Source organism: Lampris incognitus, chromosome 18 (assembly GCF_029633865.1).
Source record: "Lampris incognitus isolate fLamInc1 chromosome 18, fLamInc1.hap2, whole genome shotgun sequence".
Lineage (NCBI taxonomy): Eukaryota > Metazoa > Chordata > Actinopteri > Lampriformes > Lampridae > Lampris > Lampris incognitus.
This window is the reverse complement of record NC_079228.1, coordinates 27,693,938-27,826,270: the sequence shown is the minus strand read 5'-3', so window position 1 is coordinate 27,826,270 and position 132,333 is coordinate 27,693,938. Positions and strand designations below refer to the sequence as shown.

Genomic DNA, 132,333 nt, shown 5'->3' with positions numbered 1-132,333 from the left:
CTACACTTTTGGGATAATTTGGGATATGAGGATGAGGGGCGGGGGGGGGGGATAGCTGTCAGAATTTAAAGTCTGCCGTAATTGTGTCGATTAGTCGCCGTCTAATTGAATCAGGGACGTACGACCAGTGGCTATGAAGCGGATAGAGCCTTTTCTTCCATGGATAGGTAATGGCTCCTCCTCTGACGCACGCCGTGAGTCGGGTGTGCAAAGGAGCCGGTCTTATAAAAGCCATTGAGCAGTTCGTGTGGAGATGCATCCGAGTTGAAAACCCGCAGGTATCGGGAGGATAATACCAACCTCCTTTTCAGCAGACAAGGGAGGGACGAGTGTGCAAGAGGAGGGAGAGAGAGGGAGAGAGGGAGAGAGGGAGGGAGAGAAGCAAGGCACCAGTGGTGTTGCCCCCCCCCTTGACCCAGACTGACTTTTAATTGGAGGAGAGAAAAGCAATCTGTATATTGACACAAGGTTAAAAAACGATGCAGTTAGAGAGCATCCTTCCTAGCGCCAGCATCAACTTGCCTAAGACGTTTTATAACCTCTCGTCGTCAGACAGCGCCAACAACAGCCCGGGGCCGTCGCAGATTGAATATCAAGAGGTCGACCTTGCGGAGTCCGAGTCCGGCAGCGCTCCTAAGAAATACCTGGGCGGAGTGGGAGATGATCTTATGATGGGGGAAGGAGAGGGAGACTCTTTCACTGGGACTAAAACGGCCCCGGACGGGAGAAAGGACTCGCCGGTTCTCGGTGAGGACGACCTGACAAGTGGCCGGCGGTACAGCATAGACGAGCTGGGCTCTGACAGATATTTCATCTCGTCGTCCCAGGCCACAGGCGACATGGCGAGCCCGTGCTCCCTCTTTCCTTACGCGGGACAGGCCGGTTCGGTTTACAGCGGCTCCAACGGGTCCAGATATTCTGCCCCGCTCCATTACGGATCTGTCCTGCCCCCCACAGGCTTCTCCACCTCCGTGTGCACCAGCCGGAGCCAGTTCGGCAGCGGAGGGTACCAGTTCGGCCAAGGTCCAGGCTGCCTCTACCCGTCCTATCCCGGGACCGGGTCGACTATTGGCTCCATGTCTCTTCCGGGGTCTGCTGCGGGGGCCCGGGCTCAGGTTTATCTGTGCAACCGGCCCCTGTGGCTCAAGTTTCACCGGCACCAAACGGAGATGATCATCACCAAGCAGGGCAGGTGAGCTGAGCCAAGTGATGCCGCGAGCTTTGAGGCCCGGTTTCTTAATTTATTCATTTATTTATTTTGGGTTTTTTTGTTGTTGCATATAATATGCCTATGCAATTGTTCTTTGTTTTTGTTTTTTAATTGCGCTCTTTTAATGATTGTTTTGCTGTGGTACATTTATGTCCAACATTTTGCAAATGTTTATAATTATACTGCAAAAACAATTTAATTAATTTGCAACTTTATCGATTTGCGATTCAGTTGCATCCCGTTTCATTCGGCGTGCATCGTAAACACGCCGTCTACTCGGCCTACAAAGGTGTGTGTGTGTGTGTGTGTGTGTGTGTGTGTGCGCGCGCGTGTGTGTGTGTTTACGCACGTGAGAGAATAGGCCCGTATGAAAATGAAATTCCGGCGCCAGAAAAAGCGGCTGATGTTGCAAGTGTAGGGTCATATGAATAACAGACAGAGTCGGGCTGTGCTGATCCTTCCTCTCTGACCGTGTTTCCAGGCGGATGTTCCCGTTTCTCAGTTTCAACATCACCGGCCTCAACCTGACAGCCCACTACAACGTGTTCGTGGAGGTGGTGCTGGCGGATCCGAATCACTGGCGGTTTCAAGGAGGGAAGTGGGTCACATGTGGGAAAGCTGACAACAACATGCAAGGTGAGTGATACGTGCTCCCGCGGAACCGCGCGCTCGCACGAGAGCCGTCGCCCGGGAAAAGAGCGGGCCGTCCTAGTCTGACGCTAACTGCACGAGGACTTCATAGTTCGTTCATTTGGGAATTTGATCGCTTGATTTAATTGTGTAGGACAATTTTTTCGTTCCCTTTCTTTCCCATGATTAGGATCGTTAGCGGTCATCACTACAACAGTATTTATAATGTCGAAGTTGTCTTTTAAAACCAATGAGGGGCCCCCGTTTGCGGCCAAAATCACAAATAAAATCGCACATAAATAGATTACAGATAAAATCACGAATAAAATCACAAACCTGCTCGTATTCATTACATTTTAAGTTTGAAATATTTTTTAATTTACATTTTGTGACAGATATTTCAATATTTTAAACAATATATGCTTCGATGAAAAAGATGAGCACTCCTCCTGTTGAAAAGATTTTTTTTTAGTAATTAATTGCGTCGCCATCTCTTAGTCACTTGGGGTCTATTTGCATTTATTCAGGAACTTAATATCGGAAATGGCTCTCTGGCAGGTTTCCATTTGTTATTTATTGGCAAGATTTATAATTACTATTATGATTATGATGCGATTATTAATTATTATTATTCTCAACATCATCATTATCATCATCATCATCAGTTATTTAAGTACATCAATACAGGTCGATATTTTTCTCAAAAATTAAAATGGCACCTAAATAACGAAATGTAATTTGACCACTCGTTTTACATTTCATTTATTGATTTATTTATTTTTTAGGCAACAAAATGTATGTTCATCCTGAGTCTCCAAACACCGGTGCCCACTGGATGAGACAGGAGATCTCTTTTGGCAAACTCAAGCTGACGAACAACAAAGGGGCCAACAACAACAACACACAGGTCAGAGGTCAATTCAAACCATATCGCAGTTGTTGTTTTTTTAATGGTTCAACAAATTCTAACAATTACATTTGAACAATTTTGAAAATCCTTCCATTTTTCCATTTTTATTTTTTTGCAAAGATTTTATTAATAATCATTTGAATGTAATTAGACGTATGGATTTTTAGTGGAGGTATGCTATGGAAGTTGTTTGGTGATTTTTGTTTCACCCCCCCCCCCATTGCTTTGCAGATGATTGTCCTGCAGTCTCTGCACAAATACCAGCCCCGGCTGCACATTGTGGAGGTGACGGAGGACGGGGTGGAGGACATGAGTAACGAGGCCAAGACCCAAACCTTCACCTTCCCAGAGAACCAGTTCATCGCCGTCACGGCTTACCAGAACACAGACGTAAGAGAAGAGCCGGGCTCCTCTTCACCCAGAATCTGTTCAGGACTACATGTTTCAATAACAATAAGAAGATCGGCCATACGAAAGCCCCGATGTCACTGGCTCTATTGTTGTTTGGTGCTGTACGATGCTTTGCAAGATCTTGAATAGTTTATGATCTTTTTTTTTCCAGATCACACAGCTGAAGATAGATCACAACCCGTTTGCAAAAGGCTTCAGGGATAATTATGACTCGTAAGTGTTGCACACTGTAAGACGAGTGTGGTCAATCTGTTGCTCTTTTCATTTTGGTGGTTTGTTGTGGCTGCTGCTTCTTTTTTTTTCTTCTCTCTCTCTCTCTCACAGTGAGTCCTCTTTTGTGTTTCTTCTTGTCATCTTCTCACCAGGATGTACACAGCCCCAGAGAGTGACCGGCTAACCCCTTCCCCGACAGACTCCCCGCGCTCCCACCAGATTGTCCCCGGGGCCCGCTATGCCATGCAGCCTTTCTTTCAGGACCAGTTCGTCAACAACTTGCCTCAGAACCGCTTCTATGCCAGTGAGCGGGCTGTCCCCCAGACCAACAGCCTCCTGTCTCCACAGTGCGAGGACGCCGGCACGGCCGCCGCCTCCGCCCAGCGCTGGTTTGTCACGCCGGTCCAGCAGGCGGCCTCCAACAAGCTGGACCTGCCGTACGAAAACGACTACTCCACCAGCAGCCTACTGTCATACGGCATCAAGCCCCTGCCACTGCAGACCTCCCACGCCCTTGGCTACTACCCCGACTCGGCCTTCGCGTCCATGGCCGCTGGCTGGGGCACCAGGAGCACTTACCAGCGCAAGATGCCTACAGGCCTGCCTTGGTCGCCCCGACCCAGCCCCCCGGCCTTCCCGGAGGACCAGCTGGGTGCCACTAAGGACAAGCTGCCTGAGGAGAGCACCCCACTACCGTCCACCTGGATCGAAACGTCCCATTCTCTGAAATCCGTGGACTCTACTGACTCCGGCGTGTACTCCATGGTCTGCAAGAGGCGCAGGATGTCCCCCGGGGGGTCGAGCACGGACAACTCCCCGACCATCAAGTGTGAGGACTTGACCACTGAGGAGTACAACAAGGACAACCCTAAAGGCATGGGTTATTATGCATTCTATACAAGCCCCTAGGACTGTATGCATTGAAACTGAAAATAATTCTGCTGGTTTATTTCTGAGTGCACTCCATTCCCTGTTAATGCCATTTCTTCTCTTTTTGTTTTTCTAAAGGTGCCAAAGCTTAGTGTCCCCCCCCCCCCAAGTAAGCTGCACAAGATTATTTTGCCAGGCCAGTCCCTCCCACATACCTAAGCACAAACATGCATAGTGGTTGTTTTTGAAAAGGCTTGTCCCTTCCTTTATTTTAATCTTCTTTTTTTTTTAAACAAATGTGAATTTTTGGCTATTTAAGTCCTTTTGTTGTACAGTATTTGTGCACTTTAGAATGTGATGTATCTTGTACAAATTGTCTCGATGAAGGTGTTATAAAATGGGCAATAAAGACTGCTTCTCATAAGGCACTGTCCCAGAGTGTCCACCGCTGTTATGTTTTTATTCAAGTCTATTTAGTATGGGCCAAATGAGGACCTTTTTAAACGAACGCATTTTGATCTGCATTTTAAAAAACAGGCTAGGCTAAAAAAAATAATTAATAAAAATAAAGATATTCCTTAAGCATGGATAAATGAAATATAGATTTGCATGATTTAAGGTGTGTGTGTATTTAAGCAAAGTGATCTCTGTGCCCATGTAGTATGTGCACACACTTGTTTGCCTTCATGTGAATGAGTGCATATGTGCACTTGAACGTGTGTTTTTGCTCCCGTGTGTGTGTGTGTGTGTGTGTGTGTGTGTGTGTGTGTGTGTGTGTGTGTGTGTGTGTGTGTGTGTGTGTGTGTGTGTGTGTGTGTGTGTGAAATAAGTGACTGCTAAACACATGTTACCCCATTTTAAGATTAGTCTTGGCTGCACCAAAACAAAATTCTGCGTGTATGCATGTACGAAATCCATCTGAATGTCCTGTCATACACTGACGGAAAAACATTGAGGCAAAATGTCTCATTCAAAATTTCAATCGGGTATGTAAATGTTGGGTTGCAGCCTGTCATCACGGTTGACTCTCAAGATTAAAGATTTTTAATAGTATTTAAAGCAATGATTTGTCATTCAATGTGCAACAATTTTGCAGAGAAACTCAATTTCCGTGGCATTTAGTTGGTCGTGCATGCATCACCAGTTAGAGAGCACAGTTGATGCATAGTAATGTAAGTGAACAGTTTACTTGTCAAGGCTGTTGAATGTTACACCACGCCATGACTTCTTATCTCAAAAAAAGGTGAAATTCCACAAAATTCATGTGGGCCTTTAATCCTCTTTGTCCCTGCCATGGTATTTTCATACAGCTCACGGCTCACAAAACTGACTTCTTTAATGTGGTGTGGGTATTAAAGGGAAGATATTGAAACAGGCTGTACATATAGAAAATTATTCATCAGCGCACCAGGAGCCCTTTGTGGCCATAGCACAGCGACAGACCGACGCCATTACTTACACAAGGCCTTTGCAAAAGCGGCACAGTGCAAAATAATGAAGAGAAATGGCGTGAGGAGAAAAAGTCGTAACATTCGCATGGTGACCACACAGTTGTTGTCGGGGGAAAAAGGCTCAAGTCCTCTGCCTCAGCGATGCCCATTTAAATAGATTTACATCCCTGAGCATCCTAATTAATTCTCCTGTCAGACTCCTTGACGAAGTGAAGAGTTGAACTAACTCCAATTAACACCTCCTAACAAGGTAGGCTTCTGGGCTGCCCTGGCCTCTCGAGACAGCTGGAAGAAGGCTCCTGGGGGGCGTGGAGAACAGAGACTAAAGACACACCTGGTTTGTGCTTGTTCATGTCAGCAAATCATATTTCCCAGCATTTTCAAGTTTTTTTGACCTCTGTGGATCAGCGACTAGGAGGTGTAGCATAATGGAAAAGACTGTGGTTGGACAACCGAAATCAACAGTGAGGCACTTGTATTAAAGTGACATGGGGATTGATAGTTTGTTAAGTAATGTATGTATGGGGGGGGGGCGGTGAGCAACATTTTTTAGTCAGAGGGAATTTGGAATTTGGAAGGATGCTGATGGTGAGGGATGCTTTTCATTTTGTACATCAGCACTCCCTTCCTCTGAATCCCCCCCCAAACATTTTCAGTCTTTTTAAATCAATGAAATATATAATTTATAATCAAGCACAACTAGAACACCCCCCCCCCACAGCGTGGGATGGAGTCTGCCAGTTAGGTGAGAGCAGAAGAAGCGATAAAAAAGGGGAAATTAGTTTGCAGTCCAGTAGTTTACATACATTAGTGGAATTGGTCTTGGCACATTGCATTTTCTTTCCACACACGTAAAAGACACGCAGTCCCGACACATATGTATTTCTTCAGGGAGGTCGGAAGGCACGGGTTCTCCTACAGTGCTGCATTCCTATTTTAGTGCCTTTTAAAGGGCATTTTTGGCGTGTCGGTGTAAGCCACTGAACTAGCAGCTGTCTGCTGATTGGTCATCTTGCAGGGAGCATGCAGCTAACCTGACCTCCTGAGCTCTCCCATGCAAGCTCTTTGCGGTCCCCACTGTGAGAGTATATCAACCAAAATCAATTTGCTTGCCAAGTTCAAAAGCATACACATAAATTTGCCATGATGTCATTGGTGCGAGAACATATTGATAGCTAATGATCTGTAGAAGCATAACATTGGAACATTAGCACACATTGGCACTCGTAGTGCAGCAGGAAGACAACAAGCTCCCCATTCAGTGCAAGGGGACAGGGCAGGACCCCCCCCCCCAACTAAGAGCCCACACGAGCAACAATCTGCAATCTGTCCACTTACGCAGTCCTCTAATTGCTCACTAATCATTTAATTTATGGCCTTTCCTTAACTGAGCAAGAGAGGATTCCTGGGAGGCCCTCGCAGCTCCAAATGCCAGCAACAAGTCAATAGATGGTGCACCATTCCCGACCACTCATGCAAGAAGTACAGTAATCAATAGACACCTCTACAGCATGCTGCCACAAACGGAGACCGTGTTAGCTTAGAGCGGACGTGTGTATTCGAATGAGACCTGCAGACAAATGCAGAATTGACTACTGTTATATACTACTGCTGTTTACATCATTAGCTACACCGTCGGTGACAGTGTTTTGTTGCAGTGTCTGTTGTGCACGGCCTGGAAGTGGATGAGTTTGTTCTTTAGTAAAATGCTTTGTTCTTTAGTAAAACACCAGTTTAGTAAAAAGTGGTGGTATACAAAATTTATACAGGGTGTCACATCGCATCAATCAGTCGACACCCCTACAGCATGCTGCCACAAAGCAAGACCATGTTGACTTATGGCAGGTGTGCACATTGGGATGAGATATGCAGAGAGGCGCAGAATTTACTATTGTTCTCCATTATTAGTGACAGCATTTTGATTATGCTGTTATGCATAGTTTAGACTTAGCCTAGACTACATGAGCGTATTCTTCAGTGAAAACAAACGGGTGTTATGCAAAATCCAAAGTGTGTCACCCTGCACTTTCACATTCAGTCTTTCTTATTCTGTATGGGTGTGTGTACGAAGTGCCATATCTGTGGCCTTCCCTCAGGTCTTTCATTGGCGACCGTGTTGAATTCTCACATAAGATAGGCCAAGGAGGCTGCAGAGACAATGTGCACGAGTAGGGTTGGCATCCAAATAGCCACACACGAGAGCCTGAGGCCATTTCCACACCTTCAGTCACACGCTATCACCACTCTCACCGGCTAAATATGGCCACAGGCAGACACGTTTCTGGGTCAGGATCCTTTACAGGCCTCTTTTAAAAGTGACCAATGCATAGCCAAGACCCAGATGTTGATGACCTTGTTTCCTCTTTTTTTTTATTGTGCTGATAAATGTCAACACTGTCAAACTATTAGCGGGACCATCGGAAGACCTGCCAAGCCGATGCACAGCTACAAACTGAGCCTCAAAGTGCTGTGTTTTCGTGATATATTTACCCAAGATGCAGCTGTAGGAATAATGTGAAAGGAGAGTCCATTTTGATAAGAGTGGGGGAAAAAATCAATTAAATTAAAGACACAGTAAAGTAAAAACTCAGTATCATCCAGTGTTGATAGCTTCGTCACACAGTGATGTGCCATCAACACATAATAATAATAATAATAATAATAATTAGCGTTATTTATATCGCACCTTTCTGAACAGCATTACATAGATACCAATGCAAAAGTATCCTGGCGCCAATAACAAATACAGACAAGCACAGTGTGTTCCAACACAATGCACTGTAGACTTTGGAGTAGTTATTTTACCCATATACTACAATAACTGATAATAACTTGAATTGGCCAGTAAATACTCATGCCGTGTTAGTGAAAACGGCTGTTCTGTTCAGTTGCAGATCATGGTCATTGGTATCCCAAATTGTAATGACAAAAGCACTTTGCTCAGCAAACATCATGAAGCTTAAGAAGCTCTTCCTCCAGCAGAGCTGGTCTGCCAGCCAGACTGGTGTTTGTGGTCTGGGGGTGAAGCTCATAGGCCTGAGACCCTGGTGTGATCTGAGTCTCAAGTTAGCATGGCCACAACTGTTTGAAGCAGGGCGTTGAGTGTTAGCAGCGAACACGGCGAGGTGGGAGGGACCAGAGGCATGAGTTGCACTGTTGTCAGTGCCCTCAGACTGCACGAGCAGTGTGCAGTGTTCGGGCAGGGCCCGGACTCACTGGTGTGTGGCTAACGCCTGAGACAGAGATAGAGAATCCCGTGGCTAAGCTGCACTTAACAGCGCATTGATTTTAGATCCCTGTGTTGTCCCAGAGGGGCACTGAGATGCACCTCTACAGACTGGACCCCCCCCCCCTACACACACACACACACACACACACACACACACACACACACACACACACACACACACACACACACACACACACACACACACACACATAAATGCACACATGCACATATACAAACACAGACACAACAGTCCTTCCCGGCCCCTACCCACCCCTGCCACACTGTTGTATACGCTATGCAGAGCCCCTGCCCCCAAAGAGTGTCCCAGGGGTGAGCAGAGTTCATGGGCACAGGGGGCTCCCAGAGGACTTTGCTCAGTCTTTGGTTGAGAGAGGTGGCTGAGGTTGGGAATGGAGAAGCAGTCAGGGGGAAAAGATCCGTGGTCAAAATCAATGCATTGGCACTTTGGAGGAGCGCTCCAGCAGACATGGGAAATCCACAATCCCCTCCGTCTTATTTCCCAGCACTTGCAGCTGGTTTTGCTAGATTAAAAAAAACAACTTCTACTTAAACCTTAGGGGGATGACATGGTCACTATTCATTTGGTGCCTTGCACTTGTCTCACTCAGATTTGTTAACTGCCTTGTGGCCTGCAGCTGATTTTCTTTATGAACAGCTGAATTTAGCATCGCTTACATTTTAAGAAATCATTGCTATAAAGGACACAAGCTTTAAGGTATCCACTTTTCCCCATAGGTTTAATGAGGGGACATATATGGGTTTTCATCTCATATCATGACTATAACACCTCACAGGCTGTATGATTCCTATTCCCACCTAAGTTTTAAAAGAGAAAACTTTTCTTTTCAGCATCATCAAGGCTCGCAGGCTGCGTCTTGTTAAGCAAGCCCCAACACAGGTGGATGCCTTTGTGATGCTTCTTTATTTGCCTGCTGTCTGACTCATCTCCCATCTGCATCGTACGGATCCACGTTTTTGGAGCACACACTTCTTTTTGCGCTAATGGGCTCTCAGCATCTTTAAGACTTCGGGTACAATTAAGAGGTGATGGTTTGATCTCTCACTTCGCAGCTCTATTTCAGATCTGGCGCGTGATTATGCCTGGGGGGGTGGGGTGGGGGGGTGGTAGGAGGTGGGGGAATCTATTTCAAGGAGGACGTCCGTGAAGTCATTAGACAGCACGCAGCCTATCAGGAGGGTTTTGCTCTGCACATCTGTCTGTCACCACTTTTAATTTCATTGCCCTTCATTACCAAAAAAAAAAAAAGAAAGAAAAGAAAAAAAAATAGAAGTTTGTTTTCTGATGTCAGACTGATTCGAGAATTGGCGGTATGTTGTGTGCAGTTGTGCTGGAAAAGTCGGATGCTGATGAGACAGTTGAACAAAAAACTACCAATCACTGCCGATTCGTGATAAAGGCCTGAGATGAAAAGGATGTGCAGCCGTGGCTTGTTGCATCTAGGGCTGGACCATTTTATAAACTAATGGTAAAGGACAAGGTGTTTCAAAAACACAGGCGGCATCAACTAAACTCACAGGATTTCTCTTTTAAATTGTGATGTATTTACAGGCAAACGTGTTCTGAACCTTTGGAAGCCAGTTTGGCATGCAAGGCACTTTGTCTAACTAAATAAAAAGAATGACAGGCGACATTCTGGGAATTAACCCCCAGAATCAGAATCGAGTTTATTGGCCATGTAGGTTTGCACTACATGGAATTTAACTCCGGTTCCGTGGCTCTCTCGGTGTACTTAACATAGAATAACAACACTACAACACCACAATCTTCAGATATATATACAAGGACTGACTATATACAGGCGAAATAAGAGGTGATAAAGTACAATGGTGCGGAGACTATATCAGAGAAACTGTAACTGTACTGAAAGAGGCAATAAATGGAAATCTGAATTCAATCTAATCTATCACACAAGAATAATTGATTAAGTATCGTAAAGCCTAACAACTCTCCATCCGTCTTGCAGTTTGACGTCATCGTGTATACGCGAGCAAAATTTAATCGATATAGCAGTGCCATCTCCCGGTGAGTATCAGTCAGTACATACGGTAATCTTCACGCATACCGGGCTCAAGACAAACCGAAAGGCTCCGTTACAACAGTGGGATTTTAATTTCGAAGGTATTTACGTAACTGGTTGTAAACAAAAAGAAAACAGCTCACTGAAATTACGTTACACCCACTAATAAAATGGCCCCTTTGCTTTTTATTTAGCCAGCGGCAAGGCCAAATTGAACATTTCTGCCGACAAGAATTTAGAATTTAGATCTGATAAAGTTTGCGCATTAGAAATGAACTGAAATCACACACACACACACACACACACACACACACACACACACACACACACACACACACACACACACACACACACACACACACATATATATATATATATATATAAAACACCGTAGCATAATTACGGGTCGACTGTACGCTGCTAGTTAGATGTCACAAAAAGCCCGCTATGGATTTAGGCACAAGTAATTCGCTCCGCCCACCAAACACTCGTCAAATGTAATTGGCTGTAAATACTGATTATTGACTGACTACTGGTTGATAAGATTGTCAATCATCCCCCATGGCGTCTCCTCCCCCTACACCACCCAGCAGTTACAACATATGAATTCTGCCGAGCGCGGAGTTGACGCCAAACTCAGCCCCTCTGTTCATCACCCGGCAGGGAAGAGACAGAGGAGACAGGTGAAATGGAGGAACCGGCCGAGCAAATGAGACCCCTCTTGAGAACAGTAAGTACTGTAATACTCGGCTCAGGCGCGCAGTGAAAAAGCCCTTCTCCCTTGTCGGTCCGTGTGTTTGCCCCCTTTGCTCAAACCTGCCGTGTAGAAGAGGGGGATGCTCAGGAGTCAGATTCAGCCACCGACCGGCGACTGCTATTGTTAGCCGGTGGTATGACACGTGGCCCAAACAGGCAAGTTATATTTAAAGCCGTTTCGCTAAAGCCATACAAAGCGTTTTTCGAAACGTGTCGGCTCCTAAAACGTTTTCTCCAGAATGGTTCCCTTTTTGGGGTTTCTTTTTGTTCGTCTGCATCGCTTTCGCAATTCTGCTAGCTAGCGTGAGTAGCCAGACACGGGCCGACTGGAAATTGTCAGTACATTACGGTTAAGTGTTGACAAAACTCTACCCTGTTACCGGTTACGAGACCGGATCACGGAACACCAACTTACTGGTCCTGTTTCCGCACACTTTGAACCCCACACAATGAGGAGGAGACTAAGCCTCGGGTGTCTCATGAAGCCGACTGGCTGTGCCTTAGATCGCCTGTTAACGCATCGGTTCGGGGCTATTTTCTTGTTTCCCTCACATTCAAGTTCAACTACGCCAAGTTCACTGCTCTTGTCTGTTGATCTAGCGATCTGTCTCACGCAGATCAGGGATGGCAGATATAAGGCCTACTGTGTAGCAAGATGTACAGTCGGGAGTAGGAAAATGAAACGCTCATTTACATATCAAATGCGCCCCGAAATAGAGTAGCTTTCCTGCATGACATGTCCTAGTCAGGAAATGCTGTTGGTTTTATGGTGAAAGCTTGTCCACTCGAGTGAAAAATGGACTCACAGCTGGAAAACAACTTGATCAGTATCAAACGCGCACGCTGTAACGACCAAGAACACATACCTGTGGCTTGTTTCACTTTAGTGGCGTATTGAAAATAAAAACACATCCTGTTTGTGGGATTTGATATTTCAGTAAGAGATGTGCAGATATAGAGTAATGGAGTTAACGCATCGCAGCTAAACAAGCCCCCCCCCCCCCCACCACCACCACCACCACCACCACCAAAAAACAAAACAAAAGAACTGGTCTCAGGGCTAAGTTTTAAATGGTAGCACATTTTGTCTGACATTTGAGGGCAAAATAGTGAAGCTTGTCTTGTAGAGTGCGTGTGTGAGCACATGTGCATGTACTTGTGCTTCCACGTGCATGCTTCTGAGGAAACCTGACTCTTGGCTCTCCCATGAAAGGGAGCTGCTGTCTAGCTCCTTACGTCTTCCCCAGGCTTAGCCTCTCTACACGGTCACACAAGTCGTCAGACAAATCAACTGCTCGAATGCCTAATAAAGTCTCAGGGCTCATTAACCATGTCTCCGTCATCACGCTTATGTTGAAGAATACCCCATTGTTTAGTTGTCAGTAAGGCATTAGCCGCAGCCTGGATATATGAAATCCAATTCCAATCACAAGGAGCTGCTCTCTTGTCTCCTATCACTTTAGCTTTGCTGCTCCTGACCCGTTTCACCTTCAAGGGTGGAAAAAAAATTGCATTTAAAGAAAAAAAAATCGTTTGTTGTTAGAAATTTGGTTGAGTTGGAAAAATTTTCTTGTAGACTCATTCCATGAAAGATGCTTTCTGTGCAAAGCAGGTCGAGACTGTTGAAGTTATTGTACCTGCAGGCAGAAATGTGATTGTATTTATTTTATTTTTTATTTTTTTGCATACGGCTCCCTGTTCATTTCAATCTATTTGTTAAAATGGTTTGATGTGCTTTTTACTTTTTCATCATCCTAATAAGATCACTGCTGAGGACTATATCAATCCCACCCCTAGAGCCACTACAACAATAAACAAATAGTCTTGCATTTTATGCCACTGTCAATATACTGTTGACAAATTCTGAGCGTCCTTGTGACACTGATGAAGACTACTTTTACAGGCCTGTTACTTGTCTGTGCAACTGCTCCAAATCTCAATCCACTGCAGAGGAGAGTGTTATGAAGCCTATACAGTTGAGAGGATTTAATTGCCAAATCAAGCTATGGAAAGGTTATGTTTAGTCTAGGGTGTTGAAGTGCTCAAGGAGTTGGCCCATGCTCTAAAGAAACAAATGGATCTTTTCTTGTTTCAAACTTTATCATTGTAAGAGACCAAGAAAGCAAGGGATGAAGTGAGAGCAAAATAAAAAACAATATTTATCCCAAGGCATTTGCCACATTCTCACCGACTCTACACTTTGGATCAAATGATAGCCTGTAAGCCCTTGTTATTTCCATTCAACTCAATAGATGGGCATGTTCTTACACGAACAGTGTCTGGCATCTGCTGTAGCACCCCTGCTGTACTCAAAATGAGAATGAAACGATCTGTTCCAGAGTAATGGTTGTGTGTTCGCTCTTATTAGTCTGCATTAGTTCGACTTCTGTCAGATTGTTATCAGCTAGTTCCTCTAATAACTAGTTCCTCTAATAACTCTACTTTGTGACTGCTTGGATGCTTGCTTATGAGAGATCATAGTGCTACCGTATTTCCCAAACTACAAGTTGCACCGGAGTATAAATCTAACTCAGCACACAATGCATTGCTGCGAGGAAAAAAAACCATATATATGTCACTTAGGTGTATAAATTGCATTTATATGGTGGTACAGTATAGAGCCCTGTGCAGGACTGTTTTCTTAATCCCACTCCCACTGGATTTCTGACCATTACCGCCCGCTCCCACAATGTGTGTGTCCACTCCTGCCTGCACCTATAAACATTCTGACCATTCATGCCCGCACAATAGAGTCCCTTTGATTTTATGTCTTCTCCCATCCCGCAGGGAAAACAAGTTATTTCACCGTGTAGTATTAATGAAGAGATGCATACCTGTCAGTGATAACGTAGCAAAATTATCATCTAGTAATTACATTCATATGCGTGCAATGGTTAGTTATTCTAGTGCAATAAGTACACCTATCCATCCATCCATTATCCAAACCGCTTATCCTACTCAGGGTTGCGAGGATACCTTGTATTTATTTATTTTACCTATTAGCAGGATAAGCGTTTCAGATAATGGATGGATGGACTTATTATTTTAGCCATCGTTTGTTTTGCAGAGGTTGTTTTGTTTCGTTTCCCTGGGTCTTTTTTTTTTGTGGTTTTTTTTCCCCCTCCCTTTTTCTCTCCAATTGTATCTGGCCAATTACCCCACTCTTCCGAGCTGTTCCGGTCACTGCTCCATCCTTTCTGCTGATACAGGGAGGGCTGTAGACCACCACATGCTTCCTCTGATACATGTGGAGTCGCCAGCTGCTTCTTTTCACCTGACAGTGAGGAGTTTCGCCAGGAGAACGGAGTGCGTGGGAGGATCATGCCATTCCTCCCAGTTCCCCCTCCCCCCTGAACAGGCACCCCAACCGACCAGAGGCGCTAGTGCAGCGACCAGGACACATACCCACATCCAGCTTCCCACCCGCAGACACGGCCAATTGTGTCTGTAGGGACACCCGACCAAACCGGAGGTAACACGGGGATTCAATCTGGCGATCCCCATGTTGGTAGGCAATGCAATAGACTGCCACGCTACCCAGACGCCCTTCCCTGAGTCTTTTAATGCACTGATCACCGTTGTATTCTGTACGACAATAAAGGCTTTCTATTCTATGTCAACAAAGCCTTTCCCGGCGACAAAGTCATTCAGCCGAAGTCTCTACAGCAAAGTGCAACACGTTTCTCGGTAGTATTTGTTTAATATGTGCAGCCAGAAGTGTTTAGGGACGGTTGACCAAGTCGGAGATAATACAGGGATTCGAACTGGCAATCCCCATGTTGATAGGCAACGGAATAGACAGCTGCGCTACCCGGATGCCCCTGTAGTGCTTTATCTATGAAGGAGAGCTTAATTTGACTGGGGAGAACGGAGCAGGTATGTCGCCTCAACCCAGAGGTGACAGATCTGTGCTCATTGTAGATCAATACTTTTGCACATTTTTCATGTATTTGGTGCCGCAGGACTCATGGGATCCCAATCCAGTCCTCTAGTACAGCATTTTCAATTGAATCACAAGATTAAAAAGTGCCATCTAGTGGCCTTTGTTTAAGTGCAGTGTATTCATTCGACAAATTTACATTGTATAAATCGCTTTGGAAAATAAATCGCAGGACCAGCCAGATGAGTAAAAAAACAGCTACTTATAGTCTGGGAAATATGGTATATATGCATAGCGTAGGACCATAATTGCAGTTTAACTGTGGTTTTCAAGTACTTCAAAAGGAAATATGTAGCATATATCTATTGTGTGACATAAGAAATAGTGCTTTCTTATCTTGCATTTGAGCTTACTGTCTAATGAACACTGTTATTATTATACTGTTATTGAGCATGCATAAAGACAATGAATACTATAGCGAAACAAGTTCAAGAGTGACTCTCCCTTCAAATCCTTTGCCTAAACAAGAGCATTTCTAGCAAAAAGCAGAGTTATCACAGACATTCTCTGCGGTCCAGCCGTACGCTGTGAAAAGGTGGGAAAGCTTCTTTTTATTGACAATGAATGAAGCATAATGGTGCTAAATTGATCCTCGTCTCTAGTTTAGTCTATTACGCCTAATTTTGAGATACCTTATGTCTCCTTTTAACTTGGTTCCACTATACTTGTCCCCTATCGTGGGATTTTACCCCGGGTTCCTCTGCCAGCCAGGAGCAGAGCCTGTGCCAATGAGATTTGTGCTTCCCCCTGTCCAGTCCTATCAAGGCCTAAAATAGGGTCTTAGTTTAGCCAGTATGGGCTCTTTGAACCAAGCTATTAAAGGCTCAGCGAAGAGTTTGCTGCTAATGTCACCGAATTATTTGCGAGTGTCGCTGCCTACGTGATACTGTTTTGAATGGTTTATAACACAGAAATCACCCTGTCGTGAGTCAGACTGTGTATTATTCAACCATTTGTATTACGATAATCTTACATAATGGAGACTTCATTCCCACAGGAACCTATGGAGTTACACAAAGGAGAGCTTGTTTGTTAATATTCTATACAATTTACCCTCTGGAGGGATAAAGTGTACTTTACCCTGAAGGTCAGTGATAAACAACGCCACATCGAGACTGAGACCATAAGCTTTTTCTTGGGAGGCACTGACTAGGCCCATTACCAAGTACGTGAAAAAAGACACCATTGTCTGTACACTCACCAACTCTTTGTTGGTTACTTAAGTAAAAATGTGGTAATTGAACTCAGTTTAGAGACTATCTGGCCTTTTACATATGAATACGACACTTGTGTCTTGGAGGATGTTAGATACAGAGAATTGACTTGGAAGATGACGTTGTGGGCATAAAGGAATGGGGGAAGTGCTGTGTCTTATGTCTTACTAGAAAATCCTCTTCTTCCTGGTATGTACTGATCTTGTACCATGTCTATGTGATGCAGGATTTGCAAGCTCATCCAATTAAGGGAAAACTTGGATAACTCTTTAACCCCGGTGAGTAGCTAAGTGGCCCAGGCCTCAATGGCTGACTTTACAATTGACATATCTTTGTGATGGCTCTTTATTACCCGGTATGGGTCAAGAGTTTGTCTGAGAGAAGTCCATAAGTCTAGAAGTCTAGACCTATTGTAAGTCAATAGTCTTTATAGTATTAGTATGTTATTAGAATGTTAAGGAGTACGAGACTGCATTTAGCTATATGTGGAGAAGGAGAATGCATTCATACTTGTCTGCTCATGGAAAACAATTGGAACTTTCTTTTGAACTGTAAGTTGTTTTATGGGCTGCTGAAGAGTCAATTTTTTTTGTAAACACGTTTGCCATCTTCTAACAAACAAGATATTTCAAGTTATAGGACGCTAAACGACAATCGTTCACATCTTTTCCGTTGTGTATGTGCAGCAGTGGTGGGGGAATGGTCGATCTATTCTTGAACCAACCTGTTTATCCATTGGCTGGACACATCGGTGTTGGTGTGGGTGTTTTCCAAAGTCATCAGGAGAGGAGAGGAGAGCTGCCAACCGTACTTGGAACAGAAGAGTTAGGGTAACGCTTTCCAATAAGGGTGCTTTAATTAACATTAGTCAAGGCAGTAACGAGCATTAACTAACAGTTTAACAGTCAACTAATGCTATTAACATCAGGTAATACAGTAATGAGCATTACCTAACAGTTAATTAATACAATGAGACATTTAGTTGGTAACAAATGTCCCTTGTTAAACATTTATTAATGGTTTACAGGTCAGTTAAGGTACTAACTAATAATAAATGATGAACACCATTAGTAAATGATTACTGGACACCTTAGTCAACTGTAACTGTTAGTTAATGCTTATTAGTGCTTTCATTAACATTAATTAATGTTCCCTTATTGTAAAGTGTCACCATTGTTAGTTATGTACATCAGTTCATTATCCCCCGTGTGCACTTCATTCAGAAAGGTCATTACCATGATAGCCCTAGTTTAGTTCAAGGTGCTACACCTATGGCTGACCTGGTTTAACGCTATAGGCGTGATGGATGCTGCAGGTAATGTGAACTAGTGGAGATGTAAACCACATTTCCTCAGTATTTCTGTTCCAGACCATGCACCAAATATCAACCAAAAAGTAACTTGCCAAAGAAAAAGACCAACTATATACACATAACTTTAGATTCATTGAGGCCTGTAGAGTAAAAACTAGTTACTAAATTGCCTTTGACTTGTTTTTCTTATCTTTCATACAGTTGGCAAATTCCTGTAGTTTTTTTCCATAAAGTACCCGAGTGATAAGTATCACTCACATTGGCTTTTCCTTATACCGACAGACTGCCTGGTTTGCTTGATCCTAGATTAGTACGTATATTCCCTTGAACAACTTAAATTGCAAACTTGATATTCCTCATAACATTCAAATGATTCAATTTTTTTAAATTTTTTAATTTTTATTTTTTGGTGTTGGCATTATTCTGTAATTAATCTTATCAGGGCCCAGATGTGGGCCGTTAACAGACAAAAATTGAAATGTTTCTTTTTATCAATCAATGTACATAATACATATGTTAGCAATAATCTATAATCAACTGTATACCTACTTTATAAAGCTAGCAATAATCAGCACATAATGATTGACTGAAATTGCTGTAGTAAAGTTGGCTAATGCACGCATATTACAGTGAGATAGTTCTACCTGACTTGAGCGAGGTGAGATGGTGAGCTCCCCAAATGAAACGTGAGCAAAAATGCAGCCACGGTGCAGCTTCTATAGATGTGCAAGTGTAAAAGTGATGGGCAGTCAAGTCCACTATTATTGTAACAGAGGAATGAGGATATTTTGTGTTGAATGAAGACATTTTGTGTTAAGTTAGTAAACAACATTATTACCACTCTGAGAAAATCCTGAGATATTTTTTCAGAATCAGAATCACGTTTATTGGCCATGTAGATTTACACGTACATGGAATATGACTCCGGTTTCGTGGCTCTCTTGGTGTACTTCACATAGGATAACAACACTACAACACAACAATCTTCAGATATATACACAAGGATTGACTATATACAGGCAAAATAGGAGGTGATAAAGTGCAATGGTGTGGAGAATATATCAGAGATGCTGAAATAGATGTTAGCAGGTTACTTGCATACATGCCTGAGGTAGATGGACATGACAGAGCGTACCAGTATACATACAGTGTACAGTACAGTATATACAAGATGGTTGGCTTTATTGATAGTGTTAAGCGTTCATTTGAATGAAAGCCCGCGGAAAGAAACTGTTTTTATATCTGGTTGTTTTGGAGTACAGTGCTCTGTAGCGCCTACCAGAGGGGAGGAGTTGGAACAGGTTGTGACCAGGGTGTGGTGGGTCTGCAGTGATGTTGCCTGCCTGTTTCCTGAGTCTGGAGATGTATAAGTCCTGAATGGAGGGCAGGTTGGCACCAGTGATTTTCTCTGTAGACTAAACTGTCCGTTGTAGTCTGTGCCTGTCCTGTTTAGTGGCTGATCCTAACCAGACAGTGATGGATGTGCAGGGGACAGGCTGGATTATTGCAGTGTAGAACTGCATCAACAGCTCCTTTTTACCCTATTGCAGAGCATATTTTCGACATAAATGCCTATCGGATATGCAAATCCAGCACCTATGGAGTTCATATTAAATCGTTTAACCATCTAATTGTAGGCAATCTACTTGTCTCACAGATTAACCTAAGAAACTGGAATTGTACCTCTGCTTATGTTTTTCATAAACTTTATATCCTCAGACATCATTTTACCTCCACTTCAGTTTAGTGTAAAGATGCCAAAGTGGGGAGTGTTTGAGGCTGCCAGTTATTTTAAACACGTAAAAATGATTAAGACTGTAAGATATTATTTTAAAGTAAGTGAAGTCCCACATGATTACTGTCATATTTTTCATCTCTAAATCCTGTCCACAACATCCGTGCAGTCTGGCATTAATATTCTTAAACACAGCTACCCATCTCATAGTTTGCTGGGACTTTGCTGAATGTATATCCAGCCATTAGGTGGCATCCTTATCGTTTATCCTCCTTCAGATATCAAGACTAAAATTAGATGAGGCAGTGATTTAGTGCTCAGGTTTACCATGGCTTAAATGAACTGGTAGTTTTGAATCTTCATGTCACTGATGAAATGCAGTCACTTTCACTGTCAAAAGCACAGTAACCCATAAATGGAGTATATCCAAGTCCTGAGTTTTACAGTAGTTCCACATTCACACTGTTTTGCTCTTGAATTAACAACTAGATAGTCTCTCTTCTTTACCGTATGAATTGTATTGAAGAATTTTGGCTTCACTCGGTCAACCTAGGCAACAGTTTTAGAGATATTTTTGCTGTGGATGATGAAGAAATGATTCGGTCGGTCGAGAAATTACAGGCTGCTGAGACATCTCTGACCACCTTGATCCCGTGCTGTAGACCGTGAATGTCGTGTAAGTGAAAGATGAACAGGGAATCCTAATGAATACATTGCTGTCTGTCCTTCAGTTCACTGCATTCTCTGCGATACTGAGCTGACGTGTGTGTATTTGTGTCTCTATTTATCTGTGGGAAGGGGGGGGGTGGACCGTCATGTGTGACCTGAATACCTCAACGGGTGAGTGTTTGTGTGTCCTGTAAGTGTGTGCATGCCTTGTGTGCCTGCCTGTGTGTGTGTGTGTGTGCCAGAGCTTTTGGCTGACTGAATAAAATATTCATGGTGGCAAGAGATTGGCTGCTGAGCAAAGAGCAGGCTGTCAGCACAGAGCGAAGCAAGTCTGTTTTAAGGCATCTCTCGCTCTGTCTCTCCCCTCTCTCTGTATAAACAGATGAGCTGAGGCAGACAGCAGACTAGCATCTCTACGCTCAGACCCACATTCATAACCATACACGCACACGCACATGTATCTGTAGGAGAGAGAACCAACATAGAAAAGGAACAGTCGCTTCGGCTGTTGCTGATGTTTTAGTCTAAATGGAGGCACAAAGCGAAGGGGAGCATGTGCTTACGGTAGGTTTCATCTTCTGTGTGTGTGTGTGTGTGTGTGTGTGTGTGTGTGTGTGTGTGTGTGTGTGTGTGTGTGTGTGTGTGTGTGTGTGTGTTCACTCTATTGTGTGTCTAAAAGTTATGCTTTGCATTTGTGTACTTACCACTGGCTGTACAGATGTGGTTCGTTTTGCTTTTTGCCGGATTTGTGCGTGCCTCTCTTTTCTCATGCTTTGGTGTTCTTCAATGAAGTAGTGGTAGTGGCTTGTGCTGATGAGAGGGGCAGGTGTTCAGTGCCGCCATACAGGGAGATAAGACAGATGGAGGTAGAGCGAGTTGAAGGAAGACGAGCGGTGAGAGAGCCCTGCCTCGCCAGCCATGCTCCTTGAAATGGAAAGGATCTCGCTGGCTTTTTGATCCCCTTGAGGAGCCAGAACAGGAGGAAACGGACAAAGAGAGATATGGCTGCTGGAAACAGCGGGGCAAGGAGAACAGGCAGGCAGGAAGGAAACGAGAGGCTCGAGAGAGAGGGGAGGGTGAAAAATGGTTATGCAGAGGTGACTGAATCCAAACAAAACAAGGTGCTTGTTCACAATAAAAAAGATGTATATTTGACTTGAGGGGAATTCACTTACATGCCTGGTCTCATTCAGGCTAGTTAAAAGCGCTGAACCGAAGATGGATAGACCCAGGAGGATAAAGGGCGAGGCATAAATTCTTACAAGTGCTGTTGCAGTCAGGTGTATGTACAGAGAAGAAGATTTTTGTGGAAACGTGTGCAAGTCTGTGTGTGTGTGTGTGTGTGTGTGTGTGTGTGTGTGTGTGTGTGTGTGTGTGTGTGTGTGTGTGTGTGTGTGTGTGTGTGTGTGTGTGTGTGTGTGTGTGTGTGTGTGGTGATTGCAGCCTGCCTGCATGGAGATGCCTGTGTGTGTATAGTGTGTTTGTGCCTGTGTGTTCCCATGTGTCTGGCCTCACTCAGATGCCCTCCATCCTGTCAAAGATGGAACCGTGGCATAAAAAAAAAGCCTTTTTGATGTCTGTGGACAAAAATATGCCCACTAGCTTCATGTTGCCAAACTTGGGTTTGCAGTGGACACAAGGAAGATTGAGGTCCTCTCAGTGCCCTGTTTGCCATGTCTGCTCCAAGTTTGGTGAGGAGTCTCCACAAGTGAAAGGAATATGTATTAATCATTATCGACTTGATTGCTTATTAGGTCCTTGACAGTAGATTTACTAGGAGGTTAAACTCAACGTTGCTTAACGTGCAAAGATTCAAGGGGGAAAACAACATTTTGATGGCTCATCAGTTGTCTGTTCATGTATTTAACGTTTTTTAACTTGGTATTAACCTGACTTGCACGGTTTTGCAAGTGCCATCAGTCATGAGTGTTTTTTTTTGTTTTTGTTTTTTTGCGGCCTTTTTTGTTTTCAGATTAGTGTACTATTTGCTGACTTAACCTTAGATTGATTGTCAATAAATTTGTCCGGATTCTCATTCGTGGTGGATCCTCATGTTTCTGGTAGTGTGAGACAGAGACGCCCAGTAAGGGTCTTTTGCAATTTTACTCCTCTCACAGGCTTGATCAGGACACAGTAAAGAAAAGCCGGCAAGGAATTTGGGTTACAGGGAACATGATTAGTTGGCTGTCTGATGGTTGTCAATTTTGGGCTAGTTAACTGACCTGGTGGTTGGCTGTTGAGCCGTGCAATTGCTCCCTACATAAACCTGCTAGCATGATTAGGACTTGTGTTATAACATTACTTTTAAAAGAAACTATGTAAAACTAAATTGTGGGAATATACATATTACCTTCAGCTGCAAGGGGAAGGAGGAAAACATTTCCTCCTCCTCCTTCAGTGCACTGTGGTGGCACGGTGGCGCAGTGGTTAGCGCTGTTGCTTCACAGTAAGAAGGTCCTGGGTTCAAACGCCAGGGTTGTCCAACCTTGGGGGTCATCCCAGGTCATCCTCTGTGTGGAGTTTGCATGTTCTTCCCGTGTCTGTAGTGGGTTTTCTCCAGGTGCTCCGGTTTCCCCCACCATCAAAAAGACATGCATGTTAGGGTTAATACTCCTGTCTGTGCCCCTGACCGAGGCATAGCAAGACGAACTGGAGTTGGTCCCCTGGTGCTGCACAGTGGCTGCCCACTCCTCCTAACAACATGGCTAGGATGAGTTAAATGCAGAAAGAATTTTCCCATGGGGATCAATAAAGTATATAAAAAAATCAAATAAAAAAAAAATCAAATGTGTACCTTAAATATAATTCTCGCCAGCATACCTAGTTTTAGTGTCTTTATATAAGTAAGTCATTTGCAGTATCGTAGCACATTAACTTGTGCTGAGTGTGCTCAACATGTAAATCATTATCATTGAACAGCGTGTAATAAGATGGCCAGCAATGTAATGAACAGGCCTGCTGTGATGCAATGATACTATATCAGGCACACTGCATATGAACTTCAAATAAAAAATGGTCAATTGGAGGGGTCATTATTTCTTAACCTGGCTGCTTGGTTTGTTCAAAATAGTCTGCAAACGAAGACACCGCACATTCTCTCTGCCTTCTTCACGTGTGGCCCACCTCCATTTTTTTCCCCTGACCAACCAGGAAAACATGTAAGAGATGTAGTGGAACATGTGGTATCTTTTCTGTGTATTAGAAATTGCAGTAAAGTCAACCCTGTTATTTTCTTGGCTTCGTGCGAAGTTTAATTTGGCTTTCTGTTTACGCATAGAGGTTCTGGTGAAATGTAAGTGGCCTATTTTTGAACAAAATCCCACCACATCATGACCCAAGTTGCCATAAGATGCAAGCATAACCATCACGCACACACGCACATGGAATTAATAAGGACTATATGGCACATGCCTTTTTGCCTGGCAAAGGCTATAGGCGATACATAGGAATCGGTGTAATGGTTTCATATGTTTCCGTTTCCTCTTGTCGCGCTGCACTCTCTAAATTACATAGCACATGGGTCTGTCTATCATTATTAGAAGTGTTATTAATTATTGAACCAGGCTTTTTCTCAGATGAGCACACACAGGACTGCCACCTCATCATTATCTGCCAACAACATGGAACTTTGAAAGCATCATGCTTGACGGGTGAAGTGAACTTAAGGTTACTTTCAAGGGCATTTCACACTCCCACCCCTTAAGATGGCAAGCATTTACCTCTCACTGTCCCCTTTCTCATTCAAAGGTCTTAAAATCTATAAATGCTGAAAGTGATCGACTTCAGCTGTTGGTGCAAAGACAGTATGTATTGAGTATAAATGAGTGTCTAAGTAATATATAGATATGAACTTGATAGATATGTGGTAGCTAAAAAAACTGCAAACTATACAAGTTTGGACCGAAATCGAATTCTTGTCTTCTAAAATATAATCATCTAAGGAAGTTTCTATAAATAATTTATTTTAAACCAACCATATTTTCTGGTGGAGATGCAGTAATTAAGGAATTAATTACAAACCCCAATTCCAATGAAGTTGGGACGTTGAGTAAAACGTAAGTAAAAACAGAATACAATGATTTGCAAATCCTTTTCAACCTATATTCAATTGAATACACTGCAAAACAAGATATTTAATGTTCAAACTGATAAACTTTATTGTTGTTCTGCAAATATTCACTCATTTTGAATTTGATGCCTGCAACATGTTCCCAAAAAGCTGGGACAGGGACATGTTTACCACTGCGTTACATCACCTTTCCTTTTAACAACACTCAGTAAGCGTTTGGGAACTGAGGACACTAATTGTTGAAGCTTTGTAGGTGGAATTCTTTCCCATTCTTGCTTGATGTACGACTTCAGTTGCTCAACAGTCCGGGGTCTCCGTTGTCATATTTAGCGCTTCATAATGCACCACACATTTTCAATGGGAGACAGGTCTGGACTGCAGGCAGGCCAGTCTAGTACCCGCACTCTTTTACTACGAAGCCACGCTGTTGTAACACGTGCAGAATGTGGCTTGGCATTGTCTTGCTGAAATAAGCAGAGACGTCCCTGAAAAAGACGTCGCTTGGATGGCAGCATATGTTGCTCCAAAACCTGTATGTTCCTTTCAGCATTAATGGTGCCTTCACAGATGTGCAAGCTACCCATGCCATGGGCACTAACACACCCCCATACCATCACAGATGCTGCCTTTTGAGCTTTGCGCTGATAACAATCTGGATGGTCCTTTTCCTCTTTAGCCCAGAGGACACGACGTCCATGATTTCCAAAAACAATTTGAAATGTGGACTCGTCAGACCACAGCACACTTTTCCGCTTTGCGTCAGTCCATCTCAGATGAGCTTGGGCCCAGAGAAGCCGGCGGCGTTTCTGGGTGTTGTTGATATATGGCTTTCGCTTTGCATGGTAGAGTTTTAACTTGCACTTGTAGTTGTAGCGATGAACTGTGTTAACTGACAATGGTTTTCCAAAGTGCTCCTGAGCCCACGTGGTAATATCCTTTACAGAATGATGTTGGTTTTTAATGCAGTGCCGCCTGAGGGATCGAAGGTCACGGGTATTTAAAGTTGGTTTTCGGCCTTGCCACTTACGTGCAGAGATTTCTCTGGATTCTCTGAATCTTTTGATGATATTATGGACTGTAGATGATGAAATCCCTAAATTCCTTGCAATTGTATGTTGAGAAACATTTTTCTTAAACTGTTGGACTATTTGCTATGCAGTTGTTCACTAAGTGGTGAACCTCGCCCCATCCTTGCTTGTGAACGACCGAGCCTTTCGGGGATGCTCCTTTTATACCCAATCATGACACTCACCTGTTTCCAATTAGCCTGTTCACCTGTGGAATGTTCCAAACAGGTGTTTTTTGAGCATTCTTCAACTTTCCCAGTCTTTTGTTGCCCCTGTCCCAGCTTCTTTGGAACGTGTTGCAGGCATCAAATTCAAAATGAGTGAATATTTGCAAAAAACAAAGTTTATCAGTTTGAACATTAAATATCTTGTCTTTGTAGTGTATTGAATTGAATATAGGTCTAAAAGGATTTGCAAATCATTGTATTCTGTTTTTATTCACGTTTTACACAACGTCCCAACTTCATTGGAATTGGGGTTTGTACATCATTTGGGAATAACACGCAGCTTGGGACCATTCTGTCCTGAAAACTCAAGACAATCTGGTAATTGCACTCAGTATCAGTATTTGTGGCTCAGCCTATAGAAAATAAATCGGCTTAATTAATAAGAATATCTGAAGTTGGGGTGTCCAGGTAGCATAGCGGTCTATTCCATTGCCTACCAACACGGGGATAGATGGTTTGAATCTCTGTGTTACCTCCGGCTTGGTCAGGCATCCCTACAGACACAATCGGCTCTGTGCATAACTGTAGTCCATTGACTTCTGGTTTCTACTGCAGTGGTCATAACAGTTTCCTGTTTGTTGGCATGTGCTATTGACAATGGCATATTTTTAGTGATGCCTGATAGAATTGTAGACGTAACTTGATATGTACAACTTGAAACTTTTCACCTTTTTGCTGGTAGGTGCAGGTGAAAGTTTGTCGACAATTCTGTGCATGTCGTTGACATTTATCCTTGGTAAATTTTGCTGGCATCATGAAAAATATGCCATTGTCATTAGCAGAAATGGTATGACTGCTGCAGTAGAAACCGGAAGTCAGTGGACTACAGTTAGGCACAGAGTCGACTGGCCGTGTCTGCGGGTGGGAAGCCGGATGTGGTCTGCGGGTGGGAAGCCGGATGTGGGTATGTGTCCTGATCACTGCACTAGCGCCTCTGGTTGGTCAAGGCGTCTGTTTGGGGGGAAGGGGGAACTGGAGGGAATAACGTGATCCTCCCATGTGCACGTCCCCCTGGCGAGACTCCTCACTGTCAGGTGAAAAGAAGCAGCTGGCGACTCCACATGTATCGGAGGAGGCATGTGGTAGTCTGCAGCCCTCCCTGGATTGGCAGAGGGGGTGGAACAGCAACCAGGATGGCTCCGGAAAGCAAAGTGATTGGCCAGGTACAATTGGGGAGAAAGGGGGGGGGTAAAAAAAACCCAAACAAACAAAAATATAGCCGCAAGTGGCGATTAATGGGGTCCAAGCAGTATTGCAACGCCATGTGTCTGATCTGTTTCATATTTGGTACATGGCTTCTATGTGCCACAAAGAATAAGCCTATCAAGTTTCATGAAGATTGGCCATTCACACTAGCAGATATTAGCTGCTGAATTTTGATTGGCTGTTTGGCAGCCATTTTGGTAATCCAGCCAATCAGCACTTTAGGCAATGTAGCCAAATGGGTCCAAGTATAAGTATACCAAATTTCAGATTTTTTGATCAAGCGGTTTTTGAGATGTTATGTGTCAGTTGTAGCGCCCCCCTATGGACGGAATTTCACAAAATTTGGCATGCTTCCAAAGAATGTGGTGATTGTGCGTGAAAAGGTTCATTAAGTTTGGACAATCACATCACTAGATATAGGCAATAGAATAACTATGGGCCACACCTTAAATTTTGATTGACATGTTACTTCGAAATGGAATGACATAACTTTTTATCAGCATTGTCTGGAGATGACGCATACCAAATTTTATGCGAATCGGATGAAAAGCCTCAGACAAGTTCATTTTACGTTTTTTGAAAATGGTGGGAAAGGCGGTAGGCGAAATATGCACAAATGGGTGCGTTAGATTCGGGAGCTTTCGCAAAAATTCCATAGAGCCTGAGATATGACCCAAAACGTAAATGTGCTTGTTATAGCGCCCCCTAGAGGTGTGTCAAGGTAATATCTCTACTGTAAGATCATTACCAGGTCTGGAACCTACCTACCAAGTTTGCTGCCCAGACACTTTTAGGGGAGAATTTTGCAGAAACGACAACAATAATAATAACAATGATAATATAATCCTTATTAAAAAACAGTTATTGTTGCTTGGACCCCTAAAAAACGAATATCTGAAGTTGCCTGCAGTGCTGATGCTTGTCAGAAAAAAAGACAGGAACCCTTAAGAATAATTAATACTTTAAAATTCAAGTCAATTTTATTTGTATAGCCCAATATCACAAATTACAAATTTGCCTCAAGGAGCTTTACAGCAACACAACACCGTGTCCTTAGTCCTTTAAAAGTCAAGTTCCTTCACAGTTTTTTTTTTAGAACTGGTGTTGTATGAGTGACAATGTTCAGACTAGAGCCGGTAGATCTTCAGACTAAATAAAAGGAGATGATGCTCAGTGCCAGTGAGTATGAGTCATTCGGTGCCCAAAATTCTCCCTGGTTGTTGCCAACAGCATTTTAGCAAGGCACCCGTGAGAAGAAGAGGAAGACACACACACACACACACACACACACACACACACACACACACACACACACACACACACACACGACTCTCCACAAGGGGTGTGAGTTATACTAGGAGAGACTAATCGTGAATCAGACTCCGTGCATGCTTCCCATTCCTCTTCCCTCACACTTCAGGGGGCATTTTGTTTCCTGGCACGACTAAAGGGCCGTTGATTATTATTTCCTACACCCCTTGACATCTCTAATCTCACTGGCTGGGACAGTAGGACAGGACGAGTCCTCCAAGAAATATTTCCATGGTGTAGCAGCACGAGGAGGTCAAACTCGATATAAACTGTTTACACGTAGTATCTTTAAATACATCCTTCTTGTCTAAACAGAGGTTTATGAATAATACCATTGAGACAGATGTCAAACAGACTAAAAACCAAATACAAAAAAAAAAAAAAAAAAAAAACGTGTTTGCATAACCTTCTATCCCAGCTAATAGAGCATATTCTGACTGTTTTATTCAGGGCAGTGATAGACAGGACACGACATTCAAATAATAAATTGTACATTAAACTTTATTTATCCCCATTTTTCCACTTCCCCTTGGCTACACAACATTGCCTCTGGTTTTTCTAGCCCCCCCCCTTTTCTCCCCAATTGTATCTGGCCAATCACCCCACTCTTCTGAGCCGTCCTGGTCACTGCTCCACCCCCTCTGCCGATCTGGGGAGGGCTGCAGACTACCACATGCCTCCTCTGATACATGTGGAGTCGCCAGTTGCATCTTTTCACCTGACAGTGAGGAGTTTTGCCAGGGGGACGTAGCATGTGGGAGGATCACGCTATTTCCCCCAGTTCCCCTCCCCCCCAAACAGGCACCCCGACTGACCAGAGGCGACGCTAGTGCAGCAACCACATCACATACCCACATCCAGCTTCCCACCCACAGATGCGGCCAATTGTGTCTGTAGGGACACCCGACCAAGCCAGAGGCAACATGGGGGTTTAAACCGGCGACTGATGTTTCATGTATATTTCATGTATATATGTATATTAAGCGCTTCAAGTGGCTGTTGCAGCTAGAAAAGTGCTATATAAAATGCAACCTGATAGACTGATTGATCCCCATGTTGGTAGGCAACGGAATAGACTGCTACGCTACCCGGACACCCTGGTTTTTATTGGCATTAAGTCAGGGGTGCCCAACCTTTTTTGAACCAAGATCTACTTTTACATGTCAGCCAGCCGAGATTTACTAACCCAAACATGGACCCGTATTACTGTAATACCCATTCAATACACACGACAAACAGAAAATAATACAGCCACTGTACACTATAGTTCTCTGTTAGAAAAGTAGATATAAATGTCATCCTCTACCTTAGTGGGACTGCTGGCACTGGGAGGAGGAGGCTAGTTTCTCATAGTCAGGGTTATAGCAGCTGGTTGCAAGCCTTAGGCAGGCCAGAAGGCGGTCATCTGTCATTGTGGATCTGTACTTCGACTTAATGATCTTCATGTGAGAAAAAGCAGATTCACACAGGTAGGTTGATCCAAAAAGTGCTGTTAAGTTCATGGCGCATCTCCTGAGGTTAGGGTACTTTAACTGCAGCAGTAGCTCCCAGAACGCTCCCTTCATCCCTTGTGGATTTAATCTCAATGTCAGTTTGAAGTGTGAGGATCTCATTCTCCACAGCAGGGCTGTCCAGGTGAAACAGTGATGCCACTTTGGAGGCAGTGTCATCTACATCAATACCTCTAAATGGAAAACACAGATAGCTGGCAACAGGTTCAATGGATGCAAAGTCAGTAAAGCGCCTATCAAACTCTGACAAGATGCTCTGAACTTGCGCCTCATAATGTGCATTATTACCAAGCTGTGCTGTGTCGGTACCTTGACGTTTTAAGTTCTGCCTGCATGTGAGCAAAGTTTCGCAGGTCACTGCATTGCAGCCTACTTGACAACAGTCAGAGCTTGCTTTTCAAACGCGTTCACTAAGCTGATCATGATGATTACACATTTATCCTTCCCCTGTAGTTCTAAATTCAGCTCATTCAGCATGCTGGTGAGATCGGTTAGGAATGCCAAATCCAAAAGCCACTCGTTGTCCTCTAGCTGTGTATATAGACCCCTTTTCAGTTAGTAAACATTGTGACTTTTTTGTGGGCGGAGCTTAGCTGGAGGCAAATATCCATACCTACAACAGACAAAAGTATAGTTTAACGCTACCTTACTTACCTGATATGAAGTGTGCGCTGCAAACGCGACCATTTTTTATGATCTCCTCAGTCCAATCCTTTCGTCTTATCGCGTTTAACCACAGTTGCCTCCGATCTTTTTTGACTGGGAGTGGCAGCTGGTATGCGATAAAACTTCAAGTTTAGTGTATTACTTCTTCGATTCTGGCACCCAAAAACACAGCATGAAGACATGTTCGCTAACGTTAGCTAGATGATGTACGCTTGCCTGAGGACGTGATTCGTATTTAACGTTACTGCTTCTGGCTTTGTTTTGCCTCCAGCTTACGCCCTGATGTAATCATTACATAGGCTCTAAAAAGGTCTATTCGGCATGTTTAACGAGCTTGAGAAAATCTCTGATTTCAGGCATCAACTCACTGAATCTCCAAAAATTTGCCTCTGCTCAGCTACCTTACATCCGTATGTAGCAACAGGGTCTGTGTGTTCCACCCATCTCCTCCATGTGTGCACGAAATAGCCTCCTCTGTAGGCTCCTTGCCCTAACTGAACACACAATTTTCATAGCAATATCCATCACTTTCATGTTTAAGATCTTCCTACACAGCGCTTGTTGGTGAATTATGCAATGATAATTAAGAAAGCCCGGGAAAGAATCACTTTGCTTGCGCAATCCAACGAATCCATTAATACGGCCTTCCATAGCAGATGCGCCCTCAGCTGTCATTTATTTATTTATTTTTATTTTACTACTTTGATGATCCCCGTGGGGGAATTCTTCCTCTGCATTTAACCCATCCTAGCTGTGTAGTTAGGAGCAGTGGGCAGCCGCCGTGCAGCGCCCGGGGACCAACTCCAGTTCATCTTTCCATGCCTCGGTCAGGGGCATAGACAGGAGTATTAACCCTAACATGCATGTCTTTTTGATGGGGGAAACCCACGCAGACACGGGGAGAACATGCAGACTCCACACAGAAAGGACCTGGGATGACCCCCCCCCCAAGGTTGGACAACCCCGGGGTTCGAACCTAGGACCTTCTTGCTGTGAGGCGACAGCGCTAACCACTGAACCACCATGCCGCCTTTGGAGATGAGTTTAAAAAGGGGCAGTTTATTCTGGTTAACGAATTCCATGAATGCTTGAAAAAGATCTTTGCCTCTAGTCTTTCCGTTAAGTGGTAAAATGATGAGCAGCTCTTCTTTTGTGCTCATGTCTTCAAGAACTGTGCCACATCTACCATAACGGTTGACTCGTCAATCTGGAGGGAAAACCACCCACATGCCTGTGTCCTTCTTCAGTTGCTCATGAAGATTCTCAGCCATTCCTCACAGCGCCATGTAACAGTATTCTGGGATAGTTGAACGTCTTTAATGGCATTCACAATGTCCGTTTTATTCTTGAAATCACCGAAGAGGGCATCCACAGCCACAGCAAATGCCTCTTTCACAATTTCGCCATCTTTGATAGATTTCTTATGCTTAGCAAGAACATGACTTGACGCGATACGATGCTATCGTTGCAGCCTTACCCTTGGTGTTGGGTCTCGTAAAAATGGACTGTTACGCTGCTAACTAAGACTTCAATCCCTGCAATTTTCTGGTTCGTAGAGCTGGTTTCACTGGGGAATCTGTATCATAGCTTTTGTGCACCGTTTTAAAATGCTGCTCCAAATTACCCTTCTTCGGTATGGCCGCACTAGCACTGCAGATCAGACAGATGGATTTTGCGTTGGAATAAATGACAAAATAGGCTTCCTCCCATTCATTGTGAATATGATAATTTTTTGATCTTTTGGTTTCTGCCATTTTTGTTGTTTGTGTAGCCCCTTTTACCCCGTGACTATAGAGGGCAGGGCCCTAGGTTCTCTCACTGTAATCCAATTTATATTAATCTTAGTTTTGGTTCCCTAATTATACAAATTCCCAATGAAATGGATAACCTTTATATGAATAATCAAACAAGACAAAGTTGCAATTTGAAATGTTTAGTTATTGTAAAAACAAAAACAAAACAAAAAATAAATGGTGCACTTTCACTATATCAGACTCAATACAGTTCAAATGCAAAATTAAAGTAGGTACCTTTTTCAATATTCCAAATCAAACATCATATTGTAACTATCACGGATGAATAGGCTCGGTAGCCCTTGGCTAACGGGTCGGACCCTTTCGTCGACTGGTTAATGTTGTCGCCTGTGGTGCAGGAAACACGGGTTCGCGTCCCGGCTGTGGCGCTTCCCACGGCTGCTGCCCCCCCCCGAATTCGCTGCAATATTAAACATTAACTAAACTAAAACCGTCATCTATCAAACTGCTAAAGAGGTCCTCAAAAATCCCACCCTCGTTGCAGGCCTGATTTCACGCATCCAACCGATGTTATCTTCACTCTTGCGAGCTAAACGGACAAACGTACTCACCCAGTTCAGGGGAATGGCAGTTCCAGAATGTTCAGGAAATAGCGGTGCGCGCGAATGAGAAGGAGACGAAAGGCTTGCTGCTGGTGACTTGTTCCAACGTGAGAATACCACGTAGCCAGAGGAAGTTTGAGCAAACCCTGGCCGCTCAAACCCACTATCTGGTGTGTCTGATCCCGTGCGAGTCTTCGTTTAATAGCTGCGTATGTTCATTGAGCTAGCAAACAAGGTTACTACTTAAGCTAGTTTAGCTAACTAGCTGCTAACTACAGTCACGATGAACTGGAGAATCACGCAGTAACATCTAACCGACGTTTACTTTACATCACACGTATAGCTTACGCCTTCGAATATTGTGCGATTAAAGCTGCAAACTGTAAGACTGACGTTTGCTACGTTTTCTAACTGTCTCCTCTTCACCAGCCTTGAATCTACCGTCTACCGTCTCCCTCCTCCTCCTCCTCCTTCTTCCTCCTCTTCCTCTTCTTCTTCTCTTCCTTCTTTACAACCGCTTGCCCCTCCCTTCACCGTGACCCTTGACTTATGTACAACGGGCAAGTATAAGAAAACAATCATATACATATTTCAATATAGTACAACTGTACCAAAATAATAAACTTTATGAAACCAAAATAATAACCGGGTTACATTTGTCTTCTAACACACAAAAGAAAATTAAAGAGAAGTCAATCTTGTTAACGTTGGTCACGGCTCTTGTCTCCTCTTCTCCACTTTGACGCTGACAGTGAATCTAAGGTTACACCTTCATACGTCAGAGCTTGCGAGTGAGATCGTTGCCAATAATATCTTAATTGATGTTGAATCTAATACAGGACTACGCTGACCTTGCCTCTTAATGGTTAGTCAGATTCGATGTCAGTCAAGATGTGAACACAAGGGACTGCCGGTTTTTTGTTTAAATTTATTTATTTTTTCAAAATCTAACTCCATTTTTCAAAATCATCTCGCGATCGACTGGCAATCAGATCGCGATCGACTGGTTGGGCACCCCAGCATTAAGTGGACACTTCAGTAAAGTGCAAGATTGCCTACATCGCTGCTTGAATCAGGATCCTCTGGCTAGGTGGTCTCATGAACCTTTAATCTACTCTTCCAGCCTAATTTATGAGCTAAACATTTGAGTATTTTGAGTCATTCTGGATTGTCAATATACATGCAAACTCAGTCAACGTTGCAGACTACTTGCAAAACTAGGCTAATGGTGAATAGTGACAACATGATAAGCAATACATTAAGAAAAAATATTGTAATAGTACAGAGAACTTAACCAAAAGAATGACTCTGTACTGCTTTGTTTCAACCTTGGCATGTCCTTCACAATGAAGACTGTACTTGAGTTTACATGCTGCTGCATGCTGCCATGTACTTATTTGGTCATGTACTTTTGGGGATGGCTTTGAAATTGTTTCCCCAGAGAAGAGGCTGGCGATGTCAGCAAGTTTACCGGCGGTAATGGAAACAGCTGAATTGTCAGAAATGTTTTTGATCAAAAATCTTAACTTCTTATCTCAGACCACTCTACTGTAGCTACTCTGAACTAGGCCAAGTTAACCCAGTGTTGCCCGTCTCAACACAGCCCAAGTTGCACCGGACCACTACTGTTTATTTTAAAACTTCATTTTGAGTTCAGTCTTCTACATTTGCATATTAAGGATTCCAAATCCTGAGTTCGAGATCGTCATTTTTTTTAGTCCTGTGTCGACTCGTCTGTTCTAAGACCTTTTGTCATCACCCCCCTATTGATGCTCTATTTATGTGGGCTGGTGTCGCTACTCAGATGGCAGTTCCATGCCTGCCCTTCATCCCCACCCCCTGGCATGGCTCCTGCAGCCTAGCCACAGCTGTGCTCTCTGGGCACACTGGCCAACCTTGGCCAGGTTATTTTAGACCAAAAGCTGCCTCACAGGTTGCATCGTTTGTGTTGAGATTATTTGAAAGGGCACAACAGACCTTAACCTTATCAAGTTCTGCACATGAAAACACCATTCATAAAAAGCATAATACACATTTGCAGACAGTTGTGATATACAAAGTAAAGGTGAACATATTTATGGAAGACAAATGTTAAGAAGCTTTAGAATAGCACTAGTCATAAAACTAATAGGTAGGCTAGGTTTACCGTGGTTGCAAAAACTGGCTTATTGAATTCCTGACAATTCCTGACAGGCCCCTCTACCAAAATATCCATCGCAACAAGTCATATAAATTAGCATAACATCTTAAAATCTTGAAAAGAATGAAAAAAAATCAAGCGAACACATTTACTTGTTTACTATACAAATCAACTTGTTTGCAGATTATTTTTTCCCCCCTAAGTATTAGTGGAGTTGTGCTGTCTTCCGAATGGCTTCAAGATGTTAGTACTTGTTTTGTGGACGTTCCTGAGACCAGATAAGATGCATTGGAAACAAGTGGATGTTCTTACAGTCACGTCTTTTTCACTTGTTCTAAGAGCATGGATTGACTACATATAAACTGCAAACATATTACCTGTGAAGTTAATTTTGAGATGAACCAGCCACTGTGACCTGTGGACCAAAACATTCACCTTCTGTCTACCTGAGTGGCTTGACTTGAATTGTTGTGCTCAGGGTATTAGACCAGATAATCCCAACAGCTCTACGCTCTTCTCCATCATTATCATTAGCAGCGACCAGAACAGGCTAATTTAGTCACCATGGTCTGCCATGAAGAAAAAAACAAAAACAACTTTTGTTCCCAGTATGGGGTTCATTTCCGGGCTCCCCCTCAGTCTCACTGCTGTTGGATTATTAGCATTTGTCATCAAGAAACTGTCAGAGGGCAGCTAAGCTCATTATTATGCATATCCACCAGTGTGTGGGAGTCTCTCTCACACACACACACACACACACACACACACACACACAGTGGCACTATGTGGACACAGTGCGCGCACACACACGTGCATGCACATACAGATGTCATCTTCCTTCCAAGATGGAGGTTCTATCAGGAGAGTGATTAGTATGGTAATATATGGAAACAAATCTGAACATCATTGAGGACAGCCACAGTGGATCACAGCCATTTCCCGTTTCATGTCTCCATGACTTGACTACACATGACCATTTTTTTATTGACAAAAACCTCAAAGAAAGGAATGCATTGGAAAAGTAATAATTTATTATTCAAACTCTATTTACGGCCGGATGTATTTGTGGTCAACACCGTGCTCGAATTACATTTAAGCTGATTTCTTGGTATGTTTTGTTTCAGTTTTGCCTCCTTAGCCTTTATGTGTGAGAGAGTTTTTGTTCTTTATTTGGTTTTTATTCAAAGGACGCACTTGTATTTTGAGGTCTTCGGGAAATGTTTATTGTGTCGCTATCTGTCAGTTGTTTGTTCCCATTCAAGATGGCGCTCCTGTCTTCTGACCTTTTTTTGTTGCTTCTCTGCCTCTGGGGGTATCAGCCAAGTGGGGGCCCTATCTGCATGGAATGGCTTGTGTGTGCATATTTTTGTGCTCGTTTCAGACTTTTAGTGTGTCTGTGTGTCTGGCAAAGAGGACCGGTGCAGAGGACCAGTATACGTGATCCCCATCAAAATGAAATCTCAGTATGCTCAGTGGAGAAGAGGTCAGCATGCCCCAGTAACTGGGGCCATAGCAAACGTAGCAAAACCGTGATATCACCCACATATCCTGTATCTGTCCAAAGCATGGCTAACATCATTGTCATCCATTGATTTCACTCTGGTACTTGTCTGTGATTGGTTGGAGTGATCGAAATCCTTCTCCAATGGGGGATTTTGTTGCATCAAAACGCTTTTGATTTTTTTTTTTTTTTTTGAGATATTTTATTGATCCCCATAGGGAAATTATGCTCTGCATTTAACCCATCCTAGCTGTGTAGCTAGGAGCAGTGGGCAGCCGCCGTGCAGCCCCCCGGGACCAACTTCAGTTCATCTTGCCATGCCTCGGGTCAGGGGCACAGACAGCAGTATTAACCCTAACATGCATGTCTTTTTTGATGGTGGGGGAAACCGGAACACCAGGAGAAAACCCACCGCAGACAATGGGAAAACATGGAAACTCCACACAGCGGAAATCTGGGATGACCCCCAAGGTTGGACAACCCCGGGGTTCGAACCCAAGACCTTCTTGCTGTGAGGCGACAGTACTACCCACTGCACCACCGTGTCGCCCTTGTGCTTCAGACGGCACAATTGCAGATTACAACTCACTGCAATACCGTCTGATCATGTGAACTGCCTACATCATTACAGTGCAAAACTATTAAATAGAACAGATAAGAGCATAAAAGATGAAATGTTTCATATTTTGAAGATTTCTACAAATACAGTGGGTGCATTATAGGGCATGTCTTTTAAGTCAATAAACCAGTTGTAGCCAACAGCAGTGGGAGAATCTACTTTTAAACCCCCCCCCGCCCCCCACTCATAAGCTGTTGCCTGCAATTTGTCACCGTCTTTTTTAAGGTACAGAGCAACTAGTGTTCATTAAAAAATGCTGAGGCCTGTTTCCACTCTCTGGCTCATTCAACCATCACAAATTTACAACCCTGTTCTAGCCCATTTTCCTTAACGTGTCTGGCAGACCTAACGCTGACATTAGCTCAGTGTCAACCTTGTATTCTGCGTTACCTGTGACTGCCTATCTAAAATAACCTGTTCCTCTTCAGTCATAACCAGATTATGACTCTCCCAAATAGACTGTGATCACGGTGTGCAGGCTTGGCCCAAGTTTTTGTCCATTCTCTCTGCCTGTTCCCTTTGCGTTCTTTGGAACAGTTGGAAGCGGTAGCCTCATTAGTGCGGTGAACTAAAATGACACTAAAGCAGATCAGGGAGCTAAAATGTGGTTTTGATAAATTGTGTTGAGGCGATTTGTGGCATTGTTAAAATGTGTTGCAGCGATTTGACTTTCAATCCACTCTTTTGTTTGTGGTTCTAGTCGCAGAGAGATTATGACTCCCTCGTTAATGTTTGCAGCAGCAGTGTGAACTAAAAAAACCTTTTATTTTTGGCTATATCCTGGTGGCAGACCATAGTGACTTTCCCATTAAATTAGTTGTGCACTGGTCACACATGCTGTAGTAATTGGAGACTGTGTCCCTGCTGCTGTCTGTGTTGAAGGCAGGGAATTGGAGTGAACACAGATAACAAGGTTGCTAATTAGACCAAACTAGATTTTGGTTTAAAGGTTGTGAAAGTTTCAGCCTGTTTGTTTTAGCATTTAAAATGTTGTCATGGGCTGTAATGATATGATTAAAAAATGCAAAAGGGCTTCACTTTTAACAAATCCTGACAATTTGGTGCACTACTAATTGGGTCTTAATGTCTCATGATGTGCCATCATGACTATGATATCACAACCTTTTTAATTTAATAAGGAATCTGGCCCGGCCCTTTTATGTTGCCGTGAATCGTTCTTCTTGCAGTCGGGCCTTTGTAATGCGTGTATTTTCTCTTGCAACCTGATTTGTGTGCAGGAGATAGCACATGTTTAAATTTGTCATCATTAAGGCATGATACCCTCAACAATGAACCATATTTGAGGTTGGTAATGAAAAGCAGATACAGCATATCTGTTAGATAAGCTGTACATTGATTACATCTGTTTTTATTTGTCAGATGGAGTAATATTGGATAAATTTTCATTGACATTGATTACCACAGCCAACCAGCTATCAAGTAGGCTACACTTTATTGGAGGCTGTGTTTTCTGCTTTGGTCCTGTTGATGGACTAAGCTGCTTTGCCAGGATGTTTGTAAAGCAGAGCGGCAACGCTGTCATTGGTCAGTATTTTAGTGGCATATGGCTCATACTGTGACATCTACCTGCTCTGTTTTGTGGTGACAAGAATACTCGTAATTCATAACAACAGACCTCAGTTTGTGATTTTCGTTTCCATGCTCTTGGGTGCATCCTTTCCCCAAGTCCATCTGTAACCACAAGCTATAACTATTGTGTGCTTTAAATTGCTATCCAACCACTATGAATACCAGTTGGACGGAGTATTTGAAGCTCAGTCTTTCTTAATCACCCAAAGATGTGGCCTTCATGAATAAAATGTTTCGGGGTTTTTTAAATAGTAAAACAATTAACTAAAAAAAATATTTGCTAGAGACATCTTGTTATGTTACATTTAACTACTAATGGGCAGAGATATCATGACTTCCTTACAGTCTATAATGTCTTTAACGCTCTCTCTCTGTCTCTCTGTCTCTGTCTCTCTCTCTCTCTCCCCACTTCTATGTTCTTTGGTCTCCCTCTTTCGCAGGGCCTAGATGAGGAGGCGATCGTTGACCTGGGGAAGACCAGCTCCACAACCCACACTAACTATGAGAAAGAGGAGCTGGAAAGTAAGTCAGTGCCACTTCACTGAAAGACTCCCCCTTTAGCTAAATGTCCTTATTTGCCTTCCTGCTAAATGTTGCCCTGTTGAGGTGGGATGAGGTGGGTAATTTTGTACTGCATGCCAGAGAGTGAAGTGCAGGGCATTTTTATTATATTGTTAGTATCGTTTCAATGATATTACCCCAAAGTACAGAGGTTACCCAGTACCTCTGCCTACAACTTCTCAACACAACTCTATATTTTTGTGTGATTTGATTCTAATCGCCACAAAGCTGGAAATGGGGGCCATTTAAACAGGGACTGTTGATGTGGACAGTGCCACAGTTGACAGTGGCTCTCGGATATTTGTTTCTTAGTCCCTTGCCAACTTGATATGGCTTGATACGTAGATGCTCTTCGGCTGTTTTCAGAGGAGCAGCCCAAATCCCACTTGGCATATCTGATTTGAATCAGGTTGCGGTTCTTTAGTCTCTACAGTTGGAAAAAAAACCCATGGAATATGACTTTTTTTTCCTTTTTTTTTTTTTTTTTTTTTTTTGCTAAATCGATCCTAATCATATTCATATGTGGTTTGCTATCCGATTCAAATTGCATTAATGCGTCTCAGTTGAACATCTCAGATGGAATCACATGCATTTCCCGCAACCCTCTACGTCACTAATGGCGCCACCAGGCAAGAATACAATGGTATGTCACACAGACAAAAACAAACCATGGAACAAGCACACATGCAGGAGATCAAGAAGAAGAGCCTTTAGTGGTCAAATGCTGAGATATACTAAAAGGCTAAAAGTATGTGGCCACCCGAACATCACACCCATACATGTTTGTTGAAGATCTCATTGCAAAACCATGGATATTGATATGGAGTTAGTCCCCCGCTACCAGATTCATTTGGCAGATCGTGAAGCGTGATTCATCTCTCCAAAGAACATGTTTCCACTGCTCCACAGTCCTATGGCAGTGTGCTTTACATCACTCCAGCCGACGCTTGGCATTGCGTATGGTGATCTTATGCTTGTGTGCGGCTGCTCGGCCATGGAAACCCATTTCATGAAGCTCCCAACAAACAGGTCTTGTGCTGAAATTGCTTCCAGAAGCAGTTTAGAACTCAGTAGTGAGTGGTGCAACTGAGGAGAGACGGTTTTTATGCGCTACGTGCTTCAGTGCTCGGCGATCCTGTTCTGTGGTCTTGTGTGGCCTACTGCTTCATGGCTGAGCTGTTGTTGCGTCAAGACGTTTCCATTTCACAATAACAGACTTACAGTTGCCCGGGGCACATCTAGCAGGGCAGAAATTTGATGAACTGACTTGTTGGAAAGGGGGCATCCTATGGTGGTACCATGTTGAAAGACACTGAGCTCTTCAGTACAACCCATTCTACTGCCAGTGTTTGTCTAAATTGTTGTTTTTTTTTTTGTGGCTTTTTTTGGCCTTTTTCTCCCCAATTGTACTTGGCCAATTACTCCACTCTTCCAAGCCGTCCCGGTCGCAGCTCCACCCCCTGTGCCGGTCTGGGGAGGACTGCAGACTACCAAATGCCTCCTCCGATGCATGTGGAGTCGCCAGCTGCTTCTTTTCACCTGACAGTGAGGAGTTTCACCAGGGGGATGTAGCAAATGGGAGAATCACGCGATTCCGCCCAGTTCCCCCTCCCCCCTGGACAGGCGCCTCGACCGACCAGAGGAGGCGCTAGTGCAGGCCTGACCAGGACACGTACCCGCATCCGGCTTCCCACCTGCAGACACGAACAGTTGTGTCTGTAGGGATGCCTGACCATGCCAGAGGTAACACGGGGATTCGAACTGGCGATCCCCATGTTGGTAGACAATGGAATAGACCGCTACGCTACCCGGTTGCCCCGAAACACTATAGATTTTGATTAACAAAATAAAAATTGTCTGACCTGACAGAGGATTGCACATTAACTTTGTTCATGTTTCATTTTTCATTCATCTCCTGAACGGTTCTCTGTTGTGATTTCTGACAGTGCCGTGAATAGACAGAACAGGTAATGCTGGATTTGTTCCTCAGGGGGAGCAGATGCAGTTTTTGGCAGGTTCAACCCATCCTGACTCTCCTTTAGCTCCTCCTCAAGGGAAAATGGCTGTTTTACACAGACAAAAAGTGATGGTGGATGTATAACTATAAACTTGATCAGGTGCATGATGTAAATGGTAACGCAAGGTATCCACACACTTCATTAATATGGGTTTGCTGTGTCTTCTGTTTGACAAAATCTAGTATTCAGATTAAAAAGGCTTTGGAAAACGTGATTGGTTTCCCAGCCCCCTGAGATGCTCCTGTGATAACACATCAGCCCGTAGCCACATTTATACTGACTTTAATATTTTAATATTTCATATATATGCAATTTTGAAATTCAACTTATAACTACTTTCTCTCCTCTGGGTTTGATCTGTTTGGGTAAGTGATGTTTGCAACTTTCCAGAGAAAGTGTCAAATGTGGTAAACAAAAGTGGTCTCTTGGCAATAGAGCTTGAAAGATTAAAAATGGTTATTTGACACAATGGTATCAGGCTCGAAAGAAAGAATATACACAAGAGCCTGATTGCAGGCAGTGTATATTCTGCACATATCCAAAAGTTATTTAGATTGCATGCTTTGGGCATGTAAACACAAGCATCGAAAAATAACTCGCCTACGTTTGAACAGTTTATTTGGATGACTTGTGCAGAAGGAATTTATTCTGAGTGACAACGTCCTCTCCATATAACCGAATTTTGTGGACGGATTTATTTTATGTTTACTTTTTTTATATATTTACATTTTCTCTCGCTGTGCAGATGCTGCGCTACCAAATAGTTAAATCTTTGGATTACATTCACTTTTCATTGATGATGAGGTGTTACACTCCCTCCAGAGTGATGTTTCAGTCACTGGGACCCTCCTTAGAAACGCCACTTTTGATCAATAATTTTGTTTTTTTTATTATAACGGAGGGTGCCTCGTCGTCGATGAAATTTAACTTATTTTTCCCCCCTGCTTTTTCTCCCCAATTGTACCTGGCCAATCATCCCGCTCTCTGAGCTGCCCCGGTAGCTGCTCCACCCTCTCTGCCGATCTGGGGAGGGCTGCAGACTACCACATGCCTCCTCCGATACATGTGGAGTCACCAGCTGCTTCTTTTTACCTGACAGTGAGGAGTTTGGCCAGGGGGATGTAGCGCGTGGGAGGATCACGCTATTCCCCCAGTTCCCCCTCCCCCCTGAACAGGCGCCCCGACCGACCAGAGGAGGCGCTAGTGCAGCGACCAGGACACATACCCACATCCGGCTTCCCACCCGCAGACACAGCCGATTATGTCTGTAGGGACGCCCAACCAAGCCGGACGTAACACGGGGATTCAAACTGGCAATCCCGTGTTGGCAGGCAAGAGAATAGACTGCTATGCTACCCAGGCGCCCTCTACGCTACCTGGACGCCCTAAAACGCCACACTTTTGATCAATAAACTTTTTTGGTAATGGAGGTTGCCTCGTCGTCGATGAAATTGAACTTATTTAAAGTAGCACTTCTTTAGTCATCTGACTTTTTGTCACTGTTGCTCATTTTCTCAGATTTTCTGTGATTTGTTCTGTTGTAGCAATTATTTAATTCCACTCTGACATTAAATGAGGAGCGAGACAAAAATCTCTTAAAGTATTGTCACATTTAATTATGCTCATGAACAGACTCACAAAGCATCGGGACTTAAGCGCGCCGATTAGTATAGTACAGTCTCTCTTATAGGGCCGTTGTCTGTTCTTCCTCTCCTTATCTCATGTTTTCCAGCTCACATCCCACCAAGGCCATTTCTCCAAGTACTGTGTACAGACTTTGCTACACTCAGTGAGTTTCTCATACATTTGTCTGCTATCAGCTGACAGTTAACTATAGGTCTTTATTGTTCACATGGAGAAGACACTTTATAACACTATCTTCGCTTTGTTACACATCAACTTTAAACATCTGTCAAAGCAATATAGACTTAAGTTAAACATGGTGTCGGTCATACATGGTCAAAGATTAAAAGTAAGCAAACATCACGGATGATTATACGGCAGACAAGTTGCCTTCACAGTTCAAAGGAAGTTCATATTCTATTTCACTGTGAAAACCACAGTTGCCAGTTTGCTATTTTGAAACACATTCATATTCTTTGACATGATTTTGAAATGACAACATCAAGGATACTCTCAAAGAACATTTTCATAAATTAGACCCGAGTACTGCAGCCTTTCTTCAACTCCAAGCACCCTCTTATCTGCTCTTCCTGCATCTGATTTTAATTAGGGAAGCAGGAGATTATACCGATTAGCTGCCCACATATTCCTAGGGCGCTGTTAGGATGCCTGACCTTAACAGATAAACAGGTAAACAAAAGGTAAACGCCCCCATAGTTTCAAGTTCTGTGTCTTAACAGAAATAATGTATGGTAAGTGGCCACTGAGCTGAGACAACATTTCTCATTATCTGCCCTAAAGTAAAATTAGGCTATGCTGGAAACACTGGAGCTTGAAAAACAAGATCAAAAGATTGAAGATTTGTGCCACACGCAGCAGAATCCTGGTTAGGATTTCAACTCAGAGCAGTTCTGTTTCAGCACCAGCGTCTATGATAGAAGCTATGGCTGCGTTACGGTGAGCAGAGCTGGCGTCGGGCCTGTGCCAGTTGAGATATATAGCAGACTAATCAGAATCACTCACTCGCTCATCTAGATTTATAAAGACAGCCAAATGGGTGAAATTGACTAATTGTTGATATACACAATTGATCACAAATCTATTGTATGATTTGAAGTTCTGGGTTAAATTTAGATTAACTCTATTTGTTTTGCCAGCAAGTATGTCATCCGCAGGTAAATCCCCTAGTTTTGTTTTTACATGAGGAGGGTGACTATCATCCCCTTGTTGGAGTAGAAGGTTTTTTTTTAAGACGTGTCAAAACTGCTCAGTCTTGGATTTAAAAAAGAATATCGCTACAGCATCCTCATCACATGGTTTGGTGTGTCCCTTTCTCCTGCCCAGTCGTGGTTCCTCGATAGGTTTCCGTGCGGGTCCACCCTACTCAATTCCCTCCTGTGCGTTATCCCCTTCTCTCCTTTTGTCATCCCTGTCGAGCACTGGTTCTTTTTATTACCCCAGCCAGGTTCTCCTTCCTTCCCCTCTATGTTGCCCCCTTTCATCTTGTTCCATCTTTCTCTGTCTTTTCCTGTCTGTCGGCCTATCAGTCCCTTTTTCACTCCCATCTGCTCAAGCTCATGCTTAAGTCTCTTATCCCGTCCCCAGAGTCACGCATCTTGTTTTCACTCCTCCCGGGGTCCCTCTCAAATCAAAGGGGGATGACTCATCTGTGAAGAATGACTACTGGCAGAGAAAGTAGGGCGAAAGCAGGACGTTTGTATGTGAGAATACAGCTCTCGTGTGGCAGGAACAATAATGAAGGGAAATGGAAAAAATGCAATGAGAGGAAAAGAGATGGAGAGAAAAAAACATTTTCAACAGTCTTCCCCTCTCTTCCTTCAAGCAGAATACAGACAGGAAATGGAAAGGTGCTCTTTGTTTCCTTGCTAAGGGTTTAAGTGTGTCTGTCTTATATCACATACTGTGGTTATCTGAGGCTTGGCCGCAGCTGGGGACATTTTGCAGCTTTTACAAGATGAAATTGTCTATTTGATGTTAATGTATTCTACATTTGGATATACAAGGCTAGCAGACTTAACAGCTGGTATCCATCCGGTGGTTTTCCCCTCTCAACATAAATTGGCGTTATGACATGGATTCAGTGCCACTGTATACCCTCAAGCAAGGGTAGAACGAGTCTATTGCAGTTTGCAAACACAACGTTCAAAGTTGGCCCCTCCCCCCCGGCTCAACGTTACCAGAAGGACACGCCCCCTGACCACAGGCCAACTCCGCGGCGCTCTTCATCCCCATCCTCTCCTTCAGCGCTCGCCAGCTGGTGAAAGCCAACCACAGATTCACTCTGGTTTTGGAACGAGTTTCATGCGCTTGGCGTTTCTCCTCGCTGTATTTGCATCTCTTTTGGCGCTGTGTCCACCATGGTCATAGCTTCCTCTTGTACGCATGCTTACGATCTCGATCTGGCACCTGGTCGCTACATTTTTATAGAGTCCCGTTGCCCAAAGGTTAATGCCCAGAAATGTCTCGTACACAGCATACAGACACCACCACACACGTCTAGTGGGTCATAAGTGATGACTGAGACAGATTATTTTTGTATGAGTCTATACATTGGTTTCTAGGAAAATCCTACTTCTTCTACCTTTAAGTACAAGTGATTTGATACGTAGTTATAGAGCTAGGTGACAATGTCCGTCTTGGGAGAGAGGTCCTTCCTTTGTTGCTCTCCCTAAGGTTTCTTCCTATTTTTTCTCCCTGTTAAAGGTTTTTTCATATGGAGTTGTTCCTTATCCGATGCGAGGGTCTAAGGACAGGATGTGTTGCTGTAAAGCCCCCTGAGACAAATTTGTGTTATTGGGCTATACAAATAAAATTCACTTGACTTGACTCATGAAAGGGTGGCTAGATTGGCAGTGGAGAAATTTGTCCTCAAAACAATTCATTGATACGATGATAGAGTTGCTGTGTGCCTGAAATTCTTCAATTCCTTATGTCTCTGAGTACCTAGACTGACTAAGACTACGCACACAGGTGATGGAATAGCTATCCCTCTTCATCTTTTTCTTTTCTATTTTAGGTATGTTTCCGTTTTTGGGTCTTGGTGTTTATGCCCCTTGAAGGAAGCCGTAAAATCAAATTTTTTGAATCTGAATTCCTGTCCTGTCTTTTCCCCCTCAAGGTCACAGGGCCGTGTACGTAGGAGTCCACGTTCCTCTTGGGCGGGAGAGCAGGCGCAGGCACCGCCACCGGGGCCACAAACACCACCGAAAGAAGAGAGAGAAAGACTCAGAGGACGGGAAGGACGATGGCCGGGAGTCACCCGCTTACGGTTGGTAACTACCCGTAAATCATAACACCCGCCCTAAAGACCATAACAGCTCCTCAGCACGGCTTTCAACCTGCCTAGGGCACATGTACACATGCACTCTTTTCATCTTCGCCTTTTTCTAACGCTGGGTTGTGAAACTAAGCACAGGGCATGCCACCTGCTGCCTCAAGGCAATAACCAGACTGCTATAGTGGGACACAGACGGGGGGACCTGAACCAGGCCAGGATTGTTTAGTAGACATGATGTGCCTTATTTTATAATGTCTTGTATATCAAAGAGCAGTGACATACAAATGTAGTTTTTTTTATCTCTGTATAAAATAAAATTTATACAGATTTTATGTGGTTGTAAATGGTTGTTACCGTTTGTTGTCTTCATGTAGTACTCGTAGTAACACTGAAGTTTTACATCTCTCTTGAGAGGGCTTTACCATTTCTTTTAGTTGATTTTTTCCAATAGAGACTGGACACTTCTACCTGCCACAGAAATATTACAAGTGCAGGATTTTTTTTCTTCTTTTGATAATACAGTGAGGATTGACAGGAAAGAGAATAACGAAGTAGATATCATTATGCGATGCGATGACGCAGGTTCAGACACACACTATTGTAATGCCTGGGCCTTATGACTGCAGTGAATAAAACATCCGATGTGAAAGGCCAACAAATGCCAAGGGGGACTCGCGCTGACACTCAGTAGAAGCTCTGACATTTCAGACAATGTGTGGGTTTGTGGGTGTGGGTGTGCATGTGTGCATATGTGCATGTTGCTTGCATCACATTAAGGTTTATTGTCTGCATGTTGCATTCAGGCTAACAAGCTGCCAGACAGGGCTCCTAACCACCTGTGCTTTAAGTATTGCTAACTCAGAGTAGGGCTGCACAATTTTGGCTGAAATGACAATCCCAATTATTTTGATTTTGATATACTTTATTAATCTCCGTGGGGAAATTCATGCTCTGTATTTAACCCATCCTAGCTGTGTAGGAGCAGCGGGCAGCTACTGAGCAGCGCCCAGGGACCAACTCCAGTTCTTCTTTCCATTGTCTCGGTCAGGGGCACAGACAGGATTATTAACCCTAACATGCATGTTTTTTTGATGGTGGGGGAAACCGGAGCACCCGGTTATTTTATTATTTTGCAAGGTACTGGGATCATTATTTCTCAAAATTATTACTTCTTATCTTGACTGTTTTCCACCGAATGTTTCCATAAATGCTGAAAAAAAAAAGTTTCAACCTTGCTGATATACCTACACTTTACACTTGTCAATTGTGAACTGAAATCATTGCTCTAGGTGTTTGCCAACAGCACATTTAACATCATATTGCCTCTAAAAATCTGATATGTATATGCAGCCCCCTATAGCTGTTGCGTTTAGGCTGAATCAGATTGTTAAAACCTGCACTAAAGAGATGCAGCCGTGTTACATTTACTGCTGAACTGGATCCTGTGGGAAAGATGTGGTTATATGATGGTGATGCCATGCAGCTGCGGTGCGTGTGCTCCAACCTATCACTTCTAAAAGAGGGACGGACTGCACCTGCAGTGACAAGTAGACCGAATCAGAAACAGACCTGACATCCAAGACCCAGCTTATAATCACCTCAACTCCACCTGCTTTGATGCTAAAAAAAACCTCCATACTTCCAGAATCCCTAGAAATCCAGCAGTAGTAATTTGGCACAGAAACTCAGAAACGCCATGTGACTGCAGTATCTCTTAAGTTATCACATGCTGTCCTCATATTTCACACACTTAAGATGATGAAATTTCTATGTTGTTTTTGGAAAACTGCTGTGTTTAGAAACAGAAAAGATGGTAGCTGCATACCCACCTGTAACACACACTCTATCCTGTATTGCAGTGAAACTGATGGGGTAAGGGCTTTGGGTCCTACTGGGTCACTCATACTGTAAATATGCGTTGACATGGAAGAGTAAGGCATGTTGGATAAAAATGTTTATCAAATAGCCTGCAGTTATTTTTTTTTTTATTCTTAATAATTTAACATTTCTTTACTTAGGGGTTGGCTTTCAGAGCACACATGCTGTTTTTAGGATCATCCTGCTTCACATGTGTACATTTACAGACATAAATGTGAAATAGTTGCAGATTAAAAAGAAAAATATGACTTTTTTCCCACCATTTAAACAAAGCAGAAGCGATTTTTCTACTGAGTCAAACTCCAGGCCCTTCATAAGTGATTTAAATTCTCCCACAGAAAAAAATGTGGCAGATTTAGGCCACTCTTAAAAAAAAAAAATCCTTGTAGAAAGCAGAATACATGAAGGCCTCTCTCTCTACCTCGCTCGGTGCAAACGTTAGGAACAGACAGTTTGAATGAGGCTTGTCGTCGTAGAGGATGTAAACACAAAGGGAAGAGAGAAGCAGTCCAAGAATGGATTTATGACATCTATTCCCCGTTTATGCCACCGCTAATAAAAACATTAGAATTTCGTATTCTGATTGATTGTCTTGCTCTGATGCACTTGATGTCTTGCTCTCTCTTAGCAGCCTGTTCAGTGGCTGACACTCGCGCACACACACACACACACACACACACACACACACACGTTGCACTATTGCCAGAACAACTTGACCATAATTAGAAGTCCCTGACTGATGTTCCATAAAAACTCTCCCAGGAAAACCATTCAGGATATTCTAAAAACCAGTAACCCGAGTCACTTGCACAGAGAATAGATCTGACATGTGCCATGTTCAGTTCTGGGGATAGGTATCAGTATGTCACAAGGCTCGTGTCTTGGACATCTGTTTGATGGGTCTACACGTACAGTGCCCAATGAAAAACTGCTTTTTTTAGTCCTTGGACACAAAGCACCGTATAATGAAATGAGTGCATCGCTGTACACTGCAGATGGCCCCGTTGGGAATCAAACCCCTAACCTCTGCAATATTCGCACCATGCTCACGGGATATGCTACTGTAACACCAGATGCTAAACTGATTGAGTTACAAGGGACGATAAGAGGACTACAACACGCACTAAACCAGCAGTCAAAGAAGGTTGAATCAGTTCATCTGGATTTCACCCAACTTGAGTAAGCTGAATGATGAAACGTATCTGTCAATAAATGTCGTATCCAGATGAACTGGCGCAACCTTCTTTGAGTTTCTTAGCTGGATTACTGAGCGTGCATCAAGACAGTAAAGCTTCAGATTCTTACCTGTAAATCAGGAAGTGGTCAGAGACACAGGGGAGCTGGATGAAGACGAATTATTCTGACTGGCAGTCAGAATCACAATCACGTTTATTGGCCATGTAGGTTTGCACTACATGGAATATGACTCCAGTTTCGTGGCTCTCTGTGTACTTAACATAGAATAACAACACTACAACACAATATCTTCAGATATATATACAAGGATTGACTTATACAGGCGAAATAAGAGGTGATCAAGTGCAGTGGTGCGGCGAATATATCAGAGATGCTGAAATAGATGTTAGCAGGTTACTTACATAAATGCCTGAGGTAGATGGACCTGACAGAGTGTACCAGTATACGTAGTGTACGGTACAGTATTTACAAAATGGTTGGATTTATTTGACAGTGTTAAGCGTTCATTTGAATGACAACCCGCGGAAAGAAACTGTCTCTATCCTTTTTCTCCTGCAGTCTATTTCCTTGTGTTGTTCCTGGCTCCGCACGTCCTGATAGCAATCTCTGATTCAAATATATATGAACCATAGATGGATAAAAAAAGTTCCAGGTTTCTATTTTTATCTTTTCAGTGCTTCAGTATAATTTTTCCCATGTATTCCACACCAAATAAAACAACAAAAATTAATGAGAATGTTGTTCTTTGTGGTTTCTTTTTTCTTTTCTTTTTTTGGATCCCCCCCCCCCCCCAATTGTATCGGGCAAATTACCCCACTCTTCCAAGCCATCCTGGTTGCTGCCCCACCCCCTCTGCCTATCTTGGGAGGGCTGCAGACTACCACATGCCTCCTCCAACACATGTGGAGTCAGTTGCCAGCCACTTCTTTTCACCTGACAGTGAAGGATTTCGCCAGGGGGACGTATAGCGTGTGGGAGGATCACGCTATTCCCCCCAAACAGGCCCCCTGACCAACCAGAGGAGGCACTAGTGCAGCGACCAGGACGCATATCCACATCCGGCTTCCCAGCCACAGACACGGCTAATTATGTCTGTAGGGACGCCCAACCAAGCCGGAGGTAACATGGGGTGGCCATCCAGCGATCTCCTGTTGGTAGGCAACGGAATAGACCGCCACGCCAGCCGGACGCCCCTTTGTGATTTCTTTTATTACTGCACCCAGTACCTGAGGTCATTACCCTCAGCTTTTGAAGGCATTGATGTATTTGACAAGCCAATCATATGTGCACGTGCACACACGCATACACACCCAAAATACTACTTGGTTCTTTCCAGTCTCACCAGAGTTCCTGTCTTTTCTTGTGTTTTTGGACCTTTTCTCCTATGTTCCTGATTGGCAGAAATTACATAGCAGCCCATTCTCAGTGGGGCAGTTCATGATAAAAAAAAATTTTTTTTGGCAATGGGGCATGAGATCAGAGCAACCACCAGAGAATTTTATAGTTATTATTGTTTCCCCTTTAAGCGGTTTGGATAATGGATGGATGGATGGATGGATGGTGACCTTTGACTTTTGCCCACTGTTTGTCCAGACACACCATCCCAGAGAGTCCAGTTCATCCTGGGCACAGAGGACGATGACCTGGAACACGTCCCACACGACCTCTTCACCGAGCTAGACGAGCTGTCCTTCAGAGATGGCAGCGCTACAGAGTGGAAAGAGACCGCCAGGTCAGAAACCAGCTCACCAGAATGACACAAAATCACTCTAGAATCCCAGTAAAACCCAGAACCTTTGATTTCTATCTGATGACAAATAGCAAGAGCTTTCAGGTTTCCATTGTTGCGCTTTGATAGCGAGTAGTTAAGTCACGTAGTACTCAGCACCAGCTGTGAACCACCGACTCGGTCTTTGTTCACCAATTCTTATTTCAAAATGTAACAATTCATTACCGTTGACAGCAGGGAATGACCAAAAGGTTTTGCTATAATTTAGATTAACCACTCACTGATGTGGCTTTTTGTATTTGATGTGTATTAAGATTTACTAGGTTTAGAGTCTTTTGAGTCCTTTGTTAAGTTAACTTATTGGGGTTTTGTGCTTTTTAAAAGAATATTTCTTCATTGTTAAGTCAATTTTATTTGTGTAGCCCAATATCACAAATTACAAATTTGCCTCAAGGGGCTTTACAGCAGTCCTGTCCTTCGACCCTCTCATCGGATAAGGAACAACTAATTGTAGGTTAAGGCAAAAAGATGAGTTTTAAGTTTGGATTTAAAGGACTCAGCAGACTGATTGTCTGGTGGCAGCAGGCAGGTTGTTCTTTTTTGTGATCAAATGTCAGCCTAAGGCTGCACAGGTCTAAGGTCTTGGATGTGTTTGCTTGCTGATGGTCTTGGTAAGTGGCAGATTTCGACATGCTAACAACAAACAACATGCTAACAACAACAAACTTTCTGTCAGAGGCATACAGTTTCCAGACCTACCCAACCAATGCCAAACAATAAGTTAAAGTCTTCCACAGTAATGAGTGTCTGGGCCACATGGTGGGGATGATGGTTTGTATATCTTTGTGAAGTTCTCAATTCATGTTAAACCTGTAAAGTCTAGGGATGGGTACCGAAACCCGGCATTAAACGGGCACCAGTGCCAAATTATTAAAGACCGTAGTATTGATTAGCGCTGACTTTGGAGACCAAGAAGAGGACGCGAGTGAAGACACAGCCGAAGATCAAATGGTGGAAGTTGAAGAAGGAAGACTGTTGTGTGGAGTTCAGGCAGGAGTTAAGACAGGCACTGGGTGGTAGTGAAGAGTTGCCAGATGGCTGGACAACCACTGCAGAAATAGTGAGGGAGACAGCTAGGAAGGTACTTGGTGTGTCATCAGGACAGAGGAAGGAAGACAAGGAGACTTGGTGGTGGAATGAGGAAGTACAGCAAATTATACAGAGGAAAAGGTTGGCAAAGAAGAAGTGGGATAGTAAGAGAGATGAAGAAAGTAGACAGGAGTACAAGGAGATGCAGCGTAAAGCAAAGAGAGAGGTGGCAAAGGCAAAGGAAAAGGCGTGTGGTGAGTTGTATGACAGGTTAGACACTAAGGAAGGAGAAAAGGACTTGTACCGATTGGCTAGACAGAGGGACCAAGCTGCAAAGGATGTGCAGCAAGTTAGGGCAATCAAGGATAGAGATGGAAATGTGCTGACAAGCGAGGAGAGTGTGCTAAGAAGGTGGAAGGAATACTTTGAGGGGCTGATGAATGAAGAAAATGAGAGAGAGAGAAGGTTGGATGATGTAGGGATAGTGAATCAGGAAGTTCAGTGGATTAACAAGGAGGAAGTGAGGGCAGCTATGAAGAGGATGAAGAGTGGAAAGGCAGTTGGTCCTGATGACATACCTGTGGAGGCATAGAGATGTTTAGGAAAGATGGCAGTGGAGTTTTTAACTAGATTGTTTAACACAATCCTGGAAAGTGAGAGGATGCCTGAGGAATGGAGAAGAAGCATACTGGTACCGATTTTCAAGAATAAGGGCGATGTGCAGAACTGTAACAACTACAGAGGTATAAAGTTGATCAGCCACAGCATGAAGATTTGGGAAAGAGTAATGGAAGCTAGGTTAAGAGGAGAGGTGATGATCAGCGAGCAGCAGTATGGGTTCATGCCACGAAAGAGCACCACAGATGCGATGTTTGCTTTGAGAATGTTGATTGAGAAGTATAGAGAAGGCCAGAAAGAGTTGCATTGTGTCTTTGTAGATTTAGAGAAAGCTTATGACAGGGTGCCGAGAGAGGAGGTGTGGTATTGTATGAGGAAGTCAGGAGTTGCAGAGAAGTATGTAGGAGTGGTGCAGGATACGTATGAGGGAAGTGTGACAATGGTGAGGTGTTTGGTTGGAATGACAGATGGGTTCAAGGTGGAGGTGGGATTACATCAAGGATCAGCTCTGAGCCCTTTCTTGTTTGCAATGGTGATGGACAGGTTGACGGACAAGATCAGGCAGGAGTCTCCATGGACGATGATGTTCGCGGATGACATTGTGATCTGTAGCGAGAGTAGGGTGCAGGTTGAGGAGAGCCTGGAGAGGTGGAGGTATGCACTGGAGAGAAGAGGAATGAAAGTCAGTAGGAGCAAGACGGAATACCTATGCGTGAATGAGAGGGAGGACAGTGGAATGGTGAGGATGCAAGGAGTAGAGGTGACAAAGTCATTTGAGTTTAAATACTTGGGGTCAACTGTCCAAAGTAACGGGGAGTGCAGTAGAGAGGTGGGTACCAGCAAGAGTTAAAGGGAAAGTTTACAAGATGGTTGTGAGACCAGCTATGTTATATGGTTTGGAGACAGTGGCACTGACGAAAAGACAGGAGGCGGGGCTGGAGGTGGCAGAGTTGAAGATGCTAAGATTTTCACTGGGAGTAACGAAGGACAGGATTAGGAATGATTATATTAGAGGGACCGCTCGGATTGGACGGTTTAGAGACAAAGCAAGAGAGGCAAGATTGAGATGGCTTGGACATGTGTGGAGGAGAGATGCTGAGTATATTGGGAGAAGGATGCTGAATATGGAGCTGCCAGGGAAGAGGAGAAGAGGAAGGCCAAAGAGAAGGTTTATGGATGTTGTGAGGGAAGACATGCGGGTGGCTGGTGTGACAGAGGAAGACGCAGAAGACAGGAAGAAATGGAAACGGATGATCCGCTGTGGCGACCCCTAACGGGAGCAGCTGAAAGTAGTAGTAGTAGTAGTATTGATTAGCGCTGATGTTAACGGTTCTGTTGTCAGTATTAGAAAAATTTAAAAAATAAATTTACTGTTTATTTAGGCTACATAAATGTTATCTTGGCGGCACGGTGGCACAGTGGTTAGCGTGGTCGCCTCACAGCAAGAAGGTCCTGGGTTTGAGCCCTGGGGTAGTCCAACCTTGGGGCTCATCCTGGGTCATCCTCTGTGTGGAGTTTGCATGTTCTCCCTGTGTCTGCGTGGGTTTCCTCCGGGTGCTCCGGTTTCCTCCCTCAGTCCAAAGACATGAAGGTCAGGTGAATCGGCCGTACTAAATTGTCCCTGTGTGTGTGCGTGTGTGCGCGTGCGTGTGCATGTGTGTGGGCCCATGATGGCCTGGTGGCCTGTCCAGGGTGTCTCGCAGCCTGCCTCCCAATGACTGCTGGGATAGGCTCCAGCATCCCCGCGACCCTGAGAGCAGGATACGCGGTTTGGGTAATGGGTGGAAATGTTATCTTGCACCTTTTATCTCACCAACTCCATTTCTAATTTACAATAAGATTAAGACATTTTTCTATGGTGCATTTTCGCTCTTTCCAATCCAGAAGAGAGCTCTCTCTCTCTCTCAGAGCTTGTCATATATGCGAGCCGATGGGTGGGGCCAGCTCTCTTCCTCTTTTTCTCAGGCGCACTCACACACACACACACACACACACACACACACACACACACACACACGCATACACAGAGCCTGCTCTTACTGACAGTGGCTGAGAGAGAACTAAATGGTCCAGAGTCTGGTTATACTTCACTAGAGTCGATACCGACAGTGCTCGTTGCAACCAGTCTTTCACAACAGTCTTTGAAACCTCTAGTGAAAGTGTATCAAATACGGGTGGAGAAATGAAGTTTTCAGCTGCCTAGCTTATAGTTCATCACTCGTTGGCCGATCCACCTCAGGTTTGTTATGTGTACTAGCAGCCTCGAGCCCAAACGGAGTTAACTAAATTATGCAAACATGGGTTAATGTTTATAAGTAACGCTCTGTTCAGACATGAGAAAATAAAGCAACTTTTTTTTCTCTAAAAAAAATAATGAAAAAAACCGATGAGAGTACCGTTAAACTACCGGATCGATAAGCAGTATCGGTAAGGGTCTAAGGACAGGATGTTGTGTTGCTGTTAAGCCCACTGAGGCAAATTTGTAATTTGTGATATTGGGCTATACAAATAAAATTGATTTGATTTAAGGGTAGCAGTACCGTTAAAATCCTAGTGATACCCATCCCTAGTAGTGTCTCAACATTATTTGATAATAATTCATCATCTTGAGTCAAGTTAAATGTTAAAGTTAAGTGTGTGTGCATTGTGTATGTATTGGGTCTTTGTATCCAGATGGCTGAAGTTTGAGGAGGATGTGGAAGATGGCGGGGAGAGGTGGAGTAAGCCCTATGTGGCTACGCTGTCCCTGCACAGCTTGTTTGAACTGCGGAGCTGCATACTCAATGGCACCGTCATGCTGGACATGAGGGCCAACAGTATCGAGGAAATCGCAGGTGATTTTACCTGGCAGTTCTCACAAAAACAACTATTTAACTCTACTATAAGTGCTTGTTTAAAGTCAGGTGCACACATCAGTCGTATATTTTTATACTGTAATGCCTGCCATCTGTCTTAATCTGTCCTGTTTTTAATGAATATTTCTGTTATTTATATTAATGTCTGCCTTTATATTTTATATTTATATATATATAATATTTTATATATTCTATTTATATTTATATTAATGTCCACCTGCCGCCCAATGACTGCTGGGATAGGCTCCAGCATCCTCGCGACCATGAGCAGGATAAGCAGTTTGGATGGATGGATGTCTTTTTTTGTCCGTAACTGTTTTGAAATGTTCTGTGTACTTGCCTTACTGTACATAAATAGTGCGACTTCCAAATCAGCTGGCCTAGATTTTTGTCACCAAATAGCTTTTCACTGACTCTTTGGGAAATTTTAAAGCCAAATCCGGGGCATGTTTTCTTGGAGATATTTTTCACTGGAAAAGAATGTATTAGTTAAATATCTATGTAAGCTTGATTGGAGAGCAAACCTTGCCGGAAAGTTTTCAATGTTAGCCAATCGGAAACAGGAAATGAGGTCAGGTGACATTTCCTCAGCCCCAAGTACTTTTAAAACTATGGCAGATGGTACCAAGTGGTACAAAAAGAGAAAACATGAACCACAATATTAACTACAAGTGCTGTTAATTTTGACTGACAAACCTTCCAAATTCTCTCTCTTTTTTATGTGTGTGTGTGCAATCATGCGTGTGGGTCAGACATGTTGATTGACGGCATGGTGGCATCAGGCCAGTTGAAGGAGGGCCTGCGTGAGAAGGTGCGGGAGGCCATGCTGAAGAGACACCACCACCAGAATGAGAGGAAGCTCAGCAACCGCATCCCTCTGGTGCGCTCCATCGCTGACATAGGCAAGAAACACTCTGACCCGCTCTTGCTTGACCGAAACGGTGAGATCCCGCGGAGCACCCGCATTTCTTTTTCTTCTCTCACCTGATTCTTTCCCTTCTTGGAGGGCTGTTTCTAAAATTCCACTGCTCAAACTTCATCAATGCCAGCGTAGAAGGTGGAAGGTAAATGTGAGTAGAATCTAGAGAATGGTTTATTAAATTAAGTGCCCGATCCCTTTTCTAAGTGAAAAAGAAGTCTGGGTGCTAATAGATCTTGCTAGCTTGTATGGCTGGCCTGGCTTGGGGTTTGAATTAACAACGGCTTCCACTACCTAGGTTGACATTGAGTTGGAGGTAATGCTTTAATGCCTGTTGCATTTTGGCTGCTGGACTCGGCAGTGTGTTGTTGTTGTTTTTTTTTTTTTGTTTTGTTTTTTTTACTGGGCATGGCCACAATGGTGTGTTTTTCAAGTATGATGTGTTTTATTTGGGTTTTTTAGGAATGGGTTGGTGGCTGGAGTTTCCTCCAGTCTTATACTGATGGTCCCCATGCTCAGGCAGGGGTCTTCCATTTTCAGTTATGAACTGTTAATGTGGAAGTTCAAAATCATGTCATATTGAAATTTTGATTGTGGTACAACAGCTGATATTGTGTAAATTGTATCCTTCTGTGCATATAGGTTTTATGTAGCACTTAATGATCACTCTATCTGTACTAGAGCATATATATGTACGTATATATGTGTGTGTATATATATGTGTGTGTGTGTGTGTGTGTGTGTGTGTGTGTGTGTGTGTATATATATATATGTGTGTGTGTGTGTGTATATATATATATGCCGTCAGTGCACCAACACTGCTGTAACCCAACCTGTCCTGCATGCTAGCCTCTTTCAATTCTGTGTTTTGCCTGTGGTCAGTCATGATGTATGATTTGTTGGTTTGAAGGTGAATGAGACAATGTAATTGGCCTATGCAGGCACACCCTTGTGGTCTGGTCGCCTGTGTCTCCTGCACACAACCATACCCTTGTTCATGTTTCTGAGACCTCTAACTGCACTCCTCGCACGCTCCTGCTCTTCACCCCCACTGCTGTGTCTCCTCCTGAAACCATCTCCCTGTTGTACTTCTACCTCATGTGGTTTTCCTTTCTGCTCCAGCCTTCCTTATTTCTCCCTCTCTTCCCTGTCTCCTCTTTACAATTATCTCCTCTGTTAGGAGAGGGCATGTCCTCTTCCCGTCTCTCTCTCCAGAAGCCGGGGGCAGCCTCATCCCTCTCCAACCTGTCTCAGAGGCGCGATTCCCGGGTGTCCATTCTCCTCAACCATCTCCTGCCCTCCTCCACCACCGGGCCCTCCCAAGGCCCTTCGCCCCTCATCGCCCCTCAAAACACCCCCCCTTCGTTCCGACGCTCCTCCCAGGTTCCACCAAGCATGCCCGGTCCGGCTCTGGCTGCCCAGAACATCCCGGAGGTGGTGGTCTCACCCCCAGAGGATGATGACCCACCAGCCTCTGTGGAAGAAGAGGAGGCGGTGCCACACCTCAGCCGGCGAGTGTCTTCGGCATCCCAGGGGCTCCAGCTGCTGCCATTAGAAGGCAAATATCTGTGTAGCCTGCCAGTGTGAGTCACGGCTTGAGCAGAGAACACTAGCACTAGCATGCTGGCCTGTGTCTACCCTCTAAATCTGTGGTCATCCCATTGATAAGCCACAGCAAGTTTCACTCACTTAGATGCTCCCCTCTACCCTTGCTATATTTACTACCAACACACCTCATGACACCGCTCTCCTCTCTGCAACACAGATCTTTTCCTCTCCTCTCCTCTCCTCTCCTCTCCTCTCCTCTCCTCTCCTCTCCTCTCCTCTCCTCTCCTCTCCTCTCCTCTCCTCTCCTCTCCTCTCCTCTGCTCTGCTCTGCTCTGCTCTGCTCTGCTCTGCTCTCCTCTCTGTATTTCTGTCTGCCCCGCTGAACCACTCAGTGACTGCTATATACATCTGCTTCTTTCCGTCTTCACTCTTACACAATCAACCTATTCTATCAATATTTCCCATTCACGTCTCCCTGTCTACCCTCAAAGAACCCCAGCCCATATCCCCCACCTTTCAGCCTCAACGCCTTGCTTGGCTTTGTCCTCTTCTATATCCCTCACAGTGTGGCTGCATGGCTGTCTTCAAAAGGTTTTGGTCTATGTAGTGGCCGTCTCCCATCCGTCTTGTGTCTGTTAAGATGGTCATGCGTCCCGTGATGTTCTCATGCGAGCTTCACCTGCATGCACCACCTCCCAGGTGGTGTATGCAGGTTGTTTCAGTTTGACATGGCGTCCTTTACTTAATGTCCTTAGGTTTATTATTTTTCAACCCTTGGTCATTGTATGTCCCATCTTTCACAGTGTTAGTTACAGAAACCAGCTCCAATGGGTGGAGTGAGGGTGTGGGGGGGCATACCCCTCTAGCCTCAACTTGTTTTATCCGTGTGTGACTGTTCCATTCTGGATACCCACAGGTGTAAAACAACGTCATACACATTTTGCTCTTCCTGTTGCATCATTTGGCTTCTATATTCATCCTCCTCAATTTCTAAATATAAACCCTTGGTCCTGAGAGTCCCCCCCATTAAGAGCCTAGTGAAGGCAATATGTGCCAGTAGCATGGCTAAATATAAGCCTGGGAGCAGGGTGGGTGGGATTGCATGTATTATCATTCTGTGACATCCACATTGACTTTTTGTTCTTCCCAAACACAGTCTTGTGTGTGTGTGTGTGTGTGTGTGTGTGTGTGTGTGTGTGTGCGTGCGTGCGTGCGTGCGTGCGTGCGTGCGTGCGTGCGTGCGTGCGTGCGTGCTCGCACATATGAGCCTGTGGAAATGGCTGCACTTCAAAGGATGAGGTCATGAGAACCAGTGACAGCTGAATTGAAGGGGAACCTGAAAGGTTGGGGTGGTCTTATTATAAACAAGGAGCCTCTGTAATGCTCCCCTCTACTAGGAAGAAATATACGTAGTAATTCCGAAAAGGCAGACATCTTGACGTCAGTGTATGAGTTACTCAGAAGAGGTTGGGAATTTTCAAACTTTTTGTAATAGGGATGGGTACCAAAACCTGGTATTAAATGGGCACCGGAGCTAAATTGTTAAAAACTGTAGTATTGGGCGTCCGGGTAGCGTGGTGGTCTATTCTGTTTCCTACCAACACTGGGATCGCCGGATCGAATCCCGGTGTTACCTCCGGCTTGGTCAGGTGTCCCTACAGACACAATTAGCCGTGGCTGCGGGTGGAAAGCCAGATGTGGGTATGTGTCCTGGTCGGTGCACTAGCGCCTCCTCTGGTCAGTCAGGGCGACCGGGATGACTCATAAGAGTGGGGTAATTGGCCGGATACAATTGGGGAGAAAAAGGGGGAGAAAATTAAAAAAAAAAAAAAAAACCAAAACAAAACTGTAGTATCGATAAGCTCCAATGTTGGTGGTTCTGCTATTGGTATTGGAGAAATTAAGAAAATAAATGTCCTTCTTATTTAGGCTTCCATAAATGTTATGTTGCACCTATCGTCTCTCACCAATTCCTTTCTAATTTGCAAGATTAAGACGTTTGTCGTTGATGCATTTTCGCTACTCCCAATTCAGAAGAAAGATCTCTCTCTCAGAGCCTGTCATATGTGCGAGCCGAGGGGCGGGGCCAAATCTCTGCCTCTTTCTCTCAGACGCATGCACACACACACACACACACACACACACACACACACACACACACACACACACACAGAGGCTGCGCTTAGTGACAATGGCGGAGAGAGAACTAAACGGTCACAAGTCTGGTTATATGCCACTTGAGTCGATGCTGACAGTGCTCGTTGCCACAAGTGCAGCAAGTCTTTTGCATGTAAGGGTGGAAACCTCGTAGTTCATCTCGTTGTCCCATCCACCTCAGGTATGTTATGTATGCTAGTAGCCTAGAGCCCACACGGAGTTAATTAAATTATACAAACATGGGTTAATGATTATAAGTAATGCTCTAGGGTGCGCCCCGGTGGCTCACCCGGTAGAGCACGTACCACGTAAGGCTGAGTCCTTTCCGCAGCGGTCTGGGTTTGAATCCATCCTGGGCCCTTTTCTGCGTGTCATCCCCTTTCTCTCCCCTGCCTTTACTGTCGCTCTACCATCGCTATCAAATAAAGATGGAAAATACCAAAAAATAATCTTTGAAACAAAAAAAACTAACGCTCTGTCCAGACATGTTCTCTGTCTCCCCTGCCTTTACTGTCGCTTTCTACTATCGCTATCAAATACAGACAGAAAATACCAAAAAATAATCTTTGAAAAAAAAACTAACGCTCTGTCCAGACATGAGGAAATAAAGCAATTTAATTATTTTCTTAATTTGTTTTGTTTTTCTGAAGAAAAAAAAACAATAAAAAAACAAAACAATGTGTCATCGTTAAAGTACCGGATCGATAAGCAGTGTCAGTAAGAGTAGTAGTACTGTTAAAAACTTAACGATACCCATCCTTACTATTCCGTATTGCATTTAAAGGATTCTCTCTGGTTTGTATTGTGGCCTGTAATGATTTGGCCAGCTCACACACACAACTGCACCACAAACCAGCCCTCTAACACATAAATGAGTGATATTGCAGTACATAATTATAAAAGTCCTCGTTTTTTTTTTCCCCACATATTTAGTTAGTGGCCCAATGAGTGCCCTGCTTCACAATTTAGCGCAAAGCTGCCCAGAGTAGTCGAGGTAAGCTGATGCACCGTTACTGGCAGCCCACTTCTGCATGTGCAGTACCAATTTGAAATTATTAGTCTTTTAATACAGGTTGTGTGTACAGACGTGTCTTGTAAGCATATTGTGGATATGTAAACCATGCAGACATGTAATTGTACACAGCCCCTGTGCCATACCCTACTACCATGATCAAATAAAACACAAGCTAAATTCCGTTCAAAGCTGAACAGAGAGAGAGAATACCTTGTGGGTGATCAACTGAGACTAATTATAGAATGGCAATATGTGTAAATTTCATCTGAATAAAAATGTTTGGTTGCTGTGCTTCCCTATACAAGAGAGTGAAAAAATGAAACTGGACCCACTGGAATTAGCAGTAGTGTTCGAAAAATCAAATAGACCGGTCTCTGAGTTACAGCAGAGAGAAAAGGGGGAAAGAGGAAATTCTATATGGGATTTGTTCAGTGAGAAAGTAAATGGTGTAGGGGGAACACAAAGAAAGGATGTAATTAAAAGAGCTTGGCAAGAGATAAAGTGATTAATCAAAGTAAATACGGGCTACCATCAAATTTCCAGTTGTTCAGGTTTGGTCATCTCTCAATAGATGTATGTTTAATACTGGCTGTTAGTACAGTACATGTTCTTTTGCATGTGCAGTTACCTCTTCTAGCAAGTAGTTTCAGCCTTGGTAAATTATATTGTATTACCTTATGCATAATTTATTTGGATGCACTTCAGCAAATATTTTGATCACTGACACAGAATGGCCAATATTACATATTCATTATTAAGACAGACCTAGAGAAATAGGCAGGGCTTTTATTTTGTGCAGTTGTCAAAATGCAATGCTCCTCCTTCTGTTAGTAGATCAGCTTTGGCATATTTTTAGATGTTTTTCCCCCTTTTTCTTCCAGTTGTACTTGGCCAATTACCCCACTCTTCCGAGCCATCCCGGTTGCTGCTCCCACCCCCTCTGCTGATCTGGGGAGGGCTGCAGACTACTACATGCCTCCTCCGATACATGTGGAGTCGCCAGCCGCTTCTTTTCACCTGACAGTGAGGAGTTTCACCAGGGGGATGTAGTGCGTAGGAGGATCACGCTATTCCCCCCAGTTCCCCCTCCCCCCTGAACAGGTGCCCCAACCGACCAGAGGAGGCGCTAGTACAGCGATCAGGACACATACCCACATCTGGCTTCCCACCCGCAGACACGGACAACTGTGTCTGTAGGGACGCCCAACCAAGCCGGAGGTAACACGGGGATTCAAACCTGCGATCTCTGTGTTGGTAGGCAATTGAATAGACCGCTACGCTACGCAGATGAGTTTTGGCATATTTTTACACATATAAATGTTTAGTAGCTCAGGCACTAAATGTCTAGTGAAATGACAGCAGCTGTAGAAAGGAGGGTATATAACATGTTTGCTTCTGATCCCATGGTGGCTTATCTCTGTCAGTTTATGTGGTGTCTGGATATATTTCATTCACTAATTTTCTATATGCGCTTAATCCAGGTCACAGTTCATGGCGGGGGGGGGGGGGGGGGGGCTTCAGTTTATCCCAGCAGGCAGGCAGGGAAACACCCTGGACAGGTTGCCATTCCATCACAGGGCTCACACACAATCACTCCAACACTTAAAGGCAATTTGGTCTCCATTTCCCCCAACACGCATGTCTTTGGACAGTGGAAGGAAACCAAAGTACCCAAAGGAAACACTGTTGAACAAGGGGAGATGATGTAAACTCACAAGGTCCGACCTATGGCCATCGTGCTTGCTGTAAGGCGACAGTGCTAACCACTAAATTACCAAGCTGCCCCTCCAGGAAATATTGGACTAGTTAAAAATCCCTCTCATTCACCATATCCTAAGTTGTACCGAGAATTGTTCAATACCAGAGTTGTACTAATTTATTAATAACGAATACCAGATAGTTCATGGCAACTCTTGGTCATACAAGTTAAGATCTGTGGGGTTTTTTTTTTTTTTTTTTGACTCAACATTCTTGATTTCATTGGAAAATCCCTGAGCTGCTGACGCTAAGTGGGAGTTATTTGGTCTAATTTTGTCATCATATGTATGTATTTTACTTTGTGTTTAGATATGAAAAAGGCAGCAACATGACGCCAGCATGTAAAAGGCTGGTGTGGGTGCGCATTCCGGGGCTTAATCTTTCTGATTGAAGCGTGTTGGTGGACACAACCTAAACTAATCCCCCTCTTATTCCAAGAGGCTTTGTTGGGAATGCAATCAATGGTGTTCCTGTTCAGCACTCATGTCCGCCCACTGTCCACTGGGGGTTACTCCAGGGCAGAAGTCAAGGAGGATGGGTCACTGGGCAAGGCATGCTCTAGTGTAAATTAGTCAGGTGGTTATATTTAATTGGGGGGGGGTTTACAAAAGAAAAAAAAGGGTAGAATTGGAACATCACACTACTATACTGACGCAATTTTAAATCAGTTTTGGCACGAGAAATGTGTTGATGGGGAAAACGGTTAAAACAGGAGAAAAAACAAAACAAGTGATGGGGTGTGTTTAAGACTTGCAAAGTAGTGTGCAGTTGCTATGCTTTGATTTGCATACATTATATCCTCATTTCACCCACCACTCTCATGTCTCCTCAAGTGCTAGCGTTTCCTGTCTCCTGTGTGGCTCAGATCATATGGTCTGTGTCTTAAGTGCACAGCCAATTAGCCAAGACGATGGCTTCAACACTTGTCAGTGCTGAAGGCCAAGGAAGGTGTATGGACATGCATTTTTAACACCTTCACTCACTGTCATCCTTGAGATTATATGAGTCAAGTTAAGGGACCTGATTTCAATTCCACAAAAACATTTAATTATATTTTACTCTACTACATTTTGAATTATCTGAAAGAGAAGGATGTTGTGCTCCCTTTCAGTGTATTTTATAGGGTTTGTTTTTCCTTTGGCTGTCTTTAAAAATTCCAACCCTCAATAAAATGTTCTGTATAAAAAAATCACAAGTGTCACTTGATGGCAAGCGTCTCTGTCTTACCCCATCCTTAAGCTCTCACATGACTGATAATCTCTATCTCTGTCCTCTCTCTCCTTTTACTTCGCCCGTTACCCTGACAGGTCCACTGGTGTCCCCCAACTCTGTTCCCAACAACTTGGACAGTAACAAGTCTGTGGAGAGGAGACCATCCAAAGCTGGGGTCAGTAGAGAAAGCAGCAGTGTCGACTTCAGCAAGGTAACCTAAACCAAGTGCTGAGCACAGAAACACCCCAACATGGCGGAGGGTCCCATGAGTCCATTGTGCACTCCCTACATAGAAAGTCCATGGGCTTCCAGAAAAGCAGTGACTTGTGTTGTAAAACCTGCTCTAGAGGAGCAACTATCCCACTGGCATCTTCATGGTCCAGGTCTTAAGGGTCCAAGAATTGGTTCTGAAAATAAAAGTGCTATTTAGTTCTGAAAATGTTTTTGTTTTGAAAAAGTTTCTCTCCTGCATGGCTTTCAGCCACCGTATCATTTCATGACTCCTTCATCCGAGTAATAAAACTGCGAGCAGTCATATTTGGTTATCACCATAAAGCCAGTTTTCATGTCTGCCAAGAACTAAGGCTCATTTTTTGCCTCAGTGAAAGAGAGATACATCAAACCAAATGTCTATACGAAGACGTAGATATTTAAGCATTGCATGCAAAAGTTTATTCAATGGACATGACAAGGTATGCATCATGAAGATGGAACTCTTTGCTCAGTACTTAGTAATTCATTTTGTAGCTACTACCTTTGCCTGTAGGATCCCTCTGGTCCTAGCATTGTTGCAGCCTTTATGTTAGCTGCAATCTCTAGCACCCCTGCCTTCTATTTGCCAGTCCACACTATCCTATTGATTGCCTTTGTCTTTTTCCCCCTTACTTCTCTATCTTTGTTATTCTGAATATCAACATTCTGTCCATTTTTGGTTTATTGGTTTTAGGTGGATATGAACTTCATGAAAAAGATCCCTCCAGGAGCTGAGGCCTCCAACGTGCTGGTGGGGGAGGTGGACTTCCTGGAGAAGCCCATCATTGCTTTTGTCCGTCTCTCTCCTGCCGTCCTCATCACGGGCCTCACTGAGGTACCCGTGCCCACTAGGTAAAACAACAAAAACGTTTTGTTTGTTTTTTCAGAAAGTTACCTGTCCCATTTAATCAGTTTTATCTGCTGTAACATGACTGAAGTTAATCAACTTTTTACAGCTAAACTTTAGAATTTGGAGATTTCATTGTTTAGGTCCTGGGAATAATGATTGAGGAATGCAATGAACATTTGCTTTTAAAGGAAGATGTACAGCCATGTTGTGGACTGTCAGACTTTTCAGTTCCCTCATTTTCTTGGTCCCTGCCAGTAAAAGAAAGGTAGTAAACCTTTAATGACATGTTTTGGGTTAAAAACACATTGGGTGGTAAAACTGACTGCCCTGGTGATAAATTAGATAAAACAAGACCACATCATACGGTGGCTTGTAGGGAGAAAATCTACCGCATGCGGTCTCTTTCTTCCCCTCCTCCCACATGAGAGGCATACACACAGGCCATGATGTGCAACAGTGTGCTATAGAAACACATGCTTTCCGTTAGGGCAGCACAGATCAAAGCCAGTTGGAGAATAAATTCAGATTAACAGTGACTCAAACATTCAGAGAAACACACTGATGAATAGACCGCCCGCATTGATTTTCAGATATGCTTGACAATATGGGAGAGAAAAACTCAAATCGACCTGACTGAAATGAGAATTGTTTTTAGCTTTTCTAAGCCCTCCCTTTGTAGGAGATGTTATGTCATGATTTTATGGGCTTTAAGTAAAGAGAGTTCCTTGGGCTCTTCACTATGGATAAAGGCTTTACATTCTCATTTATTTCTGAGACGTAGTTTCCAGGTATCAACACTGCATAATCCCGTACAAAGTCAAAAAAGCATTACCTTTCTTGGAAAAATCTGAGAAAAAAAAAGACCTCAGAAGAACTCGATTCTCATCATCATTTAAAGCATTTTATGGGTAGATTTCCTCATTGATATTGATTCTATTTCCCTGTCTCGACCTTTGCCATTCAGAGTGCTTAAAAGGTAGTTGCTGCCATTTGCCATTGAAGCGCACAATAGTATCGCAGGTTAATTGTTGTTTGTGCTTCTCACTAGGTTTCTCTTCCTGTTGCTGGGTCCCCATGGCAAAGGCCCCCAGTACCACGAGATTGGCAGATCCATGGCAACGCTCATGACAGATGAGGTGATAAGATGTAGAATTCGCACAATATACCTTGACCATGACTTCACGATTTCAGCACGCTATTTGAAATTTGACTGTCATTAAAATAAACCTCCAGTTTGATTGAAATTGTTTTCTTTTGGTTTAAGATATATACAAGGATGGGAGTTTTATTAGTACATCACCCTGTTATTGCTGTTTTCCTGTAGCCTGGGAGCCAGATGAATCTGAGAGCTCATGTTTTACATTTGCTCTGGATTATATGTCTGGCCACCCTCCCCTGCAGACAGATTTCCAGCCGACCTGGCCCAGGTCGGACCAATCACAACCGTTTATCTAATATGGGGTGGGTTTGATATGATGACATACAGCCTTATTTTTTTTCCCCGCCCTTTCCGAGAACTCAGCTAGTACTCATTGCCTCCGTTGGTTAGGTTGGTTAAGGTAAAGGGTGGGGTTAGGGATAGGGTTAGCCAATCAGAGGCAGAGTATGGGAGGGTCTTCTGGAATGGGGGTGGGAAAAAATAATGCTAATGCACAGAAGAGCGCTGTTGGCTGCCACTGATGTGGAATGGTCTGTTGAATCTGTTATTGCGACAGTATTAAACGAACTGGACGATATAATTTCTCTAAAAGATTACCAAACAACAGCACTTAAAGCTTTTGTTGATAAGAAAGATGTGTTTGCTGTACCTCTTGACAAGATTTGGTAAAAGTTTAAGCGCTACGTCACATGTTTCATTGCTCTGATTGGTTATAGATCTATCAATTGTGTCCAGAGGCATTTTGTGACGCCCCTTGGAAATCGAAAATGAACCGAGAAGAGCCAGACTAATTAGCATTTGCAAATTCGTCCAGTTCCCAGGCTAGTTTTCCTGCTCTCACCACCGCCACAATCGCATCCCTATATTTGACAGATCCACCCTCTCTGTAAACCCTTTGGTGAATATATGGACATTTCCAAATCCCTTATAATGTTCATTATACCCTTTAGATTTTCCATGATGTGGCGTATAAGGCAAAAGATCGGACGCATCTTCTCTCTGGGATAGATGAGTTCCTGGATCAAGTGACTGTCCTGCCCCCGGGGGAGTGGGACCCCACAATACGAATCGAACCCCCCAAGAATGTACCATCTCAGGTAAGCGTCTCTCTCTGCCATTTCCCAAAAATATCCTTTTGTTGTGAACTCACACCTTATCAAAATCAGAATTACTTTATTTGCAGAGTATAATGAATTTGACATGGTAGCATAGTAGCAGAGACCTATTAAAAAATGTTAGTGCAGTACTCAATGAGACATTATACAAAGACAATAGAACCTCAACTACAACACAGCACTGTCTATCATATAATGTGTGGTAAACAGCGCACTTTACAGTCCACAACCAAGTCACATGTAAGTTTTCGTAGAGTATTATCATGACTTTACGACTGACAAATGCGACTTAGTAGCAGGTTTTTCTGGATTTCACATTCTTCCTTTGAGTACCGCTATAAACTCTGAGAGTGCCACCCGATGGTCGAAGATGATCACGACAACAGATTGATGATATAAGTCTCCTACAAACCTACAGTTGAAGAGGAAGAGACCGTCCCAGCCCAACGGTTTATTGTCTCCGGCTGGAGAGCTGGAGAAGGAGGATGACCATCATGTAGGGCCTGAGCTGCAGAGGACTGGGATGTGAGTACCTCCCTTCCATTGACTATGAATTGACTAGAGGTCATGCATGTGATCTGTAGGTATAAGAAAACTGATGGTTCAAATTAGAACCCAAGATGTATTTGTGTTTGTATTAATTAGACAGACCTGTTTGTAAATAATAACAAATGCTGCTTTTTATTGCTTTGTTGTGTTACTTGTGAGATTTGGTTAGTTTGGTTGACTAGAAATACACCAAAATTATCTTCTTTTAAATTTTTGTAGATTTTATTAAAATGAATCCTCCTAATTGGTCACAAGTTTTGTTTCCTGAAGTTTTTTATACATTTAGAATCTAATCCGTGTTTATCAGTAATATCAGTAACCTATAATAATGCGATGTTTGCTTTGAGAATATTTATGGACAAGTATAGAAAAGGCCAGAAGGAGTTATAGTGTGTCTTTTTTAATTTAGAGAAAGCATATGATAGGCTGCTGAGAGAGGAGATGTGGTATTGTATGAGGAAGTCGGGAATGGCAGAGAAGTATGTAGGGGTGGTGCAGGATATATATGAGGGCAGGTTGACAGTGGTGAGGTGTGCGGTTGGAATGACAGGTGGAGGTGGAGGTGGGATTACATCAAGGATCGGCTCTGAGCCCTTTCTTGTTTGCAATGGTGATAGACAGGTTGACGGATGAGATCAGGTAGGAGTCACCGTGGACAATGATGTTCACAGATGACATTGTGATCTGTAGTGAAAGTAGGGAACAGGGTGAGGAGAGCCTGGAGAGGTGGAGGTATGCATTGGAGAGAAGAGGAATGAAAGTCAGTAGGAGCAAGATGGAATACATATGTGTGAATGAAAGGGAGGACAGTGGAATGGTGAGGATGCAAGTAGTAGAGGTGACGAAGGTGGATGAGTTTAAATACTTAGGGTCAACTGTTCAAAATAACGGGGAGTGCAGAAGAGAGGTGAAGAAGAGAATGCAGGCAGGGTGGAGTGGATGGAGAAGAGTTGTCAGGAGTGATTTGCGACAGAAGGGTACCAGCAAGAGTTAAAGGGAAGGTTTACTAGATGTTAGTGAAACCAGCTACGTTATATGGTTTGGAGACAGTGGCACTGACAAAAAGACAGGCGGTGGAGCTGGAGGCGGCAGAGTTGAAGATGCTAAGATTTTCGTTGGGTGTAATGAAGAAGGACAGGCTTAGGATGAGTATATTAGAGGGACAGCTCAGGTTGGACAGTTTGGAGACAAAGTAAGAGAAGCAAGATTGAGATGGTTTGGACATGTGTGGAGGAGAGATGCTGGGTATATTGGGGGAAGAATGCTGAAGATGGAGCTGCCAGGGAAGAAGAAAAGAGGAAGGCCAAAGAAGAGGTTTATGGCTGTGGTGAGGGAGGACATGCAGGTGGCTGGCATGACAGAGGAAGATGCAGAGGACAGGAAGAGATAGAAATGAATGATCCTCTGTGGCTACCCCTAATGGGAGCAGCCAAAAGTAGTAGTAGTAGATCAGTAACCTATAATAAAATTACATGTTTTAATTCCCAAAGTCCTCTAACAAATACTTACTAATTTTGCAGGTCTACATATTATGATACAGTATCCCATTTGGAATTTAAAACTTAACATTGTCTTCCTTATAAGTCCTCTTAAACTCTCTCTGAACCAGAAATGCAGCCATTTATACATAGCTACAAAGAATATATTGAGCACTGCTAGTAGAATGTCTTTATCTGAGACCTGGAACACACAACCACACACACACGTACACACATACACACACACTCCGCACGCGTACGTCTCAGACTGGGAACACTTCATTATTTACATATCCACTCTCCTTTCCACCACTGTTATAAAAGGCACATGCTGACAGAAGGCCAATAGTGGGACACAGAACGAGATGTTCAACGGACACGTGTAAAGAAAGCAAAGCCTCCGCAGATACAGCTACTGTATTAAATAGAAAGTGTTGGTTGGAGATGACAGAGTAAAGAGGATTCTCCATTAGAGTGGATAAAAGGAAAGTAGATTGGAATAGAGGGAAAACTGCACAGCACAGTTATAGAACCGGCCTCACAGAAAACATACAAAACAACATGTGATAGGTAAGAAATGAATTTAGAAAAATGAAAAGGGGGGGTACAGAAGGATCAAATAAGCCCCTGAATACATCAATTAGAAATGACAGAGAGTTGAAAATGCTAGCATGGATCAGTTTTGAGTGATTGGAGGAAGACATGCACTCATATGCACATGCACATATCAGGTAGTCTGGCTTCAACACAGCCATACACCCCTGGGGTTCCCTCAGACATAAATAAACATGCATACAGACTCAAGCCCAACATGTTGCACAAGGCTGCTGGTGTGAGTAGGAGATGTTGGGTGTGAATAGGTTGGCTTGAATCTAGGTCATCTTGCAGGCCTGAGCAGGTCTCAATAACCATGAGGGCAGCAACAAATATGATAACTTTATTTGTATAGCACTTTTTTAAAACAATGTTAAAAAGTGACTTACAAAGAAATAAAACCAGACAAGGCAAAAATAAGAATAAGACCAAATAAGTAAGAGTAAGAATAAAAGTATGAATAAATAAAAACAAATGTCAAACATTTGTAAAAGCTTTCACAAAAGGACAAGTTTTAAGACAAGATTTAAAAGAAGCTAGATTTGGTTCATCAATAGGAAGAGCGTTCCATAGTGTAGGGGCTCTAACAACAAAAGCCTGATCAACCTTTGTGATAAACCGAGTCCTAGGAATAACCAGCAGGGCTCCATCTGCGAAGCTTAATGGTCAAGAAGGTGTATACCAGGTCAATAAATAAAAAATGTATGTAGGAACAAGACCGTTTAAGGCCTTAAAGTGAGCAATAAAATTTTAAATTCAATTCGAAATATAACAGAAAGCCAGTATAGGGAGGCAAGCACAGGAGTGATATGGTCATGCCCTTTTTTTTTCTTTTTTCTTTGGCCCAGTAATGAACCGAGCAGTGGCGTTTTCTACCAACTGCAGACCGTGGAGAGAGCCCTTGGTGACACCCGAGTAAAGTGCCTTAAAATAGTCAAGCCAAGAATAGATAAAAGCATGTACAACTTTTTGCAGATCGGCGATTGATAGAACTGACCTCATTTTCGAGATTACCTTGAGCTGGAGAAAGCATGACTGAACAACATGTTTGATTTGATTATCAAAACTGAGATTAGTGTCGAACAGTGTTGCCAGATGTACAATAATTATCGTATTTGTACGATAATTTTGCCCTCTGTACGATCAATAATAATAATAATAATGACCAAATTATCATACATTATGAGACTTTTTGTCATTATTGATCGTACATCTTACAGAGGACAAAATTATCGTACAAATACAATAATTGTCATACATCTGGCAACACTGGCGTCGAATATTACCCCAATATTCCTAGCAGCCTGCTTAAGACTACCTGACAGACCAAGATTAGTAACAAAAGGGCTGATGGAATTTGGGAGATGGAACAGAAGGACCTCAGACTTATTATCATTAAATTTAAGAAAAATTTCAGACATCCAGTATTTAATGTCAGAGAGGCAAGTTGTGAGATTTGCTAGGGTGCTAGGATTTGTGGGTTTTAGTGCCATGTATAACTGAGTGCCATCAGCATAAAAATGGTAAAACACATTGTGATTTTGAATGACCTGACCAAGGGGCAACATTTATATAGAAAAGAGAAGGGGGCCAAGAACTGAGCCTTGAGGGACACCGCAACTCAACTGAGCCATCAAGGAAGTAGAGTTACCCAGAACAACAGAAAAAATTCTGGTGGTGAGGTAAGAGCGTAATAAACTAAGAGCTGAGCCCTTGATGCCAACCCAAGTCTCTAAGCAATGTAAGAGAATGTTGTGATCGACTGTGTCAAAGGCAGCACTTCAGTCTAAAAGAACTAAAATTGAGCAGTCACCTCTGTCTGCAGTCAGTTAAGGTCATTAGCGACCTTAACTAGAGCTGTCTCTGTACTATGAAGTACTCTAAAACTAGAGTGGAAACTGTTAAAAACACTGTGTTCATAAAAAAATCAGTTGAGATAAAATTACTCTCTCCAGAACCTTAGGTAAAAAAGACAATTTGGGGATTGGTCTGTAGTTACTTAAGGACAAGGGATCTACGTATATTAGGTTTCTTCAGCAATGTGTGAACAATGACATTCTTAAACCTGTCTGGAAAAGAACCAGAGGCTAGAGAATTATTCAGAATTTGCAGAATAACAGGGCTAATAGTTGAAAATACCTCCTTGAGCAGCTTAGTGGGAATGATATCTTAAGATGCAGGAGGAGTTCATATTAGAGACTGTACTCTCTAACACTGAAATTGTAATTGGTTGAAACTGGGTAAAAACAGGCAGAATTAACATGGGGAATGGAATGAATGCAAGAGCCAGGCTGGATTTGGGACCTGATATTCTCCGCCTTATTTACAAAATGAGTGAGAATTTTTTTGGACAATTCAGGTTCAAAAAAGGAAGTGGTGGGACTATTAATAATACATAAAATCAGTTACCGTTAAGAGAACTTTAGGATTGTGATTATTTCTAGAAGTCTCTGTAAACTCCTAAAGACTTAATTTTGTGAAAGTATAAACAAGTGCTGCTTAATGATATTGAAATATTCAGTATTTTCAAAAATCAGTATTCATGGCTACTGCTGAAATGGCTGTATAATATTTCTGGGACTAAATTGAGTGTGTAAACCAGCACATCAGTTACACTAGTTCAACAGCTGACTGAAGCGTACTAAAGTTTAAAAGTTCTTATAGTGCACATAGGAGAAATTGTTCTTTTAGCAAGCTGCCCTCAACAAGAAGGTCATCGTACAGGTTCAGCTTCAATACAGATGCTTACAGTCACAAAAGGCTTAACTGGTAATTTCATATTGCTGTACAAATGGGAATTAAATGTATTTCTCTGGTCTCCTGGAAACTTTAAACATTGCTGTCTCTTCTCAGGATATTTGGGGGCTTGTTCAGGGACATTAAGCGAAAGGCCCCATTTTACTGGAGTGACATCAGGGACTCCTTCAGCCTCCAGTGTCTGGCTTCCGTCCTATTCCTCTACTGCGCCTGCATGTCCCCCGTCATCACCTTCGGTGGCCTGCTCGGGGAAGCCACTAAGGGCAACATAGTGAGTAGGACGGTGTGTGTGCGCATGTGCACATGTATGTGTGTGTGTGTGTGTGTGTGTGTGTCATAATGTACAGTAACCTTTTCATCTGAACTACAATGCAGTATGGGGGGGGGATACATTTGTTTAGCGCTGGCAGGAATCAAAACCCTTTGCTCTGCAGTAAGCTATACAGAGCGAAATACATCTATGTCTTATGTGTTATTAAGTATGTATGTTTCATGAATCGTTATATGTGGTGCACCTTGCACTTTTTTATTGTGTTCATATCACAAAGTTCTAATAAATTAAATTATGGTATGTCTGGATATCCATGCCTTGATACCTCAACCTATCCTCAGGTTGGGTTATTTGCTCCTCTCTCTCAATCGCTCTCGTCAGTGCCACTTTGTGACTACTTTGATAGTCTCGGTCATACTTTCATACAGTTTGAACAAAGTTGTTAGAGTGGGGGTTTAATTTAATGTTTCTTGTATCACACAGCATTATTGAGCCCTTGAACAATTCCCAATGTGTGTTTCTCCATAACATGTTAATCTCGGTCATACCTACCACCATATTGTCAATGCAATAAAACCCATCTAAATATTAATATTTTCCTCTGTCTATGTGACATATACAACAGGTTGGTTGGTTCATCAAGAAAAGTGAGTGTAAGTGTCGAACCTGATTTCCTCCTGAATTTATTATGTCATTCTCGTCTGCCTGATGCAGACAGGCATTTATTCTCTGATCCACAGTTGGTAGTTGTGATTATTCAACTCGCCCATCTGCCACCCCATGCATACATCCCCCTGTCCCACTGTGAGCTGTTCTATACAGCGTCTGTGAGCTGAGCTTCATGAGCAGACACGCTCTCTCTCCTGTATATATATAACCCAGATGTCTTTATTAGGCCTGAAATTGTTTGCATAGGCAACGTCTGTGTGCTGGTGTGTGATGCGACTGAGTAAACTCAGCAGGCAACCAATGCACAGAGATATGACTCTCAACACGTCGACAGGGTGGAAAAAAACTAGAGCAGTTTACCTTGTCTAGTCTCTACCTCACTAGCCTGGATCGTCTGTTTAATCAAGTCTTTTTATGTTGGGGGGGCTCTGTCTTCTTTTCCCTCAGCTTCTCCTTCTCAAGCCTCCTCCAGGCTGGGTTTACCCCCTACCCACCTCCCGCTCCTGCCCTGTCCTCCCTTTCTCATTCCCTCTCTCCCTTCCTCCCTTCTCTGTTTACAGAGTGCCATAGAGTCTCTGTTTGGGGCGTCGCTGACAGGAGTAGCCTACTCCTTGTTTTCAGGGCAGCCTCTCACTATTCTTGGTAGCACAGGACCTGTTTTGGTCTTTGAGAAGATCCTCTTCAAGTTCTGCAAGTGAGTTTTCTTCACTCTGTGGCCCTCCAGTGGTGGAAACCTGAAAGGACTCAGCTGTCAACAGTTATTTGATATTGTACATGGTTGCACTACACAATATTTGCAATATTTATAAATTAGTTAAACATTTTTGAAAATAAAAGTATCCGTCAGGTTTTATTTGTGTATATGCATGTATGCATATGACACACCCAGAAACAGTAATTTAAGTTGGCTGAGTAAAGCCATACTACTGAGATATCTCCGGAAAGTCCACTCCTCATGGCTTTGCCACGAGCCCTGTATTAGCTGGGCCCAAGTTTGTTTTGTGTTCATGTAAATGCTCAGAAAATTAATCATTCATCCATCCATACTCTTCAATATCACCCTCTCTCTCCTCCCAGTGACTATGGTCTATCCTACCTGTCGCTGCGAACCAGCATAGGCCTGTGGACAGCTTTCCTGTGTATCGTTCTGGTGGCCACCGATGCCAGCTCCCTCGTCTGCTACATCACCCGCTTCACAGAGGAAGCCTTTGCAGCCCTTATCTGCATCATCTTTATCTATGAGGCTCTGGAGAAGCTCTTCCACCTTGGGGAAGACTACCCCGTCAACATGCATAACAATCTGGACAACCTCACCCTGTACTCGTAAGTCAGCCCAGGACCCTTTTTCATTTCCATGTTTGGTATGTAGCATCAAGAGACACCTATGAGTCTAAATGAGTTGAATAAGCCAGTGCAACCACTAGTAAGGAATGCAAGGGTCAAAGCTATAGCCCACAAACAGAAAGCATATTCCTTTGTCCTTAACTGAAATGCTGAGTCAGACTGGACTGACTTGGCACTGACTTTGCATATAGCACTTGCAAAGAGAGAGGAGACCAGTTAGATTTATTAAAGCTGTGACTGAGTTGACATTATGAACAGATTTCACACAACCCAATCATATACTGGGGCTACTGGCTCAGCATGACTTTGGCATTGAAGGTTTTCTTTTGCATAACATCTTTTCCCTTGGCCTCAGGTGTCAGTGCTCTCCCCCAGCCAATGCCTCAGCCCAGGTCATACAGAAGTGGAACCAGACAGGATATACCCCAGAGTCCATCCCCTGGAGCAACCTCAGTGTGTCGGTGAGGCACACACATAGGGGCCTCCAATATGATACATTAAACATACACCCACCTTTGTCACTGTAAGTGCATTCACATCCCAGGACTCAAGTAATCTGGGCCATTGACGTACTCATTCAGTATTACTCCAGTTCAATTGCACAAGCATTATGAAAAAAAAAATACTTCATTCCAACATAGAAATTTTATTGCTTTCAGCAGCAAATAATAGGATACAGCAAATAAAAACTCAAGGAAAACAAAATATCAAAATATGCATATCAAAAATAATTGTTGACAGTCTAAAGCTAGAACTTATTAAGCAAACATATTTGAATGACTGCGTGAGTTTGTGTGTGTGTGTGTGTGTGTGTGTGTGTGTGTGTGTGTGTGTGTGTGTGTATATATATGAGCCAAAACATTATGACCACTCACAGGTGAACCGAGTAATGTTGATCATCTCCAAAGAAGGGCACCTTTCAAGGTCTGGGTAATTTAGATGGTAAGCAAACAATTAGTTCTCACAGTCAGTGTGTTGGATGCAGGAGAAACGGACCTCAGCGACTTTGACAAGGGCAAAATTGTTAGGGCCAGACGACTGGGTCAGAGCATCTCTGAAAGGGCAAGGGTTGTGGGGTGGTCCCGGTCAGCAGTGGTGAGTACCTACCGACAGTGGTCCTAGGGGGTACAAACCACAATCCGGCGACAGGGTGTTGGGCGCCCAAGGCTCATCGACGCAAGAGGGCAACGAAGACTCTCCCTTCTGGTCTGAACTGACAGAAGGTCTACTGCGGCACAGTCACAGAAAATTTGAATGATGGTTACGGGAGGAATGTCACAACACTGCATCACACCCTGTTGCGTATGGGGCTGTGTAGCTGCAGACCGGTCAGAGTGCCCATGATGACCCCTGTCCACCACCAAAAGTGCTTACAATGGGCACACGAGGGTCAGAAATTCATGTGGACGTCAATTTGACATGTGCCACATACCTAAACATTGATGCAGACCAGGTATACCCCTTCATGGCAATGGTATTCCCTGATGGCAGTGGTCCCCTTCAGCAGGATGATGTGCCCTGCCACACTGCACACATTGTTCAGGAATGGTTTGAGGAACAGGACAGTGTGTTCAAGATGTTGCCCTGACCTCCAAATTCTCCAGATCCTAATCCGATTGAGCATCTCTGGGATGCACTGGACCAACAAGATGGCAGCTCCACCTCACAACTTACAGGACTTGAAGGATCTGCTGGTGCCAGACACCACAGCATTTGGTATCTGTATGTAGCATCTAATTTTCAAGGGGGTCTTACAGACAAATACAAAATTATAAAACACATTAAAAAACGGCATTACATAACAAACATACACTGCAAATAACACAGATACAGCCAACTTACTCACCCTCTCCCACCCACACCACCAGTCCTAAGAACTAGAAAAATTGAATACAATGACTCGGATAATAAATAAATTACATTAGAATAAAGAGCAATTGAAGCAGTTTGTCTTCAAGTACACATAAATTAAAAGCGTAAACAGATTGGTTTTAGATGAGGAATGAAGATGTCTTGATGCAGCGGAAAGAGAGCGCAGAAAAATAGCAAGATTATTCCAGTCGGACGGAGCTTTGTATTGGAATGACCTATGTCTCACTTCTTTGAAAATTCCGTGCACCAAAAAAAAAGTGATATTGCATATGTCTGAGTGGATATGAAGATCTACACGGAGCCAAAAACTGTTTCAAATAGGAAGTCGTGAATTTTAATTGTATAGCCCATTATCACAAATTTGCCTCAGTGGGCATTATAGCAATACAACATCCCGTCCTTAGACCCTCGCATCAGATAAGGAACAACTCCCTTAAAAAAAAAAAGGATAAATTAACGTAAACAAATTTGAAGATGAACTGAACCCAATGAAATTGCCTTATAGATTTAAGCTGCAACCAAAGAAGCGAGTCTGCAGGACTTCTTATTCAATACAAGTTTGTTATGAAACCAGTTTAGGACCAAATTAAAATCGAACTGTAAAGAATTCTGGATTTGTAATATATCAGATTTAGAAGTATAAATAACAGTTTCATCAGCATAAAGTTGAACAAGACAGAGGATTGTGGAATACCCTTTTAAAAAATTAAATAGACTGAGAACTGAGTGCCAGGACCCAAGGTTTCCCCAGCAGAACATTGCCCAGAGCATCACAAGTCTCCGCCGGCTTGTCGTCTTCCCATAGTGCATCCTGGTGCCATCTCTCCCCAGGTAAACAATGCACACGCATCCGGCCATCCACATGAAGGGGAAGAAAATGGGATTTATCAGACCAGGCCACCTTCTTCCATTGCTCTATGGTCCAGTTCTGACACTCATGTGCCCATTGTAGGTACTTTTGGTGGTGGGCAGGGGTCAGCATGGGCACTTTGACCAGTCTGCGGCTATGCAGCCCCATTAGCAACAAGCTGCGATGCACTGGGTGTTTTGACTCCTGTCTATCATAGCCAGCATTAACTTTTTCAGCAATTCGAGCTACAGTAGCTCTTCTGTGGGATCCGAGCATGGGCTAGCCTTCGCTTATGAGCCTTGGGCGGCCATGACCTTGTTGCCAGTTCGCCCATTGTCCTTCCTTGGACTACTTTTGGTAGGTACTGCACTGCATACCGGGAACACCCTATGACACCTGTCATTTTGGAGATGCTCTGACCTAGTCATCTAGCCATCACAATTTGGCCCTTGTTAAAGTTGCTCAGATCCTTACGCTTGCCCATTTTCCCTGCTTCCAACACATCAACTTCAAGAACTGACTGTCCATTTGCTGCCTAATATATCCCACCCCTTGACTGGTTCCATTGAAACAAGATAATTAATGTTATTTACTTACCTGTCAGTGGTTTTAAAAGTTTGACTTATTGGTGTGTGTGTGTGTGTGTGTGTGTGCGTGCGTGTGCATGTGTGTGTGCACCACTAGAACTAACCTCCTGTTACTAAAACTAGTCTGCCTCTTCCTCACTCACATTTTGATCTATTAGTTGACCCACTCCTCCTCTTTTCACCCCCAGATGTGTAAGCTGCTCCAAGGAGAGTTTTTGGGTTCGGCCTGTGGTCACCATGGACCGTACATCCCAGATGTTCTCTTCTGGTCCATCATCCTGTTCTTCACAACCTTCTTCCTCTCCTCCTTCCTCAAGCAGTTCAAGACTGAGAGATACTTCCCCACAAAGGTCAGTCATCTTTTTAGGTTTGTGTGTGTGTGTGCATGTGCGTGTGCGTGCGCGCGCATAGTTTTCTTTTCTTTTTGTTTTTCCCCCAGATTTGAGTTTTTACAAAGCCTCCCTTTCTTTTTTGGTGGGCGATTACTTACTTGCATCAAAATCTGACTTTTCCTGTTGTTAATCGATGTAAGGAGTGTGGATGTGATCGATGAGACAAATAGTAGCCCTAAAATCAACTTTATGGCCAGACGAGAGATATCGGCGGCTGAGTAACTGATTTCCAGTTGGCGAAAATGTGAATTTCTCGTTTTTCAGCAGCAAGCGGTTTAGCCCCAGTGTTTAGCCCATCCAGCCACACCCACACGACCACCCTGAATTTCAGTAGCCATTAGCTATGAAATCATAAAACCACACCTACCTTTTCATTGTAATTCAAACCACCTGTGTTAAAAATGTGCTCAGAAACAGCATAAAAGTATCTCTTTAAACTTGCTTTCCTATATTCTGATCAAACCCCTGAAGGGTTCCTATGCATCCTGGAAAATAGCTGACCAATTTTCCAGTCATGGAAAACACATGGAAAATGAGAGAAAAACTAAAATGTCCTGAAAAATCTTGTGTTGTCCTGGAAAATTATTTCAACATTCTTCTATTTTCCTTTAGCTTAGGCAACTACATGGCAATCTATTGGAGCTCCCCAAAATGACCAATATTTCCCATATTTCTCACCTGCTCCGCTCTGACACACACACACACACACACACACACACACACACACACACACACACACACACACACACACACATGGGGCCGGATCTAGGCATAGGCAAACTAGGCAGCTGCCTAGGGTCTAATTGCCATGGGGGGGGGGGGGCAGACAGACAGATAAAAACATCAACTTTTGGTCTAAATTAAAAATATTTAACATAAAATATTTTAAACTATAAGTAGATAATAATAAACAAAATATATACCTAACTAATTAACCATAATAACCATGTGGCAGTTAAAAGTAATATTGTTTGTTTACAAAGTATCAAAATGTGCTCATTTGGGGGTGGGGAGGGGGGAGGGGGCCCAAGAAAAATGCTCTGCCTAGTGTAATCTATCCATTTAATCTGGCCCTGCACACACACACAAGCCCACATCAAGTTCCCAGTTCTCGAGTCGTCATGTGCTCCATTTGGTCTTGTTGTTAACGTAGCTTATTAAACTAAAGACGTCAAGTAGCCGACTGATTGCCAAGCCTCCGCCATCGATTTTGATTGACAAGAAAAACAGGACTTATTAGCTACTTCGCATTTAAGGCGAATTATACAGGAAAGGCAAAGGATTGTAGCAAGCCCCGAGCTACTGCATGCAAGCGATGGTACAGATCAAGTTCACGTTTGTGAGTTTTTTTCCCATCCCTACTTGCTAGTTTGTTTTGCCTGCAAAGGTTTGTGATTCAACTCTGGCTAGGAGCAATGGTTTCAAATGTACGTTTGGGCATTGCTGAGAGAGTTGGATAATAATGAATGGAAAGCCGGGGTCAAAACAAAGAATGGGAGTTCAGCTGTATGCGAGTCAAACACCGGCTAACAGTACTGTTTCCTTTGCTAGCGCTGTCTCTTCAAATGCAATGTTACATTGTTAAGGTTAAATGGGCTAAAGTATAGTGTGATAAACTAATAAGAAGATTCAATGGCAGTTAATAGGGATGTGAAAAAATATGTTGACGAAACGACTGACTGTCGACACATTCTCTGTGTCGACAGTAAAACTAATAATCAGAAATCATCAGGCTGTGACAAAGCTACAGTTGTAGGAGTGTGAAACATTGCTTTCTTCGACCTCGAGGCAATCTCCGTCATGGCAGCAACAGACAGTCAGAGATAATAAATCACAGTACGCTTCCTCTTTAGCGATGTTGCCTTCAAAATAAAAGCGTGAGAAAGTTTGGTTCAGCAATGCTTGCTAGTATAACAGAGCATATATAACAGACATAATTGGCTGTGTCTGTGGGTGGGAAGCCGGATGTGGGTTTGTGTCCTGATCGCTGCACTAGCGCCTCCTCTGGTCGGTTGGGGCACCCGTTCACGGGGGAGAGGGAACTGGGGGGGGGGGGGGGGAATAGTGTGATCCTCCCATGCGCTACGTCCTCTGGTGAAACTCCTCACTGTCAGGTGAAAAGAAGCGGCTGGTGACTCCACATGTATCGGAGGAGGCGTGTGGTAGTCTGCAGTCCTCCCCGGATCAGCATGGGGTGGAGCAGAAACTGGGATGGCTCAGAAGAGTGGGGCAATTGGCCGGGTACAATTTGGGAGAAAGGGGGGGGGGGTCCACAAAAAAAGTATAAATATAGTACAAGAATGTGCTGACAAAATGTATTTTTGCAGTTCACCTTTATTGTTAGCGTACATTTAGAAAAAATTTATGAATATCTGAATCCCAAAATTGAAAACTGAATACCTACCCAATGAACAAATATCCGGATAGCCTAATATTTGGATCCAGCCCAAATACATTTGTGTCTGTTTTTACTGTGTTGCACAGGTACGCTCCTCCATCAGTGACTTTGCTGTGTTTATAACCATCATGATTATGGTGTTGGTGGACTATCTAATGGGGATTCCCTCTCCTAAACTGAATGTTCCTGACCGGTTTGAGGTGAGCAAATCTTCAAATGTACATATTATATATGTAACTTCTCACATAACAATGGCTCAACAGTCCAGCATGACATGAAGATATTAAAAATACACATTAAAGGTGTGGGTAAGCCAATAAATGTAAATATTAATCAAGTCTTTATTTATCTTTTCATATGCAGAGGATAAAAAAAACACGTTTCAATTTTTTCCTTTTCAGTGTGCTGATTTTCCTCTTAATATATTTGAATAATCATTCACCTTGTGCTTTAGATTATAGAAGTATCAAGTGTTATTAGTGATGGATCAGTCTTCTCTGCCATTATGATCCCCATAAATCAACATCGATTTAAACATAGATATCCTAGGTCATAAAAATAGGAATTTGGAGACAATAAGTAGTGTTAGGAAGGCTATGAGAACATGCAACACAGAGTTTTTATCATCCAGCCAGGAATCATCATCATTATCGCAGTGAATATGTCAACATTCCTCTGTGCCTCAAGCACTAACTAGCTTAGATATAATTGTCGGTCATCTCTGCTTTTCCCTTGTAGCCAACCTCAAAGAACCGTGGCTGGCTGATGGATCCATTAGGGGAGAACCCCTGGTGGACCCTGCTGGTGGCTGCACTTCCAGCTCTTCTCTGTACCATCCTCATTTTTATGGACCAGCAAATCACCGCCGTCATCATCAATCGCAAGGAACACAAACTCAAGGTCACGACTGCCTCTAATTGTCCTGAAAAAAATGCCAGTGTGCCATGTGAATATAAATGTATATAACAGTGATCTCTAATGTTCAATCCATTTTACTGGTGTTACAACTAAGATTGGTGGGCTTATTTTTCTTTGAATCAATTGTGACAGTCACTTTTCAGACCTTACCATCTCTAATGAGGTTCAGACCTCCTCAGGAAGTACACAAAGAGAGATGATTCAGCGAGCCGTGCATAGTTTAAATGAAACACAGTGAATAAACAAGCTCTATTGATAGATTACAACTATTTTCTTTTTCAGGAGTTGTCAGCTTCACACCTTTAGAGTGTTTCCTAGATTCTTCTCACACACATTCAGACTGTAGAACAATCTATAGGTTTCCCTTCTGCCTGATAAACACACACATGCACACACACGCACGGGCCACCCTGTTTCTCCAGATCAGCAATGCCGCTTTTTTGTTGTTCGGATGTTCTTTGCTCTGTAATCCACTAAAGCTCTAAAATCTGTCTAGTCTTCTCTTTCCCTTTTCATCCTCCTAATGAAAGGCTGAGGCTTAGTTATTTACATTCTGTGGATTCTTTCCATGTCTAAAAAGACTTCAGCTACCACCCTTTTTACCTCTCCATTCTCTCTTTGATGTCCCTGTTCTTATTGGTCTGCAAGAACACCATAGATGAGTCATGTCTGTATGGCTTTCATCTCCTACTCACCCCCAGCTCCCTCTCTCTTCCTGTGATTTTTACAGAAAGGCTGTGGGTACCACCTCGACCTGCTGGTAGTGGCGATAATGCTGGGTATTTGCTCCATCATGGGCCTGCCCTGGTTTGTGGCTGCCACGGTGCTCTCCATCTCCCATGTCAACAGCCTGAAGGTGGAGTCCGGCTGCTCCGCCCCAGGGGAGCAGCCCAAGTTCCTGGGCATCCGGGAGCAGAGGGTCACTGGATTCATGATCTTCATCCTCATGGGTTGCTCTGTTTTCATGACCTCAGTACTTAAGGTGAAAGAAGAGCAGATGACAGTGGACTTTTATGTCTACGTGAACATACTAGAGCCCCGAACATATTTCGAAGGATCAATTGTGCAGTTGCGTTCTCTCATTAATTTTATCTAATGTGGGTTACTGTTGCACACCTAGTTTGCTGTGTTTATGAGAGTCGGTCCTAAAATGTGGCAGCACGGTGGCGCAATGGTTAGCGCGGTCACCTCACAGCAAGAAGGTCCTGGGTTCGAACCCTGGGGTTATCCAATCTTGGGTTTCATCCCGGGTTGTCCTCTATGTGGAGATTGCATGTTCTCCCTGTGTCTGCGTGGGTTTCCTCACACATGTAGGTCAGGTGAATAGGTCATACTAAATTGTCCCTAGTTGTGAATGTGTCGGCCCTGTGATGGCTCGACGGCCTGTCCAGGATGTCTCCCCGCCTGCCGCCCAGTGACTGCTGGGATAGGCTCCAGCATTCCGCGACCCTACTTAGGATAAGCAGCTTGGATAATGGATGGATGGAGTCCTAAAATGTAAAATCTATGTAATATGCTTGTAAAGGAGGCATCCACAGTATACTGCACTATGGTATAAAGATAGGTCAACTGTTAACTGTGCTGTAGATATTAGGTCTACTTTCTCTGTCTGTGTTCATCACATGCGCCATGGTTTTTCTTTTCTACTGTAAGCTGTATAATTTGTTCTGACTTCATTTTTTCACTTTTATTCTCAACAGTTCATTCCTATGCCAGTCTTGTATGGAGTCTTTCTCTACATGGGTGTCTCTTCACTAAAAGGCATTCAAGTATGACTTCAATTTGTTGGCTTTGAAGATAACGCCCTACGCTTTTATCCTTAGCTGAACAGCGGTCTTGCCCTATTAGTAATGAGAAGCTTGCCCCTTGTAATTCAAAACCTTAGATCGTACACAGTTCAAAATGTTTAAAAACCTTTATTAAATGTGTCCTCACTTGAATGTGTAATGATAAATCCATTGCTGAACACTTCTTTTTATACCACCGTATCCCGAACCCCACCCCCCAACATAACATATGTTGCTCTTCTTCTCTTTCGCAGTTCTTTGACCGTATCAAACTGTTCGGCATGCCCGCTAAGCACCAACCAGACCTGATCTACCTGCGCTACGTCCCTCTGTGGAAGGTCCATGTCTTCACCCTGGTGCAGCTCACCTGTCTAGTCCTGCTGTGGGTCATCAAGGCCTCAGCGGCTGCTGTCATATTCCCCATGATGGTATTGGTCTTGACACTCATTGATAACACATGTATAACTTATGCATGTACACATGCAAATGTGAACAAAGATGCACACACACAACACGCTTGCTTTGAAATGAAGTTTATCAAGTAAAATGGGTATTCATTGATATATACTACTACTACTACTTTTGGCTGCTCCTGTTAGGGGTCGCCACAGCGGATCATCCACTTCCATTTCTTCCTGTCCTCTGCATCTTCCTCTGTCACACCAGCCACCTGCATGCCCTTTCTCACCATATTCATAAGCTCTCCTCTTTGGCCTTCCTCTTTTCCTCCTCCCTGGCAGCTCCATAGTCAGCATCCTTCTCCCAATATACCCAGCATCTCTCCTCCACACATGTCCAAGCCGTCTCAGTCTTGCCTCTCTTGCTTTGTCTCCAAACCGTCCAGCCTGAGCTGTTGTCGTGGCAATTATTTATTTAATTCCACTCTGACATTAAATGAGGAGCAAGACAAAAATCTCTTACAGTTTTGTCACATGATTTTAATATATGTTCAATGAACAGACGCACTCAAACCCAGATGCTTGAATGCGCCCCGATTAATACAGTACAGTCTCTCTTATAGGGCAGGTGTCTGTTCTTCCCCTCCTTATCTCATGTCTTCCAGCTCTCATCCACCAAGGCCACTTCTCCAGTTAGTGTGTACAGTCTTGCTACACTCAGTGAATCTCCCATACATTCCTCTGCTATCAACCAACAGTTAACAATAGGCCTTTATTTGTGCACCTGGAGAAGACGCCTTATAAGACTACCTTTGTTCTCTTACACATGGACTTTAAGCAACATAAAATAAAGTTAAACATTGTATAGGTCATACATGGGGAAAGATTAAAAGTAAGCAAACATCAAATATGAATTGCCCTCACAGCTGTCCCTCTAATACTATACTCGTTCCTAATCCTGTCCTTCTTTGTCACTCCCAATGATATATAATGTGGGGGGGGGGGGATCCACGTGGTTTCAAGTTACCACAGTCTTTGTGAGTTTTTAGACTTTCACTCTTTGCAGTTATATTTTCCCATTTCAGATCAATAAAACTAGCATTTTTAGTGAGGCTGGCTTTGAGAGGACAGCTCATGTTTTAAGTCTTTCTCTCTCCCAGGTGCTGGCCCTGGTCTTTATTCGGAAGCTACTAGACTTCTTCTTCACTAAGAGGGAGTTAAGCTGGCTTGACGACTTGATACCTGAAAGCAAGAAGAAGAAAGAAGATGACAAGAAAAAGAAAGAGCAGGAGAAAATGGTAGCGCTCCTAATAACTCTAATTATTGTTGTGGCAGCCTCCTTGGCTTTTATATCACCCTTCTGTTGCAGCAAAACTATTTCTTGCCTAAAAGGCAAAGCGGGAAGATAACAGCAGGTATTTTCAATTATTGTTCAATCTCGAGCTGCCTGGATGACTCCATTCATGACAAAAGTATTTCTTTGTTCTTTCGATGCAGTATAATATGATAAAACACTACAGTGCTGCCATACTGTATTTATTTTGCTTTCTGTATTTATTTATCCATATCTGTATTTATTTTGCTTTAAATCCTAATTAATGATATAAATCAAATTATTTATTGATTTCAACATGGGGTTTAATTGCATTTTTCCTGAAGGAGTTTAACATACATGCCCAGATCTAAATATAAATACAGCCACAGGAGTTGCACAAGGGCCATGATGTGTTCTCACTGCTGTCTCTCAACCTTATCTTGAGTCAAACATCACTGTGGCCATTGTTTCAACAACAGGCGCCATATCACAATTACTGGTTGGGCTTTTAGCGATGCCATTACGTAAACCTTCATGTTATGCTGTTGTCTCCTGGTGTCAGGAGGCCCAGTCCAGGCGGCAGCAAGAGGACGAGGTAGGACTTAAGGTCCACTATGACGAGTCAAACCAGCTCAACATCCCAGTCAAAACCCTCACAGGGAGGTAAGTCATGCCCTTTACTCTGATGGTACACATACTGCAGACTCCAACTGGAAACGGACAACAATGCTTTACTTAGTGCATTGTATACATGCAAATATACCTTTACATTGTAATCATTTCAAAAATTGCACCCATTATAATGAATTAGTGCACCCTATTTGTGAGATTATCTACAGTTGATGGATAAAATATAGAAGGTACATTTTTGTCAAAAACATGGAGAAATAAAATTCACCTTAATTTTTATTCACTAAGCTACATCTTTATAACCATGATAATTGTCCCCCAGCATCATATTTATTTCATTTTTTTAGCATGAAACTATAATTCTGAGAATGAAAATCAGTGTGTCGTGTTTATTTTGAACAGATCATACAGAATAGGACTAGTGCCCAACAGTCTCTCCATGGAAGAAGTGGCGGTAGGGGTGGGTGTCTGGTGCAAAACATCTGACCCCCCACGGCTGCGTTATAACCATTATTAGTAATATTTGCTGTAGCACAGAATGCATGGCCAAAACTGACACTTCGTAGAGCAGACTTAGGCTTGAGAAAACGCAGCTTTTTGTTGTGTTGATGATCTGTTTTGAGAATGAGTGACAAAACATTTGCTACTGTACATACTGCCATGCCACGGCAGGAAAAACAAATAAAAGGTTTTGGACATTAAAAATAACCCTGACCAACTAACCAGCAAATATGCAGTTAACTCAGTACAGACATAATGGCAAGAAAAAAAAATTCTTGCTCACCTTCCAGAACACTTGTCAACAAGGGTACATATGTGTCTTGTTTGGTGTGCAATGCTGAAAAGAGTCAGCCTATTGTTCCCTACCAGCCTTTTTTGTGCTGTAACTTGTTGTTTATCTCCTAACTAATGTGTGTGTCAGTGTCTGCCTGTTTTAATTGTACTACACTAAACCTTCCCTGCTGACTCTGTTGTCTACCTGCTTGTGTGTCTGTTTTTCTGTTTGTGTGTCTGTCTGTGTGTTTGCGTTTTGGCATGTAGCTCTGACTCTGACCCCTCAGTTGTTAATATCTCTGATGAAATGGCCAGAAGCGGGGCATGGAAGGCAGTGAACTCAGGCCCTGACTCGTGTGCCCAGCCCGTGAAGCGTAGCGGCAGGTAGTTGTGACAACTCTCCCATTAGCTGGCCCTTTCAAGGATATCCTACATCCCTGTATTCACAAATTTTGGATCCATACACTTCTTTTAAGTATAGTCCCACACAGTATGTTTGCTTAAACTTTGGCGATATGAATCCTCTAAACATAGGAGATAGTGTGGTAAAGTCCTCTGTTCATCCTTATAATCTGTTGCTTTAAAAATATGTGGTCCGGGCATCCGGGTGGCATGGCGGTCTATTCCGTTGCCTACCAACATGGGGGTTGCCGGTTTGAATCCCCGTGTTGCCTCCGGCTTGGTCGGGCATCCCTACAGACACAATTGGGCGTGTCTGTGGGTGGGAAGCCGGATGTGGTTATGTGTCCTGGTCGCTGCCCTAGCGCCTCCTCTGGTCGGCCGGGTGCCTGTTCAGGGGGGAGGGGGATCTGGGAGGAATAGCGTGAGCTTCCCACACACTACGTCCCCCTGGTGAAACTCCTCACTGTCAGGTGAAAAGGAGCAGCTGGCGACTCTACATGTATCGAAGGAGGCATGTGGTAGTCTGCAGCCCTCCCTGGATTGGCATTCGGCAGAGGCATCGGAGCAGTGATTGGGACGGCTCAGAAGAGAGGGGTGATTGGACGGGTATAATTGAAGAGAAAAAGGGGGGGGGGTCCAAAAAAGAAAAAAATATGTGGTCTGACACGTTGCTAAAAAAAGTATGCAACACCGACTGAGTTCTTTTCATACGAGTTATTCATTGTTGATAATAACATTGCTAAAAAAAATCTTGCCTCTGTAACTGTTATGATAATAACTGCATTGTTTAACACCGACTTCCCGTGAACTGTGTCATCAACAAGCCTAAGGTGTTTAAACTATTTTCTGAAAGCATCTTGTGAAGAGAGCATTGTCTGGCACTTTCCCAGCCTGACAAAATTTCACATCTGTGAGTGTGCTCCATACTTAACTCTATCATTAACCCGTGCTGACGCTAGCGTTTCATCTCCCTCCTCCATCCCTCTCCCTCCTCGTCTCTCCGTCACAGCCAGGAGAAGGTGGCCTGCGTTAGAGTCGATGTCAGTCCAGAAATGCCGGGAGAGCATCCTAGTGCAGAGACCTTCTTGTGATGAAGAAGGCCTTCCTTCCAGGTACCTTTCCCCGCACAACACTCTCACCCCCACCCCTCCACTGAAGGTGTCGCTGTTGGAGGGAAGGAGCCCTGCAGCCTTCCCAGAGTGCTCCCCTCTGGGGGGGGTAAAAGAGGCGAGCTCCCTTGAGGGCGGTCAGTCCTGCTCCACTAAACTCTTGGAGTCTTTCATCTCCAGTGTACATATAATTGACTGCCCTGCAGTAAAGCACATGTTGCTGGGGGGGACTGAACAAACTGCTGTTACTGCCCACCGAAGCCCACTGTTTTATGGAACCTTTTAAAACCCTCTTCCCCTTGTGAATCACTCACTCATCGCAACCACAGATGCCAAAGGAAGGGGCCTCATTGGTGCGGATCATGGATTGTCCTTCTGGATGCTGAAAACTGAATTTTAATTTCTAAATTTATTGTATATTTTAATTTGTTTTAGTGTGTTTTCTTTTTGTTGTCATTTTAGCAGCTTCATAGCACTATACATTTTGTTAACACTAGAACGACCAAGGCCGCCATTTTGACAGTTTTGGATTTTTAAAGTTTAATAACTTTGTGGGGGGAAAAAAGATAGACCTGCTGCTCCGAAATGCTCCTAAAATTGCATATATTTGCATTAAAATGAGTTTTAGATCAGTTGCACAAAAAAAAGTTAGGATAAGATCTACCTAAAACGACCACGAGTGGTCAAAAAGACGGCTCGTAATTTGCGCATCATCGTGCACGTCATGTCACTATTTATGACGTGTGTTGTTCGCGTCATTTCCTTCGCGAAGTTCATTGCTCTGCCCTTGAAACACAATAGTGTTCTCCAGTGCAGAGTATTAGTCTAAACTTGATTTTTGATTATTGCCAACATGTTGGTACAGCCACCATTTCAGACGTACCATGACTACCACCGAGGCGTTGCAGTATTTACAGGCGTTGGACAGCGGCCATTTTAAATTGTTTGAAAAATAGTATTAAAGTTGTTAAAATTTTAATTTTGCTGTCAGTCGTTTCTTAACAGACATACTAACATATGTAATGCGTTAATATCTCAATTGGGTATTTATCTTGACAGAATATAGAGTTTAAAAACCGGTGGACATTTTGACGGCCCATGGTTGTTGTAGGTAGGAGTGAAATCCCGGTCGTTCTAGTGTTAAATTAGCTTACACTGTGAGTTGTCCCTCATGGTCTGTGTTGAACTGCCCCCCCCCCACACACACACACCTAAACCATTTAGTCCCAATAACTATCTACACCAGCTTCTACACACATTGGATCAAAGCCATTCAGATCCTATTGTTGTCAACTTATGAGACTTCATAACCAGTTTGGTCCATCAACCGACATTAACCAAAATAAAGAATGTACATTCAGATACACTACCAACACTAGGAATACTGCTTCCCGACATATCTAGTCTATGATGGTCTCCTCACCCACCTCCCTGAATGCCTAGAGTACTTAGTGATTATATTGCTGCTTACATGTTGGCCAGTTTATTTTTAGGTTGAATGACATTCTTCAGATATGCCATTGGAGGAATATCATTGCATGTATGTTCTTCTCGTTGTTTTAGGAAGCTGACTTGAGAGGCCATACAGTGCCATTGTACTGTACAAAAAGCACTTTAGATGCATTCGCCAGTAGAATATAGTTTCTTACCTACAAGGGCATGTAGTCGTATTGCGTCTCAAAAGGTTTATTCTCCTCCTACAATGTCCATAGAGCTGTTGTCCAAAATGAAAACCGTCTGTTCTCGAACTCAGGAGTCAGGAATGGTTTCTGACCGCGGTTCCTCTCAATACCTTTGTCACAACTCAAGCCGGTAATTAACTCTATTTAAAAACAGATTATTTGTTTCCTCTGTCATTGCTGGGATCACAACTATTTTGATAAATACAATCTTTACAAGATATATGATGTAGTGCAAATTAAATAGACAATATATAGAAAATGGTTAGAACCCCACTTGCACCTGTTTTTATACTGTCTGTGTATGTAATATGTGGTGTAAAGGTAAATTGGTAAGTTCAGTATTACAGATGTCCTTTTATGCAAAATATTTCTACAGTACTTGTAAAATCTATCGGTGTATTCTATGAAGTTGTTCTCTTGCTAAGTGCAGTTCTGTTTTAGCAATAATAAAGAAGTATTCAAGCCATGCAATGTATGGCTCGATAAACCTAGCTAATGATCAGGTGAAGAGGAATTTATCAGTTTTGAGTCTGTTTCGTTGGCTTCGTTGGTGTCTAGCTAGCTATACAGACAATAGCTTATGTGCCTTGTGGAAGCTCTTTGTGTGTGTCTTTTATTCATAACTGAAGTTTTCAAAACAGATGTACAGGTAACACACGTGGCAGCAGAGATGCCAAAGATGGAGCATCGCGTCACAAGAATAAATGCGTAGGCAATTCTTAATGTTGGAGCTCGTGTCTCGTGTTGTTCTGTTGATTGTCGAGTCTGTGAACGTCATAGCCTGAGCCACAGCAACATCTTGCACGATGTTACTCAGCTACCAGCTTTTTCTCCCATTTCCAAATATATTCCGATATATTGTTTTGTATTTGTACAATAATGTCACGGCTGTAATGTTTGTTCACAGATATCAAAGTTCTGTAATCAATACTGAGGTACGTGTTTTTAGAAATGTCACTTAATGTCAATCACATTATTGTACCTTCAATAATATTTATGAAATCTCTTACGTTTAAAAAAAATGTAATCTTTATTTTAAATTCAGTCTTCATACAGTATTTGACAACATCTGTGTCGATTCACAAGTTATTTCCCATTGATTTCCTGTGGTGTGCTGTTTAAATCTTAACTTCAGCATCTCCAGTCACACTCAGCTTTACGTAGTGGTGATGAAACGATGAAATTTGTGTCAGTATAACCAAGATACAAAAGATTATATTTTTAGTTTACTATCAATTTGTTTTGGTAATATGTTTTTTTTTTTGATGTGAGAAGTCTATTGTTTCAGATACACTGATTTTTTTTTTAAATCCAAGATTTATATTGGCATATACAGGTGTTTAAACCCTCCACTACATCCATACCTTACAATAGATTGTTGTGATGTACAACAGACAGCTGACATCATTGAAGCACAGAGCAGCCTCCCGTTGTAAGATTGAATGGTGATGTAGGGCGGAAGCTATTTTTTTGTAACGGTCAATGGAAAGCAATAAAAATATATATAAATGAATGTTCTCTTTCTCTTCATTGAGATCCTGGTAAATCGTATTTAATGAGAGTCGAGGTCGATGGGGTGCTTTGTGTGACTAAAGAGGAAGTTGGAGGACCGTTCTCCTCTTGTCACAATTACACACAGAGCTACAAGCTTGACACTGAAACGTCTTCATGAAAATGCGTCGACTGCATATAGATACAAGCTTGCCATGTGTTGATAAGTGCTAGTCATATTTTGATTTTGGATATCTTGAGTACTCTGTAGACGTCATTCTCGAATACAGTTGTGAAGTGGGGCTGGCAGTTTTCAGCCATGATGACACAGACTGACGTTTTCCACCTGTTGGCCTCGACCTCCAGGTTCCAGACCTCAGGCAAACTGTGGCCATGCTTTTGGAGAATAGTGGATGGAGGCATGAGGACGGGGAACATTGAGATAAATTTAAAAAAAGGAATAAATAAATCCACTTCTAGGTGTCCGGGTAGCATAGCGGTCTATTCCATTGCCTACCAACATGGGGATTGCCGGTTCATATCCCTATGTTACCTCTGGCTTGGTCGGGCGTCCCTACAGACACAATTGGGCCATGTCTGCGGGTGGGAAACCAGATGTGGGCGTGTGTCCTGGTCGCTGCCCTAGCGTCTCCTCTGGTCGGTTGGGGCGCCTGTTCAGGGGGGAGGGGGACCTGTGGGGAATAGCATGATCCTCCCATGCGCTATGTCCCCCTGGTGAAACTCCTCACTGTCAGGTGAAAAGCGGCTGGCGACTCCACTTGTATCAGAGGAGGCATGTGGTAGTCTGCAGTCCTCCCTGGATCGGCAGAGGGGGTGGAGCAGAGACAGGGACAGCTCGGAAGAGTGGGGTAATTGGGGACAAAAAAAGGGGGAAATCTCAAAACAAAAAAAAAACCCCGAATAAATCCAGTTCTGTCACTACTGTTTTACTTGGCTTTGCAGTTACACCAGGAGTCCTCAAGGATGAAATAGCTATTTCATAGTCAGCCTGCAGCTGCATGACGTACCTCTTGACCTTGCTGGCTTATTTGCGGCTGTACAGTGAGCGCTAGCTTTGCCTGTTCCCTGTGAGAAAACCATCACACAAGTTGCTTGGGTTAGTGCAGAGATGAATAAGAAATCATTTACTTTCATATTCTACAATGGAGGGGTCTATTCTTCTGGAATTAGAAGTATTTACCACATGCAGGTTGTTCACATCTCATCTCACCTGTGGGGCAAATGAGAAAGGCCATGATGCAAATATGAGGAACCCAGAGCAGCTGAATTCTAAGGACCAGGACGTCCTGCACCCTGATAGCCAGGAGCTGAAGACTATGGTACACCAAAATCATAGAAAAGTCTGTTGCTCTTCAACTAATCACACACACATGAATAGCAGTATTTTCAAGCAAATTTCAATCAGGATTCCATATCCACCACAGCACAGAAACAGCTCTCATTAAAGTTACCAACGACTTATTAGTCACCACTGACTCTGGTGCTTGTTCAATTTTAATTCTGCTTGACCGGAGTTCCACTTTTGATACAGTCGACCATGACATCCTTTTAAATCACATGGAAAACTGTTGGCATAAATGATATATACTGCTCTTGCCTGGTTCCAATCCTACCTATCTGACAGATCTTTTTCTGTTATAATGGGAGAATTCTCCTCATCCCCAGCTCCCCTCATATGTGGTGTCCCCCGGGGTCAATTCTTGGTCCATTATTCTTTTCCATTTACATGCTCACCCTGGGTCAGATCATCCGTCATCATATTAATTTTCACTGTTCTACAGATGACACCTAGCTTTATGTACCGCTTACTGGTAATGACCCACACGATCTTTCTCGGTTTATGGCTTGTCGCTTCGATATCAAAGGCTGTATGTCACAAAACTTCCTCCGGCTTAATGAGTCCAAATCTGAGGTCCTTTTATTCAGCCCCCCTAACCTAACTGGCAACCTGGACAAGTGTCTAGAGAACCTGTCCTCCAATGTTAAGCACTCTGCCCGCAATTTGGGTGTCTTTCTTGACTCTGAACTCCGTTTTGACACAGAAATCAAACAGAGTACAGTCTTCCTTTCTAATAATTACAAACATCACAAAAGTAAAAAAAAAAAATCTCAAACGGACCTTGAAAAAGTCATCCATGCATTCATCTCATCACGTCTGGATTATTGTAACTCCCTGTATTCAGGGCTCAAATCAAAGTCCATCTCCCGCCTCCAGCTCATTCAAAACTCAGCTGCCAGACTGTTAACAAATTCCAAGAGACATGAACTCATCACTGCCATTCCTGCAATGCTTCACTGGCTACCTCGGGTCCTCTACCAGAGGCCTGGAAGTTTGAGGGTTCATTCTGCGCTTCTCGTGCTCTTTCTGTCCGATGTTGCTGTTGCTCAGGATTGCTACATCGATCACTACTGCTGTCTTCTGTTCCTTGTCAACCACCACAATGTCTGGTGGGTTAGCCAGCACTTGCTGGTCAGTCTGGAACTTGGAAGTCCCACAGGATCTTAGCTGACATTCTCAACCAACTTTGGCGGTGTCTCCCATTTGGACTTGGGGACTTCCAGTATGCATGCAGCACAGGCTACCTTCTTCCACTGCCCCAAGGTCCAGTTCCAATGCTTGCATGCCCATTGTAGGTGATTTTGATGGTGGACAGGAGTCATCATGGGCACTTTGACCAGCAGGGTATGATGCCCTGTGTGTTCTGACACATTCCTCCTGTAACCATCATTAAAATTTTCTGACTTGTGCCACAGTAGACCTTGTGTTGATTCGGACCAGATGGGATAGCCTTTGTTGACCTCGCACATCGATGAGTCTTGTGCGCCCAACACCTTGTTGCCAGTTTGTACCTCTTTGGACTACTGTCAGTAGGGGCTCACCGCTGCTGACTGGGAGCACCCCACAAGCCTTGTTTCAGAGATGCTCTAACCCAGTCATCTGGCCATAACAATTTGGCCCTCGTCAAAGTCACTCAGGTCTTTACTCCTGCACATATCTCCTGCTTCCAACACGTTGACTAAGAGAACTGATTGTTCACTTACCATCCAATCTACCCAGACCTTGACATGTGCCCTTGTTGGAGATGATCAACAATCAACATTATTTGGTTTGCCTGTTAGTGGTCATAATGTTTTGGCTCATTAGTGTACACACACACACACACACACACATATTATGTATGTGTGTGTGTATATACACTACCGTTCAAAAGTTTGGGATCACATTGAAATGTCCATATTTTTGAAGGAAAAGCACTGTACTTTTCAATGAAGATAACTTTAAACTAGTCTTAACTTTAAAGAAATACACTCTATACATTGCTAATGTGGTAAATGACTATTCTAGCTGCAAATGTCTGGTTTTTGGTGCAATATCTACATAGGTGTATAGAGGCCCATTTCAAGCAACTATCACTCCAGTGTTCTAATGGTACAATGTGTTTGCTCATTGGCTCAGAAGGCTAATTGATGATTAGAAAACCCTTGTGCAATCATGTTCACACATCTGAAAACAGTTTAGCTCGTTACAGAAGCTACAAAACTGACCTTCCTTTGAGCAGATTGAGTTTCTGGAGCATCACATTTGTGGGGTCAATTAAACGCTCAAAATGGCCAGAAAAAGAGAACTTTCATCTGAAACTCGACAGTCTATTCTTGTTCTTAGAAATGAAGGCTATTCCATGTGAGAAATTGCTAAGAAATTGAAGATTTCCTACACCGGTGTGTACTACTCCCTTCAGAGGACAGCACAAACAGGCTCTAACCAGAGTAGAAAAAGAAGTGGGAGGCCGCGTTGCACAACTGAGCAAGAAGATAAGTACATTAGAGTCTCTAGTTTGAGAAACAGACGCCTCACAGGTCCCCAACTGGCATCTTCATTAAATAGTACCCGCAAAACACCAGTGTCAACATCTACAGTGAAGAGGCGGCTGCGGGCTTTAGGGCAGAGTGGCAAAGAAAAAGCCATATCTGAGACTGACCAATAAAAGAAAAAGATTAAGATGGGCAAAAGAACACAGACATTGGACAGAGGAAGACTGGAAAAAAGTGTTGTGGACGGATGAATCCAAGTTTGAGGTGTTTGGATCACAAAGAAGAACGTTTGTGAGACGCAGAACAAATGAAAAGATGCTGGAAGAATGCCTGACACCATCTGTTAAGCATGGTGGAGGTAATGTGATGGTCTGGGGTTGCTTTGGTGCTGGTAAGGTGGGAGATTTGTACAGGGTAAAAGGGATTCTGAATAAGGAAGGCTATCACTCCATTTTGCAACGCCATGCCATACCCAGTGGACAGCGCTTGATTGGAGCCAATTTCATCCTACAACAGGACAATGACCCTAAACACACCTCCAAATTGTGCAAGAACTATTTAGAGCAGAAGCAGGCAGCTGGTATTCTATCGGTAATGGAGTGGCCAGCGCAGTCACCAGATCTGAACCCCATTGAGCTGTTGTGGGAGCAGCTTGACCGTATGGTACGCAAGAAGTGCCCATCCAACCAATCCAACTTGTGGGAGCTGCTTCTGGAAGCGTGGGGTGCAATTTCTCCAGATTACCTCAACAAATTAACAGCTAGAATGCCAAAGGTCTGCAATGCTGTAATTGCTGCAAATGGAGGATTCTTTGACGAAAGCAAAGTTTGATGTAAAAAAAATCTTATTTCAAATACAAATCATTATTTCTAACCTTGTCAATGTCTTGACTCTATTTTCTATTCATTTCACAACATATGGTGGTGAATAAGTGTGACTTTTCATGGAAAACACAAAATTGTTTGGGTGATCCCAAACTTTTGAACGGTAGTGTATATATATATATATATATATATATACACACACATATATATATATATGTATATATATACACACACACACACACACACACACACACATATATATATATATGAAACTTCAAAATAGACAAGACACTTTTCAAAAGATGGACAGAGCACAAATGAATTTCACAAGAATAATCAAGCCAGAAAAATAATTTTGAGCTTTGTTAGGCCTAAGATATTTATTGACAGTTAAATTACATTTCTCCCAAGGTTGAATTTGAGAGTCCTGTATTGGCTTGGCTCAGCCTTCAAGCTATTGTAGATCACCCTCTGCTACATTTCACTAAATCAGGTGGGTCTATTCTCCTACTCTCCTGTCTTCCAGCTCATCCCACGCGAAACATCAAATCTTTATCACAATATAATCAACTTGAGAAACATTTTTATTTCATTTTTGATTTTAGAATGGAACTATTAATTTTAGCCCTTTGAGAGGTCACATGGGACTATCATCAACTGTACTTAGACATGTTATATTACAAGTGCAGTGCCCGTTCAAGTGTATTACTCCCTCTGACCACACTGTGGGTTACAATGGCAGAGTGGCGCCGTCCAGTCGCCATGGGAAGAACGTCTGTCTATATGTACGTATGTATATCTGTCTTACCCTGTGATGGCGTGGCGGCCTGTCCAGGGTGTCTCCCTGCCTACCGCTCAATGACTGCTGGAATAAGCTACAGCATCCCCGCGACCTTGAGAGCAGGGTAAGCGGTTAAGATAATGGATGGCTGGATATATCTGACCTTCTATTTTCTTGACAATCGCTCATACGAACAACTTCACACTCGACACTGCACTTCCTTGAGTCCTCAGCAATACACCTACCAAGTGTAAAGTCAATCGGATGACTGGTTGTTGAGAAAATTGAAGGGTAGACAGAGATTCAATCCATTTTAGTTAGATTAGGTGGTGCCCCTTGTATCTTCTTACTTGAATGCAGTTGCATCTATAAACTGGTAAATACTGTAGACTAGCAAAACAGTTTCAACAAACACTGCAACTACTGTACAAAGACTAGAATTGTTCAGTTTGTTAGGAAGCAATAGTGTTATGATCTTGGTGCAGTATTATAAAGGTACTGGCTATCACGCTATGAAAACTTATAGTAATGCAGTCTATTACACTACCGTAACAGAGATTACTATTATTTTCACCATTTCCATAAAGTCAGGGGCAATTCACATTTCATACTCTTTATGTTGTCATTTGACAATTCAACACCCTTGTGTTCATTTCATACAAAATAGTTCTGTGGCGCTGTGGTCCAGTTTGTCCATACACAATGATTCCAGTGAACATGGTGTGGATTTTCAGATGGTTAAACAGATAAAAGAAGTAATAGCATCTGTCATTAATGCTTGGACTCCAAGCTGTAGATATAAAGGACGCTACAGGGAACATGTTGCCTGGCAATCAAAATCAATCCTCTGAGCAGGAAGGGGGGAAAAGGATTATATACGAGACCAAAAATCTTGAAAAAGAGAATTGGTCCATCTTGGATACTGTGGTGGGGTCCAGTGACCGTGGCTCAGTTAGCAGCATTCGGCAGGCCCTCGGGGATGAGGGACATGAAGAAGGTTATGATGAAGGACCAGGTTGATGACAGGAAGCCAGTGTGGGGCATCCCGTTGGGCTCGTCCGCTCCTTCCTCTCCGCTTTCCCCGTCATCATCCACACCTTCATCCATCACTCGCTCCTGGGGTGATGAAAGTAGTTCACTTTAAAAAAAAAAAAAGGCTTTGGGTGTTGCTGGATGGCACTTTTTTTTCTCCTTTTTTTGTTTTGTTGCTTGATTAACAGTTTGTGCTGTCAAATTCTTTTTTTTTTTTTTGTATGTTGCAAAAATTCATTTTTGAACAGATGCTTTGTTCAAATTTTCTTCTTGCAGGAGGATGCCACCAGACCCCCACATATGAAGCTGTGTCTCAGACTCCAACGGTTAGAAACTAATATTAGGGGAAACGCTGCTATGCGTAATGTCTCTAAAATAAACAACGCTGTTGCTTACATCTTGAAGAATGGTTGACAGATTTATAATTATCCAGTATTCATATTATCATGCATTTGTATTACTGAACATAGTAAGTTTAATGTAATGTAATGTTTTTTTTCTGTAAGTAAGATTTTACTTACTATTAAAGATGCTAAAGGTGCTCAGTGGGATACTTGGATACATAGCGAAATTTTAAAATAATGTAAATACATAAGTTTGTTATTATCTGCATATTAAAAACTTGTTTCTCCATATATAAAATTTGAAGTCTGTACAAACCAGTCAGTGAGCTAGAGTTTTATATCTCAATAAACGGTATTGTAGAAACAATGTCATCAGTTTTCCAGTGACTAATCTTATTGTTCTGATCTGAATGGGATGGGGGTACTTGCTAAAGTTAAGACAGATGAGTGGGCTAATTACCATTTCTTGTATGTCGTGGTTGTGTAGCTCTCCCTCCATGTCACCTTGACGGGCACCGTCTCCAGGCAGCTGCGGTTCATTCTCCATGTTAAAAGGAAACCAGCCTGCCTGGTGCCTTCATAATACAGTGACAACAGAGCAATATCACAGAAAACTGCTTGCTGTAACAAGGCGGTGCAAGTAAATGCAACACACAGCTATTGAACAGCAAGACTTTATTGCAAAATAAGGTAAACCAAGAGAAAAGAAAAGTCGACTCATGACTCTTCAAACAAAAGATATGTAATTATTTAACGCCACATAAAATTTTGGCCACGCAAGATAAGGTTTCATTTTATTCTTTTGACTACTGGATCCTTCATCATTATACAGCTTTTAGGAGATGGATTTGGATTGAGGAGGCTAAAAGGGCAGCATTTTCAACACCAGATGAGTTACACACAATCAACTGGAAAGCACTTACAGGTAGAGCACAAGCATGGCCCCCATCACCATGACAAAGCGACTGAAGGACGAGTAGAAGTAGACTATACTGAGTAAGATGGCTGCACGCGACATCACGTACACCCAGTCCAGCCAGTCGCGGTTCTGCTCCTCCTCATTCAGAATCTCCCCTCCCTGGGCATTCAACTGGACCTCAGCATTGCCAGGGCGCGCCTCCTGAGGGGGCTGGATGGGGAGCTCTGATTGGTTTGATTGGGTTGCAGGCTGGTCTGGCCTGAGATGCTGAGAGGAAGCTGCCAACGCCTGACTGGAGAATGGAGTAACAGTGGACGGGGGAGAAAGAGGCCAGGGGAAAAGTTGGTGATGGAGGAATCATGACACTGTCACTGTTTTCACAGACTAAAGTTTGGTAAATATTCAATATGGTGAGAAGGAAACACAAAGGGACTCACTAATTCATGTAGTATTGCTGAGCATATAGCTGTTGCCACCACATTAGTGTCAAGGGGTTGTAAGAAGGATACGCTGGCATGTTTGTGGGAGGAGTTGACTGAGGGTAGTACTGGTTCCATGCAGAGCTGGCAAAGATAAATGAGAACATTACATCCCAAGGACACTGCTATCAGACCAGCTGCACATCAGTCTTGCATGGCTTTGGTTTTACATACTATATTCTGAGATTAGTTTACTATTAGCCATCATTAACAACTGGTTGAGGAAACTGCAAAGGCCATTTTGATATCAAAAAGTATAATGACTTGTGATATGACTATGGACTCCTACCCTTGCACGAAAGCTGGGTGCACTGGGTAGTAAGGGAGTGGCCCTGCCCGATGTCTAAGTCCATCGCTGCTCTCTCCGGGTGAAGGTGACTGATTGCCCTGACTGGGGGCGGGGCTAGTAGAACTCTGATGGGCCTGTGTCATGAAATAAAACTTTGAACGTTACTAATGACTGAAGACTTCATTTGGAAGAGGCTAATGAATCTTATCTGCTGGAGAAGATTTAGATTGTGTAGATGACCATAACTGGACGATGATAAGTACAGTGGATATAGAAAGTCAACACACCCCTGTTAAAATGGCAGGTTTTTGTGATGTAAAATCGTGTCATAATTTTTCCACTTTTTCTATTAAATTGCAATCTATAAAAATAAAGTTAAAAAAAATCTTCTTTTGGTGAAGCATTCCTTTGTTGATTTGGATGAATGGTTTGGGTCGTTGTCATGCTGAAAGGTGAAATTCCTCTTCATCTTTTTAGCAGATGCCTGAAGGTTTTGTGCCAAAATCGACCTGTATTTGGAGCTCTTCATGGTTCCCTCCAATTTGACTAATGCCCCAGTTCCGGCTGAAGAAAAGCAGCCGCAAAGCATGATGCTGCCACCACCATGCTTCACCGTGGGTAAGCTGTTCTTTTGGTGATAGGCTGTGTGGTTTTTGTGCAAAACATACCCTTTGGAATTATGGCCAAAAAGTTCAACCTTGGTCTCATCAGACCATAATGCATTTTTCACCACATGATTTTAGCAGACTGGATGTATCTTTTTGTAAGATTTAGCCGGGCTTGGATGTTTTTTTTCCCCATGTGAAAAAGCTTCCGTCTTGCCACCCTACCCCATCGCCCAGACACATGAAGAATACAGGAGACGTCACATGTAGGGAGCAACCAATACTTGCCAGATATTCCTGCAGCTTCTTTAATGTTCCTGTAGGCCTCTTGGCAGCCTCCCTGACCAGGTTTCTCCTCGTCTTCTCATCAGTTTTGGAGGCACATCCTTTACTTGGTAATGCCATTGTTGTGCCATATTTTCTCTGCTTGATGATTGTCTTCACTGTGTTTCATAGTATATCTAATGCCTTGGAAATTCTTTTCTACCCCTCTCCTGACTGATACATTTTAACAATGCTTTGTAAGCTGTTTGTGGACCAGTTGGGTACAACCAAGAAGATGTCAAGAAAATCCTTCAGCAGGGGCGTCCAGGTAGCATAGTGGTCTATTCCGCTGCCTACCAACACAGGGATCGCCAGTTCAAATCCCCGTGTTACCTCCGGATTGGTAGGGCTTCCCTACAGGCACAATTGGCCGTGTCTGCTGTGGGAAGCTGGGTATGTGTCCTGGTCACTGCACTAGCACCCCCTCTGGTCAGTCGGGGCGCCTGTTTGGGGGGGAGGGGGAACTGGGGGGGAATAGCATGACCCTCCCACATGCTACATCCCCCTGGTGAAACTCCTCACTGTCAGGTGAAAAGAAGCAGCTGGCGACTTCACATGTATCAGAGGAGGCATGTGGTAGTCTGCAGCCCTCCCCGAACCGGAACAACTCAAAAGAGTGGGGTAATTGGCTGGGTACAGTTGGGGAGAAAATGGGGGGAGAATCCAAAGAAAAAAGAAAATCCTTCAGCAACAGCTGAACTTTATTTGGGGTTAATCAGAGTCACTTTAATTGATGGCAGGTATATAGTAACTACTGTTTAAGAGAAGAAAGCCACTTTATTTTGACATTGTACTCCTACAACGAATTGTATTCTCACAATGAATTTATTCTCTGCATTTAACCCATCCTATTGTATAGGAGCAGTGGGCAGCTGTAGCACCTGGGGACCAACTCCAGTTCTTCTTTCCATTGCCTTGCTCAAGGGGCACAGACAGGAGTATTAACCCTAACATGCATGTCTTTTTGATGGTGGGAGGAAACCGCAGCAACCAGAGGAAATCCATGCAGACATGGGGAGAACATGCAAACTCCACACAAAAGGACTTGGGATGGCCTGGGATACAAACCCAGGACCTTCTTGCTGTGAGGCAACAGTGCTAACCACTGGGCCACCATACCACCCCTCCTACATGAGTAGGAGTAGTAAAATAAGTTTGAATGTGATTGGTTAACTCTGGTTTGAGCCCTGGGGTAGTCCAACCTTGGGGGGTCGTCTCAGGTCGTCCTATGTGGAGTTTGCATGTTCTCCCTGTGTCTGCGTGGGTTTCCTCAGGGGGCTCCGGTTTCCTCCCACAGTCCAAAGACATGTAAGTCAGGTGAATCGGCCATACTAAATTATCCCTAGGTATGAATGTGTGTGGGTGTGTGGGTGTATGTCGGCCCTGTGTGATAGTCTGGCAGCCTGTCCAGGTGTCTCCCCGCCTGCCGCCCAATGACTGCTGGGATAGGCTCCAGCATCCCCGCAACCCTGAGAGCAGGATAAGCGGTTTGGAAAATGGATGGTTAACTCTGAAAACTGCCATATCCCAAATTATAAAAGGGTGTGCTCACTTATGCAACCAGGTTATGGTAAGTTTGACATTTTCTTTTTTTTCTCCCTAAAACGTTTTTCACTTTATTTTTATAGATTGCAATTTAAAAAAAAGTGGAAAAAGTTCTGACCCGACTTATCTTGGCTTCGTTATTTTACATCACAAAAACCTGCCATTTTAACAGGGGTGTGTAGCCTTTTTATATCCACTGTATGCTCTGATGATGAAATTAATGGCAATGAATGGAATCATTCCCAAGTGTGAGAAGCTGATGGTAAACGTACCATGGGACCCGCTGAGGAGGCCTCTGGGAACTTGTTACCACGGCTGCTGTGGGGCTTAGGGGACCCAGGGGGCGTCCTTGAGGCACACACCAGATGAAGCATGTGGTATTCGTCCTGCTGTTGGGGTCATCAGCAAAGAGAGACAATTAAAGTATAACTGCCAGTGTTAAATGAAATGAATGGGGGGGGGGATCAATAAATGAGATCAGATTATTATTAGGATTATTGCTACCAAGTACAACTTTTTGATGATAGTTCTTCAAAAAGAGTTTTTATTTTCCAATACATTTCTTTATTGATTGATTAAAAGTGCATTTAATTTAAAAGAGGGTAGCCTTTTTTGTTACCCAGCTATAGAGATAGTGTGGATATGTTTCTATACCGGCATCATAGATAACAAGCATGGAGGGCAGGGCAGGGCAGGAAGAGAAAGGAAGACCTACCTTTCTGAGCACATCTTTCAGGGTAAAGTGATCCAAAAGAAGCTTCCCAGAATACACCAACCTCTGGTCTTTGGCGCTCTAAAAGTAAAAGATCAGCAATATATAATGAGGTCAATACATCAAACAACACATCAAACAACACATTTTACTTTTTCTTACACTTTTCTAAAATGCTTGGCTATCATTCTTACTATCATTCCTACTTTGAAACGGAACAAAGCATCCAAGGGTAGAGCTGTGGTACTGGTGCGAGTCTGTGGACGGCCTACTTAGTGACCTCAGTAGACCAGTTAGGTCAGAAGGATAAGTGGATCTTTACAGTGGATTAGAAAGATTGTACAGCGAGGTCATAGCATGTCTTTTCTGGATCACTCACTTCATCATACTGGCACACTGCAACTGAAAAGTTTGTATTTCTACCTTTCAAGGCCCCACCCCCCACTCCTCCTTGTTAAGACATTCCACACCTCATACCCTACAGCGTGTGCTGAGGATGAGGGCAGTGTGTTTCCTAAGGAGAGACCAAAACATCACAATGGAGTAATTTAGGTTTGTTCCCCTGTGGGTTCACTATGACTGCATCTGAACTAGTACTGAGTAGAGCGGATGTAGATTACTGGTACAAGAAAAATCTCCACCGTCTATTTTTAATCAGGTTTTAATGAGTTAAGCATTGCAAAAGAGTTTTAAGACGTCTGATAGCAAGGAGAGGCTATTTATTATGTGACTGTGACCTTATGTCAGAGAGGTAGTTGTAAGACTAGAAGGTCTCCGTAGCAAAATCCTGGACCGTTTGAGAAGATCTGGGTTTGCATTGTGAGTGATGAATGTTGTCCCATCAAAGATCCCTTAGCAAGGCAATTAACCCACAGCTGTTCTGATACGGTTGTGCTGGGCAGCTCCCAGAGGTGAACATGTGCAACTCTGTGAATGCTATGCACGTCGATGTGGAAGAAGAGCATGCATACAAATTCAACATTATTTGAATGGACAAAACAGCTTGCAGCAGCTGGCTATTTAACCAGAGGATACTGACATGTCAACAGCTGCTTCGCTTTGAACACTTACCAACAGTCCATGAACTTTAATCACAGAAACATTTCTTTAAACAAAGCAAAGAACTGTAGTATGTGCCATTAAACAAAAGTGAGGAACTTCCATGAATCCTTGCTAGGTTGTTGCAATTCAGGGGGTTTGTGACAGATGTCAGATCAAATAGAAGGCGAAGACATTGGCTAATTCACATATTCATCTTGGTTTCTGCCCTCTGAGAATGGAAACGAAGCACTCACTGGTTTACTGGGGTACACATCCGACAGATGGGCTTTGAGCTTCTCAACTGTCCAGTTCTGGTAACAGTTAATGGTCTGGTCATCGTACTTCTGGTTGGGTGCCTTGATGACGAGCGTAACAGGAGTGTCCACAACACCTTGCTCCATGACTCAAAACCATCTGTCTTCAATGGCAAATCTAGGCAAGTCCAGACTTCGCTTTGGACTTAGTAAATCTACGTGAATAACCTTGTTTGTTCTGTGCACATTATTAGCAAATTTAGAGGCCGGAACAAAACAAATGTCAGAGCCCTCTTCTTCTGATCAAGTTCAGAGGGTGGCGTTAAACCTTAGACTCTAGTGCAAATTCCTTCAGGCTGCCAACAGCTGGAACCTGATGTGGAAAGAGAAGAGAACCAACATTGTGACAGCTCAGAAGATGATCGTATACATACACAAAACGTCTTTAAAGTGGTTTCAGTTAGTCGCCCTTATCATTACAACTTTACACGGTGCAAAATTAAAATGGTGTTGAAACGTTGCAGGTAAACGTTTAGCATCGCATATCCATAATACGCAAGACAAGTTTATCTGCCTGAATGCTCTTCGTAGTTTGAAACACACTTGAATCGTTACGCGAGTGCTTCCGGGGCACCGTCGTAAAAACGAAAGGTTTGTGACGTTGCCCCTAATGAGGCAAACGAAAGGAAAGCTGCGGAAAGGGTGCAATAGTAAATCGAGCAGGTTACAGCTACGCGAAAGTTGGAAGCAAACTAAAAAAAATAACCCAACGATCTCCACAACACCAGACGGTTTCAGGCGAAGGCCAGGCAGATCTAGCTAGTGGACTTACCTTAGCTGGTATCAGCAACGGATATTCCGTTTTATTCACAAATCCTTGATCATAGTCGCTTCGTCACTGGCAAATAAAGCTACCTTTTTTTTCCCTGGTAGCCTCGTTTGCAGCAAAACATGGAGACCAGCGTCAAGCCTGAAAGGCTATTATGTACAGCTTCCTGTAATACCTTTCAAAATAAACCAATGTCAAACCAACCTATAGGGATGTCGAAGAAAGTTGAATCAGTTCATCTGGACACGTCTATAAACGCTGTATCCAGGTGAATGGATTCAACCTTCTTTTATTTTCTTACCTTATTTCTTATCTTATCGAGCACGCATCAAGACTATAGGGATATGTGTGAAACGCTCCCATTCTACGGTTATAATAGATTTTGACACTTTAATGTGTTAAAATTGACTTGATTAGTAGACACTCCTGTCAGTGCTAGTGGTCCTAAAGAGATTTCGTGTTTGTGATTTTCTTTAGTTTATTTATTCACAGCACAGTTCACCCCAGTCTGTCTTTGTTCGGTCTTTCACACTGAAATTCCTATAGTCACTTAGAACATTGATGCTTCATTTTTTAAGTATACGATTGAACAAAATCCTTTTTCGAAATTTACTTGGTCATCACATGCATGTATTCATATTGTGTGTGTGCGTGTGTGTGCGTATGTGTGAATTAATTGTAAAGCGCTTTGAGTGGCTGTTGCAGCTAGAAAAGCGCTATATAAAATGCAACTTGATCAATTGATTGATTCATCAGAAAATGTCATGCAAGACAATATCATCATGGCATTTAAATATATATTTATCAGTTATGCATTCACTATATACATCGTACCTAATGGTGTATTTTGGTAAGATTATTGTGCTTGTTTCAAAGCAATTTTAAACGTTCCGTTTTATGCCTTTATTTTGAAGGTGCAATTGCTATGCCTTCCGGTCTTACGCCTCTTTGGATGACGTCCCCCGTGGAACAGCTGATCAAGCAGCTGATTCCTCGAATCTTCAGAAGTCGCCAGATAGTTTTATAAAATGCCGTACTTCTAATCTGTTTATTTTACAACAGATAAAGGTATCGCAGTGTTATAATGAAATGTGAAGGGTCGATAAAATCCTCGCTTGATTGCTCGATGATTAATGGCAAATAATAATTCAGAGAATGTTCTATGGTGTTTCCCAACTACACATCTGGTTATGTAATGGCACGGAGCAGTAACAGTGCTTCTCAGGTTTGTCTTTTTTGACTGCCATCTGGTGTTGGCATCGTGTAACATCATTTGTTTTCCTCTGGAGCATTGTGTGTGTGTGTGTGTGTGCGTGTGTGTGCGCAAGCGCGAGGGGGGGGCTACCACGCCCTTGAGTTCTGTCTGACTTTCTGTCTATATGGAGGGATCCGACGACGACTTTATAGTTCAGGGTCTTTATTTCAACGGTGACGGTTACAATCATACAGTAGCTAGCTCCGCAGTAGTGACTCGTCTGAGTGCTAAACATAGACTGACGATTATGTGGTTCCCCGGCGCGCTCGTGTGTCAGCTGGACCAATCAGCTTGCAGCTAACTTAACAGCCAATAGGAGTGCTTGTATCGCATCAACCTTATAGCCAAACGGGCTATTATATTCTAGAGAATATTACATCCCCCTTCTTAAGAAATTGAAATCAACATTAGACTCCCAACATTAGAAGCACATGTCTTATATCAAACATATAAACAATCAGGACGAAAGAAAACACATTTTATAGTAATCACTGATAGAGTCAATACTCTTAATAAAACAGGCAATATCATTCATTCAATATTACTGTATGCATATTAAACTACGGTAAGTAATCAAACACTTAAGAGGTAATACAAATCACAAGAACATTTTACAATATTTTTTTATGATTATTTTTTAGATAAGGGCAGCGATCCGCCTACACCCTTGTACATTACATGTCCAGAACCTCTCTGGGCTTCACTGCTCGTCCATACCTTGTCTGGTAGGGGACAGTCTCTGAGGCTGTTTCAGCCGCTGCATGTGAGACGTGTGGTGTGTTGTGAATTGTGAGTTGACCGTAGTTCTCGTCAGTGCCTGTGTTGCTTTTGTGTCCAGGAGGTGACGTCTGTTTCGTCTGTACTCCTGTCCTTCAGCTGTGCGGACGTGGTAGGATCTGTTGGTATCCGCTGGCTGGATGACAACTGCTGGTTTCCAACAGCCGTGCTCTTGGAGTCTGATGTGTTGTCCTTCGTGCAGCTGTGACATCGGCTTCGCTGACCTGTCGTAGTACCTTTTCTGCTGCAGCTGACGTTGGACTCTCCTGGCGTGCGTGTCTCTGTGACTGACGACCTTGGGCTGAAGCTGCTGGTGTGTGTTGGGTAGAATTGAGTGTAGACGACGACTCATGAGCAGCTGGGCTGGTGATCTGAAGCTGTCGACAGGTGTTTTCCGATACTCAAGCAGACTCAGGTAGGGGTCTCTCTGGTCAGCCTTGGCCTTTTCCATCAGCAACTTGGCGATCTGTACTGCCTTTTCGGCGAGGCCGTTGCTTTGGGGATAATGCGGACTGGTAGTCGTGTAGGTGAACTTCCAAGTCTTCACGAAGGTCTCAAACTTCATACTTGAGTACTGAGGTCCATTATCCAAAATAACAGTCTCAGGTACGCCGTGTCTGGCGAAGGTTGCCTTCAGTTTGCGGATCACAGCTGAGGATGTTGTGCTGTGTAGCTTGTCGAGTTCGAAGTATCTGCTGTAATAGTCCACTGTGACGATGTAATTGTCATGATTCCAGGTGAACAAGTCAGTAGCGACTACTTGCCATGGCCTGTCCGGGATCTTGTGGCTGATCATGGGCTCTTTAGTCTTTGACGGTCTGTAGGTGAGACAGGTGGGGCACTGTCCAACCATCTCCTCGATCTGCTTGTTCATCCCAGGCCAGAACACTATGTCACGGGCTCTCTGCTTGCATTTCTCCATGCCCCTGTGTCCTGTGTGTATCCGGGATAACATCTCTGCGCGGAGCAAGGTAAGTATGATGATTTTAAACAAAATGTTATTCATCTCTGACAGTTCATCTCGGTGGTTCCAGTATTCTGCAACTCTCTGAGGGCATCTTCCATCTTCTCCTCTCCTCAGGCCATCCTTCTCTGATTGTCTCTCTCAGCATTGTGAGCTGTGTGTCTGCGGCAGTCGCAGCTCTGATTTCTGTCAGTTTCGTGTCACTGATCGGCAGGCCACTGTACACTGCATGTACCTGCATGTCCATGCCTTCTCTGAGGCTGTCATCTTGGTCTGTGAGCGACTTGCGGGACAGTGTGTCTGCCACGGGGATCTCCTTGCCTGGTCTGTGCACGATGGTGAAGTCATACCACTGTAGCTGGAGGATCATCCGCTGTAGTCTCGGAGGAGCTGCTGCGAGTGGTTTTCTCATAATGGACTCAAGCGGTTTGTGGTCACTCTCCACGATGACATGACGACCATAGATGTATTGGTGAAAACGCTTGCATCCGAACAGAATAGCATATAGCTCTTTCTCTATTTGTGCGTAATTGACTTCACTGTCATTTAGCGATTTGGATGCATATCCGATGGGCTTTTCTTCCTGTAGCAGGACTGCACCTAGTCCGTACTTCGATGCGTCGACTTGTAGTCTGAGCTCTTTACCAGGGTCATAGTAGGCTAAGACTGGTCCTGGTTCGCGTGTGATCACTTCTTTCATCTTCCTGAAAGCTTCGTCATGCTGCGCATCCCATCTGAATTCACTTGACTCCTTCAGCAGGTGACGCATGGGTGCGTTGATGTCTGAGAGCATCGGGGCAAACTTGGACAGATAGTTAACCATACCGAGGATTGTCTCCAACTCACCCTTGTCCTTGGGTGGCTCCATGTCTCTCACAGCTGCAATCTTGGCTAGGTCAGGCTTGACTCCATCCTTTGTGATGCGATGCCCAAAATAGCTGACCTCGGTGGCGCAGATCGTGCTCTTCTCCGGGTTGAGTTTCACTCCTCGCTTTCTGGAGCGCTGCAACATGGCTCGGAGGTTGCTGTCGTGCTCCTCCTTGCTCTTTCCATATACGAGGACATCATCCACTATGGCTGTGACTCCTTGTAGACCTTCGTAGGCCTCATCTACCTTCCGTTGAAACTCGTCCTGGGCGGAGATCAACCCAAAGGGTAGACAAAGGAAACAGTATCTTCCGAACACCGTGTTGAATGTTGTCAACTTGGACAACTCTTCTGCGAGTTTTATCGCCCAGTACCCTGAGCGAGCATCCATGACACGGAAATAGCAGGCCCCTGCCAGTTTGGAGGTGATGTCGTCAAGGGTAGGTAGAGGATAATGAGGTCGTTTCACAGCCTTGTTCAGGTCCTTCGGGTCGAGGCACACTCTGAGCTTTCCTGTGCGTGGCTTTTCTGCTGCCACCATTGAGTTGACCCATTCAGTCGGTTCGGTGACTTTCACAATAATCTGTTGCTTCTCTTTGAGACGGTCGCGTAAGGCTACTGGAACGCGCCTCGGTGGGTGGACCACAGGTGTTACATTTGGGTCAACGTGGATTATGCATTCACCAGGAAACAGTTCTATTCCTTTGAAAACATCTGAGTACTCCTCAATGAGTGACACCTCGGGTGTGTTGGATACAGACAGTATGAGCTTGATCAGTCCAAAGTCTAGGCATGCTTTTAATCCTAGCACAGGTGGTGCCTGTGTGTCAACAACGTAGAACTTCAACATTGACTGGGTGCTTTTGTACTGGCATTTCAGGTCACATTTACCTTGAACGACGAGCCGCTCACCACCATAGCCATATAGTGGGCGAATGGAGGGCTGCAATGCACTCTGTATTCCCAGTCTTCTGAAAGCTTGTGTGGGAATGACATTAGCTGAGGACCCAGTGTCTACTTTAAAACTGACTGTGTTTTTGTTTGGACCTACTTGCATATCAGCGAAAACTTGATCCAAATTTTTACTGTCTTTAGCTTGTGTCAATGCATCGATGAACAGTTCTTCATTGTCTGAGCATCTGTCAGATCCATTTTCCTCCACAGTGTGTACGCCTTTTCCTGGTCTAGAGAGATACACTTTAGCGAAATGGTTCCATTTGCTGCAGCTGTTGCATTGCTTGCCTTTTGCTGGGCAGGTTTCGTTTCCACTGTGAGTCTTGTTCCCACAGTATTTGCATCTTTTACTGCGGTTGCTGTCTCCCTCTCTCCACGAGGCATTGTCTGACGCTGCGCGCCCTTTTGTGTCGTCCTCGCGCCTTTTCTAGTGCTTCTTCTTTGTTGCATTCCGACCGATTGCATGCACAACCTGTTCGCGCATGCCCGTGCTGGTGCTAGCAGTGGTTTTGAGCTGTGCTTGTGATAGTTCATGAGACCCAGCAACGTCTATTGCTTTTTCCAATGTTAGCTCGGAACCGATGTTCAGTAGTTTCTCTCTCACTCTCGGTGAATGAACTCCGAAAACGATACGGTCTCTGATCTCCTCTTCACTCTCTCTATAATTACAGTCCTTCACAAGCAGTCTCAAATCAGTCACAACTGTTCGAAAGGCTCGCGAGCTGCCTGTGCCATTCCATGGAACTTATAGCGCGCGAAGATCACATTTGCTTTGGGTTTTACGTACCGTTCAAAACGACCGTAGTATGTTTCCAACAACTTTCCTTCCGCTTCTGAGAGCGTCCATGTATTGTAAATGTCCCTTCCATTTTCTCCTACCCAAATCAGTAGGTAGCTGCATTTTTCTTCCTCCGATTTCCTCTTTAAAGGTCCAGAAAACATCAACTCGACGTGCAGTTTAAACTTGCGCCATGCTTCGGGCAGACTGCTAGCTTCCCAGTCCATGCGGGGTGCAGGAACTCCAGCGACGTCCATTCTGACTTTTCTGTGTCTTCTTTCTTCTCCTTTTCACGTTTTTTCTCTGACACCATGTCTGACTTTCTGTCTATATGGAGGGATCCGACGACGACTTTATAGTTCAGTGTCTTTATTTCAACGGTGACGGTTACAATCATACAGTAGCTAGCTCCGCAGTAGTGACTCGTCTGAATGCTAAACATAGACTGACGATTATGTGGGTCTCCTGCGCCCTCGTGCGTCAGATCGACCAATCAGCTTGCAGCTAACTTAACAGCCAATAGGAGTGCTTGTATCACATCAACCTTATAGCCAAACGGGCTATTATATTCTAGAGAATATTACAAGTTCCTTTTCATGTTTTATCCAGGGTTGGAGTGGCCAGTAACCGCATCAATGAAGGGAATATGGAAGGGATAAACAGTTGAAATTAACTGATAAAAGTTGCGGGCTTAACCCGAGATGTCAAAATAAAAGCTTCAAACAAAGGACTAAAATTCTTTCCTTCAGATTTTTTTCAAAGTAAGGGTTATACTGTGAACAGTTGGGTGTCGAGTCGAGTCAATTTTATTCCGTTTAACTTTGAAGTACACAAACTAATGGTTCATACAGATGACCATTGTATACTGTGCGGGTAGTATTAATGTTGAGTTGCGCTGCATAGACTCAACAGTGATTATTGATAAAGCAAATCCTATAAAATAAAGCTTTATTCTACATTAATTCTCAGCTGCTGGGTCAGGTGCATGCCTATAAAAGGTGCAGGGGGCCTGTTAGATGTATCTGGTGACAGTACGGTGTAATTCCTCTTAAGCAAAATCAAAGAGAAACTAATTAACCTCTAAGCCTTTTGACTCTGTTTTGTATGCGTAACATATTGTAGCGTTGCAGGGTAGCTAGCTAGGCGGATGGAGGAAGAACGGCGAAGAGACAATGTTAGTGTTTGATCGCTCAACAGAGCCCAGATTTATTCCCTTGCCGCAGCAACAACTAACCCGAGGTTGAGGTGTCCCCGGTAAAAACAATTAAACAGGGGGCCTAACCCGCTGGGTTCTCTCTGTTACTTCCATCCATCCATTATCCAAACCGCTTATCCTTACCCAGGGTCGCGGGGATGCTAGAGCCTATCCCAACAGTCATTGGGCGGCAGGCGTGGAGATGCCCTGTTACAATATTGACTAAACCAAGGTTATGTGTATGTGCTCTTATTCTGGTGTCACCACTAGAGGGCGGTGTTGTGTTGACCTGTGGTCTATAAAAGAGCATGCGCAAAATAAAAAAACAATTCCGGTTACAGCAACACCGGCGAAGTGCACGCGTGATTTTTCTCCGTGAAGTGAGTCTAGTTGAGCCGGTATTCCTGCCCTCAGAGATGACAACGTCAACAGGTTATGGGCCCAGAAGGGAAGGTGGGAGCCGGTGGTACAGACTATGCTTCGACTGAGATGAGAGAAATTACGAGTTATGGGAAACCAAGTTTTTAGGCCATCTGCTTTTGCTCGGTCTTAAAGAGGCCATATTACAAGAGCCAGATGACGACGAAAATGAGGACGTGGTCGCCGAAGATACAAAGAAAACTTAAGGTGCATATGCTGAATTGATGCAATTTTTGGACGACAAAAGTCTCTCCCTGATTATGAGAGAAGCCGCCGACGATGGAAGAAGAGCGTTGGAGATACCGAGGGACCACTACGATGGCAAAGGGAAGCCACGTGTGATGAGCCTCTACACAGAGCCAACATCTCTCCAGAACGCGGCAAATGAGACCGTCACAGAATACAGCATTCCTGCAGAAACGGCTATAACAGCGCTGAGAAATGCAGACGAGGTTCTTAGCGACGGACTATTGACTGCTATGATTCTGAAAGGCTTGCCCGAATCATTTAAGCCGTTTTCCATCCACATAACGCAGGGTGATGAGAAGATAACTTTGTTGGGAAGATCAAGTGTATAAGGTCAGATAATGGCACAGAGTTCACAGGGCAGGATTTTCAGTCTTTACTTAGTAAGAATGTCATAAGACATGAGACTTCAGCACTTTACTCACCCCATCAAAATGGGACTGCTGAGAGGAACTGGAGAACACTGGTTGAAATGGCAAGGTGCATGTTAATCGAGAGCAACTTACCTAAGAAGTTGTGGACGTGTGCTGTGATGGCTGCTTCAGTAATTCAGAACAGGTGCTACAATTGGCGTGTGAAACAGACTCCATACTACATGCTGACAGGGGAAAAGCCTGATGTGTCAAAGATGAGTGTTTGGATAAGTGTGCTATGCATACAAGCAAGACAAGAAAAAGTTAGATTTACGGTGTGAAAAGGGGATTTTTGTAGGATATGATAAGAATAGCCCATCATACCTAGTCTACTACCCAGACACAGGGAAGGTCCTAAAACACAGGCTAGTCAAATTTTTCACAAAAACTGGTGTTGAACACCAAACTCGGACACATCCAGAAATGACTGATTATGATTTTCATGGGAAGGAATATGTATCCCCCATGCCAAAGGCCAAGATGGCTGACCAGAGTCGAAAAGAGAGCCAGGAGCCTAAAATTGAAAATCTAGAGAGTAATGAGGACACTCAGACAGAACAGAGGAGAGAGTCATGGGATACATTACCCCAAAAGAGATAGGAAAACTCCTAAGTACTTGGAAGACTATGAATGTGAAGTTGAGTGTAAAGACCAGATACTAACCAATATTTACTACTACTACAGAGTGGCATGTAATGTACCACAAACCTTCAAAGAAGCCATGAGCCCAACAAAGTCAGAAATGTGGGCTAGTGCCATGAAGGAGGAAATGGATTCTCTTATGGAAAATGATACTTTCACCCTGACCACACTGCCAGAAGGTAAAAAGGTGAAAAAAGGTGTAAAGTAACCTAACTACCAGACATATTGTGTTGTGACTACAGTCTATGTTTTGTGACTGGTGTGTACAGTATAGAGCAAATGGGGGTGTTACAACATTGGCTAAACCAAGGTTATGTGTATGTGCTCTTATGCTGATGTTACCACTAGAGGGCGGTGTTGTGTTGACCTGTGGTCTATAAAATAGAAACTCTCCATAGCACAATCCGCCGTCCTCTCTCCTCTCAAGTCTCAGTCATTCTCCGTGAAAATGTGAGAAGCCTCCAGCTGCAGCAGCTCCGCCTGGAGACCTCCGTCCCCAGACAGGAAAATGTAGCAATTTACACGCCCCCCGATGGACACCTCCCTAATAAAATCACTGCAAAGCAACACACCCTTCCATCCATTATCTTCAGTGCTTGAATTGGGCCGGTACTCACCAGTACGCAGTACCGGGACTTCTGATTTTTACCCGTCTGCGTACCGGTACTTCTTACTGCGTACCGCCACCTCGTGATGCATCTAGGTACGCATATTGTAGTGCCTGTGTGTTTTAATGGGCCTCTACAGAGTGCGTCAGTAAGCCCATCTCAAACACCATCTACGTATGTAGTTCCTAAGAAAAGCCTGTGAAATTAAAGCTACCTATATTATATCATATAAAGACTTCTCTACCCAGAATGCAACGTATTATCGCGTATATTGACGTGCACAGAGCGCTCCAAGGGGGTTTTTTCACTGATAATGTAGCTAAGTTAGCTAGCTACCGTAACGTTATTTCCAAAATGTTAGCCTGGCTTAATAGTGCGAAAAGACGGCGGTTGTCACCGGACAAGGAGCCGAAAGAAACTCCAGTCAATACTGGTGCAACTGCAGATACAGAAAATGCTGTGTTAGAAACTGGAAGCCTTCTCTGGTCGATGCTCCTGCTCCAAGTTCAGTGGCTCCCACAGAGCAGAGCCTTCTCTCCCGCTAACGTCGTCCAGCCCCTGATGCTGCTGTTTCCAAGGCATTCTGGAGCCTTCTTTAAGAATGTGAGTATAAAACGATACATATTGGAAAAGTATATATAATGAATACCTACCGATCAACCACAACATTTAAACCACCTGCTTACACCAGTTTATTTTCCATGATTAAAAATGCTTTAAACTTTATAAATGTCTAGAAACACTTAATATTTCATTATATGATGTGTACTTATATAAGCAGATAATCATAAGTTCTCATAAGTTGCTTCTAAAGTTCTCACTGAAATGTTTAAAAATATAAGTTGTATGTTAAAATTATGCTCCTTATTCACTCATTTATAATATGTACTCGAACACTTAATTGTTGACCCATCTTGACCGTCACAGTATTGATTTGAGTGATTAGTTAGATAATATTTCTATTTATGTACAGGGAGCAGAAATGGAAAAAGAAAACTGGCCTCCCTCTCTGGATGGAGAGGACTATAGACAGATAAATTCAAGAGTGAATATCTAAGTTGTGATATCGTTATTCCAAGACACTTGTATAATCAAGTGGTCATCTCTCTCTCTCTCTCTCTCTCTCTCTCTCTCTCTCTCTCTCTCTCTCTCTCTCTCTCTCTCTCTCTCTCTCTCTCTCTCTCTCTCTCTCTCTCTCTCTGTCTCACCTATGTTTTAATTGTTTGTGTCTAATTTGCAGATATGCTACTTCAATCAGAGATGACAGAGCTGGGACAAGGGCAAGCAACCTGAGAGACAGAACAAACAAGCAAACAGAAAGCAAGTAGCTGCAATAAAACCACACACAGTTGCACCTTCACACCTCCTTCCGGGCAGCTTCCACCACTGGCCATAGGTTGCTGCGAGTGTCAACATCAGCTTTGGTCAGGTCTTCCTTGAATCTTAGCTTCTGAGTTTTCAAGTACTGACAGTCCTTCGCCCAATTCCATATAAGGTCCCGTGTGGTTCTGTTGGTGAACTGGACGATTGTCATTCTGGGTCCTTTGCTCTGCTCCTTGGATCCCAAACGATGAGCGATGTCGACGTGATTTGATACTTTTGCTCTGAACTTGGGAATGAGTGACAGCGCCGCAGATTTCTATGACCCGCTGCTTGTTACTGTCATCAGCGATGCGTAGGTTCCATCTACGACATTATCTCTCAGCCTCATTCAGCTTTTCTTCCAGTTCCTTTACTTTGTTGTTATTCTTCATGCAAGTCACGTTCACTGTTATCATGTCACTTTTAAGGTCGTTAACCTCTCTGAATGCAATCCAGCGATCTTTTCAGAGAGTCGATGCTAACAGTATTATTTTTCACCATTTCTTCTAGATTGTCGGTTTTCTTCATTTCTGGACTTTTTAATGGTGTGTCAAGAGCAGACGAAGGAGCCACTTGTGGGCTTTTAGGCCGTGGGTATGAGTGGTCACTATCGTTCGTGTTCATCTCATCTTCAGAAAACTCAGCAGCGAAAGCCAGTTGCTGTTTGGCAGATTTCTTCGGTCTGGAGGAATTCCGCTTCATGGCAGGTCCATTGCCGGACATTTCTCAGTTAACAAGCAGAAATTAGCAGCAGACTAAACTTGGTTCTGAGGTAATTCGAGTAAACAAATAATGACACTTAACGACGGTATGTATATTATGTTTGAACAATTTCCGTGACCAACGCTATACACAAAACAAATTTTTGGGTATGGTAACCCCTAAATGTCGCTCAGGTGCAATAAAACACGACTGCTCTGGTCGCCATCTTGCACGCCCCCAGTTGAACTAACAATGTGTCAGTATATAGTGAAATATTAAACTGAAAGTTGGCCACTTAAGTATCATATATACTTCTTCATATCTATCTACAATAAAAATAATAATACATTTTATCCACAGAGAGATTTTAAAGGTACACAAAGACACTTTAAGTTAAAATAAACATAAAACCAACACACCAAAAACATACAACAAACAAGATTAATCACACATTGAAAGCAATTCTGAAAAAGTGAGTTTTGATAAATAATTTGAACGTGGACAGATCAGTGCAGTCTCTGATGTGTTTTTTTTGGGGGGGGGGGGGTTCCAGGCTCTGTCGGAAGAAGTATGGTAGTGGAGTAGGTCGGTGAGGTAGGAGAAGTCCTGGTTATGGAGGGCTTTGTGAGTGAGGAGAAGGACTTTGAATTGGATCCGTTGTGAGACAGGGAGAGAGTGGAGGTTCTGGAGGACAGGGGTGATGTGATCACCAGAGCGGGAGTGAGCAGCAGAGTTCCTCGATGCACTGGAGTTTGTTTAGGACTTTGGGTGATGCTGTTGCAGTAGTCAATTCTGGATTGTCTCTTATAGCACCAGCGAGAGCAGCATCAGTGGACTACGGAGAGTCAATAGGCACACAAGGACTGAGATGACACGAAATAGTGGTGACATCGATTGATGGTCAGGTGGCGGGTGCAACCAATTATTTTCTTTATTCATGGGGCAAAGTGAATTCTAAACTGGCAAGTAAAGAAGTTTACACCAAGTGTCTATCTATCTATCTATCTATGTTAATGATCTAGTTTCTTGTTCACCATATCAATTCACATACTTTATAAAACATGCGGTTTTATAAATGCGCCGCTGCCCCCTCCTTATGTGTTCTCCTACAACCTGACATAAAAAAAAACAACTTTCAGGATACAGGATGACAAATGACCGGCAGCTGGATTGTCCCTGGCTCTCTCTCTCTCTTACTCATCAGTGGAATAGACAAATTAGCCCCACCATGGCCAACTCACCTTAAATAGAGGTTAAAGCACTTTCTTTACGCTCTCCATCATGATTGTCTCACTATGTTACACCTCTGACCGATGAAAACAATGATGGCTCTCAGAGAATTGTGCATGTTGCCACGGTGATGTGCACCCATCTCATTCTGTCTGTCTAATGGCACTGCATTAGAGATGTCCAATTTGTTTCATTTCCTTCTCGCTGCATGGTATGAATATCAATCTGTGTCTGTCTTTCACAAAGAACTAGTTATCGCACCGTGCCTCGAATCAGCCGTGGGTTTTCTCTTTCTTTGTACCACTTCCGGCTTATAGCAGATGTTTGTAAAAATTCAGCAGTGGCAGAAGCCCAGATGGGAGTAGCAACAGTCTAAAATGTAGTTGTGTATCTTGCACACATTGTGCTTTGCTGCTGGGTAAATATACATTTCATGTTGACAGAATGTAATGTTGGCCATTGAGAGAAAGTCACTGTTTTAGAGACTGTCCTTTTTAAATGATCAGGGAGGACTGTATATTAATGAATCTCCAGAATGCACTCATGGCCTGATAGCAATTGTGGCATTAAATATTTGATATGTATGTTCACATCTGCTTAGATCTACTTAAGATCATTACCTGGAGCAGATTTAGGTGCTGAACTATTTGCAAGCATGTGGTCGGTTTGAGCAAAATATCCAATGGGGAACCAGAGCAGCTCCCCAAAAGAAGAGGATAGCTTGAAAATACTAATTTTGACTTTACAACATGGCACGGTGGCGCAGTGGTTAGCGCGGTTGCCTCACAGCAAGAAGGTTCTGGGTTCAAGCCCTGGGGTAGTCCAACCTTGGTGGATCATCCCGGGTCGTCCTCTGTGTGGAGTTTGCACGTTTTCTCCGTGTCTGCATGGGTTTCTTCCGGGAGCTCCGGTTTCCTCCCACAGTCCAAAGACATGTAAGTCAGGTGAATCGGCTGTACTAAATTGTCCCTAGGAATGAATGTGTATGTATGTGTGTGTGTGTGTGTGTGTGTGTGTGTGTGTGTGTGTGTGTGTGTGTGTGTGTGTGTGTGTGTGTGTGTGTGTGTGTGTGTGTGTGTGTGTGTGTGTGTGTGTGTGTGTGTGTGTGTGTGTGTGTGTGAGCCCTGTGATGGCCTGGCGGCCTGTCCAGGGTGTCTCCCCGCCTGCCGCCCAGTGACTGCTGAAATAGGCTCCAGCATCCCCGTGACCCTGAGAGCAGGATAAATGGTTAAGATAATGGATGGATGGATGGATGGATGGATGGACTTTACAACATACTCGTCCTCATATAATTGAATACCTCCTGCACCCTGTGAGAGGAATGGTAGATAGAATTTACATTTCAGTGACTTTAAAGAAAGATAAACATTTTACTTTGTCAGAGTTTTAGTTTTTTTTAATTTTTATTTTTTTATCCAATTTTCACTTGAAACGGATAGGAACATGTCAAGTAGACAAGCTTAAAAATATCTAGTAATAGTCGGTGTGTGTGTGTCTGTGTGTTTTTAAGTTTCATCTAAGTAAACCCACAATGCTTCCTCCTCCAGTTCTCACACGTCAGTCTTGGGTATCCATCAGAAAGTTTAAGAAACTTAATGGAAAACCCAGACTGTCGCTTTATCTCGGCTCAGTCAGCAACAACAGAAAAGTCCTTTCTGTTCAGCCTTCTCTCACAATTGACTCAACACAGCGAAAGATCATGCTCTGTCAAAAAAACCTGAGAGTTTCCTGTTATGTGTTCTGATGGTAGCTGTCAATAGACGTTACCCCAGACCTCAGGGTGCTGGAAATAAATTATTTCTGGTTAGGGGATAGAAAGCCCCCAGAATATCATGCAGTGACATGCTTTTGTGCTTTATTCCATCACTGCCAAAAAGTATTATTGCACTAAACGTATTTTTCCTTGGTTTTATTGTTGTATTTTTTTTCTTTACATCAGTGCTATTTACTGGCAATAATTGAACCATGGGTTAAAACCACATCTGAAGCCTAGTTCCTGTTTTTGCATCTTGTGCTACACACTAGGAAGGAGTCCGTGGAAAAGGAGTCTCATTTCCTTTTTTTATCATTTGCGTCAAGCACAAAAGTGGACTCGGAGAATGCTTGCACCTGAAACTGTTTGAACCCTGAATAGATACGCTAGGTCTAATGGTGGCCGGGGGGGGGGGGGGCGCGTTCAAATAAATGGACAGGGAGACGTCAGAGATGGATTCAGACCCAACCGAAAAGCTTCTCATATCAAAGAAAGCTAAAGCTGCAGATTCGATGGTGAACTTGAAAATGTGAAAACTGCAGCAAATTTTACGTTATCCAGAACCCTCTGTGGAAATGTGTAATATTTCCAGTCACGCTGCATTCTTTTGTTTAGTGACATTTACGGCTTGTCCTAAGCAAAGAAAGGAGGATGTTATCGACCGGGCGGCGTTGTCAGGCTGGGCTTCCGTTGGTATTGTGCTGAGGAGGGTCAGTCAGGTGCCTCCTCTGCATGAGTCATGGTGGGTGCCTACATTATGACTAACTGGTGTGAAAAAGTCACCAGCAAGGAAGGAAGAGGACTTAGCAACATGTTTCTGCTCCAGGTTTTGACTGTGTTTAAGACCACTGCAATCAACGATACCCCCCATGATAAAAATCCTTGAACTCATATTAGAGCCAGATACATAATACTCTTAACCTGTTTAATTTAATTTTAATTTACGTTTCCTTTATTAATCCCCTTGGGGAAGTTCAGTTACTGCAAATTAGCCCATCCTAGCTGTGTGGCGAGGAGCAGTGGGCTGTCGCCTTGATGCAGCGCCCGGGGACCAACTCCAGTTTCGGTCAGGGGCACAGAGAGGAGTATAAACCCTAACATGCATGTCTTTTTGATGGTGGGGGAAACCGGAGCACTCGGAGAAAACCCACTGCAGACAATGGGAGAACATGCAAACTCCACACAGAGGACGACCCAGGATGACCCCCAAGGTTGGACAACCCCAGGGTTCGAACCCAAGACCTTCCTGTGAGGCAACAGTGCTAAACACTGGGCCACCGTGCCACCCATTGTTTGTGGGCCAATATTCAAACATCGTTTGGTCTTCATCATTTGGCATCCTGATCCCATGCATATGGTAAATGGATGTAAACCAGGGAGCCAGTTGAGGAATCGGATATTTTTCAAGGTAACTGTTATTTTACCATGTGGCCTTTAAACACGGCGGCTTGAAATTCAGGAAACTAGAGTTAGAAACATTATTTTGCATACTTCATGTAGCTACAGTTGGCTGTATATACTGTATGCTTTATACATTCAAAGTGCTAAATCATACTTGTATGTTTCAATTTGTGAGGTGATTTTGCTGTCAACAGAACTTAAATTGATATAATGCAACCAAAATAGTCTGGAAATGGATTAGTGTAATCAGCACACACACCCTGCAACACAAATACTCAAATTGTGTAAAATATCCCAATAAATAGTTCACAAAAGAGTCTGAGTTTTCAGAGGTCTAAAATGTTAAGGTATTCTCACTGCCCATTTTAACATTAACCACAGCGAGCACTATCTGTTAAGCAGAGCTTCCTCTGAGTCATATCCAGAGTGGCAAGTCCCCCCCCCCAAAATAATTAAAAAAAAAAAACAAGAAACCACAAGGAAGCCTGTTGCATACACTGGGTGGCAGTATGCATTAATTTTTCAACACAGAGTTGAGGAGCAGCACACTTGGGCTTCTGCAAAGCACAAGCTCTGTGTCATCTCTACCCAGACCCCCTAAACAAAATAACAATGACACAATAATGTTTTCCTTATACAACACGTTTAGGAAACACAACTTTTAGTTCACGGAGTTCGAGCCGCTTGCCACTACACAACTGTTAGATTTTCTTTTCTTAACTGGTAATAATCCTACACACAAGTCTTGTATTTGGCAATAAACAACTCTTTACCTTACGCTTTCCAAGGTGCATCAGCAGACCCATCCAGGATATGACACCCCCCACTCCCGTTCCCCATTGCATCAGAAGTACCCCAACAGCCCCGTGTAAGGATATGACATCAGAAGAAAATAACAGGGGATCTGTGCCACTTTTCATAATGGCTGGATAGGTGGCTCTGTGTCTACGTGGCTGGTAGGATTGAGTCTATCTGGCCCTAATAGGACTGCCTTCACCTTGTGTACCTTAATGGTGTGTGTGCAGGTAGCCTCCTTGGAAGGTATTATGATGATGTAGTGATGTATTGATTGATTTCAAAGTGCAGGTTAGACACACAATTGCCCTTGCTGCCGTGTACTCTTTATACCTGCGTCAGTAGCCTATAGCACAGCCAGAACTTTTCTTTTGGAGCGATGCGCCTGAGTTTTATGCAGACATCTTGCCAGCCCAAGAGACAGCTGTCCCCATGGAAACAGGTTTCCTATCTGCAGGAACTCCATAAATGGATTGTTCTTGAAGAAAAAAAGAAAAAGACAGGGTGAGAGAGAGAGAGAGAGAGAGAGAGAGAGAGAGAGAGAGAGAGAGAGAGAGAGAGAGAAGGAAAAAACGAGCAAGAGGTGACAGCAAGGCTCTGCAGGTATTTGAAGCAGAGGCGTCCATGTTCACTTACACACATTACTCCATTTCTAATATATTGACAGGTCAAATATTTCATGCGTACCGAAGGCACTTCGAGACGTGTTCGTTTGTTCACCCGTCTGCAATGCATCGAGTGACCCCCAAGTCATCAGGTCATGTAACTGAAGCAGTCTTTTCTCTAAGTGCTTCCTCCACATGAATTAAGATTTTCTCTGGCACTTGAAAAAAACCCAAAAAAACAACAACAACTGTGGGGTGAACGAGAGCTGTCATCAGACTATAGGCATGATACGTCCTCTCCTCTGCACTTAACTGCTCCCCGTCTGGAGGCAAGAAATGTTCAATTTGGCAAGGTCAGTTTGTATGCTATTTGGACAAAGAAATCCCTTCTATAAGGATCGAAGAGGAAGCTGATTATGTGCAAAAAGGGGTCAGTGAAGGGGAAAGAGGTTACCTGCGGAGGCGTATTTAAAGTCAGACTGAAATCCAAGCACTAACATTTTCTAACATCACGTAGTATTTTAGTCATCATGCACATTGTACTGTCGCTTTCATCTCAAAACAATAAGTATGCACAGTAGAAGAAGTTATTGTATTTTTCTCTTTTTAAAGAGCTGTCCCCTAGTTCAGCTCCTCTCAGCTGATCTTTTTTCTCTTAATACTGACGATGTCATCGGATACACTCATTTACATATACAGCCTGTCAAATGAAATCATCAAACTATGAAACTCCGCCCACTCTTACCACCAATCCTTGTAATTGTCACTCAAAGGTCAGCCCATGAATATTAATGAAACTAGACTAATCCCTAACAGGCACAACGGGAAAGCCTCCCTAGGAGGAAAAAAACGGTTCACTCGAGCGTCATCTTGGAAATGCTGCCGGGCAGTAAGTTCTTGACAGACAAGACTTTTACAATGGGGAGTTGTCTACGTCTCGAGTTCTGAGACACATACTATCCAACACTGGCAAATTATACACAACATGGAGTATTAAAGTTTATTCCAAAGGATGCCATTTTTGCAGAAAAATCGCTTTTTTGTTTGCGATCTGTAGTGAATAAAAGTACTCGGCTGCATGAATATGAATGTGAAACTGACAGATTTTCAAAGGCACTTCAATTGACACGTTGTGCTGACAGAGTGACGTCGTAGGGTCTTACGTCGTCAGTGCCGCCATCTTAGCGTTTTAAAGAAGAAAGAAAGCCACTTTATTTCATCGTTGTACAAGTTACAATGAAATTTGTCTTGTGCATTTAACCCATCCTAGGAGCAGTGGGCAGCCAGCTGCAGCGCCCGGGGACCAACTCCAGTTCTTCTTTCCATTGCCTTGGTCATGGGCACAGGCAGGAGTATTGACCCTAACATGCATGTCTTTTTGATGGTGGAAGGAAACAGGAGCACCCGCAGGAAACCCACGCAGACATGGGGAGAACATGCAAACTTCACACAGAAAGGACCTGGGATGGCCTGGGGTTCAAACCCAGGACCTTCTCGCAGTGAGGCAACAGTGCTAACCGCTGGGCCACTGTGCCGCCTAACTAAATTGTCCTATTGTAAACTGATAAGAGTGTTCTGTCTCCACTATAATTAAAACCGTGTCTGATAAAGGTATTAAAAAACACATCAGTCATTTTTTTTCTTGGATTTCCCCCCTTTTTCTCCCCAATTGTACCCGTCCAATTACCCCACTCTTCCGAGCTGTCCCAGTCACTGCTCCGCCCCCTCTGTCGATCCAGGGAGGGCTGCAGACTGTCACATGCCTCCTCTGATACATGTGGACTCACCAGCCGCTTCTTTTCCCCTGACAGTGAGGAGTTTCGCCAGGGGGACGTAGCGCATGGGAGGATCACGCTATCCCCCCCAGCCCCCCCCCCCCCTCGAACAGGTGCCCCGACCGACCACAGGGGCATAGTGCAACGACCAGGACACATACCCACACCCGGCTTCCTATCCGAAGACATGGCCAGTTGTGTCTGTAGGGACGCCCAACCAAGCCGGAGGTAACACGGCGATCCAAACTGGCGATCCCCGTGTTGGTAGGCAACGGAATAGACCACATCAGTCGTTTATGAATCACATAATGTTGCCGAATGTTTTATCGTGCCGTGTTCAAAGGATTTAGACATGAAAAGTTAAATCTGATTACTCATTTCAGTCCAACTTTGAAGCAATGCTGCAAGGCTGCGGACCGACAACGTGACTAAGCCCACTGTGAAAACACTGTTTCCCTTTTCCAAACATGGGTAGCCAGAGTTCAGCCTGGGTATAACATGCCCTAATGCGATGAGTCCACTATGGAGCCACCATTGAAGTGCATGCCATCTGTTGCTACATGGGAGAGTGTCTTATTTAATGGCTATTTTTGGCATGCTACAAATTACCACACACAAAACCATGAATAACGCCTCCAACACCCATTGGGCGGGCACGATTCAGGCAGGGACATCTCCATAGAGACCCTGAGTTTGAGTCTTACACCCCAGTGGGGGCAAAATACCGGCTTCAAGAACTAAAAATAATCCCCTGAAACCAGTCCCAAACGTTGTAGTCATTATGATGTAACACACTGGCTTATCCTAAGTAGGTGTATTTCAGTGCACTGTAATCTAAAGTGGAGTAAACTCGTGAGTGTGAAAATGCAGAATCGGAAATTAGTGTGTCACTAGATTCAAGACTCAGGAGATTCAAGATTTAGTTTATTGTCATTTCAATTATGTACCTGCACACATAAGTAAAATTAAAAAATGCCGTTTCTCCCAGCCCACAGCAGTGGAACAGAAAAGATGAAAAAATACACATCCAAAAATTCCCAAAAAACAACACCACTAAAAACATAAAAACAAAGAACAGAACAAAAAAGACAATTAACAACACAGTCCATTCAAGTGCCATTTCAGTTTAAATGTTGACAACAAGTGACCAGCACTGATGGGGGGGGGGGGGTTAGAGGGTAGGTGGATGGGCGTGACCGTGGGGGTGGGGGGACAGTATGTTAATAATTAACTAAGAGTTACTGGTCACTTTTGGTAACACTGTAATAACTACACAAATGAAGCATTAGTTGAGTATTAGTTACTACTGAATTCATCACTTGTAAAGCAAGACATGCACCAATGGTTAGTGAGTGTGTTAACAGATGTTTATAAATACTTATTCATACTGCAATTCGTGATTAATCCAGGCAGTTACTAGTTGTTTAGTTGTTAGTTAAGTATTTTGTATGACCTCATCTAACGTGTATGCCTTACAAAGCATTTGCTAATTAGATTGAAAGGCCAGCAGTACCTTGAGACTCACAAAAGTCCAAAGGATAAGATCCTTTAGAAAGTGTAAGTACACGATTAACAGACTATTTAGATGTAGATAGGTGCACGAATTAATCATGAATTGCAGTATTAATAAGTATTTATAAACATCTATTAACAGACACACTAATCATTGGTGCATGTCATGCTTTACAAATGCTTTACAAATGCTTTACGAATAATGAATTCAGTAGTTACTAATACTTAACTAATGCCTCATTTGTGTAGTTATAAGTGTTACCCTTTTATCACTTGTAACTATTACAAAAATAACTTAGTTTTAGGGAAAAAACCGCTATTTATGGGGCCGCAGCCTGGTCATTTTACGTAATCTTGCAAGTTAAAAAACCAATAGGGCGTCCGGGTGGCGTGGCGGTCTATTCCGTTGCCTACCAACACGGGGATCGCCGGTTCAAATCCCCGTGTTACCTCCGGCTTGGTCGGGCGTCCCTACAAACACAATTGGCCGTGTCTGCGGGCCGGAAGCTGGATGTGGGTATGTGTCCTGGTCGTTGCACTAGCGCCTCCTCTGGACAGTCGGGGCACCTGTTCGGGGAGGCGGGGGAACTGGGAGGAATAGCATGATCCTCGCACACGCTACGTCCCCCTGGTGAAACTCCTCACTGTCAGGTGAAGAGAAGCGGCTGGCGACTCCACATGTATCGGAGGGGACATGTGGTAGTCTGCAGCCCTCCCCGGATCGGCAGAGGGGGTGGAGAAGGGACTGGCACGGCCCGGAAGAGTAGGATAATTGGCCAAGTGCAACTGGGGAGAAAAAACTTGGGTTTCACCACACGTTTCATGACATCTCAAGCTAAAGCACTACTTTCACCATTACACTTAGGTTACAAAAGCACATTTATGTACAACACTATGATTTTGACGATCACACCCATTTAGGTCATTAGTGTAGTGATATAATGCCATGTATATCCACTGGAACTACACTAGGTGTTATGTACTACCCGGACTGTTATTATGGTTACACCACTACCATGTATGGTTATTACGTCTGCCTACTGAGCCACGATTAAACCTGAGTTCTATAACCCGGTGTGGTCATTGATCCTCGACCAATACTACCCCAAGTATTACTTCAATTAGTGCACTTTGGGAAATAGGTAATTTTTCCTCGGCTGAAAAGTTTCTATTGTGGTACGTATGGTTGGCATGAAAAGAGAGAACTGTACACTTTTCTTGTAACCGTCCCATTTCTTTCATTCAGGTACTTAATGACACCTTCAGACCACGTCACATCGAGCAGACAGACCCGTTGTAAGATATACTTACATGTACTTGATTATCAAATCCCTGAGCTATAAAAGCTTGCTATGATTGCAAGAACCTTTCCCTGTCATACTTGGCACACAACTACACAAATCAAAGGAGGGCAATCAAGAATAGGAAAGAGTTTCATATATTCTGAATATAGACGTCAATTATAAATATCATTATTATTATCATTTCAAAAATAGAGCCATACTGAAGTATAAAATCAATTCCACAAAGTTTATTACACCCCATTTTAGCATTTTCTAACCTGATGTTGACTATCTTGAGCCACGATCGCGCAAATAACGCCCTTTCTTTTCCACACGCCGCTATGGTAAACATCTTTTCTACTCTTTGCCAAAATGTGGTATCATAACTATGCTGTCCTCCATCCACCCACTTTCATGTCATCTCATCAAAAGTCAAAAATGAAGCATGAGACAAAGAAATGATTGAAGTGGCACAAAGCGGTTTGTAAACCTCTCTCGACAGTTGCCTCCGTGGGCCGAGAAACCAAAACATGAATGGAAGGGTGGATTCAGATGTGTCAGCACTATCAACAGTCTAAATTGCTCATTCACAAAGAAGATCGAGCTTAGGCGCATGCGAACCACTGAAATAAAAAAATTTTTTTTAAATTGACTAGTATTTATTTATTTATTTTTTTTAAATGTGTGCAATGTCTCTGCAATAGGCCAGCCTGGCCGAATTGCCCCTTAGTGAAAGTGTTTTTGCAGCACCAAAGTAGTGTGTTGTATCGACCGGCTAACCAACTTGGAAAGAGTTTCCATAGCTACAGGTTCATTGGGATGCAGGGCAGGTACCGATTACCTCCACTTGAGATATGAGAGAAAGGAGAAGCAGGTTGTTGCAAGCCCCTTTGCGGAGTCACAAATTGTACCACCAAGTTCAATTAGCTGGCCTCCATCGATTAACTTCTGGCTGTTGTCTTGATATTTACTCAATCTGTATTCATAATGGCCTCTTATACCACAGATGGCATTGGTAACAGTTCTCTTCATGTTGCTGTGACACACAACTGAAGATAAGCTGCAAGTTAATACCGTGGTCTAATTTATCAAAGACTGACAATTGGGAGCGTGGGCAGAGAAAGTGCTGCAGGCCTGTAAACCCCTGAAAGGGGTGTCATATGTTCTTTTGTGCAAGACCCACATTTCACAAATTACATATCTCTTGAGAGCTCATCCTAAAAAAAGGAATCCTTCTAGTACCCATATGTTCATCCATGTTTTCCTCTCTAAAAGATGACCATTCAGTATTATTCATGCATTTGAATTATATATTCTGTCCAGAATGGCCTGAGCAGAACCTGCCAGCACAGCAGCTTCAACAGCAGTTTGAAACGTTGAACAGGGCTTCTTCTTCTCTCCATTGTCCTGGGGAAAGGCTGTTATGATTATGCAGTGATTGGCCTTATCGTGCCCTTTTAACCTCTCCCTTTGCACAACCATGCCTGTCCGTTCAGCCCTCATCAGCGCCCTCCTGCCCCAGCTGGCCTCTCAAGTCTGGCTCAGACTATGGGCCACCTGACAGCAGCCATTAGGGGTTGTCAGTATTGGAGTTGATGTATTCAGCTCCATTCTCTTGTCTCCCCTCAAGCACAGCCAACTTCCCGCTGCTGCCTTATACACTAATTGCAGCATTGATATTCTGCACCAAACTGCTTCCGGAAGCTGAGACTCCACCAGACACTGGCGGCGAGGACGAGCCATTTTAATTTCAACACAGCAGAGACCCTCTGTTCACTTTATGCACATTTTTCCTGCCCTCTGTTGCTTCCGTTCCCGTCGGACCTCCTATCACTTCTCCTAATCTCTCAGATTAAAGGATACATAGGCCATTTCCTATTTTTCTCCTAAGAACGCACAGTTATCATTTGTACCTTTTGACACAGCATCCCCCCCCCCCACACACACACACACATATTAATACAGTGCCATCATGAGCCAGGACGGAAATGCTCAATTAGGTTGGAGGTGTTGTGCGACGTGTGATAAGGAAATGTTCACTTGGTGGATTTGTGCTCTGAGAATTAACTTTGCTGTTAAAGGGTCTTACTGCATGCAGTACAGCAAAGCTCAACACAAATATTACGCACTGTTCAAATGAGAAAAAGTTTTAGGAGAGCTGTCATATAGATTCAGCGACACTTTAGACTTTGGTTGCAGTACACTCATCTGCTTTCTCATGCCGTCATGAACAGGAAACACGTAATAAAGATGAATGCAATGAACTCCTGTGTTATGGTAATGCTTTACATTAAGTGCATGCAATAAGCGTTAGATAATAGGTAATAAGACCCTTATAATTCCTTATAAAATGCTTATTAACATTATTATGTGCTAATAAGACTATAATATTCCATCCATCCATTATCCAAACTGCGTATCCTGCTCTCAAGGTCGTGGGGATGCTGGAGAATATCCCAGCAGTCACTGGGTGGCAGGCGGGGAGACACCCTGGACAGGCCGCCAGGCCATCACAGGGCTGACACACACACACACACACACACACACACACACACACACACACACACACACACACACACACACACACACACATCTAGAGACAATTTAGTACGGCCGATTCACCTGACCTACATGTCTTTGGACTGTGGGAGGAAACCGGAGCACCCGGAGGAAACCCACACAGACACGGGGAGAACATGCAAACTCCACCCAGAGGACGACCCGAGACGAGCCCCAAGGTTGGATGTCCCCGGGGCTTGAACCCAGGACCTTCTTGCTGTGAGGCGACCGCACTAACCACTGCGCCAACGGGCCGCCGACTATAATATTATAATATATTAATTATTAATTATAATATTATACTATAATATAATATTGGCCCTGTGATGGACTGGCGGTCTGTCCAGGGTGTCTCCCCGCCTGCCGCCCAATGACTGCTGGGATATTCTCCAGCATCCCCGCAACTCTGAGAGCAGGATAAGCGTTTTGGATAATGGATGGATAAGAATATAATAAGCATTAGTTAATATGTAATAAGGGCCTTGTGAGTCATAACTTTTGCATTTTGTACTCTATCAAAATTATTTTAATCACTTTTAATCATGAGGGTCCTTAGATGCTATCTGCAAAGTTTTATACCGATTGGATTTGCGCCCTAAAACGGGGGTGAAAAAGATAGGCTTTGCTACTTTACCAGCGTCACCTAGTGGCCGAAAACGTGTTTGTGACGCTTTTATTAACACTTACAGTCATATGAACACGTAATGCTAATAAGCATTTAATAAGGCCTTATAAAGGCCTTATTGCCTATTAACTAACACTTATTACATTAATGTAAAGCGTATTCATACTGAATGAAACATACGTTTAGTTCAGTATGGTTAGTTTCCATATTGTGTAGCCTTTTCATGTTGTTTATCATATTTTTCATGCTGATGTCATTCAACTGCTTTAAATTCTCAGAAGAGAAATGATCACCAGGGTAACACAAGGTTACCCGCAGCCCGGTTTTACAACCAGCCGTGTTACCCTGACAACATGCCGGAAGTTCCTCCGAAGAGGAGCTCGAAAAACACTGAATGCTGATAATGGAGGAGTCCTAAAGAAGCGATTAACACTCGTGTGGTGATAGCTTCGGGCAGTGATCTGTCAGCTCAATCCAAGTGTTTGTGTGTGTATAGTATAGTGAATGTGTCTTTGTGTTCACATACAAAATGTTCCTGTGTGTGTGTGTGTGTGTGTGTGTGTGTGTGTGTGTGTGTGTGTGTGTGTGTGTGTGTGTGTGCATGCGCATGCATATATGTGGGGAATTTGTGAGTGTGTGGTGTGCAGAGTGTAAAGGCAACCCTTGATCTGCCTTAAAGCATACTGCAGAGGGTTTAAGTCATTCTGAGACTGTGCCATTTATCTAATATGCTCCGACAGAAGCATAATTATTGCACAATTTTACCACACTTTTAAGGCTCTGGCCTCCCCAAAGTCCCCCATGTGCCTAACCACAAAACAATAAATGTCTCAGTATTGGGTTGTAATGTAAAATTTAATATGTCGGCACTTTTGATTGTTCTTAGTTTGAGTGCTTTGGTTTTATTTTACATGCATCCAGGCATTGTCATAGCCTAGAGTTTGAAAAATATGTACAGTGTGCTCTACTGTATACTTAATCATTTACTTAATAACGCTTAATGAATAAAAATAAAACTTAATTTGGAGGAGAAGCCTGACCGTCACAACACTTCCTCAGTTTTACATGCTGATTAAAGTCGGGTGTGTGTATGTTATGCACAGTAGTGTATATTTATTTAAGGACACTGTAAAGGAACCAAGATAGTGTCTAAGCTGTGTCCTTTGTGGTATTTAAATCCATGCACATCAACTCAGTGTGTAGATGTACATAGGAGGCAAAGCAAGGCAAATTTATTTGTATAGCATATTTCAGCAACAAGGTAATTCAAAGTGCTTTACATAAAACATAAAAGGCATTAAGGCAAATTGTAAAAGCAACAAGGTAATAAAAAGACATGTAAAAACGATAAAAAACAAGAGTAAAAGTTAGAATGGAGTGTAAGATGAAAATCAAAAGCTTCAAATTTGATTTAATAAAAGGCAGCGGCAGACAGGAAAGTCTTCAATCTTGATATAAAAGAACAGAGTTGCAGCAGACCTGCAGTTTTGTGGGAATTTGTTCCAGATAAGGGGTATATAAAGCTGCCTGTCCATGTTTAGTTTTGACTTTGGGAACAGAAAGCAGACCTGTCACAGACGATCTGAGAGGCCTGGATGGTTCATAGTGTAGCAGAAGATCAGAAGTGTATTTTGACCCTAAACCATTCAGTGCTTTATAAACCAAGAGTAGTATTTTAAAAGCAACTCTTTGATGGACAGGAAGCCAGTGTAAAGACCTCAGAACTGGAGTGATGTGATCCACTTTTTTAGGACTTGAGCAGCAGCATTCAACTGCAGCTGTTTGATCCATTTTTTAGAGACCTGTAAA

At 43.4% G+C, this 132,333-nt stretch overlaps 3 protein-coding genes across 3 annotated transcripts; 2 read left to right on the top strand and 1 right to left on the bottom strand.

The window, feature by feature from the left end:
- The first annotated feature begins 479 nt into the window (after nucleotides 1-479).
- On the top strand, nucleotides 480-4,283 carry eomesa (eomesodermin homolog a). The gene is made up of 6 exons (XM_056298417.1): nucleotides 480-1,192; nucleotides 1,692-1,846; nucleotides 2,626-2,747; nucleotides 2,982-3,140; nucleotides 3,313-3,374; nucleotides 3,527-4,283. Exons 1-6 carry the CDS (start codon nucleotides 480-482, stop codon nucleotides 4,281-4,283), a joined length of 1,968 nt encoding a protein of 655 aa, XP_056154392.1.
- Nucleotides 4,284-11,602: 7,319 nt separating this feature from the next.
- Nucleotides 11,603-92,003, top strand: LOC130128720 (sodium bicarbonate cotransporter 3-like). Its single transcript, XM_056298418.1, has 26 exons — nucleotides 11,603-11,714; nucleotides 39,314-39,395; nucleotides 46,215-46,364; nucleotides 51,042-51,180; nucleotides 55,558-55,718; nucleotides 56,492-56,680; nucleotides 57,839-58,216; nucleotides 64,444-64,559; nucleotides 65,295-65,452; nucleotides 66,499-66,586; nucleotides 67,560-67,706; nucleotides 68,143-68,249; nucleotides 73,199-73,373; nucleotides 74,603-74,736; nucleotides 75,120-75,365; nucleotides 75,742-75,847; nucleotides 78,884-79,045; nucleotides 81,572-81,685; nucleotides 82,224-82,385; nucleotides 83,134-83,385; nucleotides 84,104-84,172; nucleotides 84,445-84,618; nucleotides 85,749-85,886; nucleotides 86,466-86,566; nucleotides 87,575-87,691; nucleotides 88,719-92,003. The coding sequence occupies exons 1-26, from the start codon at nucleotides 11,673-11,675 to the stop codon at nucleotides 88,798-88,800; spliced, it is 3,789 nt and encodes a 1,262-aa protein (XP_056154393.1). The 5' UTR covers nucleotides 11,603-11,672; the 3' UTR covers nucleotides 88,801-92,003.
- A 4,999-nt stretch (nucleotides 92,004-97,002) lies between these two features.
- LOC130128681 (homocysteine-responsive endoplasmic reticulum-resident ubiquitin-like domain member 2 protein) lies at nucleotides 97,003-105,954 on the bottom strand. Its single transcript, XM_056298364.1, has 9 exons — nucleotides 105,807-105,954; nucleotides 104,975-105,347; nucleotides 103,683-103,760; nucleotides 103,240-103,356; nucleotides 100,494-100,627; nucleotides 100,163-100,288; nucleotides 99,730-100,017; nucleotides 99,267-99,381; nucleotides 97,003-98,546 (listed from the first exon to the last, which is right to left on the bottom strand). The coding sequence occupies exons 2-9, from the start codon at nucleotides 105,119-105,121 to the stop codon at nucleotides 98,379-98,381; spliced, it is 1,173 nt and encodes a 390-aa protein (XP_056154339.1). The 5' UTR covers nucleotides 105,122-105,347; nucleotides 105,807-105,954; the 3' UTR covers nucleotides 97,003-98,378.
- Between the last annotated feature and the right edge of the window lie 26,379 nt (nucleotides 105,955-132,333).

What these genes read in the sequence shown, in the direction of transcription:
- eomesa (XM_056298417.1), top strand. Translation starts at nt 480, where the DNA reads ATGCAGTTAGAGAGCATCCTTCCTAGCGCCAGCATCAACTTGCCTAAG. An exon ending in CCAACAACAACAACACACAG is followed by an intron (nt 2,748 to 2,981) that starts GTCAGAGGTCAA and finishes ATTGCTTTGCAG; the next exon opens with ATGATTGTCCTGCAGTCTCT. An exon ending in CGGCTTACCAGAACACAGAC is followed by an intron (nt 3,141 to 3,312) that starts GTAAGAGAAGAG and finishes TTTTTTTTCCAG; the next exon opens with ATCACACAGCTGAAGATAGA.
- LOC130128720 (XM_056298418.1), top strand. Translation starts at nt 11,673, where the DNA reads ATGGAGGAACCGGCCGAGCAAATGAGACCCCTCTTGAGAACA. An exon ending in CCGGGAGTCACCCGCTTACG is followed by an intron (nt 46,365 to 51,041) that starts GTTGGTAACTAC and finishes CTGTTTGTCCAG; the next exon opens with ACACACCATCCCAGAGAGTC. An exon ending in GGAGCAACCTCAGTGTGTCG is followed by an intron (nt 75,848 to 78,883) that starts GTGAGGCACACA and finishes TTTCACCCCCAG; the next exon opens with ATGTGTAAGCTGCTCCAAGG.
- LOC130128681 (XM_056298364.1), bottom strand. Translation starts at nt 105,121, where the DNA reads ATGGAGCAAGGTGTTGTGGACACTCCTGTTACGCTCGTCATCAAGGCA. An exon ending in CCTCCTCAGCGGGTCCCATG is followed by an intron (nt 100,628 to 103,239) that starts GTACGTTTACCA and finishes TTCATGACACAG; the next exon opens with GCCCATCAGAGTTCTACTAG. An exon ending in ACCACGACATACAAGAAATG is followed by an intron (nt 98,547 to 99,266) that starts GTAATTAGCCCA and finishes TCATCACCCCAG; the next exon opens with GAGCGAGTGATGGATGAAGG.